Source organism: Peromyscus californicus, unplaced genomic scaffold (assembly GCF_007827085.1).
Source record: "Peromyscus californicus insignis strain IS unplaced genomic scaffold, ASM782708v3 Scaffold_5__1_contigs__length_169319896, whole genome shotgun sequence".
Taxonomy (NCBI): Eukaryota; Metazoa; Chordata; class Mammalia; order Rodentia; family Cricetidae; genus Peromyscus; species Peromyscus californicus.
This window is the reverse complement of record NW_026294573.1, coordinates 8,550,170-8,692,691: the sequence shown is the minus strand read 5'-3', so window position 1 is coordinate 8,692,691 and position 142,522 is coordinate 8,550,170. Positions and strand designations below refer to the sequence as shown.

The window sequence follows — 142,522 nt, the reverse complement described above, 5'->3', positions numbered from 1 at the left end:
AAAACTGTGAGGAGCAAGCTAGGTGTGGTGGACTTTAATCCCAGCACTCTGAAGGCAGAGGCAGGTGGATCTCTATGAGTTCAAGGCCAGCCTGGTCTATATATGGAGTTCCGGGACAACCAGGGCTGCATAGTGAGACCTTGTCTCAAAACAAACAAACAAACAAACAAAACCCCAAACAACCAACCCCACTCTCAAACCCACAAACAATCAAAAAACCAGTGCATCACCACCACTAACAGAAACATCAAAAACAAAATGTGAGGAGGGGGCCCCTTGGTGGAGGAAGTGGGTCTCAGAGGGTGGGCCTTGGGGTATGACAGCTTGGCCCCACTTTCTGTTCACTGTTTCCTATTCTGCCCAAGTACAGGAGGCCAGGAGTCCCAACTGCGAGCCTCTGTCCCCATCAGTGCCGCCTGCTGCCGGCCTTTCCCTCCATAGGGACTTATCCCCTCCACCTGTGAGTCACAGTAAGCCAGCCCTTCATCCTTTAAGTTGCTATCGTCAGGAATTTGGTCACAGCAAGGAGAAAAATATCCAATACAATGTATGACCTAAAGATCTACCACTCTCCTCCTCCTCTTCTTTTTGTGGTTTTTCAAGACAGGGTTTCTCCATGTAGTCCTGGCTGTCCTGGAACTCATTCTGTAGACCAGGCTGGCCTCGAACTGACAAATTCTCCTGCCTCTGCCTCCCTAATGCTGGGATTAAAGGCGTGTGTCACCACCTCCCAGCTACATGCCCCACTTCTTAAAGGTCCCACCACCTTCCAGTAGCACCACCTGAGGTCCAAGCCTTTAGTGCATGGACTGTCAGGGGACAGTTAATGGCTGACCCTCATCCAGCGAACCGGCATGCTCATAAGAAGAGGAAGAGGTACCAGGACATCGGCACACAGGGAGGAGGCCATGCAAGGACACAGGAAGAAAGGGACTCTCTGCAAGATATGGAGAGAGACCTTGCCGGAAACCAATGCTGCGTGTACCTTGATCTTAAACTTCTAAGCGATAAAGCTGTGAGAAAACAAGTCTCAGGACTGGAGAGATGGATCATCAGTTAAGAATAGTTCCTGCTTCTTTAGAGGACCCAAGTTCAGTTCCCAGCACTGGTGTCAGAGGCTGGAAACCACTGTAACTCCAGCTCCAGGGGATCTGAAGCTCTCTTCCGACCTCCATAGGCATCTGTACACATGTGGCTGGTGCTCACATAGACAGACACACAAAGAAATAAAACCCTTTTTGTTTTGTCTTTAATCCCAGCGCTTGGGAGACAGACAGGCAGGGGGATCTCTGTAAGTTCGAGGCCAGCCTGGTCTACAGAGCGAGTTCCAGGACAGCCAGGGCAGAGAAACCCTGTCTCAAAAAAAAAAACAAAACAAAACAAAATAAAATAAAACAAAACAACAACAACAAAACAAAACAAACAAGAAAAAAAACTCAAACTTTGTTTTAAGGCAAGAAATGTTTCTGTGGTTCTAGTCTGTCAGTTGTGGTCTTTTGGGATGGCAGTCTGAGCAACTCACCCATCACCCAGTCAGTACCAGGTTTGCCTGGGTAGTGAGCCAGCTGCAGGGGTGAAGGTTTCATGTGCGTGGTATGTCTCGCCTGTGTTCTCTGCTCTTGTGATTGTCTAAGAAACAGACATGTCATGAAGTCACTGGCCCGTGGAGATGGAGAAACACATGGGAGCTGGACTAAATGTGACTTGTCACCTGGAGCCAAGGCAGGCTTAGCCTGGCCAACCACAGTAGAAGCTCAGCTGCCTTTGAACCCACAAAAAAGAAGGGACTTCGGGATGATGAGCCAGTGGGGTTATGGGATTGATTGTTATGATCAAGAATTGACTGAGAACCAGGAGCTGAGATACCATTGCTATCCCACACTAACTCACGGTGAGGTTGGGCACAGAGAGCCTGACTTGCCCAAGCTTACCTGACAGCAGGTGCTACATCTAAAAGGGGAACCCCACCCAGGTAGTCTAACTCCAGGTGTCCAGCCTTCCAACAGGGTTAAGGTTGATCCTGGTTCTTGTGGTGATTTGGATGAAAATGTCCCCTGTGGGCTCAGATGTTTGAGTACTTGGTCCCCAGTGGGTGGCACTGTTGGGGAAGTTTAGGAGGTCTTGCTGGAGGAAGTAAGTCATTGGGGGAAGGCTTTGAGGTTTTAAAGCCACACGCTATTCCCAGTGCACTCTCTCTGCTTCATGCCTGCTGTTCAAGATGTGAACCCTCAGCTTCTGCCGTAGCTGCCATGCCTCCCACCTGCTGCCTCCACGCTACCATCATGGATTCCAACCCTAGGAGTCCTAAGCCCGAATATACTCTTTCTTCTATAAGTTATTTTTCAACAATAGAGAAACAACTAATACGGTTCTCTAGCATCCTCTGATCCAGCAATGTAATGAATCCACCTGTTGACTTGTTCACATATCAGACATTTAGTACACAAACAGCTTTCCCAGTCACTCTATCTCCTAACACGCCTATCTTGATCTTTCTTAGCAGTCATCAATCACTGCCATTTATGAGTCTACTTCTGACTCACTTGCTAGATTTTATTCTCCATAAGGGCAAAGATTATAGATATATATTTTTTTAAAAGATGTTTTCTTTTTAACCTGAGTGTGTGTGTTCACATGCATGTGTGGAGGTCAGAAGACAAATTGAGAGACCTATACATTCCATTGTATAGGTCCCAGGGATCAAACTCAGGTCATCAGGCTTGGCAGCAAGCGCCCTTTACCCCTGCTGGCTCTGTCCTCGGCTCTTTTGAGTATGTCCTAAGCAGTGGGACTTCTGGGTAATGATGTCTCACCATCAACTCGCTGTGTGCCTTTGGTCCAGTCATGTCTGCTCTTTGGAACTATTTTTTTCATTTCATTACAGCTTTAAAATGTAGGTTTCTTTTGATTTTGCTAGCTTAAAAAGCTGGGCAGACAGCCAGTGTCACTAAAGGATAAAACAGAAAGGCTGAGGGGGCCAGCCTTGGCCCGGGATCCCTGATGACGAAAGAAGAGCCAGCAAAGGAAGCAGAATTGGGAGTATGGTGGCAGTGGCAGAACCCTTCGCTGGGGCAAGAAGAAAGGCTGGGGAAAGGGATGGAGTGAAAAAGCAGGGTCCAGCATGAGGTATTCAGATCCCCCGTGACGGGTGGGAACCTGCCCCCAGGTGCCAGCTTGTGAGGCTTACTGTAATTGGAGACCAGGGCCAGGTAGTGGGCAGTTTGGCCAGGTTCCTCACTTGAGAAGGACCTGGCCTTGCTGTTTGTTACAGAAACCCATCCGTGGTCATGGAGTGCAGGAAGGAGGGAGTTGGTTGACGCTCTGCTGCTGCCCCTCTCTGGTATCAACTGCTCCCATTGACGACGGCGTGTACAGTCCAGCTGAGTCAGGCACTGTGCCCAGCATGTCTGTGAATGATTCCAATTGGTCCTCACTGACTCTTTGGGGTCAGCTGTGTTATTTTTGTTCCCATTTTATAATGGGAAAGCTGAGCCCAGAAGAGTTTGTTCCTTGTCCCAGGTCACACAGATACTACTGTCAGAGCTCAGATCTAGCCAACCCCCCTGTACTCCCCAGGCTGGTGGGGCAGTGGGCACTGCCTTAGATGCAAGCCTCTTCCGCCCCCACCCCCAGTCATCCTGGATGAGTCCCCTGTGTTAGAAAGCAGGCTCCTAACCAAGCCGGCTCTGAAGGCTGCTGGTAACTAGCCTGCCTCAGGCCATCGTCTCCAGCTGCTGTCATCAGGGGCTGGGTCAGAACAGCTGGGGAGGGCCAGCATCTTACCGGATCCCTGGGATGGCAGAGATAATCTGAAAGCAGATTTACAGCCAGACTCTGGCTGCAGGGTTACTGGGAGTCTCCAGCCAGAGTCCTTGGTCATTTCTCTGTAGGAAGCAGGGACTGGGCAGAACCTCCTGACCAGTGGAAGCCCCGAAGCTTGCAAGGTTCTGATGATGTCCTGTGATGTGGGTATGTGGGTGAGCTCTGAGGATTGGGGATTTTAGGAAGTGGCAGAAGAGTTACATTTTCCAAACCGTGACTCCATGGCGGGCACCTTTTACTTATCTCCGTGTGTAATCCCTAAGCCAGGCTCATGCAGTGAGAAGTTTCCCTTGTTACCTGTCTCTGTATCCTGGAGCCCAGTTTGGCAAGAGGCCAGAGTTTTCATCCTCCAGGTGGGCACTTAAACTTACATCTGGGTTCTTTAAAAATAATATTATTTTGCAGTTGTGAGATTTTGAAATAAGTTCGGGAAATGTTTATTAAATGAAAAGAACCACAAGGCACAGTGGTGCCTGCCTGTAATCCCAGCACTGAGGGGCTGAGGCAGGAGGATCAGGAGTTCAAGGACCTCTTTGAGAGGACAGAGAAAATTTGAAGCTAGCCTGGGCTCCATGTTTCAAACAAACTGAAGAACACTAAAACTCAAAAAAAGCAAACCCTTAAAGAACTGTCCCTAACGAGCCACATCATGTTTGTCAATGGGATGGGAGCAGCCATCTTTATCCCAGCCCCAAGGGGCTTTCAGTGTTCCTGTTCTCACCTGGCCGTGCAGTCAGGTGAGGCCGGGTTCATCTCCATGCCTCACACAGGACCCCATGGAGGTAGGCAGGTTGATAGCAACAAGGGTTCACAGGCACCTTTCCCTGACTGGTTAGGGACTTGCTGGCCACAGGGACCTGTCTCTGATCTCGATTCTCATCCCTGCTGAGTAAGAGTATATCTGGCATCTAGATCTGACTTCCCTCTGGGGTACCATTTCTTTGGGAGCAAGACTGACCGCCAATTCCTCAGCACTGTCCAGTTTATTCCCTTCTGCTGCCAAGGCTGGGCATGTGGGACATGCTTGTCATCCTAGCACTTGGGAGGTGGAGGCCAAAGGATCAGTAGTTTGAAGTCATCCTTGGCTGTAAAGTGAGTTTGAGGCCAGTGTAGACGATCCCTGTAACCCGTCATCTGCATTAATTACCACACTGCATCCATGGCCATCACTCTACTCCCAGCCCAAGAACAAACAATAAAGAAGTAGAGAGCTCTAGGCTATCACTGTCTAGCACTGCTGTCCAAACTGGACTATACTTTCCTTCCCCTGAAGTAGGACACATAGCTAGACTACATTTCCCAGCCTCCCTGGCAATCAGAGCTGGGCCACATGACTGAATTCTCCCAATGGAAAGTGGTCGGAAGGGATGAATGCTAAACCTTGACCTGACTTATGAAGCTTCCACTGCTGTGAGTCCCCTGTCTTCCTTTTTTCCTGTTTTCTACTGGCCAGATGCACAAGGACCACCAGCCCTCCAGGCCTGGGCCTTCACAGAGTGGGAGACCTGGGTTGAAGGAAAGCCAGCTCAGTCATTTAAAGCTCTGTGGGTCTGGACATGTGACTTACTCTTTGAGCTCAGTTTCTTAGTTCCAGTGCCTTCCTTGCAAAACAGTTCCTCCTCAAAGGTATTGGGACAGTTTGTTCTGGGGCCAGATATGGATGATCATGGCTAGGAATAAAGCCAGGTAGCCCTGACTACCATGTTCCCGTGTGGCAACAGTTGTGTGAAATTTTTATAGTAACCATACAAAGAAAGTCATAAATCAAGGAACTAAAAAATACATTGGTTAAAAAAAGGGTTATAACTCAAGCTTTAAAAATAAATACTGGAGAGATGGCTCAGTGCTTAAGAGCACTGGCTACTCTTTCAGAGGACTGGGGTTCAATTCCCAGTATCCACCTGGCAGCTCACAACCATCTGTAACTCCAAGTCCAGGAGATCTGATGTTCTCTCCTGGCCTCCATAGACACCAGGCACTCAAGTGGTGCACAGATATACACACAGGCAAAACAATTATCCTATACACTTATGATAAAACCAAACCATATCTGGTAGGTGGGTAACAGCAAATTGGGGAAGCCACCCAGCTAACTTACAGGCTGGTGGAAGCTACAAGCCTGTTTATATATTTCCCAAAAGGTGGAGAGCCTACCACATGGTATCAATGTATGGGTTAAAAGCACAACTAGGGTGAGCTGGGATTGATAGGTTATAGGAGCAGATGCACTGGCTGGCATGGGCAAGCATTTGACAGGTGTGGAAGAATCATTATGAGTACTACAAAGTCACAGAGTAATGGCTAGGGGCCACTATGCATGGGAGAAGGATCATGACAGGTTGGGGTGGAATAGTCACCCATTAAGGTGAAGTATAAAACCCACAGGGCCTCCTGGGCTGTGTGTGTTAAGAGACTCTCAGCTCCTGGGACTCCAGGACAGAAGGGGCTGAGGACAAGGCCGTAACTGAATTAGAAGCCGTGGAATCTCAAGCTCAGAAGCTGCTCATGAGTCAGAGCTGGGGGAGAGAGTGAGATACTGATAATACACACAGACTTCTTGGTGGGTGCCTTTGACAATCTCAAATCCCTACATCCTCACCAGCCCTCTGGCTCTGCAGACTTGGCCCATTCCTGGTCAAAGGTGGCAGTCCTACTTGCTGGTACAAACAGAGGCCTCAGGCTTGCAAAACAGTCCACCCTGAGATGGGCATCTGCCTGACTGGGGTCAAGATAAGACTGGGTTGCAACTATGGGAAGCAAAGAATGATGTTGGAGAATGCTGTCCCACAGGCATGAGAATCATTACCATTTTCATCAGAGACACCATGACAACACTCAAGAGACCCTCAAGTCAGGACGGTTGACATTCCCTCACAGGAAGATTGAGAGACTCACTAGATCCTCACCTGAGGTTCCAGCCACTCCTTCCAGCTGGATGTAATTTCTCCAAACTGTACATAGCCTTGAGATCTTGGCGAGTGGGGGGGGGTTTAGCACATAGACTGTGGAAGGTTCGTCCATGCTGGGGTGAGACTTTCCAGGAATGTGACTGCTTTGAGGTCACCCGCTGTATGTAACCATTATTCATGCTCTGTACATAAGCCCAATAAACTCACTGGTTCTCCAAGCTGGACTTTGGAGCAATTATTACTTTGATCTGTCATTGGTGTCCAGCCTGTGGGGAGCAGAGACTTGTTCACATCTCCCCAGGAAAGGCTCACAAAACAGATGGTGTGCCAAGGAGGCTTGCAGGGTCATGAGTGACTGGCAGGGATCTGAAGAGTGTGCGTAGGGTTAGATAACAAAGGTCCTGCGGTCGGAGGCAATGTAGGGTGAAGTCAGAGCAGGAGATTTGCTCCACCAGGAGTGAGCATCCTCCCAGGATACAGGATTTCACATCCTGGCAAGGACACCAGGAAGGATGCTCACCCACTGCTAAGATGATACTTGGGAGCTTGGAAAAATCCAGGTAGGTCTCATTCTCGGTGAACGAGAAATGTCAGAACTTCAGCTGCTAGCTGAGCTCCAGGGAAGACCTAGGGATGGTGTATTTCTCATGTGCTGGTGAGAGGCACAACAGCGTGGTCCAGAAGCTCCGTGGTGGCTGACCTCTAGAAGCCAAGGCTGGCAATAACAGTTGCTGTGATCGGACTGGCTTCCCTGGTACCAACTAGGGAAGCAGGGAGTCTGACATAATGGCGCCCCTTGGTGGAACTTAAAATCATGAGCAAAGTGGGAAAAATTACTGTTCTGAATAAGATCAGAGTGGCAGATGGAAGTCTGCAGAGGAGTCTGCAAATGGTTACCTGGTGTTCCCAGGACAAGAGAGAGGAGCAGGCAACAACGGTACTGTGTAATTTACACAGTCAGAGGGATTCAATGGACAATCAGAGGCTGAAGACAGGAAAAGGCCATGATTATTTCCTGAGCTAGAGTGCACAGCCAGACACACTCTTCAAAAGGGAGGCTGCCCATCTCCAAAGTTGCTGCAACACTTGACTGTATGGCGCCGGCACTCCAGTTTTTATTTCCAAAGAGATCATAGTCACTTACTGGAGTCACTGTACCTCGTGAAAGGAAGAAGACCTTTCTGAGACTGTTGGATGCAGGGTCCAAGATGGTGCTGACTCATGAGGATCTGCACAGCATCATGGCTTCCAGCAGGAGAAGCGGCGGGTGGGAGCCGACAAGAAACAGAATGCCACTCAGGCTGTGAGCGTGTGTGTTTCCACAGAGTTCACGAAGCCGTTCTATTCCCTGGCTCCAAAGTCTGGGTGGGATATGGTGTCTCAGGACCCAGTGTAAAACAAAACATCAAGCCAACGGTCATATGGCGGTTTCCTCTGAACTGAAACATCACCTCCAGAAGGGAGGGGAGGCTCATGAGACTCCGGAGGTAAGCAAAATGTCATTATCTGGGAAATCAGAAACTGGGGAGATTCTCAAGCCCCCCCCCCAGCTTTATAGACAGCCACTGGAGGAGGAGACTGGCCTACAGATCTGAGAGGGAGTTCTCAGACGGCGAGTGCCGGCAGGCTCTTTGGAGAGCTCCCGATGCAGCTTTTGGGAGCTGTCACCCAGGCTGAGTGACTTTTCAGTGATGCAGCTGTTCTGAGTCATCCCTGTTTCTGTGAGTGACTTCCCTGCCATACTCCTGTTAGTAACCTCAGCAAACTATTGCTTCACCAAGTTGGATTTTGGTACAATCAGTACTTGGTCTGTTGTGGGTTCCCTTTTTGGGGTGAATAAACATGTGTGTTAAGTCTCCCTAGGAAAAAGTCTGTCACACAACACCAACCGATGTCATATCCCAGAAGCGTGTAGCAGAAGTGAGCATCGCCATTTGAGTCCCAAGATACATGGGTGGCAGTTACTGAGTTACAATTCACTGCTTTGGTGTCTACAAAGATGCAGGTGGATGTCCACAGATGCAGGGCCACGGGCAGCTCTGGTGGCTTCAGTGCCCACAGCACCTCGGCCCTGGCTGTCAGCACAAGCAGACATGTCTGCCTCCTGATCTGGCAAATACTCCGATTTTTTCCATTTCTGGTATGGATGACCTGAAGTGGTTCACAAAGGGACCTGTAAACTGCGGCAGGAAAAGGCACATGTTGGTATCCATGCACAGATCTGTTTTATATGCATACTGACTTTGCCACCCTGTGTCACAATGGAATTGAGCCTGGCTCTCAGCTCTGGCATTTGGCAGTGTGTGAGGTATCAGTTATTCATTGCGTGACAACATGCTTGATGAAGGCTATGAAAGGAAGGAAGGAGGGAGGGAGGGAGGAAGGAAGGAGGGAAGGAGGGGAAGAAGGATGGAAGGAAGGGGTTAGTTATTTTTGGCTCACGGTTCAAGGGGATACGGCACACCACGGTGGGGAAAGGGTGTCAGCAGCAGGACTATGAGGCGGCTGGTCACACTGTGTCTGCAGTCAGGAAGCGGAGAGAGCTGAACGCGGCCGCTCAGTTCTCTTTCTCCCTTTGCTTTTTAGTTAGAACTCCAGCCCAGAGGATGGTGCTGCCAACATTTGGTGAAGGTCTTCCTGACTCAGTTAAACTTCTCTGGAAACAACCCCACAGACGTGAGCAGAGATGTATCTCCTAAGTGGTTCCAAATCTACTCCACCTCCCACTTCCCACAGGGAAACTCGGCATCAGACAGCCCTCTGGGGCTCCCATGAGAGAGATACCATACACCTGACAAATGCTACTCACTCCAGCCATTTTACCAAGTGACATGGAGGGCTGGCATCTTTGAGATAGCCCCAGGCAGAGAGGACTCTGCCACAGCTCCAGACTGAGGACAAGCAGCCCAGCAGATTTGGGTGACAGATGGATCTGTGGTGGGAAAAGACACTATGAATTTATGGCGAGCCCCAATAGGAGAGTGGCAACACAGATCCCCAGGGTTCTGGAACAAGGCCCTGCCATCTGGAGTGGAAAATTATGCAGTGTTTGAAAAATAGCTTTCACACGGGGCTTGGGAGCTGTGGAACCAGGCTCAGCTTGATAGAGACAGCTTCGAGGACACTTCATGAGCACAGAGGGCCGATCTCTAGCACACATCCACATGCAAATGAATGATTGTCACATGTTTCTGGGTCTCCAGGAGGCACATAGATAGCATAGATAGATGGATGTGGGGACTTGGAGTGAAAGAGAGAGCAGCTAACGTCTCACTCGGTGACTCAGTCAGTCCCCCCTCCTCATCCTACTTCTTGTGTGTGTATGCTCACATGATGTGTATGTGGAATGCACACTCCACTGTGCATGTGTGCATGTGTGCATGTGTGCATGTGTGCATGTGTGGAGGTCATAGGACAACTTTGTGAGGTGTTTCTCTTTCTACCTTTCCATGGGTCCTGGGCTTTGAACTTGGGACTCCTGGCTTATACAGCCAGTGGCTTTTTCTGCTGAGCCATTTTGCTGGCTCTGGGGAATATTGTTCTTTTTTGTTTTGTGGTTTTTTGAGACAGGGTTTCTCTGTGTAGCCTTGGCTGTCTGGAACTTGCATTGTAGACCAGGCTGGCCTCAAACTCAGAGATCTGGCTGCCTCTACTTCCTGAGTGCTGGGATCGAAGACATGCACCACCATGCCTAGCTTTGTTCTTAACATCTTAGTCACAGGTTAAGCTCTGTGTGTCTAGAAGTCTCCTCTGGTTGCCAGACAGCGATGCTTTCACCAGGATACAGAGTGATGCTGTCCTTAAACTTTAAACTAGCCGGGTGGTGATGCCACATGCCTTTAATCCCAGCACTCAGGAAGCAGAGGCAGACGGATCTCTGTGAGTTCAAGGTCAGCCTAGTCTACAAAGTGAGTTCCAGGACAGCCAGGGCAGTTAGACAGAGAAACCTTGTCTCGGAAAAAAATAAATAAATAAAAAAATGAAGAATGGTAAAAACAACAACAAAAAAAACCTTTAACCTATACCTGCCACCTGGCCATTTCTTTGTGCCAAAAGGCCAGGTCAGGAAAGAGTCACCACATTACCAGAGTCATTGGCTTGGTCAACTTGCAGGAGAAGGTAGGATGGCTGCCACATACTGTGGGGAGGGAGACCAGGGGAGTGTCACTTGGTGTCCGCTAGGCCCTCGACTCCCCGCCTTTTTTTGTTTGTTTTATGGATATGGGTGTTTGTCTGCATGTATTTGTGTACTATGTGTGTCTGCTGCCTGCTGAGGTCAGAGAAGATGTCACTAGGAACTGGAATTAGGGATAGTTGCGAGCCATTATGTGGGTGCTGGGAACCGAACCCAGGTCCTCTGCAAGAACAACAAGTGGGGCTGGAGAGATGGCTCAGAGGTTAAGAGCACCGACTGCTCTTCCAGAGGTCCTGAGTTCAATTCCCAGCACCCACATGGTGGCTCACAACCATCTGTAATGAGATCTGGCGCCCTTTCCTGTCTACATAATAAATAAATCTTTAAAAAAAATTAAAAAAAAAAGAACAACAAGTGTTCCTAACTGTTGAACCATCTCTTTAGCTGCCCCTACTTTTTTTTTTCTGAGTATCTTGCTATCCAGCCCAGACTAGCTTCAAACTAGAAATTCTCTCTTTGGGCATTCCAAGTGCTGGGGCCACAGGCACGTGCAACCTGTACCTGCCTGTCCTTTGCCCATCTTTCACTGTAGATGACTAATTCAGCACCCCAAACTGAGAAGGACATGGTGACCTGGGGCCTCACGAGGTGAAGTCTCTAAAGAAGGTGGGGTGTAAGGTCAAGGGGACAGTGGAGGGAGTCAGGAGAGTCAACGGAATCAGCCTTGAGAAGAGCTGCAGCGGGTAAGGGACGTGCCACCAAGCCTGACCACCTGAGGTCAATCAAGGACCCAATGGTGGAAGGACAGAACCCACTCCCCAAGTTCTCCTGCTCCACCTGTGCCAGGACACTGCACCCTCACCCCCTCCCCACAAAAAAATAAATAAAAATAAAAAGAGAAGCATGCCTGGGTTGTGTTTTCTTAGCAAGTTTTTCTGAGTGGAAGAGACCAAGGAGAGTTCCACCTGCTGTCTGAAGCGGGCGGATACCAACAGCACAAAGGGTGGCCGTGGTGGATGCCGTGGTGACCACACAGATGTGGAAGGGACAAGGCTGCTCAGGGCCCAGCCCCTCCCACAGCATCTGCCTCTGTGAAGCGGAGCGTGTTTCTCCTACGGTTATACCCTGTGTTACTTGCTGCTTTGACAACATAACTGGACAAATTTACATAAAGGGAAACTGAGGCTCAGGCTGTTACTCAATTGTCCCCAGTTACACAGACAGTGGTAGAATTAGGTGGCAGTTCAAGTCTGTTGTGATGGCACTGGAGTGACTCGGGAGTCCTGGTGGCCTGGAGATCCCACGAAGGGCGACACAACTCGGTCCATTTTACCGGTAGGTTGTCTTGTTGAAAATATGCATATTCCTGCACATATGTCTGTCTGCCGTGTGTGTACCTTATGCTTCAGGCATTAAATCCCCTGGAACTGGAGTTAGAGGCGGTTATGAACTGCCGTCCGGTTTCCGGGACTCAAATGTGGCTCCTCTGGAAGAACGGCCGAGCAGTGCTCTGAACTGCTGAGCCAACCCTCCAGCCCTCCACTAGTCAGTCATGGGTGTTGGCTTCTCAGAATGCGCTGTCCCTGCAGAGGGCTCACAGGGCTGATGATGTCACGGAGACCTCCAGGCCAGGGCCTGATCCCATGCCTCTCTTCTGCCTCCAGTTCTGTGCCTGCCTGCCTGTCCCCCCTCTCACTTGCTCATCCATGCCTGTTGGTCTCTGTAAGTAGCCTCAGAAGTGTCTGTCTCCAGTGTCCCCAACCTTGTCTCAGTACCAAGAGCTTGAGGGGACGCCCCTGTGATGGTATATTCCAATGGATACCCATGTCAGCCCAGTCGGGGGGTTTGGAATCAGTGATTCTTGACTGTGTGTAATTTCAGGCAAATAACCTCCTGAGCTCAGTCTTCTTGCCTGTAAAATGGGTATAACATCTTCTACTGGAGAACACTGTGTAGAACAGAGGATATGCAAGAGGAGTATGTCCTCCTGAGAGGGTTCCACCCCTGCCTGATGCTCACTCTTTCTTCTCACTGCCTCCTCCCGTGTCCCAGACTTAGGAAACCTTCATTTACACTTCAGAAGAAATGCCAGACTCCAGTCTAGATCAAATATCTCCTGGGTTCCTCAAGAGAGTGTCTGGGGACTTTCTGTCATACCCTGTCCTCCCTTCTGGTGACTGGGGGAAGCCAGCCCCCTTCTCCTTGGCCTCTCCCCTTCTCTGTGTCTTCCCTCTCTGGCTCTCCTAGGATCTCAGGGGCTTCAGCCGGCAGCCATCTTCATCGTGTTCCTGCAACTCAGTTGCTTCCTGATGTCCACACACGGTTTGTTGTTGCTACTTTTGATTAAATTTTCAATCTCTTTTTCAGTTTATTTCTCCTGGGTCTCCTGGCTGGCATGGGGCAAGGAGAATATGGAGGTGGCTGAACTTTGGGGGCAGGCTAGAAAGCCAGATGATGGGAGTGGTGGGGGACGACGGGCATTTGTGGTTTAGGAGAGGCACCTGATGCTGTCAATATCAGTATCCAGGTGCTGGAGAAGGGCTCGGAGTGGATGCACCCACTTCCTGGTTTCCTCCCAGCTCCTGCCCACTCCTCATCTCCCCAGTATTACTGGTCCTTTGGCAGGATTACCTGCATGCCTTATGCATGCTACACAAGGCCAGCCCTGTGGCTCCGCTTGTCACATCTTGTGGTCACTGGAGTGCCCAGCAGTCACCCATCCGTGCTGTCTTGGATCCTAAACTGGCCTGGGGAGATCAGGGACAACTTCAGCCTTTACTCCTTGTCCTTCTCACCAGCCTCTGCAGGAAGGGACGTGCCCACCAGGGTGGTCAGAGGACAAGAGTCTGGTCTTGGGTGAGCGTCCTGAAGTCCAAGATCCCATTGACCTGAGTAGTCCGCTGACCTTGGACAAGTGGCACAGGTTGGACAGGTTCAAAACTTCAAACATTTTGAGGAGATTATTTAAAAAGTTAATGATTCCTTATTCTGTCTCCAGGCATTTCTGAAGCCAGGAATGGGGCCCGGGGGACTCTCCTCCTCCTCTTCTTTTAAATCACAAGGCTCCTTGCATGCTGGGAAGTCACGAGAAATGGCAATAGGAACTTCAAACTCTGGACTGAAGGGCTGAGGGAAATTGCTAGTCAGGTGACCAGGAAGGAAACAGAGGAGGATATAGAGTGCTGACTCCTCCGTAAAGGGTCCTTCAGGGATGCTTGGAGGAGGCACAGCCCCCTTCACTGCCCCTCTGTCCCTCACAGTAATACACCAGAGTCAACACTGCCCACTCTCCCTTGTCCATTTCCTCCTGATCATTTGGAAAAACTGCAGATATCTGAGTCTAGCCACCGCCCCCGCCCCAATTGGCTCCAGTCTCCTAGGATCAAGGACCCTTTGCCCAGGAGCAGAACGCTATGGTTGTGTGGTTAGCATCATCAAGGATTTTAACCCAGATCCAATGACATTCTTGTCTGAGCTGTTTGTATTTAGATCTCCCTGTTGCTAGCCAAGCATCCGTGCTAGCTGTCGAGATCCTAAGGACCACACGTTGCATTTGACCATCTGTCCCTTTGGTCTGCTGTAATCTAGGTTTCTCATCCTTCTTTTAATTGACACTTTGAAGATTCCATATCTGATGGCTTGTAAAATGCCAGCAACCTGAATGGGTCTGATTGTTTCCTCTTGATTCGGTTCAGTTCAAACGCTTTCGGCTGTGAATACTAAATAGGGGATGTCATGTCCTTATTACAGCATTACCCAACGGGGCATGTAATGTCCCATTTGTCTATTTTTGGTGACCTACATTGGAACAGTGGTGAAGGTGATGGAGGCCAGATTGTTCCTCTGGGGAAGTCATCACTTCCCATTTGTAACGGACCCGTAATCTTGGTGATATGGAGAGGCCTACGAATATTCTCCTGTACCCACTGACTGCTCACCTGGTTGGGAGCTGGGAGACTCATCTGTCTCTTAAAGGACCAGCACTTCTGCTGGCATATGGTCTATATGCAAGGCCACACAGAGGTCCAGGTGGGTTGCTTTATGAGTGTGACAGCCAAGGATTACCCTTGGTCCCTTGTCTCAGACTCTCGAGATCAACATTTTTTTTCCCTTGACCACAGGGACTGGTTTCTCTGCCCAGAGAACTAGTTTTCCACCAGCTGTGGAATCTGGTCTCTGTGGACAGCCCGGTGTGATGGCTGCTAGTCCTCTCACTGAGCCAGCTGACTGTGTGTGTGTGCGCGCACCTGCTGGGTAGGAAGATGTATAGGGACTTGAGACTCAGAAGTAGCACATCTGCTATGTGCCCAGGAGCTGCAGGGTGCTGGGCTCTGGCCTTGGTTTCCATAGCAATGGGCAACCTCCTTCTGCAGTCTGCTTCTCTCTAGACCAGCTGATGGTGGTAGGGTTGGGGATTCTGGACCAGAGACAGGAGGTAGGGAGGGCGGGGAGTAGGCTCCCCCAGACCAACACTGAACAGCTTAGGGAGGAGGAGCCCCAGCTGGCTGGTGCATATCTTGGAGAAAATAACTTTTGGCAACAGTTCCTCTCATTGTGCTACAAGGGACCCCGGGGACCTCCTATTTACTGTAGAATGGATTTGAGCACTAGCACAGCTTATAGCCACATCCGGGTGGCAGTGGAGCCCATATCTTTTCTGTGAATCAACTCAAGCATTGGACCCACTCAGATCCTTGACCTGCTGCACATTTGGTCTAGACCTTCTATGTATATGGTCATGTCTTGCTCTGTAAGTCAGACACTGGAGGTCACTCTCCCACCATGTGGGAACAGGTACTGAGCCTCATAGGGCTTTTCTCAGGGACTCGTCGGGGGTCACATGGCTGGCAAAGTGTGAAGCTATAACAGACACTCAGTGGAGCTATGAGCATACACAGCAAAGATGGGCAGCTTGAGTCATCTGGGCAAAGAGAAAGGCTCACAGATGGCCAAGGCCAGGCCTCTCCAGCACCAGGGCATGCCACCAGAGGTTTCCTGTTCTAAGTTCACCAATGCTCTCAAGGGAATTTACACCAAGCAAAGTTCCCAGAGGTGGGTGTATCTATCTGAAAGGTAAGGAAGCAAAGCATTGGACCTAAGAAGACTCTCCCCTCCTTCTTCCTGTGACTTAGAATGTAGTTGTGACAGTCGGAGTATCATCAGCCATACGGAATGAAGAGTGTCCTTGAAGATGGTGGAGCAGAAACAGAGACCTGGAGTCACAACAGCTTGATGGAAAGCCCTTCTTAGGCCAATACTGTCTGCATCTGGACTTTTGGACATGACAGAAACCCTTGTGTGCTTGGGTTACAGGGTTCTGATGCCTACAGGAATAGCCATTTGGTTTTTTTTTTTTTTTAGATTTATTTATTTATTATGTATACAGCATGTATGACTGCAGGCCAGAAGAGGGCACCAGATCTCATTACAGATGGTCGTGAGCCACCATGTGGTTGCTGGGAATTGAACTCAGGACCTCTGGAAGAGCAGTCAGTGCTCTTAACCTCTGAGCCATCTCTCCAGCCCCAGGAATAGCCATTTGTATGCAGTGCATCAAGTGATTAGTATATCCATTGGTACATCAAAAAAACCCAATCTTCTAAAAATTTCAAGACTGTGTATGTTTCCATCCATCCACCTACCCACCAACCCATCCACCTATCCATTCATCTACCCACTCATCCCCTCATCTACCCATCTACCCATCCACCCATCCATCCCAAACCACCAAAACTATCCATCCATCCATCCATCCAAAACCATCTATTCACTGAGCTGACATGTATTGAGGGCTCCATGTTCTAAGTGCTTTCACAGGCACTGGGGACAAAGAAATAAATGAGAAATGGAACCATCTTCTGCAGGACCCCTGGGTGAGCAGGTGGTCATGTCATAAATCCATCTGAGAAGTCAGAGGCCTCAGGAACCTGGGAGGGACAGCCATTCTGGGTGGAGGACAAGGGAACCTTGGAAAGTGTCCAACTTGAGGGGACGTTTGGGCTGCAGGGTGAGTGGGAGCTATTGGTGGACGTGTAGAAGGGAAGACACTGGGGAGGGAGAAGGGTGTTTGGGAGATCAGAAGCCAGAACTGGGGTGCATGTCTGACAGCTGGCTGAATGTGGCTGTACCACAAGGGGGTATAATTGGGCCCAGGAGACCACAAAGGGAGAGATGGACAGGACTGTGGGACAACCTCTCTGAGGTACCCACGGCATCTTTCTGCTTCAGTTTTCCCCTTTTTGGGACCCTGGGTGGCAGGAGAAGAAAGCTGCTCTTTATCATGTGATCCTTGAGGCCCAGTGGAGGGGGCAGGGGCGAGCATATGAGTAAAACCACAAAGCCCTCCTGAGCCATCTTAGATTTCTAGCCCTAACTTATCTCCAGTCCTTGCTCGCCCTAAACCTCCTCTGAGGATCCTCTTTGCCCATCTGGCCACAGGAAGAAAGAGGAGCCACATGCCAACTCCCCGCCAGCCTTGGCTCCACTCCGGCTCAGTTCTCTGCTCCTCCTGGCTCCAGCCATGGCCTGGTGTGAGGCAGTCAACCTCTCTCCCTGTTCATGACTGCTTCGAGTTAACCCTCTAATAAGGCGGTGAGACTTTCTTTCAGGGCTTTGGGGTGTGCTGTGGGCTCCTTCAGCTTCTCTGTGACCAGCTGGACCAGCCACATCCTTCCATGTTTGCTTTTCATGTGCCTCTCTGCCTCACAGGGCAGCCCTCTGCTGCAGGTGACAGCCATTCTGCTTTAAATTTTTTTTTTTAACATTTATTTATTTATTTTTGTATATGTGTGTGTGCAGGCCACAGCATGTGTGTGAGCCAGAAGACAACTTGTAGGAGTTAATTCTCTCCTTCTACCTTGCGGGTCCAAGGACCAAACCCAGATTGTGAGTTTACCCACTGAATCCTCTCAGGGGGTGCTAATTTGCTTCTCCTCTCCCTCCTCAGCCCTGGGCCCCAGGCTGGGAAATCATCCGCAGCATGGTTGGTGAGGGAGCCTCACAGACTCTCCCCACCAGAAGGACTTGGTTGTCACAGTGATGAGCCTTTGTTCCCAGCTCCCCAAGGACACAGCCCAATGCCCTAGGCCCCCACCAGTTCTATTTCCCTGCCTGCCACCCACTCGAAGGCCTTGGCTGCTGCTGGGCATGTGCTGGGGGTGGAAACATCAGTAGAGACAGAATCCAGGACCCAGCCTGCTGCTCAGGGACTCTGAGCCGTTTTTTAAAATTGTCTTACTGTCCTGCCTCACTGGGACCAGAGGAACCTGCTCACAGGTGTGTCCTACATCCTTACTCCCCTTGCTTGCTGTCTGGGGACATGCTAAGGGTAATATGGGACAAGGTATCCTGTGCCAGGGGCAGTGTGGCCTCTGGAGATCCCAGAATCAGACCTCAGAACATGGCTGAGAGTCCTAGAGAGGCTCTGTGAATTGATCTGCTCCTTCCTCGCAGATAAGCTAAGGATGAATCTGGGGAGGTCCTGCCCTGCCTGGGCTGTATGAGTTCCTGGGACCCAAAAGTTCTGCCTGCCTTGCAGACCAGCATAACCTGCACTGTGGCCTGTCTAACACACCATATAATCCTGGCAGCTGGTTGCAGCAAGGATAAAACCAATGCACTTCTTTATCTTATTTATTTCTTCTTGTCCCTCTTCTTTATTACTTTTTATTTTGAGGCAGAATCTCATTAACTTGCTCAAGTTGGTCTTAAACTCACTCTTGTCACCCAAGCAGGCCTTGAACTTGTAACCCCTTTTCCAGGAGAGTGCAGGTTTGCGCCATCAGGCCTCCCAGCTCTCAGGTGGCCATTTGAGTGTAAATTAGTGAAACTCCTGTACTGCTCATCTTGTGGCTGGAAGGAGAGGAGGAGGGAGGGAGGGAAGGAAGGAGGGAGGGAGGAAGAGAGCAAGAGCCTCCTTTTTAAGACATGCCCCCAGTGACCCCTTCAAAGGCATGCCCCCAGTGACCCAATGGGGGATGAGGTCAGCTCACTCAGGGTCCAGGGGCGCCATCAGTTGTGGATGGTGCCTTTAACACCTGAGCCCTTTGAGGGGTACACTTTATAACTAACCATAACAAATGTACCTGAAGGAGGGTGCTCGCACTAGACATCAGGCTGGGGTGTCACCATGCACCCTTCCAATATCTGAGTAGCTCTCACAACCACCAGCTCATAGTGAGCACACAGGCCGAGGAAGACTAATGATTTTACTTAAAAACAGCTTTATTGAATTCCATTTACATACCATAAAGCCGGGCGGCTCAAGCTCATGGTTCAGTGGATTTTAGTGGACTCAGCACCATGCAGCTATCACCATCATGGGCTTCGGGATGTTTTCTTCCCCCACAGGAGCCATTCCCATCCCTCACAACAGCCCGTCCCAGCCCCAGGCAACTGCTAATGTATTTCTTGTCTCCTTGGGTTTTCCTGTTCTGGGTATTTCATATATATGGAAATCATGCAATATACAGGGCTGTGGGACGAGTTTCTTTCACAAATGCTAGTTTTTAGAACTCCGTGGTCTTGTTATTAAATAACTAACGGTTAAACCCCATGTCATCAACTGCATTAGGAGGGAATTATAGTTGATAGACATAGTTGTACACTTCAGTAACCCCAGCCCTTGGAGGCAGAGGCAGGAGGATTGTAAGTTTGAAGCCAGCTTGAACTACACAGTTAAAGCGTGTCTCAAAAAGACCCAGCAACAACAACAACAAAAGATAACAAACAAACAGCAGGATAGAGGTGATGGGTCAGTGGCTAGAGTGTTTGTGGTATCTGTAGAGGACCTAGGTTCAGTTCCCAGCAGCCACAGAACATTTCACAAACCTCTGTAGCTCTAGTTCCAGAGGATCTTCTGCCCTCTTCTGGCCTCCTTGGGTACTGAACACAGGTGACACCACACATGGAGGCAAATACACACAAAATAATCTTACAGAAAAACGATAGCTAATGTTTGGAAGCGCTCGTGCGCGTGTGCGTACGTGTGTGTGTGTGTGTGTGTGTGTGTGTGTGTGTGTGTGTGTGTGTGTTTGGTAAGAAGCAGGTACTCCAGGCCTGGCATCAGAAGCCTTGAGGTCTAGTCCTGCTTCTTTTCTCCCCTTGTTGGGGCCTGGGTGATGGCTCAGTGGACAAAGGTACTTATCACTGTCTTTCTCTGGGTGACTTTGTGGCAGGCCACAGGTTCTCCAAGGATGCTAATGTTTGTGCAGGTCATATGGCAAAGACAGAAAGAAAGAGCTCATGGCAAGTGTTCTTCTGTCAGGCGGGAACACCAGAAGGAGGGAGTACCAGGAGGAGGGAGCACCAGGAGGAGGGAGCACCAGGAGGAGGGAGTACCAGGAGGAGGGAGTACCAGAAGGTGAGAGTACCAAGAGGAGGGAGCACCAGGAGGAGGGAGTACCAGGAGGAGGGAGCACCAGGAGGAGGGAGTACCAGGAGGAGGGAGCACCAGGAGGAGGGAGTACCAGGAGGAGGGAGCACCAGGAAGGAGCACCAGAAGGTGGGAGTACCAGGAGGAGGGAGCACCAGAAGGAGGGAGCACCAGGAGGCAGGAGCACTAGGAGTGGCTCAGGACAAAGGCTGGCCTCATAGTGACAATGGCGCTTCTGCTGCCATCCGCCCCAGAGTCTCTCAGGTCTCTCTGGCTAGCTCCCGGGCCACTGAGGGGGTCATGGTCAGGAGCATCCATCGGAGCCTAGAAAGACCTGTGTTCACCCACTTGCTTGTCACTGGCCGAAAGGCCGACCTTCACACCAGCCTTTGTCTTCCCCACCATACGATGGAGCAAATCAAAACTACGTGCAATCAAGCCGGAGGCAGGCACGCATTCAAGAGCCTGGGAAACCATCTGCGTTCCTTAGGAGAACGACGCCTTTTCATTTTGAGATGGGGCTCATATAGCCCAGGCTGGACTCAAATTCAATTTGTAGCTAAGGATGTCCTTGAGCTTCATTTTTATAAATAAAAAAACATATTGTGTGTATGTGTTCATGATGTGTGTGCTGGGGGTGTGCATGTGCCGAGGTGCACATGTGGAGATCGGAAGACAGTTTTGTGGAGTCAGCACTCTTCTCAGACATTTACGTGTGGTGCAGTGTTCAAACTCAGCTCACCATTGAGCTGCCTTGCCAGACTGACCTTGAACTGATCCTCCTGTCTCCGATTTCTGAGTTTTGGGCTTTTACGAAGGTACCCCACCATTTGTTTATTTGGTCCTGGGGATGGAACCCAAGGACCGATGCCATGCTTAAGCAGGCATTCTATGTCCAGGAAAGATGTCTTTGAATAAGGGTGTGGCGGCTGAAGTGAGGCAGTTTTCTTCAGGACCAGGAGCTACAGGACTGATGTTGTGCAGGTGGAGCTGAGGACAGGTCACCAGCGGGGGGTGGCAAAGCAGGACCGACTGCTTGTTTATTCTCTGGATTCCTGCTTGGAACAGTGTGGTCTCCTGGCTGGACCATCTATCTTGGTGGAAACCTTTTCTGAGATTTATCGTCCTGTTCCTGCTGGCTTCGGACTGTGGGAAGGTAAAAAATGTCCTGTTTGAGGCAATAAAATATAAAATGGAACCCAATTTCTCTCCAGGGTAAGAATCATTATGTTTGACAATGGCTGTAAAGTGTGTAACGGTGAGGGGTGGGTCTGCGGCAGCAGCCAGAGCGGGGGAGGGGGAGGGGACACCTGCAGAATGGCAAGGGCAAACTCTATCCACTCTATCCAGGGATCAAGGATGCCATCCGTCTGGTGTCTGGGTACCCTCAGGGACCGGTCCCATCAGGTTCCCACATAGAACAAGCATCTGCATCAGCCTTGGGCAGGGAGGCAGAGGGTCATATTGTTTGCTGTTTCTGGCATGATGAGGAGAGAAGGAACGTGCTCAATTAAATGCAACTAAATTAAATTGAATGTTCAGAGATTCGGATCTTGTTTGAGAGTCACTGAGAAACCAGTCAAGTTTTAAGAGTTTGCGTGTACGTGCGTTTGTGTTTTTTTTTTTTTTTTTTTTAAGATATCTCTTATAAAGCACGTATCTTAGGGTACAATTGATTTTTTTTCCCCATTGGCACACACTCACATTACCATCACCCATCTGACACACAGGACATCTGTAACAGTTCACCACTTCTTGTGCCCTTCCTGATAAACACTGCCCAAGGTAAAGGTCACAGATTCATTTTCTCTCTAACCCTAAACCTCATGTGATTGCATCATACCATAAATACACTTTTGATTTCCCCTTCCCCCCGACTTGTGTGTGTGTGTGTGTGTGTGTGTGTGTGTGTATTTGTGCACACGTGGGAAGTCAGAAGACAGCTTGCAGGAATCAGTTTTCTTCTTCTGTGGGGTTCCGGGGACTGAGCGCAGGTCCTCAGACTTGGTCGCAAGTCCCCTGCATGCCGAGCCATCTCGCTGGCCCTGGCTCCAATTTTCCCTCCCTTTCCTGGTCATCATCATCAGGATTCACTCATGCTGGTCTATGCAGAAGCTCATTCTTTTTCACCTGTGTGTATTATTGTCATAGTTCACAGTGAGCTCATTCTGGCTGCTGGTGACAGTTTTGGAACTTTCACTGGGTAAGCCAATGTGAATGTTCTCACGAGGACAAATTTTTAAGCGAGGATTGATAGGATTAGATTGGCTTCTTTTTGACTTTTGCCCCTTTTAACTTTCTTTTTAAGAACTTGTCTTAGATCCGTAGAAAAGTTAAGAGAAGCCAGAGAAGCTTCCCTTATTCTGACCCCCGAATGCACAGAGACTGCCCCATCCTCAAACCCTCCGTTCAAGTGACACATGTGTCACATGGTAAACCTGAAGCCAAGTTTACTCCAGGGGGCTCTCTCAGTGGCGTGCATGCTGTGAGTGGCAGGCTGGCAGACACCTATGTGCATATGGTGCACATACATACATAGATATACACAATACACATATAAAAATAAATCTTAAAAAACAATCAAATGCATTCTCTGTGTGTGTGTGTGTGTGTATGTGTGTATGTGTATGCATGTGTGTTTGCACAGGCACACATGTATGTAGAAACCAGAGGTTGATGATGTCAGGTGTCTTTTTTTTTTTTTTTTGAGATACAGCCTCTCACTGACCTGCAGCTCACTGACTCAGCTTGACTGGCTGACCAATGCACTCCAGAGTTCTGCCTGTCTCTGCTCGCGTGCTGCCATCACAGGGGCTCACCACCATGCTGGCTGCTCTGTGGGTGGCGGGGATGAACTCAGGTCCTCATGCGTGTGCAGCAAGAACTGGGAGTCATCTCCCCGCCCCACTGAGAGCTCATCTATTCTTATTGTTGAATTCTGTTCTACTGTCTGTATGTCCCGCAGTCTATCCATCATTCATCTGCAGGACCTCTTGGCTGCTCCTAAGTTTTGACAATAATGAACAAGGCTTGTGGTATACATTTGTGTGCAGGTTTTTGTGTGGCCCATGTTTCTAATTATCTTGTGATTCCCAAGGAGTGTGATGCTGCATCTGCACTCAGAGCGTGTTGAGTTTGGAAGGAAGTCGACAAGCTGGGCTTCCAAATGGCTGACTGAACCTCTTCACTGTCCTATCGGCAGTGACTGGAACTTCCGTTGTCTTTCTTCTTAGCAGCAACGGTGGTGCCAGCGTCTGGAATTTCTCCAGTCCGGCAGTATGTGTGGTTTCTTGTTTTTCCTATTGCTGCTTCGTGTCTTTATTTGTTTTATTGTAAGCTTTCAAACTATTAAAAAACTAAAATCATAATGTAACTGTACAGGTATGGGGGGCTTATGTAAACATAGATTCCCCAGGACCCATGTAAAAAAAAAAAAGGCTAGGGGCCAGGGGATGCCTCAGTAGGTAAATGTGCTTGCCACCAATCCTGATGCCTGAGTTTGATCCTCATGACCCACATGATGGAAGGAGAGAACCAACTCCTGAGAGTTGTCCTCTGACCTCCACGCACATGTTTGCCCCTCACATAAATAAATAGATGTGATAAAACACAGGGACTGGAGAGATAGCTCAGCAAAGGTTAAGAGCACTTGTAACTCATTCATGAGGACCAGAGTTCAGATTCCAACACCCACGTCAGGCAGCTCCTGATGTCTATAACTCCAGCCCCAAGGGATCTGGCAACTTTTTCTGGCCTCCTGGGGCACCTGCACACAGTCACAGACACATAGACACAGACACAGACACACACACACAGAGATACACACACACACAGACACACACAACGAAAAAGTCAAGAATGGTGGCACACACTTGGGGTGTGTTAGAGAGGCTGAGACAAGAGGGTCTCTGGGATAGCTGGCCAGCAAGCTTAGCCTAACTGATGAGCTCCAGGTTCAGTGAGAGACCTTGTTTTAAAAAAAAGTGTGTGTGGGTGGGGGTGGGGGTGGGGGTGGGGCAGGATTGGGATTCTGGAGAGACAGCTCTGTAGTTAAGAGCACTTACTGCTCCTGCAGAAGACCTGGTTTCAGTTCCCAGCACCCACATGGTGGCTGATAACCATTCATAATTTCAGTTCCAGGGAATCTGATACCCTCTTCTGATCCCCATGGCCACCAGGCACACATGTGGTACACATACTTGCAGGCAAAACACTCATGCATATACAATGGAATAAATAAACCTTTAAAATAAACAAAAAACCAAATCAAAAGAGTGGATGGTTTCTGTTGAATGAATGTGCATATACACCTGCACACACACACACACACACACACACACACACACACACACACACACTCCAACTGTAGCACATTTTGATGACATCAGTGACCCTTGCTTTTCACATCCGACTTCAACTCTCAGTCCGGCCATGGGCTTTCTTTGACCAGCAGGACAGCAGTGCCACACTTGAGGCACACAGCATCTATGACCTCAGTGTCTTTTCCCTACCTTTTTCTTGCACCCCTGAGGATACTCGTAACCTGTGAGGGCAGGCAGGGCCATGGAGTCCAGCTGAGTTGCATAAGCTCTGATTACTTGAGACCACCCAGGCTTCAGCCGCTTAGTGGGACACACCCACAAGACAGCCCTGCTCTGGTTGGCAGAATTCCCTGGCTGAGCTGGCAAGAAACGACAGGACATGGCCATTGTGAGAGTGGGCATGGTCTGTTGTTGACACATTAAGCATTCACTTGTCTAGGAGTCCTGCTTGGCAAGATCTGGCTTACTGCTCTTTTCCGCCGAAACGGTTGAAAGCTACCAACAATCCATCCTGGTATTTCTGCTCTAAAGACTCCAGTGTCTGTGTCTGTCCTCTATGGACACCCTCTTACATAACCATAACATGGTGATCACAATTCAAGACACAAAATGTGTTAGTGATAATATCATCTAATAATGACTCCATATTCAGATTTCTACCAAGCACTCCAAATCAGCTTTTACAGCTGTTTTATGCATTGTTCCAGACTCCAGCTCTAAGTAGTATCATCCAGGACTCCACCTCCTCCTGTGAGCCTGTGGGGAGGCAGGGCAGAGTGGAGGGTGCTTGGCTGCCTGGGTTCAAGTTCTTGCACTGCCACTTCTCGGCTGTGTGACTTGGGGATGCTGTTTCTCTTTCTTTTGCCTTGGGTACCAAGTCCATGAGAAAGGTGAACTGCTACCTTCTACCTCATGGTGTTGCTGTGAGCATCCAGTGGCTTCCCGCACACAGGTGCCCATACCGTAGGCGGCTGTGCAGAAGTTAGTGACTTTGGTCAGAAAGACAATTATTGTGCTCAGTGTCTGCTGATCAAAGTGTGTGTGTGTGTGTGTGTGTGTGTGTGTGTGTGTGTGTGTGTGTGTGTGAGAGAGAGAGAGAGAGAGAGAGAGAGAGAGAGAGAGAGAGATCATCCATGTCCATGTGTGTGCCTAGGTGTGGGAGTAATGAGGCCTGAGGAGGATGCTGAGTGCCCTACTGTATCACTCTTACCTTAGTTTTTTTTTTTTTTTTTTTTTTTTTGGTTTTTCGAGACAGGGTTTCTCTGTGTAGCTTTGCGCCTCTCCTGGAACTCGCTTTGGAGACCAGGCTGGCCTCGAACTCACAGAGATCCGCCTGCCTCTGCCTCCCGAGTGCTGGGATTAAAGGCGTGCGCCACCACCGCCCAGCTTCACCTTAGTATTTGAGACAGGCTCTCTCACTGAACTTCAAACTAGACTGGTAGCCAGCAAAGCCCCAGCCATTCTCCTGTCTCTGCTCCCCAGAGTGCTAATGTTATGGAAAAGCATGTGGCCATACCTAGCTTTTTATGTGGATGCTAGGGATTTGAACTCAGCTCTTCATGCTTACACAGCAATCTTTCCAGCTCCCAAAATGCTTTTGTTATAAACCAGTCAGTATACTTTTCTGAGCAATGTACGTGTCACAGCTGTTAACTTGACACAAATCAGAATCACATGGAAGAGGGAACCTCCAACTGAAGAATTGTCTCAATCAGATTGGCTTGGGACCATTTCTGTGAGGCATTTTCTAATTGATGTAAGAGAGCCTAGCCCACTACGGGTGGTGCTATCCCTAGGCAGGTTCTTCAGCTAAATAAAAAAGCAGTCTGAGCATCAGCAACGTACAAGCTGGTAAGCATCTGCCTTCCACGGTCTCTTCTTCAGCTCCTGCCTTCAGATTCCTGCCTTGAGTTCCTGCCCTGACTTCCCGCGATGACCAACTGTGATCAGGACATGTAAGCCAAACAAACCCTTCCTACCCCCAAGTTGCTTTCGGTCATGGTGTTTATCACATCGACAGAAAACGATCTAAGACAATACGCTTCATTTATAGTTGGGGGATTCAGCATCTTTTTGATTTTGCTGTGATGGAGGGGAACGTGCTTTTTTTTTTTTTTTTGGAAAACGCACTGGATTTTGGGGATGGGAGATCTGGAATTTAGTCTTTACTTGACCTCTAAAATGTGCTGTGTTGACCTTGAACCCCTTGCTGTCTGGTCCCTGATTTCTCCTCCCTCCCTCCCTTCCGTATCTTTCCCATTGTTGACTAAAGTTCACCCCCCACTACATTATTCTATTTTTTCCCTATTAATGTAGAAGTTATAATAATGCTATTTCTGATCTCCTATAATTACCATAGAAAATTTGACATGCATATTTAGATTATAATTGTTACCTACAATTTCTGCACCCTCCTCCTGTGCAGTTCCAGGACCTTGAGTACACATTCACCCTGTCCCCACTTCCGACTCATATGCACTTGCTCACACGCACACAGTTGTGTTTCTGCACTTACAGTCTCAGTTACCCTACTTTGGCTTACACCAACCATTCCTCCTGAGGTTTGTTTTTCGGGACTGAGTGAGGTGCGTGGCTGCAAACTCTGGCTGTTGCCGTGTGTCAGAAAATGCCTTTATTCTGCTCTCATTCTTGGAAAACCATTTCAGAGGCTTTTGAATGCTCAGATGACAGTTGTCTTCCGTCGGCTTTTTGAAGGTGCAGTCCTTCTGTCCTGGTTTCCAGAGTCTTCTAGCAAGAATCTTGCCATCTGTCGACTCGACATCTCCTCTTGTCAGCCTTTTATCTCCCGTTGCTTTTAAGATTTCCACTTTGTCTGTGATATGCTGTGGTTAGACCAAGGCGTGCTTAGATAGAAATTTCTTTATTTATCCCGTTTGGGATTCGTTGAGAGTTGGAGGGTTTTCGACTGTTTTGGAAAAGTCTAAACTATTCTGTCCTTGAACTTGAGTCTCTGCTGTCCTCACACCTCCTTCTGCTGGACCTCCCTGATTTCCTCCAGTCTCTCTTGTATTTTCTATTTCTTTCTCTTTTTCTGAGAAGTGTGAGTTTTAGCTCCTTTCCAGTCCACAGATTCTCTTTTCAGCTGTATCTCACCTTCTGGCTGATCCTAGCTAGTTAACATTAAACTTTGGATTTCAGTTATGACATCGCTTATTCCTATCGCTTCTTTGTAAAATCGCCATTTCAGCCAGTGAGGTGGTTCCTTCCACCATGTGGGTCTGGGGAAGTAATTAGGGTTGTCAGTCTTGGCAGCAAGCACCTTTACCCATTGTGCTATATCACTGGCCCTCTTTTAAAGTTTATTATCATCATTATTACTATCATTATTATTTGTGTGTGACAGAGTAACAGGTGCACATATGACCTCAGAAGACAACTTTTAGCGGTCAGATCCCTCCTTCCACTGTGAGTTCACAAATTGAACTCAGGTCATCAGGCTTACACAGCAAATGCTTTTAGTCACTGATCCATCTTGCTGTCCCTGCCATACTTTTGGTACCCATTTTTACCTATAAAAATATTACACACACATTTTCTATCCCTTGTGGAAAGTCAGTGTTTGCTAGGTCAGTCTGTGCGTGCTCTTTCTGCTGACTGCTCAAAGTTTGTGTCTTGTGTGCTTTGGCTTTTTTTTTCAGAGCCCAGGTTATTCTCAAACCTGTAAGTGCTGAAATTATAAGTGTGTCCCACCATGGCTGGTCTAAATTATACATTCATGTTTTTGTAATTTATTTCCTGTATGAATTATTTTTTTAAATTATATTTTTAGACAGGGACTTACATAGCCGAGGTTGGCCCTAAACTCTCTGTGTAGCTAAGGATGATCTTGAACTTCTGATCCTCCTGCCTCCATCTCCAGAGATTACAGGTACACACTACCCACATATATGGTGCTGGGAATTGAACATGGTACTTTGTGTATGCCAGGCAAGCAGGCTACCAACTGAGCTACATCCCTAGCTCCTAAGAAGCTTTTAAACATCAGCATCCACATCAAATGTCTCACAGTCATCTGTAACTCTAGCTCTAAGGGATCTGACACCCTTTTATAGCCTCCTAGAGCACCCTTAAACATGTGCACATATACAAACACACACACACATGAGCATGCCTATAAATAAAAATAAATATATGTTAAAAAATGGAGAAAGGTGCCCATGGATAGAATAGCATGTAGTGTTCTGATACGATGCATTGTGTGATGGCTCCTCACACCCTGCCCACCCTGCTCACCCTGCAATGGAGGCTTCCTAGTTCCTTCTTTCTAAAGGGTCACAGTGCCTGTATTTACAGGGATCCTCTGTGGCCCCAGCTGGGAGGATACATCTCTAGAGACCACATCTGTTTCTGCCAGGTGCCTCTCCATGTGGGCCAATTTGCTGCTTATATAGCTTTTCAAGACACACATGAAAAACTGAATTCTGGCCCCCAACCCACATGAGGGAGAGGGCATGATTTCTGTGGAGGGCAATGTATGTTTCCCTTTTGTTTCTGCCCTTCCCACCAGAGCCTGGATGGGCTCTTCTAAGAGCATTATCAGGGGTCTTTACATGGTCTTGGCCTAGGCTCAGCCCTTCTCTCCTTCTCTAAGAAGCTACTGGTGGGTTGACCAGTTGTCCCCAGGGAAAACTGGCTTCCAGGGCCAGCTTGTTGCTTTCTCTAAACCTGGTTTTATTTTCTTGGTCTATCAGATCTCTAAAGGTTTTCTTTACTTCCCTACAACACGGTGATACATTAAAAAATCTTCTAAAGCAGTTCACCCACCAACTTAGGGTGTCCTGTATTGGGAGAGGATTTCCAGAAGCCAGTCTTGTGGCCCTGTATTATTCATCCTTAGTTCACTTAGCCATACAACAAACCCTTCCTTGGTGTCAATATGGTGTCATGTGACACATCTCCACCTTTGAGAGCTCACCAAGAAATAAGTGAGTGAATGGCATTTACAGAAGGAATTCAAATGATGCAGATATAGACTTGTGTCTTTCACTGAGCTCTGATGCCATGCCAGGTACTCTGTGTGAGTTGACCTCTCTCATCAACTCCATGACCACACTAGTGTTCCAGCTCACAAGTGAGGAGACAGGACCAGAGAGGTTAAGTGACCTGCCCTAGGTCACACAACAGCAGGACTGAAGAACAATGGGAAAGCAGCCCATGGGGTCCAGGAATGGGATCTTAGCCTTTGTGCTAAGGGATAGTGTCCCAACCATCCCCTCCTCCTCCTCCTTCTCCTCCTCCTCCTTCCCCTCCATCCATTCTTTACTTCCCCGTCACTACCTGGCCCATCGGTGACCTCGAGCTCTGCCTTAATGGGGCCACCTCCCTCACAGTCAGTTCTGAGCAAGACTCTTCCCTGCCAGAAGCAGCCCTGTGAGGGGGCACGACGAGGGCAACCTCATTAATATTCTCCTCTTGTCACCTTGGCAGGGAGCAGCAAGGCACTGGGAAGGGGCTGTGTATGTGGCAGGAAGGGCTTGTGGCATCACTTCTGAGGGGAGGTGTAAGCCTGGCACTGGGGTCAGGGAGGGTGGGAGGATGGGAGGAGTGCTCAGCAGAGAACCCAAAGGATGGGAGCAATGGCTCAAAATGGCTAATGGGAGGTGGGGTGGGGTATGCGGGACTGCCTGCCTAGGAAGGCAGAACCAAGCCGTCTCCAAGCTGGGGCTGACTCTGTTGAACCTATAGAGACAGGTGAAGTATGTTTATTACAACCAGACATACCAGTACACACACATACACACATGAGAATGTGTTAGAACATACATGTGCACACCCAACAGGAAACGTGTTATCTCTGTCGCTAACATATTAGCTCGGAGCCTTGCTTTCCATCCCACATAGCTGATCACAGCTATACACAGCTAACCATTTTTAAGTGTCACGTTGTGTCTCGGTGTGGGCTTGTTCTGCAGTTCCACACTAAAAGCCATGGATGGTGGAGCTGAGGTGAGATTTCTCCTCTATCCCACCCCTTCTCACTCCCCCCACCCCAACAGAGGGAGCCTGTGCCAACAGGTCCATGCTGTCCCATTGCACTGCTTCTCCTGAGCCACCTGCTCTCAGAGCAGGTGAGGAGCAGGCCACCCCACAGCCCAGTGTGCCTGCACCATGCACCACCTTAGCAGATGGTCGTCCTCAGTGTGGGCGAGCATACTCACACATCTACCCACCTGGGGGAGCCTTTGGGTTCCTCCACCCCTCCCTTTCGCTCTGGGGTCCACACATCTAGAAGAATTCCAGTTCTCCCTTTAAGCCCCTCCCAGGGTTCTGAGCAGGCCTGGTCCTCTGACCCTTTAATAAGAAGGAGAGAGGGGAGTGGGGGAGGGACTGGGAGGAGGTTGTATGTGTGGGGGGCTCACAGAACATAAAGACAGATGGCTAGACCCAGGAGTGGCTACACCCTCAGAAAGCAGCTCCCTCCCAGCTCCCACAGCCTCTTCAGCCCCTACCTCCCACCTAACAGCTCAACTCCCATCTCCTGTTCCCATCTTGAACCTCAAGCAGAGGTCTCAGCTTGCTCTGAAGGCTTGTCATGTCTGCGTTTAATGAAGTTTAATTATCTTCCCAGATTCGATGAATAATTATAAATCTCTTCAAGATGCAATCACATGGGCTCATGCTTCATTAATGGTGGAAAATCAATTGTAATTCTCGTAATTCCTCTCTTCTGGAGATCGGCCTGTTTGTACACGCACCCCCCTTTGTATCTCTCTTTGTCTTTGCAGAAGTACACCTGGTGTGGCTTTCTCCTCCCCATTGGTGAGCCTGGCTGGGGTGGGTGGGGAGTGTGAGATAGGAAGTGGGGATGGGCTGGGGCAAAAGGCTGTGGGTCCAGTGTTGTTGAGTACTGGGGGTGGGACAGAAACCAGTCTCTGCCAGTCCAGGGCATGAGAAAGAGGTGTTTTCTGACCCTTGTATTTTTATATTTAAATTATGTAATTTATTTGCATATGTATGTATGTGCATGCCTGAGTGTGGACAACTTCGAAGAATCTTTTTCTTCTTCTATCATGTAGGTTCCAGGCATCGAACTCGGGTCATCAGGCTTGGCAGCAAGCTCCTTTCTTTACTCGCTGAGCCAACTCACTGACCCTTTCCTGATCTTTTCAGGGTCGCAGATCCCTCTGCAAATCTAGTGAAGGCTATCAACACTCTAGCTAATGTACCCCAAACCTTGGATGCTCAGATGGCTACATCCTGAGAGCCTTCACAGCATCTGGCCTCCTAGGAGCCCAGGTAACTCCACAGAGACCAATTCTGAGTAACTCACGATGTTCCTTTATCTCCAGGAATCAAGGGCTAGAGTGGCGATGCTGGCCTGTGTCTTCGTTAGGTGAGAGGCAGAAGCAACACCACAGCCTAAGGTCTGCCTGGGCTACGGATCTCAGGTGGCCTGGTGAGACCCTGCCTTAAAAGAAAAAAAAGGAAGGTGGGGCAGCCAGGGAGACGACTCATTGGGTAATGTGCTTGCTGTGCAAGCCTGAGTACCTGAGTTCGAATCCCCAGCATGCACATAAACAGCTGGGCATGGTATTGTGCGTCTGTAACCCCGGTGTTGGTGGAGTGGACACAAGTGGAGTCCCAAGGCTGCCTAGTCAGAATGGTAAGTTCCAGGTTCAAGGATAGACCCTGTCTAGAAAATAAGGTGAGAAGGGTCAAGGAAAGCATGCCAATATCAACCTCTGGCCTCCACATCTGCTTTCGTGAGTGCATCCGTACACACACACACACACACACACACACACACACACACACACACACACACACACGGTGTGGAGGGGGGATGTACCTCAGTGGTGCAGCATTTTGGCCCTGGGTTCAATACCCAGTACTACAAAGCAAGTGGGCACTGTTCAACTGAAGCCGGCTGCAAGAGCAGTGGTGCCCGAGACAGGCAGAGGGCAGAGGTCCAGGGTGGCAGTGCCAGAGCCTTCTGGCCTGCACAGCCTCCTGACAGCCAAGACCTGCATCTTGGCTCTTGAGAGTGGCAAAGTGCCCAAGTTCACACCACAGAGAGGAGCAGAACTTCTTCTGGGACCTCAGGGTGTGAGGACACAAAGGTTATCACATAATTAGCCCAGCTATGTTGAGAGCCAAGGAAAGGCAGACACACCTGGACCCAGCAGGGGACAAGGACCCTGTGACCCCTTGACCCCTCGGCTGGCTCAGTTTCTTTCCTGGACTCTGGCTCTGAGCCCCACACGGTGCTCTCTAGTTGAACTTTCTGCTCACATAGGAGCCGTTTTCCCTGAGTAGATATTTCAATTTAAATCAAAATCAAAGAGAAATAAACAGTCGCCCCACCTTTCAGGTGCTCAACAGGCACACCTGGGCAGCAGATAACAGAGTGCAAACCTTCCATCACTGAGGAAAATCTACAGGCCTGGGGTCCCTGTGCCTTCTGGCACCAATCCAGTCTCACCAGCTGTTTCTAGACAGTGCTGAGCATCTTTGAGCAGTCAGGGATTATTTCCTGTGGCTGTTAGAATAAATTGTCCTGTCCTACATCCCTTTCTGTTGCTGCGATAAAACATTCTGATCCAAAACAACTTGGGGTGGAAAGAGTTTACTTCAGCTTACAACTCCAGGCTACACTCCATCACTGAGGGAAGTCAGGGCAGGAACTCAAGGCAGGAACCTGGAGGCAAATCCGTGGAGAAATACTGTCTCCTGGCTTGCTCTCTGCCTCACTCACAGGCTCATGCTCAGCTAGCTTTCTTTTATAGCCCAAGATGACCTGCCTAGGGATGGTGCTGCCCAAGGTGGCTGGACTCTCCTACATCAATTAACGATTTAGATAGTTCCCCACAGACTTGCCCACGGGCCAATCTGATCTAAGCAATTCCCCAGCGAGCTTTTCCTCTCAGATGACTCTGCTTGTGTCAGGCTGGCAGTTAAAGCTAACTGGGACAGGCCCCAGCTGCAGGCTTAATGTGATACAAATGCCAGTGTTTGTAGCTATAGCACTCAGAATGGATTTCACTGGACTGATGATGAGGTGTTAGCTGAGCTGGGCACCTTTTCTGGAATCCAGGGCAGAATATGATTCCTTGCTTTTCCAGCTTCTAAAGGTGCCTGCATTTCTTGGTCCCCCTTTGTCCTCAAAGCCAACAAGGTGCCCCTTCCCAGTTCCCCTGTCCCACAACAACCCATATCACTAGCTTGGGTGGCCTTTTATTTCAAGGCACTTAAGTCATATACCCATGCACCTGCAAAAGTACCTTTCCCATACCTGGCACCCAGCCATAGATTGTGGGAGTGAGGACCCAGTATCTTTTTTTTTTTTTAAAGAACATCTATTTCTTTTTTTTTTTAAGATTTACTTATTTATTAATTATGTATACAGTGTTCTGTTTGCATGTATCCCTGCAGGCCAGAAGAGGGAGCCAGATCTCATTACAGATGGTTGTGAGCCACCATATGGGTGCTGGGAATTGAACTCAGGACCTCTGGAAGAACAGCCAGTGTTCTTAACCTCTGAGCCATATCTCCAGCCCCGAGGACCCAATATCTTTAGGGGCTCCCACTACACGCCTTAATGCCAGGCTTCCAGATGGGCAACCCAGAGCCAGAGAGGAGAGGGGCTTCTTTGAGACCACACAGGGTATGCTGGGTACTGCACTGGCCCTCCAGCTCACCTCCTTTAGAACCTACACCCAACCCAGTTCTGGGCTCAAGAGCTGCTGACAGCTGACAGATGCATCGGCCTCCCTCCTCCCGGGGCCTTGTCTTCAGAATTGAAGACTCAAGGTTGTCCCCTGTCCCACACCTCTCTGCAGAGTCCAGCCTTCTGCCAACAACTGGCTGATGCATATACACATAAGACTGCCTGCTGTCTCCACTAGGGGGTCCTCTGAAAGGGACAGGTCCCGGATAAGCTCAGGTCTAAGTCATGGCTCAATGAGGAGTCTGCTTCTGTCTCCCTAAACTCCAACAGGCCAGGTGTGGAGCCTGCCTCTGGCTGCGGGGCACCTGACTGTGGTCCTGCCTGGCAGGACCTTAGCCTACTGGCAGCTATCATGACTCCATGTGACGCTCAGTTGGGTTTACTGGGACTGGTAGACGGAGTATTGCTGCACTCTGGCTCCCCAGATGGCAGGGCTGAGGAAGGAGGCTGGGCACAGGCTAGGGGAAGTGAAATACCCTCTCTGGTGATGGGGTGTGTCCTGGCTCCATGCTGGGAACCTGCAGTGGTAGGAGACAGTGCAGTCAGGACTCCCTTGGTAGTTGGTTGGGTTGGGGAGAAGCAGGGTCTTAGGTCCTCAGGTGCCTGAGAAGTCCCCACCCCCATCAAGGTTCATCAAGACCCTTGTGCACCTCGCTGAGAGGCAAACATGGGATCAGAGGGTCTGGGTTCCTCTCCAACACCCACAACTGACCAGGCTCACCCCACCACAGCTTCTTTTACAATGGAAATGACACCTACCTGCCTCAGAGAGAGGCTTTGAGGGTGGCATGTTCTGTTCCCAGGACTCCATTTGATGATGGAGATTATGAATGTCCCCTCTGATGAGCTGGTGACATCTTCTATTGCCGAGTGTTGCCATGCACTGGACTTTGTTCTAACTGCTTTGCCTTCATTATTTCATCCCAGCTGTACAAGGACAGGAATCAGGTTCTGTTATTTCTAAATAGATAAGGATATGGAGGCCCAGAGAGGTCAATAGCTTGCTCAAGGTCACACAGCCAAGGGAAGGCAGATTAAAGACAGGTTTATGTACAGCACAGGTTTGTGACTGTCACTGGGCTGTGCTACTTTTGTCATCTGTCCCTTTTCTGGCTTCATGTATTCCCTGATTTCCCCACACTGTAAGACCTCCCAGCCTGAAAAATGTCTTTCCAACTGTGTTGTTTGCCTTTGGCAGATAGGTGTGGCTCTCCTGGCTGTTGAGTCTGCTAGGCTGGCCTTTTGGAGAGACTTATAGGTTGTCATTGGATCACAAAGTCTCAGTGCCCATCATTAAAAACTAACTAGATTGGCAGGACCATTTTTGAACCCAGAACCCTAGCTGCAAGAGAGTCTGGAAGACACAGATTCATAGTTTGGATTTTCAATGTTCCCCAAAGGCCCAAGTGTTGAAGGCAGGTACCACTGGGAAGCGCGGTACTAGATGAGAAGCTTTGATCCACCACATCCACCCACCATGATGTTCTGACTTGCCGCAGGCCTCAAAACCAACCAACTGTGGACTGAACCCTCTGGAGCCAAAGGCCAAAAATCCTTTCCTCTTTTCATATAATTTACCTCAGGCATTGTGTCATAGTTACAGAAAGCGGTGACACACTTGGGTTTAATGTTCATCACCCACAGTTCAGGAACTCACTAGGAGATGGGATTCTGCCTTTCTGCCTTCTTATGCAAAAGGGCAGAGCATCTTGTCTCCAGCTCCTTGCTTCTTGCCCCATTCTTGGATTTTGATATCAAATATGACACAGCTAGCTTTCAGTTCTGCTTCTATTTATTTATATTTATTTATTTTAAAAGGTTTATTTTATTTTTATTTATGTGTATATGTGTGTGCACACATGTGTGTAGGTACCCATGGAGGCCAGAAGAAGGCATCAGATTCCCTGGAGGTGGAGTTATAGGTGGTTGTGAGTCACCTGATGTGGGTGCTGGGAACTGAACCTGGGCCATCTAGAAGAACAGCCAGTGCTCTTAGCTACCGAGGCATCTTTACAGTCCTTCCCAGATCTTTACTCATCCTCCTTTCTTGGCCAAACCATTCCTGTCTTCCTGAAAGGTCACCCTCTCTATCCCTGTGTCTCCCATTCCTCTTCTGTGTTCTATTCTCTCTCAGTAGTATACATTTTATTTATTTCTGAATTGATCATCTGAGTCTCCCATGGAAGTGTCAGCTCCCAAGGGTGGAGATTTTTATGCTCCCCCTAGCTGGATCCAGAGTCCCTGGCTCAAAAACATTAACAAAAAAGCCTCCTTTGTGGTCCAGCTGGAATAGTGCCATGCTGTGGATATCGCTCTATACAAATAAAACACTGATTGGCCAGTGGCCAGGCAAGAAGTAGAGGCAGGACAAGGAGAAAGGAGAATTCTGGGAAGTGGAAGGCTGAGTGGGGGAGACACTGCCAGCCGTGCCATGACAAGCAGCATGTGAAGATACTGGTAAGCCACGAGCCACGTGGCAAGGTATAGATTTATAGAAATGGGTTAATTTAAGCTGTAAGAACAGTTAGCAAGAAGCCTGCCATGGCCATACAGTTTGTAAATAATATAAGCGTCTGTGTGTTTATTTTACAAGTGGGCTGTCAGACTGCCGGGCTCGCGGGACCCAGAAAGAAGCTCTCCAGCTACAGTGCCAGTCATTCATAACTTCAGTGCTGTCAACAGATGGATGGTGTAAGGGCTCACCAAGGCCAGTAAAGATGTTATTTGGATGTGATGTGCCTCCCTGTGATGGTCAGTGTTCATTGTAAACTCAATGGAATCTAGACTTACCTAGGAGGCAAGTGAAACCCACCTTGACTATGAGTGGCAGCATCCCACCGGCTGGGATCCTGGATTTAATTATAAAAAGAAGGAGGGAAGAGTGAGCCGAGCACTAGCACCCACCACACACACTTCCTGACTGTAGATGTCATGTGACCAGCTGCTATGAATTTCCATCATCCTGGACTTTCCCCTCCAACTGTGAACCCAAATAAGCCCTTTCTTCAAGTTCCTTTGGCCAGATAATTTGTCAGAGCAACAACAGAGCAACTAACACTGTTGTGGGGTGATCTCTTTGTAGACTATGAAATGTGTCTCTGCCTAAGGTACCTTCTGATTGGCTTAATAAAGAGGTTAACAGCCAAAAGCTAGGCAGGAGACGATAGGCAGAACTTCTGGGAAGACGGAGGTACAGTAGGAAGGTTTCTCTATCCCCCACAGTCCCGTGGCCTGCTTATAAAATAATCACTCAGAAGCTTATATTAATTATAACTGCTTGGTCATTAGCTCAGGCTTATTACTGACTAGCTCTTACACTTGAATTAACCCATAATTCTTATCTATGTTTAGCCATGTAGCTCGGTACCTTTTCTCAGTTCTGCCTTGACATCTGGCTTCCTCTGTGTCTGTCTGGCGACTCCTGACTCAGCCCTTCCTCTTCCCAGAATTCTCATCTACTAGCCCTGCCTATACTTCCTGCCTGGCTACTGGCAAATCAGCGTTTTATTATCAACCAATCAGAGCAACACATATTCACAGCATACAGAACAATATCCCACAGCAGAGAGGAACTTGGGAGGAATCTGAGGCACATGGGATTAAGCTAGCCAGACATGGAGGGAGTCCAACGTACAGAATGGAGGCAAGGTAAAGAGCCATGTGGCAAGATGTAGATTAATATAAATGGGTTAATTTAAGTTATAAGAGCTAGTTGGGAACAAGCCTAAGCTATATGCCAGGAGTTCATGATTAATAACTAGTTTCTGTGTCATTAATTGGGGGCTGATGGTCCGAAGAAAGTTCAACTACATGATACATCCTGTAAAAGGCTCACGTGTTGAAGGCTCATTCTCCATCTAGAGAGTCCAATGACTGAAGAAGATGATTGGTTCCTGAGGCTCTGCCCTCATCAATCAACCAGTCTCTTATGAGACACACAACTGGGAGTTAGGGAAAGAGAGGAGGAGTGGGGTTTGCTTAGAGAAAATAGGTCACTTAGGCTGGACCCTGGAAAGAGCTACCTTTTTTCTCAGCCTCTTCCTGGCCACTGTGAGAGGAGCAGTCTCCTCTACCACGGAGGCCACCATGATGTCTTTATTTTACCTCAGGCCCAAAGCGAGAGAGCCAGCAGACCACAGACTAAATTGACGAATGAAGCCTGGAATACAAAGGGATTTTCCATCTCCCTAAAGAGAACTTGAATGTGTATTTTGCTAGGCCATTGGGAAAAGGAGTTACATATTTACTTATAATACTGAATTTATTAGTTTAATTATGTACATCTATTAGAAGGTACGGATCTAAAGTAAGTTGTAGTTGTGTAGAATTGTGGGTTTTCCCACACAGTGCATTTCATGGAATTCTTTTACAAGGCCCCCTTTTGGGACCTCTACCCTCAGGAGTGGGGCTCTAACAAAGCATGCCTCCTCTGTCCACATCACCACTAGAAATGAACTGATGTCACCCTGCACCCCTCCCTGGAGTAGCCCCAGACCTTGCTCTAATATCTTTCCATCAGTAGATCATGGGGCCAAAAATGACAAGCTGGAGTAGCTCCATATATCTCTATGCTCTTAGTGATGCATCCTAGCCCCAACCAAAGCTTGTCTGGGGACCTAGAGAGGCACCCTGGGGCATGAACTCCCAAAGCTTACATGTACACATTTTTCATGGAGAGAGAACAGTTTTTTATCAGATTCTCAGAACAGTCTAAGCTCTCCCAAATGAAGTCTCAGGCTTGTGACTGACATAAATTGGGTGGCCAGTTATATTGGGGGCGAGCTTAGTCAAGGGTGTGCAGGCGTGTGCTTGTGCGTGCGTGTGAGCTGGATGGAGGGGTGGGGCTTGCGCCTGCTCACAGCATATCTTTCTACTCTTAGCTCATGTCCCTCCTTGCTCTTCTGCTGTCCCCCTCCAGCCTGGTGGCATCACAAGGCCACCTGGGCAAAGGCATGTGTTCCACACACCACAGGCTGGCCTCACTGCCAGCTACCACGCCATGTTTCATTTCTTTCCTGCCCATCAGCCGGCCCTCCCCAGGGCCTGCTCTCCACAGTTGTTTTATGGAAGGTGTCAGCTTCCCACTCCACTCTCTGGCCTGATGTAGTTATTAGGAACAGCTACAAGAAGAGACAAAATACCCGGCGAGACGGTGGGGGTTGGGGTCTCCAGGCAGCTGCTCAGAACGTGTAATCCCTCATTCCTTGTGTCACTGAAACCAACCCTATGCTCCTGCCATCACTTCCGATTTAGAACCGCATAATGATTAGGCTGCAGATTCAGAAACAATTAAAACCAAGTTGCTGGCACGTGGCTCATTCTGCCGAAGCCTCGCTGATGAGGTGAATCCCCCAAAGAGCAAGACCAGGGAGGAGTCATCAGGGCCCAGGTGGCTCCTTCTCAGAAACAGGACTTCATTTGAGTCCTGGCTCTTTTTCCAGGTGAATGTCTCTATGGCACCAGAACAATGGCCCTGGCTCCTTGGCTTACTGCTAGGCCTGGTGGAGGCAGAAGTGATTTGGATCAGCCTCCTAGGATGCTGGTGATTGGTTAGCTGGGTAGGGCTGGTCCAAGCACACTGTATGAGCCTGGCCTGCTCTGTTCCTACTGAGTCCATGTGCCTGTGCCCTAGTGGTTCCCAAAGGCTGAATCTCAACCTGCTTCAGAGGCATGACTTCAGGGCTTCATGCATACATGAATCTGCTCTGTGAACCATGAAGATCTTGGATTCAAGTCCCAGCTCTTGCTTCTGGTTGGCTGGGTGACCATGGCCAAGCTCTTTCCTTCGTCCCCACCTTGAGAACAAGAGAGTCTCAGTCTTGACTTCAGACAGTGCTGCTTCACAGTTGAGCTCTGTCCTCACCCGCTCTACGCTTTAAAGCGAGCCCCAGTTTCTGGGTCTGCAGAATCTGCCCCACCTTTTCCTGTAGCTCTTCCGAGGATGAAATGAAACAAATCACATGGAGAGCACTTAGCAGGGTGCAGGCAGTCATGGTTGTTACGGTACGAGTAGCATTCTTCCTTCCCTACATACTCATAGCCTGGCCCCATGGCGTCCCTTCTCTACACTCTGTCCTGGGCAGTGAGGTCTGGAGAGCCAGCCTCCTGCTAAACCTTAACATTAGCACCTGCTGGCCCAGTGTCTGAGCATAACAGAAGGTCCTGCCCTTTTCTTGCCTCCAACTCACCTCTTGCTGTACTCACTGTGGTGGCCACTGGGGCCTTGAAGGCAAAGATCATACTACCCCCACTCCCTGCCCAGACTCTTGCTGCTTCCCATCCGTCTCAGAGTGCATGCATGTGTCACCTACAGGAGTTTCCTAGGATGGCTGCTGTGACATTTCAACCCAAACAATGGAAAATGGTTCTCTCCCAAATCTGGAAGCCAGAGGTCTGAATTCAGGACCACATCTCTCTCTCTCTCTCTCTCTCTCTCTCTCTCTCTCTGTATGTTGCATGCTTGTGTGTGAACAGGTCATCCTCGGTCACCCTCTGCCTAATTGCCCTGAGACAAGGGCTGTCTCACTGAATCCAAAGTTTAGAGTTTCAGCCACAGTAGCAAGCTCTTGGAGACTCTGCCTATCTCTACTCCTGCTGTTTGGTGACAGGCACGTGCAGCCATACCCTGCCTTTTACATGGGTGCTTCGGGTTTGAACCACAGAGTAAGTCCTGTTATCCACTAAGCTATCTCGTTAGCCCTAGAGCCACACTCTGGGCAGGGGACAGTCCTCCCTGCAGCTTCCAGCTGGGAGTGGCTACATTCCTCGGCTTGTGGGTGCATCTCTCCGTGTATTTTCCTGAGACATTTCCTCTCCGTATTTACCTTCCCTGGCCAGTCTTGACTCCTCTCCCACCTCTCTCTCTCAGAAGGACACTTGGCTTCTTAACTCCAAGGTTAGGATGTAAGGATGCCTTTGGGAGAGCACCATTGAGAGTGTCCCCACTCACTCCAGCACCACGGTCCCCTGACCATTTCTTAAACAATATCCTTCCCTACTTTTCTTCAGATAAACCTCCCCCAGAGCTTCACTTAGCAATGACGTCCCTGGCCACTGCCCTAAAACCCCGTTGCCGTTTGTGATGGTTTCCTTTCTATTGCTGTGATTGGATGCCTGGGCAAAAACCAGCTCAGGGGAGGAAGGGGTTTATTTCTGCTTGTAATCCAGGTTGCAGTCCATCCTTGTGGGGAAGTCAAAGCAGGAACTTCAAACATCCAGTCACATCACACACACAGTCAGGAGCAGGCAGAAACGGATACATGCCTGCTTGCCTGTGCTCAGCTGGACTTCTCCATTCTCATACAGTTCAGGATCCCTGCCTAGGGAATAGTGCCACCCGCAGTGGGCTGGGTCTTCCCAGCTAACTCAAAGCAATTCCCTTGAAGGACAACCCAATATAGATAATCCTTCATTGAGACCCTCTTCCCAGGTGAATCTAGGTTGTGTGAAGCTGGCAAAGCCACCATCATCCCACTCTTCCCCGTTCTTGCTTCATTTTTCTGCAGCTCACTCACTGCCTGCTATAGAGATGGTTTTACTTGCTGACTACTTCCTGTTGGCTGGGAGAATGAACCTTGACCAGGACAGGGACTTTGTCTGGTTTTGTTAATTAATCTGATTCCATTGTCTAAAATCATGCCTAACACATAGTAGGTACTCAAAAAATTTTGCTGAATAAATAAAAAGGCTGGCCTGGGCTACAAAAATGGGAGGTGCTTTCATCCCCCTAGTCATGACGGCCCACTGCCACCAGGAGGAGAGAGGAGAGAGCTATGGCACAGCCATGGTGTTCCCCAGGCTGCTCGTGAGGGACATGTCCTACATCATCTCACAGGCTTGCATCTAACATCAAGGCCCAGGGAGACCTAGACAGGGCCATTTATCAGAGACACCTGGGACTGAGGCCAAAACCCCCAGACTAGATGTCAGCTCCTGCAGATACTGGGCCAGGGTTCCCAGGCAAGTCCCTCTTCTTGGAGCCTGTCTCCAGGAAGGAGGTTCCATTCCCTCTGGGAATGGAGGGCCTGGACTTTGCAGACAGCTGCCCACCATTGCTTCCCATCTGTCGCATGCCTGAGGGAGGCCAGGCTCTGTGTGTCCCATAGGTGGGTGTGAAGGGCCAGCTACCTGCTGGTGACTCACTGAAACCTGGGAGACTCATCCAGAGCAATAGTCATCGGGAGAAATTTCCTAGTGGAGTAAAATAAATAACCTGGAAGGTGGAGCGAACGCAAGCTACCCATAGGAGCTTTCTATAGACATTCGTTCATTCCTGTCTGGACTTGGAACGCAGGGGGTTTCTTGTCATCTGAGCCAAAGCCTTTATGCCTGAGAAAGCCAGTACAGTGTGCGGGACAGGCTGACAGAGCTGGGAGTCTTCCCCCACCCCACTGTCTCTGGAGACACCCTCGAAGATTTCCTACAGCCCGGGGCTTCCTAACCCGGATGCCCTCACTGTGCCCTTCCCTTCCCCTCTCCCCCCACCCCTCACTCCTCCACTCCCACCACCCACTCCATGCTAGGCAGGTCTAAGGAACTGTCTGGCTGCCCCCTCATGGGGCACAAAGATTTGCAGGATTCTGTTCTGGACCCCTAAGAGCTCCTGTGGCTTAAGGGATAAATCTTAGGGACAAATGTTAAGAAAAGGGATCAGCACAAAGAATTGCAGTCAGAGCCTGCGGATCCTTTCTCTGCCCTCACACTGTGGCCCCCACTCCCTTCTCCTTTCCTGCCCGCCAACATGGGCTCCTTTGTATCCACTTCTCAGTGAGCCGCTATTCCCGGTGACAGACTGTATTGTGAATGCCATTCTGAGAAGCCCCTCCCATGCCCACCCAGCTGGTCCGTGGGGTCCAGTGTGTGCTAGGCATGCTTTCTCATGCATTGCCTGAAAACATCCCAGATGACAGCAGACTGTGAGTCTAGCAGACACACATCCATAAACTCCCCCTTTAGGAAACACGAGTGTCTTTCTATCTTCAAAAACAAACAAACACAGTCTTAGGTAGATGACCAGATACTTCATTTATCTAATTTACAAGTCATCGTGGTGTGTGGGTGTGTGGAACCCTTGCCATCAAGTTATGGCCTCTTGGGATCTGTGGCCAGCACGGGTCAGAAGGAGGTGACAAGAATGGCCACTGTTGTCTGTTGGGGTCTGGGAGGGGTGTCTCTAGCCCACAGTGTCTGGGAGGGGCGAGTTAAGCCCACAGTGTGTCCGTATGTTACATTAGGATTTGCTGCCAGAGGAAGTTGTTTATCATCTCTTCTGGCTGTTATGTCTTTGAGCGACTCTTACCCTCTCCCTGGCCTCTACAGCCACCCCAGGCATGACCTGGACAGGAAACCCCTCAGCCATTTCCTTGCAGACTTCTCATGTATAGGTCAGTGTGGATGAGCTGCCTGGAGGGAGGAGGCAGAACACAGGCAAGGGAAGACTGATGGATGAGGGAGGGAGACAGGGCCACAGTAGAGGCGTGAGGAGAACCTTTGGAAGGGCGGGCAGGAAGGGACTCCCAGTAGAACTGGCTGGGGGAGGAGGTGGGAGGATGTAGGAATACAGTTGTCTTCAGTGCTTGGCTAGGGCCGAGATGACATAGTCTCCATGGCGGGCTCAGCAGTCTCAACCCCCTCCTAAAGAAGAAAATCCTAGCTAAAGTGGCCCTAGTGGAAGAGTCAACCTAAAATCAGTCATGACCTGTGGCTCCCCTTCAATGTTTTCTACTGTTCCAGACTCAAAACAGAACACAAACCCCAAAACCTCCCGCTGCTGCTTCTCAAGGGTCATTCAGCCCATGCCTGATGCTTTCTCTCCATTCTGTAGACCTTTCCCCCCACCTCATGAGATTCTCCCTCCTGTCTGAGGCAGCCCGTAGCGCCTTGGGAAACTACTATTTGCTAGAGGAGACATAGATGATTGGCAGGGGAGGGGCATCTTAGAAACAACTGATTAGTTACAGCACTAGACTGAGAGAGGGTATGAGTTTATGTATGATCTCTGGAGGAGACAGGGCTATGATTGATTAGTAATGTCTGCTGTGGACATAGAAGTAATGGTACATGTGCTGTGTATCTGCCACATCATAGTGGTAGCTCCTGGAAATAAGTTAGGGCTAGTTTTCTTTGCAGAGCCCTGGCAGCTACATAGGCCATCTGTATGCCCATGCTTGGTGTTGGCTGACCAGCCAATTGGAATGGCTCCACTTTGAGGCCCAGGCTCCTGAAGAGACAGGAGAGAACATCTAAGCCATTAGTTTTCAATTTTTCAGAAAAATCCTCAGTGTTCTTTCTTCAAAGGACATCTTACTTGAAACATGGTATATTTGCAGATGAAAGCAAAGCAAGGTTGCTCTGACCCAAGCTGGGTTTAGGGCTCAGAGCCTCAAACGCCTGCACATCCTCTACCAAAGGCTCCCCCGAGATGCCTCCAAGGAACACGATAACTCTCCAGAACCCAATCTAGGAACCATAGATGAGGAACCCAAAGTCCAGAAATGGGAAATGACTTCTTCAAGGTCACATGGTAACTAGAGATGAAGACAGCACCAGCCATAGGCTCCCAGCTCACTGTGCCTTCTGCTATAGGTCTAGAGTCTCTATGAGGCAGATGGCCTTAGCCCTGACCTGAGCTTCAAGGCCAAGAAAGGGCATCTCCCCTTGGCTCCCACTTCTTGGGATCTCATGTAAGTAGCCATGTCACCCAGACCCCGTGGGGGCGGGTGCTGCCTGTCTTGACTGGTTATCATTGCTCTGGGAGCCCAAGGGCTCCATGTGGGGAAACAACTCCCTCTCCCTGAGTGTGTTTTATTAATTAAACATCCCCCTCTCTGGTAGCAGCTGCTTAGAAAGCTCGGTGAATGTTTAATTCATCAGTTCCGAGCTGGTCCTCCCCCAACTCCCCCCCACACCTCCTTCCTTCAAAGTGCTTCCCGGGAAACCCTCCTGGCACGAGGTCTGCTGCAGCACTGCGCCTGTGCCCTGTGCCCCTCCGGGTGGCTGCCGTGATGCTGGGCAGCTGGAGACATCTGTAAGGAATGAGCGGCTGGGTGCACGCCTTGAGTTGCCTCCCTCAGACGCTGTAAAAGGCGGTGATTTGTTGAATTACTACAAGAGTGTTTAATGACCATCTTCCCCAGCCGGCCGCTTTGAGGCAAAAAATGAGGGCATTGATTAGCCAATGATGCTGATTAGAGGCTTAGGATTCCTGAGGTGCGCGCACACACACAGGGTTTGACTCCACAGGATTCTGCAAGGGATCCAAGAGGAAGCCTGTCCTCTTTATGGCTGTAAGAAGAGAAAGGCTGCCATTGGAGGTCTGATGGGACCCTGGAGTGGTGTTTCCCTTACATGGGTGCTCTCCTAGATCATGAAGTCTCCAAGGATGGGCTTGTCTGAATGTGTATACCTTTACTGGAACCTGGTCCCTACTCCAACGCCCTGTGCTTTTGAGGGACCCAAGTTGAGTTTAGAGGCTGGGTCAGGCTGGGAGACTCCCTTCCCTTTTCCTGACCAGCTCTGCTCTGCACAGGAAGGGGAAGCCTGTGCCCCATTCCTGCCTTCTTTACAGTGATCCCTCACACTGTCCGTTCCACAGATGTGTTCCAGATCCACATCCAGTCTGAAGTGTGCACCCTGTGACATGAACCAGAAGCAAATCCTGTGTGTTGTGGGAACCTTGGGGTCATGAGGAGCCGACCTCCTGGGAACAGAGCAGGGGCTTGCCCCCTGGCTGAGCTGTCTCCATGACTCGGCCACGTGACTCAGTTGTCCCTGTCTCCATTTCTTTTCCTGTTGCTGGGATAAAATAGCTTGAGCAAGCCGGGCGGTGGTGGCGCACGCCTTAAGTCCCAGCACTCGGGAGGCAGATCTTTGTGAGTCTGAGGTCAGCCTGGTCTACAGCGTGATATCTACGACAGGCACCAAAACTACACAGAGAAACCCTGTCTCAAACCCGCCCTCCCCCAAAAAAATAGCCTGAGCAAAGCAACCTAAGAAAGGAAGTGTCTATTTAAGCTCACAGTTCAGGGTTTAGTCCATCGTGGCAAAGTCAAGGCTGTGGGAGCTTGCAGCAACTTGGTCACATTACATTAGCAGTCCAAAGAAGAAAGCAATGTATGCTGCTGCTGCTCAGCACACTTTATACAGTCCAGGATCCCAGGCAGGGAATGGTGACGCCCACAGTGGTCAGTTTTCCTGTATGAATTAACTGATCATTCCCCACAGGCACGCCCAGAGGCCCATCTCCCAAGCGAATCTAGAGTCTGTCAAGTTGATAGTCGACCCTTCTCAGTAGTTGACCCTCCCACCGACCGGTGATTCCACCCCACAAAGATCTCAGTGGTAACCTGCAGCACTCAAAACACCACAGTGATCTCAGATTCCTCAGGAAAGGCGCTGAGAAAGTCAGTGTCCACATGGCCTGTGTAGGTGATGTCCAAAGTTGGCTTGGCAAAGAACACGGCTCCCTGAGTCCTCCCCCACCATGGGAGAAGGTGCCATTTCCTGGATGAGTAAACTGAGGCAGGCTGAGATGTTGGAACTGCTCAGACTCATTCAGAATTGGGTGGCAGGTGTTTCATGATGAATCTGTCTGACTCCAGGGACGATCATGGATATCTGGAGTGGTAAGATCACTCCAGCTAGACAGGGCAGGGCCTCAGCTGCTGGAGCCCACTGCATCGGAGCACAGTGCTGGCTGGGGTAAGGAAGATTGGCCTCGGGCCTAGGCCTTGTTACCCACAGGTCACCCAGATAGACTGATCCCACCGTGGTCTCATGGCAGGAGATGAGAACATACTGAACAAGATGAAGACTTGCTGTGTTAAAGGACAAGGGGAAGAAAACAGGATAGGAAGGCCCCAAGGCCGGCAGCAGGCTGAGGTCACGTGAGTGCTGTGGCTGGAGCAGCGGACCCCAGGATTAAATGAGAGAGGGGCTGGGTAGGAAGTGGGTGGTGGGTGGTGGGATGGTGGGGAGACGTCTGAGGTCCACATGGCTGAGCCTGAAGCCAGCATCCCTCGGAGATGAAGACTGGCAGTGGGGGTGTGGGGGGTGTGTGTGGAGGGGGTCCTCTGGTATTCCTGAAGAGCTTGGCTTTCCTCTGAGCACAGGGCTGTGCCTGGCAGTGACTGTTACACGTTTGTTATTCCTTTAAGATTTTTTTCTGTAGTCTGGAAGAAGGGCTCCTTCTCGTTCCCAGAAACAAACATTGCCCAATTAGATGCTTGCCCCTGCTACAGGAGTTTCTTTCCCTGTGTTTGCCATGGAGACGGGCTCTTTGGTCCTGCTTCCCCCTGAGAATAGGTACGTTTAGCAAAGTGAGGACTCACTGCAGGAGCAGCCCCTGGGCAGCAGGAAGGGGAGATAGGGGAAGGAAAGAGGGGGAGGAAATAAACACAAGGTGGAGAAGGAGGAGGGGCGGGCAAAAGAGGAGGATGGGAAGGGGAGGGGAGGAGCAAGGGGTGGGAGGGAGAGGAGGAGAAGGGGGGAAGCAGGGAGGGGCACAGAAAGGGAGCACCACCATAGGGCAATTCAGCCCCCTCAGCTGAGGATCTCCAAGTGTCCCTCTCCCCAAGGAGCTTCTGAGCAAGTGTCAAAGAGGTGGTTATTTTGGGTGGCAGCGTGATTGGGAGCTTGGAAAGCAGGAAATTGAGTGGTGATTAAGGTTGTAATAAGTTGACAACATCAAATATCATTACCCCCAGAACATGCAAATGATCCCATCTTTACCGGGATTTGCCGTGCAAATACCAATTAGCAGGAGAGTAGCTGCCTTGATGGGGGGGCGGCAGACTCTCCTCCCAACACACCCCTGCTGTCGCCACAGGAAGGTAAACAGATAGGAGGGGACAGTTCTTGACAGGCACCAGCAGAGGACAGGAAGATTGTGGGGGTTCAGAAGCACAGGAGCTGGGGACCGGTGACCTAGAGGGAGGTGGCCTCAGTTGTGGCTCTGACTTCCGTGCTGGTCTCAGTGGCTGCTAAAGGTCCCTGCATGCGTTTCTCTGAGGGCCCTTTGCAGCCTAGGGCCCACCCAGTGTCAAAAACTGGAGCTCAGGACCTCATAACTTGTGATGCCTGGCTGGGGTCTTGTCCCCACCCTCCTGCATCTTGGCCATTGACCCTGAAGGCTGCAGGAGAGATGACAGAGAGCTTCTGGAAAGGAGCCCCCAGTTGTCCCTTTGACCATCCCTGGCACAGAGCAGGCACTGGTACACACACAGGGGTGAACACACAACGCCTGCCCTCTGGAGTCCCAGGCTCCCTGAGGAAGCAGAAGTGGCCGGAAGGCCATGAGGTGTAAGGTGAGCGGCACCAACAGGAACGACTCAGGCTGCTACAAAGGAGAATTTGCCGTTTGCTGTGGAGGCAGGAGATGGTGGGAAGGAATCCACACCGAGCCTGAGGGAGTCATAACAGGAAGGTGGGGAACAGAATCTGCACGGGCCCTTGAGGGGGTCATAATTGGAAGGGGAGGACAGAGGGATGAGGGCTTGCTGAGAACAGACAGTAAACTTCGGAGGCCGGAAGAGACATGCTGCGCACTAGGACCAGGGAGCCTATATCTGTCTGTCCATCCTTATCTCACTATCCAACCATCTCATCCTAACCTACTTGTCCAGTCACCCATCCCACACACCAGCTCACTGCCAGCCACTAGATCTTTCCACTCACCCCCAACCCCCCAAACCCACTAAACCCATTCACCCATGACCCCAACCCCCAACCATCAGCTCATTTTGTAACCTATCCACCACGGCTCCACCCACCGCCCACCTCCCTAACCCAGGTCATCTTTTCCTCCTACCGCTCAGCTCATAGCCCTGCTTGGAGCATCCACTCTGGAGCGGGTAGCCAGGCTCCATTCCTGACTCCACAACATTCCCAGCGTCTCCACATCTCTGACTCAGAGCTTTTGTCTCTGGGATGAGGTATGTTTCTCTGGAGTGAGTTAAGGTGCTTACAGCATCAAAGACTACCCTGTGTCATTTCTGGCACCTTGTCTGGGATGGAGAAAGTGTGGGGACACTTGCTATCTAGGGTCATGCAATTTATTCCCAAAGCCAGTGGGTTCCACTATGCAGAGGAGCATTCGAGGTGGAACTGGGTGAAGGAGAGTTAGCCTGCAGGGGGATGGGAGTGGTATCAAAGTGAGCAGAGTCCTGGACTGGGGACCTGGGTGGCCATTGGCCTCGCTGCAGATATGGAAGGGAGAAGATGGATGGTCTCTGTCTTTCTGTCATCACACCCTCCAGTCACAAAGGAAGGACCCACTTGGGGAGCCGAGGCTTTAGTTCACACTCACACCCCGTCCTTAACGCCTATGCCCTTTGATGATGGGCATAACCCCAGAGAGCCATCCAAGGCTGGGCAGTGGCGAGCAAGCCCACACCCCTTTCTTTAGAGACCCCCAATTGTGTGTCTCCTCCCACACAATCCTAGCAAAGCTACAGATGAAGAGGTTTTCTATAGCCTTATCCCGGCAGGAATCTCCAGTGGCTTCCATGCCCCTGCCTCAAGACATGTTTCTGACCATCTGGGTCTGGGTTATATGGATTGGCCAAATCCCTTAAACTCCCAAGCCTTTTCTCCGGTGCTTAGTAGAGCTCCCTCTCTGGACTCCCTGGAGCATCCTTGGCTGAGGCTGCCCAGCTTCTGGGCCCTGGAATTGCTCAGGCTATGGTGGCTGAACATGAGAGAAGATGCCAGGACAGGAGCCAGGCAGCTGTGTGTCCTCTGTCATCATTTGGGTGTTGGAGTGCCTACTCTACAGTGCAGGGTGGGGTGGGGCCCGAGCTGGTGGGTTATTAGCCCCGACCGCCCGGCTGGCGGAGCTATTACAAGGCATAGTTCAATTTCATGCCCTGTTTCCTCCCTCCTTGGTCTGCAGTTTCTGCTCTATTTGTCCACAATGAACAAAGATGAAGTGAGATGAATTACAGCATTCCTTCCCTCTCGCTCTCTCTCCTCGGCTTGTCAGCAGCCTCCTCGGGAGTCCCGAGACCCCTTACCCTCCCCTCCCCCCACCATGGTCCTCACCCAGGCCCCGTGGGCTCTGCTTCAATACTTTCCCACTCTGCTCCATTAAAATATGTGACTGCCAGCCAGGCACAGTGGCTCACGCCTACAGTCCCAGCCACTTCAGAGGCTGAGGTAGGAGGATCATCACCGCAATCTAACAGTTCAAGGTCTGGCTAGGCCACACAGTGGGGACCCATCTCAGAAAAACTCTACCCTGCATTTACCCCCTGCCATGGTTTGAATCTGAAATGAAGGAGGTAGAGAGGGAGACAGAGACAGAGAAATGGCCACAGAGAGATAAAGACAGAGACAGAGCAGCAGAGAGACAGTGAAAGGGGCGAGGAAAGCAGGTAGGAGGGGAGAGGGAGGAGGGCCACATGCAAGACAGGAAGACGGTGTGAGGAAGCTGTCCCTCCAGCCCAATCATCTGCCCTGTTTACCCCTTCTTGACCCCACAAGGAACCTTTAAAACTGTCTAATAATCCCCTTTTGTTCAGGTAAGCATAAGTGGGATTGTTGACCCAACATCAATGTCTTAACGTGACCCTGAGTCTCTTGAGTTTAGATGGGGGATGTGGCCAATCCCTGCTGCAGGGACCCCATGCTGTCTTTACTGCTCCCCCTCATTCCTCCTTCCTCAGCCTCGGTCCTAGGCTCCTGGGGTTTCCCAGTTCCCACAACGTCTTCATTCTTCTGACTCCAGTCAGGCAGGTCCCACCCAGTGTCCAGGATCTCTGAGCACTGGTTATGCTGAGTGCTGGGCCCAAGGTTCCGTTAACTACCCCCTCAGGCCCCTGCCATGGGTAATGTCTCCCTCATTACAGACTAGGAGAGCAGAGTGGATGCAAGACTTGCCCAAGTTCATCCAGCTGGGAAAGATGGCAGGGATCACTCTGTGTTCTCATTCAGTGGTCCCTCTGCTGTCCCTTTGTGAGAATCCCTCCCCCAGGGAGGTGTAAACAATGTCTACCCCTTCCTTATAAGGTTCCAACAATCACAATTCCACCAAAGCTCAACCTAGGGAACCCATGTTTTTATTTGTACTTACTTCCAGAGCTCTGGTGAGGGACTGCCTGCAGGACTGTGGGTGACTCTAAAGTGGTTGTGGTGCCAAGTCCTTACCCAGCATGGACGATGGCTTCCCCACAGCTGCAGAGACAGAGGAGCCCTCTTCAGTTAACCCTCCCCTGCATATACTCTAGCACCTCCGGAGACTGTGTGACTGTTAGACTTTGTAACTAACTGGGAGGAGTGGGTGAACTCTCACATGAGGGTCTAATAACCTGCCCATCTCTCCTTCTGCAACGGAATGTGGACAGGCCACAGGCCACTCCTGGTGAACTCTTGTAAGTAGGTACAGATGATCTCAACAAGACAGTGGCAGTTTTGCCTATAGGACCAAGTTCTACAACAGTCCACTGAGTGCCATAGGATCCCCCTTGAAGGAGTGAGACGCCATATCTAAATAAGGGTCCTCTCAGAAGCCACCAACTCCCTAGTGAAATGGAGAAACTGAGTCAAGCAGGTGTGATGTCAGACAGAGAGAGATTCATGCAGGGTGTGATAGTGTGTGTTATCTGAACTGAGTGATAGGAACTCCCATAGTGCCAGGCCATCCCAGACTATACGGTGTGTTCCAAGACAGCCTGGGCTAGAGTTGAGAGCCTATCTCACACACACACAAAAAATGTCAAGAGGGCCAGAGGGCCACAGGACCTGTCCCAAATAGGGGGAGGGGTGAGGAGGAACAACAAGGGAAAGAGTTACCCTTTATCCAGGCATGCCCCTTCCCTGACATCAAGGGCTTGTTCCCTTTGGGGGGTCCTGACGTCTGGCTTTTAGCTCTGTGGTCCCAACCTTTTTGTTGACTTTTAAACCAACAGCTGCAAACTCGAAGGCCCACAGGGCCCAGGAGGGCAGGGCGAGGAGAAACATGGGCTGGATGGAGAGAACGGGGCAAGGAGGGCTGTAGCGACCTAGAGGTGGACAGTTCCAGGGCACAGCCACCCCTCTGTCCGTGGTCACGCTCTAGGATGGTGGCCTGGCAGGGCCATATTTCCTCATTGCTCAAAAGAGGTAAAAGGGAGCTAGAGAGGTTGCTCGTCCGTTAAAGGCACACGATGGCTCACAGTCACCATCCATAACTCCAGTTCCAGGAGATACGACACCCTCTTCTGGCATCTGTGGGTACCAGGCACACACGCAGTGCATAGATATACGTGCCAGCAAACACTCATATGCATAAAATAAAGTAGAAGTAGATTTGGGTTTCTTAGGAGGTTTTTTTTTTTTTTTTTTTTTTTTGTAGTACTTGCAATTGAATCTAGGGTATCTTGCATGTGAAGCAAGCACTGAGCCACAGGTCCAGATCTGGTTTGTCTGTTTTTCTAAATTCTATACTTTGTGGGGAAACATGCCAAAGGTTAGTTTACAAATATCTATATGGACGGATTGGGCCCCCAGATTGTCAGTGTGTGACCCTTCTTCTAAGTGCCTAGAGTTCTAAAAGCTCCAGAACTCTCCAGAACATGAGGTCTTCCTCTCTGTGTGTTACCATTCAGGATGGATGGATCCCATTTGCTGGGCTGAGATGATTTCCACCTCACTGCCTTCGACACAGGGGTAGTAATTACATTCTGACATTAATATTTAAGCCACAAACAGAGTTAGTGTGCTAATACCATCCCTGAAGGCTTCCGACTCATTGGCGTTTCATCCTGTGAGACTTAATTATTGTCAGGAGTGAATCCTAGAAGACTGCAGGGTTAGGTGAGGCCAGGATTCAGGCAGAGGCCTGAGACAGGTGACCTTTGGGGCTGAGACTCAAGATGGCCTAAGGTCAAGATTAAATGCCACTGGGCAAATGAGTCATTAAAGAGGCCTGAGGGACGGATGCTCAGCTACATACCCTGACCTGCCATCATCAGGAATTTTGCCTCTGATGCTTCCCAGGCTGAGGACTGAGGTGCTATCTCATCAGCCCCTGACCTTTGACCCTTTGGCTCAGACCCCAGGGATAGTACCCTTAACTCACACAGGGGAGATTGGCATTTTGTGTTTCTCATGCTTGTCTGGAAAAAAGAATTGGTTTGTGAGGCAGAGGGCAGAGGGCAGGGTCAGGGTGTGCCAGGCAGTGGAAGCCGACTGCCTCTTCCCTCGTTGGAGTCCAAAAGCTCACATGGCTCCCGACTTCTGCTGGGTTTGGTGGGTCGCGTGCAGCTGATGAAGTTTCTGCCTTGTTCGCCAGCTGATGACCAGTCCCCGCTCGGCTCACGGCTGTATGGCTGTGGTGAGTAAGGAAAACTGTGAAGAAACATCCAGAAAGCTTCCATGTCCATCTGCAGCGTGGAAGAATGGCCCTGAGAAGGGGTCCGGGCGAGATGTCTAGGAGAAGGAATAACCAACAGATGGAATTCGATTTTCTATTCTGGAAGCTTCCTATTTACTCTCACACAGGATGGGGCTGAGGGCTGAGGCGTGGAGCCTGGGGCCCTGGGTTAGATCAAGTTCTGTCTGCTCTCCTGCTCTATGGCTGTGAGGGACAGGCCTCGGCAGACTTCATTTCTTGCTCTGTAAAATGGGGTCATTTCTGGGGTATAAAGTTTGAAGGAGAATTAAGTGAGGAAATACAAATTTAGGGACTGATACCAGGGAAAGCTCAGTGAGTTATATTTACTGTTCCTGTTTTTCTGTCCCCTGCTGCTCCTGAGGCGTCTCACACTTGCAGAGCTCACTTTATTGGAAGCAGAGCAAATGGCCTGGGGTCCTTCACCTGCTGGCCTCTGTGGTTCACAGGCTACCTGGCCCCTCTCTAGACCTGGCCCGAGTTACCTGCTCACAATGACCTGATGGCCTCCCAGGCCGGTAATGCCTCTCACTCCCAGCTTACCCTGGAGAGCTGCAGGCTGTAAATTTTTTCCATTTATCTCAGGGAAAGAAAGGCCCCGAGATAAATACCCTTGGATGAATCCGCCAGAGGACTGTGCAAGCCATAATTCAGCTAGGGCCTCCCTTGCAGTCACAGGAGCTCTGGGCTGCAAGCCTGCAGTGAGGAACCTGAGGAGCCTGAAGGGCTGCCCAGGGGGCTTGTCCTCTAGTGTAGGAACCAGAGTCTGAGAAGGGCAGCCATGTCTCTGGGGGTGATGGGTAGAAGCCAAGTCAGAAAGGGAAGTGGAACTGGGAGAGGCCAGATCTGATTCAATCTTCTGGGCCTTCTGTCCTCTCTCCTCTTGGTGTCTCCTACTGTTCTACTGCATGTGAGGGTGACTATATGTAGCTCCCAGATGGACATTGCAATTCTACTCCAGAGGCACACAATGAGCCTCATTAACCACAGCCAAGAGACTGGAGACTATGTGATGTTGTGATGCTTTGAATGAGAAATGTCACCCATAGTCTTGGGCATTTGAACACTTGGTCCCCTGTTGGTGGTACTGTCTAGAGAGGTTTAGGGAGTATAACCTTGCTGGAGGTTGGCTTTGAGATTAGAAGCCTCATGCCACATCCAATTCTCTCTGTCTCTGCCTCTGTCTCTCTGTGTCTCTCTCTCTGTTTCATGCTTATGGTTAAGATGTCCCACCACCATACCTGCTACCTGATGCCATGCTTCTCTGCCATGATGGACACATCCCTCTGGTACCATAAAGTCCAATAAACTCTTCCTTCTATAATTTGCTTCAGGCATGGTGTTTTGTTTTGTTTTTTATCACAGCAGCAGAACGGTAACTAATACAGATGCCCGTATGGTGGACTGGTTGCTCAGTCACACATTGGAACGAAAATAGAGGTGGAGGGAGATGGCACTGAGTGCTGTGGGAATTGTGACCAGGGTCCTCTGCTCAGGGAGGCAGGGCTGGAGAATATCTTTGCAGTGAGGCTGAGCTCAGAGTGTTGGAAGAGGGCTGTGACCACACAGGGTTGCAGGACAGACCTCCAGAGCCCTCAGATGCAACAGCTGACAGTAGGAAAGAGATTGCGAGGGTGAGGGAGGAAGGGAGGGAGGGAGGGGAAGGTGGTACTGAACCAGTGGGACAGATCCAGCTTGAAGAGAAGAGAGGGTACGGGAGAAGGACGCTGGTGACAGCTGAGCCACCATGGGGATGTCCTCAGTCCACAGTCTCTCTTAAGAATGGCTGAAATAGGGGTGGGGAGATGGTTGAGTGGGTTAAAGCCTTGCCATGCAAGCATGAGGACCTGAGTGCAGAACCTCGGAACCCCAACATGTGGTAGCATGCATCTATAACCCCAGCCCTGTGGTGGGAAGGGAAGTGGAGATGAGAGAATGAATCCCCATAAGCTTGTGGGCCAGCTCACCTGTCTCTAACACAGCGAAGGCTCAGCAGAGAAGTGTTTCATCTCTGCCTATACTCCTTTGCATTGTTTCAGTGCAGAACTCGCATACATGTATTACAAAATCATTATTTTTAACTGTTGCACTATGGAGACCCTTTCTCTACCTTCATTGGTCACATGGCACATCCTGCCCTGGGCTGGGGTCATAGAAAGTTCAGGAAGGCCAGAGTTCTGGTGGTTTGGCACGTGATACATGTTCTTAGCTCTCATGATGTTTGCTGTGTGAGCTGGGGGAGAGGTGAGGAGTCTCTAGTCTTTCCTCTTGGGGATTTAAAGTTCCATGTGTGCAAAGAGGAGGTCGTAGCTCATTCTGTCCTTGCTGGTTGCAGCCATTGACTCTCCACCCATGGTTAATGGCCATCAGGGCATGGTTGAGCAGGATGAGGGCCAAGAGGCAGCAGTTTGGCAGGGTAGAGCATCCTTGGGGGCCATGTAGCCTGCCCTCTGTCTGGAGTGGGCAGCAGCCTTAGCGACAGCTCTGCTGAAAAGTCGTAAGTGATCTGTGACAGGCGCTGCTGGCACCTCCCCTTTTGAGCTGGCTTCTTTAAGCCCTCCAGCTCCTGCCAGCTCACGTCTTCTATCCCTGCCTTTCACAGTGGACACTGTGCTGGAAGCAAATTCTACCTCAAGTGAAAACTGTCATTTTAGTTGCCTGGCAGCTCCCTGGGGCTAGCCAAGCAAAAGCAGGTGTCCTTTCCACAGACCTGATGCGGTTGGGGGTGTGTCTCCTCCTTTTTCCAGATAGGGTGACTGGAGCTCCAAGAAGGAAGCCATTTGTTCTAGGTGACCCAGCTATATAGCAGGATGCTGAACAGAGCCTGGGCTCTGCACCCAAGGTCAGGGTGATGGCCGTTCTACCAGGGCAAGACCCTTCGAGAAGTGATGGGCAGGCTCACGGAGGAGGCCAGGGGACCAGGACAGAGCTTCAGCATGTCTCCTGAGAGGCAGAGGACTGAGGCTGGGAAAGAAAAACGGGAGACCCATTGCCCATTTGGAGAAAAGGGCAAGGGATGGAGGTATGGGAGAAGTACACACTTCCAAGTTAATTTGCCATCTCTGGGGCTAGATACACCTGTGTGCAAATCCTCAACTCTGCAGCAGTCATTGCTGCCCACTGCCTCAGTTTCCTCTCTGTAACCTAGCTGCAGACTCACACTTTGTGCTTAGAGGCTGTGAAGTTAAAATGAGTGATGAGTTGAGTCCGGGGAACCATGTGCTCCTCCCGGGAGAGCATGGCTGGGAGCTATGATTATTGCTGCTAGGTTGCCACTGGAAACTGTTTTTTTGGCGGTGGGTTTGGAGATAAAGAAGTATACTAAAGAAGAGCTGGTAGGACCTGGAATCCAGCGGGGGAGATGGTGTGATGGGGGCCAGCTGAGAGAACAGCAGTGAATTTGACTCTGGACTTAGGGGCACAATCTGAAAATGGGTTCTAAGAACCCCCATCCTTCTTGGGTGCTACCTCTGGTCACGGTCTCTCCACCCTCAGGCCTGCTGTCACCTCGTGCCCTATTTTCTGCCTGTCCTGGCTTGTCCTCTGTCCCAGGATTCACCCCTTCCCAGGACAGCTGCATAACATTCCCTGGGAAGGATTTAAACTGAAGCGAGAATTAATTGCAGGGGAGAGGGACTGCCCTGTGCGCTGCGGTTAGGAGCTGCATTGGGAACTGGCAGACAGGCTGATGGCTAAATGTGGCTGTTGTGCTTAGAATCACCAAGCGCCTGGCTGTCTTTCCCCCTCCTAGCATCCCGCTTCAATTGCAAGAGAAAATCGAGGTCTAATGACAGAGTTGGCTCGCAGCTGCCACAAGCCCCTAAGCAAAAGCAGCGCTTGGTGTGCTGGAGGGGCGGAAGGACACCCGAGCCAGGAGCCCCGGCTTCCTCCTGCCATCTCTGAGAGACCTGGCAATTTCAGTAGTCACAGATGACGTGCGGGATACTGCTGACCAAAATCTTCATGGAAGCTTCCAGAGCTGCAATGTAAGGTCCACTAAAGTGGCAAACGGTGTCTCATGAATTCCTGACTTCAGAAACCAGAGGAGAGGAAGCAGTCTCCATATGGTAGTGCCTAACTCTCCTTGCTGCCTGTGCGTGCCTGGACCATGTGTGCCCGTTACCCAGATGCCCCTCCTGGCACACTGCTCGCATTGTCAGCTCATACAGTGGATGGGTCACGGTTCACATCTTGGCTGTGTCACCTGTTGTAAAACCCTGGAGGGTCCGTTTTGTGTGGAGTTCATGACCTCATCGTTAACATTTTACGGACAGGGAAACAGAGGGGCTGTGAGAAGCTGGTGGCCTGCTTGAGGGCCTGCGGGCAGTGGGAAGGCTGGGACTTGTTCCAACCCTAGAGGCTGGTCGATTGGTCAACCATGGCCCTGTCGACGCAGGGTGAGGGAAGCTGCAGAAGGAAGCCGAAGGTGATGAGCATCCCTGCGTCCCTGTTCTCTAACTCTGCCCCTGAGTCCAGAGCCCACACTCATCATTGTGTCCCCAGCCTGACCAAATCCAGCCTTGCTGACACATCGCTCCTGCCCTGTCCCAGACCCTGGAAGCTCTGGTGTTTCCTGTGACATGGAATGAACTTTGGTGTGGGGCACGTCAGGCATGGTTGGCTCTGGTGCAGCTGTGACCTTGGGCGACCTTTCTCTGACCTCACTTCCCTTATCTGTGAAATGGGGACTGTGTCCTCAGCTCAGCTAGGATAATAATATGGAGTGCTTTGGAAGGAAAATCGCCAGAGGCTCACGGGGTCTGGCAGTTGTGAAGGGCTGAGAGGCTCAAAACCACGGCTATGCATCGGCCAAGGGGAGGGGTGGGACTTCCGGTAGAGCCCTGTGACTGCAGGAGAATCTCCGCTCTGTGCTTGGGGCGGGGAGCACACAAACAGGCTGTCTTCATATGTCCAGTTATTTTTGCTGAGGCTGAAGATGCTTTTACTGTCACCGTCGTGGCCATTGTTGCCGTTGTTGACAGTTTCTCCTAGGCAATCTCAGCCTTCCGGGCACCCTGCCTCGGCCTCCCACTGCTGTCTCTAACCCAGAGTTACCCTCTGTCCTGGAGGCTCAGTGCCTGCCTTCCCTGAACTGGTCATGGAGAGAGCTGGAAGGAACAGGGTGGAAGATCTCTCTGCTCATAAGCCCATACCCACCTGATATGCAAGGGATGGGGCTTATTAGGTGGGGAGATAGGATGTGGGATCGAGTTCGTCTGAAGGACTGGACTCTGCTATCCCGAGCCCCCACTGAGGGCTCCTACTACTGCCTTCAGCTGGAGCCCAAACCCGGGCATAGCCTGCATGTAGTGGGCACCTGCCCGGCTGGCTTACTGCTGCAGTCCCTTGTATGGAACTCAGCAGCGTCCCAGCTACCTTTGCTCCCAATTCTCCATCCCACCCTCCCTCGCCACCCCTGCCACATTCCTCACCTGCCCAGGGTCTTCTGCATGCAGGGAGGTCCAGACGAAGGGAGGATGCCCTCACTTGTAGGACTCCATCCTCAGAGGGCTACTTGGGACCCCAGGAATGAGGTAAGCCATGTAGCTGGACAGTGACAGCAGGGGGACCAGACGACCTTACCCAGACATCGCAACTGCATAGCTTTAATTTATTTAATCAATTCCGGCCCCTGGGCTGAGGAAGGGAAACGGCAGGATATTAAATCTGTCTCCCTTGCTGATCTGTCATAGGGATGTCAGCACACATTGATTCTCCTCCTCCTGCTTTTATTAACTGTCTCCTCCAGGGGCTGCAGGCACCACAGGTCCCAGCCTAGACCCTGCTGGGAGCCGGGAACAGATTGCAGGGGGAAGGAGGGGCGTGGAGGGGGCTGGATGGGCCGCGATGATCTTTTAGGGGGACAATTACAACAAGAAAACTTTCATTTCGCAATCTATGCTCTTCTGTTTACAAAGAAGACGTGATGTTTAGAGAGCGGTGGGGGAGCTGGCTGCATTGCACAGTCCCACAGGGACAGGACTGACAATTACTGTTCATTGGGTACTGGACTAGGTTCTGCTGGCTGTAATACAGTAATATATACTATAGTAATATATTACTATAGTATATATTTAATTTAATTAATATATACTATATATTACTATATTACAGTAATATAGTAATAACCAATTACTATAAACAGAGTGGTTTAAAAGCAGCACAGATGAGACTTGGCACAGTGGCACACCACTGTCATCCCAGCACTCATGAAATAGAAGGAGGATCAGGAGTTTGGGGCTAGCCTCGGCTACATAGCAAGTTTGACACCAGCTGAGATACAGGAGGCCTTGTCTCAAAAAACTAATACCTTTGGCCAAGAAGATGGAGCAGGAGACAAGAGCACCAGCCGTGGAAGACTGAAGACATCAGTTAGAGCCAGAGAACCCACAAAAAAGCCAGATACAGTAGTGTCTGCAGTTCCAGCACTCTTGCTGAGATGGGGGGCAGATACAGGACAATAGCCTGGGGGTTCTATGCCAGCTAGCCTGAGGGTGTGCAGCACAGCAGGAGGAACGAGCAGACAGACTCTGTCTCAATAAGGCACAAGACGACGCCAGCTCCTGAATGCACACATATATGCATGCATGCACAAGCATTCCTCCCAAAATTAAATGAATCAATAACACAAAGCATTGTCTGGCAGCTCTGGGGGTCAGTAGTCCCAAAGGTCTTGCTGAGCTGATACCAAAGTGTGAGTAAACCTGTGTTCCTGAGGGCTCTAAGGAGGGATCCTTTTCTGTGCCTGTTAAAGCTTCTAGAGGCTGCTTGTATTCCTTGACTCATGGTTCCTTCCAAGTTCAGAGTCAGCAAGTCTGTCTAATATCCAGTACAAACTCTCCTCCTCCTCCCAGATCCCCACCCACCCAATTATCTGAAGGCTAATTGATTGGCAACCTTAATTCCATTTGCAGCCTTGATTCCCCCATACCACCTCTCACCCTGTGACATACATTACAATATCCACTGGTTTGGGGGCTTATGATGTGGACATTTTTCGGGGACCTCACTGTGGGTCCCACACTGGCATCAGTTCCCTACTTCATGCCCACAGCAACTCCAAGAAGCTGCGCCAGGACATCCCGTTGCACAGGTGGGGAAGCTGAGCTTGGGCGATTGCTGTCAGGAGGCAGGTGCAGGTCCAGTGGAACACAGAGACCAAGCTCCTCTGCTCAGTTGCCCTGGGGACGAGAAGATGCATCCATCCAGGAAGGGGAACCTGGAACTCCCTGCCGGGGATCCAATGGAGGAAGGCAAGAGCCTGTAAGTGACCTTCCCCAGCCTCAACCCATACAGCAAAGGGAAAGAGAATGTGCTTTCAAAAAAGGGGGCTTGGACAGCTCCCCTAGACTTCGGGAGGCACTTTCTGCTCTAAATAATTGAGGCCCTGCCTGCCTCCCTCTCCCCAGCTCATCTCCTTCAGACGATTTATTTGCTCATAAAATTGAAGGCCTTCTTTGGCACCATTTTCTGTTCCGCTTAGACAAATATTTAGCAGCCAGACCTGACCTTAATTTCCTTAAATATCGGTGTGTGTGTGTGTGTGTGTGTGTGTGTGTGTGTGTGTGTGTGTGTGTCTAAGATGGAGTGGCTTGCCCAGCAGGAGAGGACATGTGTGTCCCGGGCAGGGCCAGGGTGGGGAAGCTGCACCCCTTCCCCAGGTCTGAGAGCTTAACTACCACTCTCTCTGACCATCCATGTCCCCTCCCCAGTAACAAACTCACCGAGGCTGGGGGAGGAGGTGCTGATGGCAGAGTGCCAGGTACTTTGTGCCCAGTGGAGCTGGCATTCTGGGACAGTCTTTACTGCAGGTGATAACAATGCAGTCAGGGATCCTTCCCCAATCCCAGGGTTCCTTCCTCTGGCCAGAGAAAGACTGGTGCCCATGGAGCGGAAGACAGAGGCAGAGGCAGCTGGCGAGGGGAGGGGGGCTGGGGCTAGGACTGGAGGGACTGGTAACCCCTTGTATCTCCCACACAGTCGTCCATGGATTCATTTCATTCACTGATTCTTGGAGAAGTAAAAAAAACATTTGCTGTGCCCCAAGGTCAGAGGTGAGTTCAGGGCTGCCTCACAGGAGTACAGGTTTAAGAAGTAGGTAAGAAGAAGAAGGAATCACATGGGGAAAAGAACAAAGGTCCTAATAGTCCTTATAGGAAAGGGCATGACCAAGATGAGTCCCCAGTATGACTTAAATAGGGTCCCTGGAAATGGCCAGATGAACTGAACTGGGGCAGCTAAGACTGAAACAGTGTGGAACTGGGGTTGGGAAACTAAATGGTTGGTGTCCTTGGGAGGCAGGGACCCTTGGAAGGCAGGGGTCCTCAGGAGGCAGGGACCCTTGGGAGGCAGGGGCCCTTGGGAGGCAGGGACTCCAGGTAGCAGGGCCTCTCAGGAGTCAAGAAGCCTCATACTCTAAGCTCCAGCCTCTGTAATTAACTCCTATATTTCACCTCTCCTCCCATGCCTGTCCCTCCCTTCTCCACTCCCTGTCTGTGGGGGTGGGAGAGCCACCAGTGCCCTCCCAGACTCCCAAGCAGTAACCCTTCCATCTCCTCTGATAAATGAATGAGCTCCCATGCTCAACGCTTTAGGCACATTCCCTTATTTAACTCTCACAGCAGCCCCGCGGAGAGGCTGCGTGCATTTCCCGTGTTACAGAAACTGAGGTCTGGAGATGAAATTCACAACACCAAGACAGCCCGGCATGTTGGATCATTGAGCTTGCACAGTGATCGGGGTGGGTGCTCCAGGCGTGGGGTGAGGCCTCTGCAAAGGTCTAGAGGTGTGAAGGAGAGTGTGTGTTCAAAGGATGTCAGGTGGGTGGTACAGTGAGGCGTACTGCAGAGTGGAGGGAAGAGCCTGCTTTTCATCGGGTGTCACCTGTTACGAAGGAGTGATGACAGTTGCCCAGAGCCTTTAGTCTTCAAGTCACCTTCACTGAGGTCACCTTATATGGTCTTCTTCAGTTGTTGTTGCAGTCAGTGGCCCAGAGAGGTGAAAATGGGCCCAAAGACACATAGCTGAGAAGGTCAGAGTTGGATGCTGTTCCTGCTGTAGTGTCCTTCTAGGGTCTTTTGGAAGAGTGGCCAAGATGGCCAGGGGTCAGACCTGAGGGCTCAGATCATGAGCCCTTCACAGGGAAGGAGAGGCAGAAGCAGAAACATTGAGGACCTGGATATTAGCTGCTTTTCTGTTGCTGGGATAAAACAGCATGACCAAGGCAGCTTACAGAAGAAGGAAGTGTTAGCCTTCCAGAGGGTCCGAGTCCATGATGGCAGAGTAGACGCACGGTGGCTGGAACAGGAAGCTGAGAGCTCACATCTCCAACAGCAAGCACAATGCAGAGAGAGCACACCGGGAACGGGGCATGGCTTTGAAACTTCAAAACCCGCCCCCAGTGACATAGTCCCTCCAGCAAGGCTGCACCTCAGCCTGCCACACCTGACTCTGACCACCGACCCCAAGCCTGGCCTCCCTTCTTTGATTGTATCGCTCCTCCAGGAAGCCTCTTTGGTCCCTACTCTTGCCCCAAATGCTCTCACTACCTCCACATTCCCACATCTTACTATGATGTTCCACCCACCAAATGACTGTATTACACCACATTGAATCAATGTCTAAACTCATCACATATTAGCTACTCTATTTTGTTTGTATAACTGTGAGTAGAAACCAGGGTCATGTGCATCGTAGACAAGAGATCTACCACTGACCCTTACTCCCAGCTGTAGTTATAGTGTGTGTGTGTGTGTGTGTGTGCATGTGTGTGTGTGTGTGCATGTGTGTGTGCGTGTGTGTGTGTGTACTGTCTGAGCCTCAATTTTCTCATCAGTAAGATGGGTATGTAACAGTACCTACCTCATCTCTCTGGTGTAACAATATGATCATCAAGGGCACAGAAGCTCCTAGCAGAGTGTAGGGTGGACAGCAGTGGCCTGTCAGTCAGTATTAAACAGTTCTTGATTGTGGGTTGAATTTTAAGTGTCCTAAATCTCTAATACTGGGAATGGGACTGAATGTGGAAATGGGGTTAAGATGATGTCACACAGGATTAGTGTGGTCTTAATCTAGTGCCCTCAGAGGAAGGAAATTTGGTCCCAAACACAGACATATAGAGAGCACTGTACGGAGATGGAGACAGAAATTGGAGTGACAGCCCAGGGACTGTATCAGCCCGGGGACACTGAAGGAGAAGAGGTGTGGAATAAATCAGCCCCAGAGGCTCAAAAAGGTGTGACCCTGTCAACACCTGGGCTTAGGACTGGCAGCCACAGGAGGTGACAGTATCTCCTGCTCCTGCTGATTTACTGTGGCAGCCCCAGGGGACCAGAGGCCCGCTGTGTGAAGGAAACAGCACAACTGAGCAAGTTTCCAGGTACTAGCTATGAAGTGCTGGGTACGCGGTTCTGCATATGAAGTACTGGATACAAGTGCTGGGTACAAGGTACTGAGTATGAGGTACTGAGCACAAAGTATTGGGTACAAGGTGCTGGATATGAGGTGCTGAATACAAGGTGCTGGGTATGAGGTGTACAGTACTCAGTGGTTCTCAGAAAGATCCCTTCCCTTCATTTCCTGGTGTTGCCCCTCTGCCCCTGAACTTCTCTGTCCCTACCTCAAATACTTGCACCCACCCTCCTCCCGGGCTCTGCTAGCCAGTCCGGTCCTGGCTGGAGGGTGGCTGAGCCAGAGCTGTTGGCCAAAGCTGCTTCTCCTGGCTGGGGGCCAAGACCTGCAACACCTCATTACCAGGCAGAATGTAACACAATTTCACCCTTGGACGGTGCTGAAAGCCAGGCCTCTGCTGGCCGAAAGATGGGCCGGAAGCTGCTCTGGGGGGCCGCCCTGTCCCCTCCTGGGCTGGCAAGTCTCTGAAGCACCCAAGCTGCTGGCACACAGTGAACTCCACAGCTGAAGCAAGCAGATAACCCTTGCCAGCGTGCTGGTCTGCGGTGTCCTGGAGCAAACAGCAGGAAATGAATGGGTCTTTTCTCAGGCTGCCCGCATGCACGCTCGCACGCTCCACCTCCGCCTGCCGCCTCCCCTTCCTGGGCTTTCTTCTCTTCCTCCCTTTGTTTCCTGTTTTCAATAAACATGATTCATGCCAACCCGGTTGGTCCTGTCACTGCCCAAGGCCAGCTGTATTTCTCAGCAGTGAACCCGGGTCACTGCAAAAGTTATGTCGCTGAGGTGGACCCAGGAATCTGGGCCCCTCAGGAAATGGTGCACAGGTAGAAGGGATTTGGTGGCCTGGTGTCACGTCCATGAGGTGCCACTGAGGGCTAGGTATCATGGGAGCCTCAGAGAAGCAACTATGGCGAGAGCCTTCTAGGTCACCCCTCGAGGAACACTGGCAGCAGCTCGGCTCCTAGGCAGGCTTGTCAGAGCAGGGGCGCAAATGAGTGCTTCACACACGAGGAGTCGCTTCCCTCTCATGGTGTCTGGGAGTCCAAGCCCCAGCTGTCACAGGGCCTTGCAGTCTGAAGGGAAACCCTTTCTGGGCCCTTCTGGCTTCTGGTTGGGGGGCACTCACTCCTGGTGCTCCTCCTGGTCTCTGCCTTGGCCCTTGAATGGCCTTCACCCCTGTATGTCTTGGTCTTCACCAAGTCTGACCCTCCTGGCTCTCTCTCCTCTTCTAAGGACACTGATTCCATTAGGCTAAGGGCCACCCTAAGGCATCGTGACCTCCTTTTCACCGATTACATCTGTGGACAATTCTATTCCAAATAATGTCCCATTCGTATGCACTAGGGTCTAGGATCTCTCTCTCTCTCTCTCTCTCTCTCTCTCTCTCTCTCTCTCTCTCTCTCTCTCTCTCTTTCTCTCTCTCTCTCTCCCACATATGAGGGCACATGTGTGTATGTGGGGGTGGGAAGTGGGGGAGGTGAGAGGTCTTCCTTAATCACTGCACATCTTTTTTTTTTTTTTTTTTTTTTCAAGACTGGGTTTCTCTGTGTAGCCTGGCTGTCCTGGAACTCACTCTGTAGACCAGACTGACCTTAAACTCACAGAGATCTGCCTGCCACTGCCTCCCGAGTGCTGGGTTTAAAGGTGTGCACCACCACACTGAGCTTGTATACCTTAGTTTTGAGACAGGGTCTCTCACTGAACCGAGAGCTCACTTATCAGGTTACTGACTGGCCAACAAGCCCCAGGGATCCTCCAGTCTCCATCTCCCAACACTAGGATTACAGCCCTACCAACTTACCTCATCATGGTGACTTGGGGTGCATATCTTAGCCTCCGACACTTTCCAAGACTCCTGACAGCCCAACCTATAATCTCTGCTCACTGCCCAAGTGGCTCATGTCTGGCCACCCTGGGAATTCACAGGCCTCTAAGGGGGCAGTCTTTCCTTCTTGGGCCACTGAATGCTGTTCCTTCCTCCAGATGCCTGGCCTGTGGCTCCCTGTTCACTTGTCCTACGTGACTGTCCAGGAGGTGAAAGACCCCTCCGCCATCGGGATGAAGCTTAATTGTCCCTTTGCCATGGTTTTCACTGACTCCTGTCTAAGATTGCTAAGCACCCTGTGCTTATCTAGGTTGCCACTCACCAACCACTCCTCGGTTTGACCCCTTCCCACTCCCGCCAGGCCGTGAGCTTAAGCTGGAGTGATGGGGATCTGTGTCTGCATCTCCAGCATGGACACACAAGCACTCAATGAGAACATGGTTGAAGGAAGGAAGTTTTTACTGAGCACTTACCGTGTTGTGCTGGCAGGCACTGTTCTGAGGCCTCATACATCTCCAATAAGCCTATAAGGCAGGTGCTGGTGTTCATCCCCTTTTTCAGATCTGGAACTGAACTTGGGCTACAGGTCTGATGATTGACAAGCAGGAGAGGCTGAGACTCAAATCAGGCAGTGTGAATAATTCCTTGAAGGGCTGCGCAGTTGAACAGCAAGGGACAGTACCTTCCTAGCCTCCAGGAGCTGGTGGTACCCAGGGTCCAAGGAGCCAACAGACTCTAGCAGTGGTTCTCAAGCAGTGGGTTGTGACCCCTTTGTGGGTTGCATATCAGCTATCCTGCACAGCAGATATTTACATTGCAATTCATAACAGTAGCAAAATTACAGTTGTGAAGTAGCAATGAAATAATTTTATGGTTGGGGGTCACCACAACGTGAAGAACTGTATTAAAGGGTCACAGCATTAGGAAGGTTGAGAACCCCTGTGGCTGCCAGGGACGGAAATGTGTGGTGGATACGGATAAGTCCCCTCCCTGCCTCTCCCTGTGGGATTCTGTCAGAGCCATGCCCACAGAGGGCGGAGCCTGGGTTCTAACACTGGTTCTGTGGCCCACCAGACATGTGATGAGGGCATCACTCTGGGTCCGCCTCTCAGTGAAGCTCACAGTGGGCAGTAATCCAACTTATCATGGCCACGAGTGGGGAACCTGACCTTGGAAGCAGAACACCTGGCTTTGATTGTAACACGGCTACGTATTGGCTGTTCAACCTTGATCCAGTAACTTGAACTCTCTGGGCCCTCTTCTTCCTGTGTGTATGATGGGGAGAAAGAGAAGGAGGCTGTGCTGGGTAAATAGGGAATAAGTCCAGAAAGCCAGCAGGCAGTGGCGGCCATTATGTCTCCCATCTCCTCCTCCCAAGGTGTCCGATACATCCCCCATACTGTGATGTGCACAGCTTTTATCTCCTCTGCATTTAACTCACTCACTTAAATTTTAACAATTTTGTCTAAGAAATGAAAGAAAACACAGATAAAAAGCCATTTAGAATCATGGCTCCATAATCCAGGAATTCTCCTTCCCAGGCAAGCTGTTCAGTAGCTATTAGTGGGCGGGAGAACCTGGTGGGTAAACGCAGCCTGCACTCTCCCAGAGGGAGGGGGAAGCCCAGCCCCCCAAGAATGCCAGTCTCTCACGCAGAAATGTCTTCATGTGTCACCACTTGGGAATGAAACACCTCCAGGCCTTCTGGGCTCCTGGGCAGACATCTAGGGGGATAATGGGGAGATGAGAGCCCACTCGGGAACAAGGCTCAGCTTTGGTTGGCAGAATGGCCATCAGGTCATCTCTGTGTACCGGCGTGACCAGGGACCAGCAGTTAATCAAGGTCACTCACTCAGTGTCCCTTGGGACAGCTGAGCTTCTGGCTGCACTCCAGCTCTCTGAACTGGTTGGCTATGTGACTTCAGGTGGGACCCATAGGCCTTTTAGAGCCTTAATTTCCTGAACTATAAAATGAGTGGCAGTCTTCTTTACAGTGTTAGGAAAGAGAAAGCTCCCGCTGGGCAGCGCCATCTCTGCAATGAGAGGGATATCCACAGACGCATCAGAGCTGCCTGAACGTTCTGCTGTGGGAAAGCAGAGGGCAAGCCGAGGCAGAAGCCAGGCTCTGTGTGGAGACAGCACACCCTAGGAACTGGGTCTTGGTAGAGAAGGAAGTGGGTCCCTGGAGTGGAGGGAGACCAAGGAACAGCCATGCTTCTGAAAGGCCTGTGGATGGTTTCCATGATGTGAAGGTCTCACCTAGGCCTCAGTGCACACTGTGCTCCATCCTCATTCTCTGTTCTTAGCGTCCAGTATGGGACCCATGGGGGCCTGCACACAGTAGGTGCCCCATACATATTTTCTGGGGACCTGCACGTAGTAGGTGCTTGACATACACTCCTGTCACTCAGAGGTCACATGGTAAGTGCTAAATGTGTGGCTGCCTCACACAGGACTGGGTGTGTTCTTGGTTTCCACACAGATGTGTGCTTTTCCCTCTCCATTCCCCTGGGAGCAGGATCTGTGCCTCTTTAGGGCCCCAGGGCATCTGGTGGCTGAACACACAGTAGGGGCACAGTAATGTGGCAGGAATGGACTTCTCCCACCTCTTCTCCAGCTGGACTGAGCACAGTGGGTAAGGGTGTGAAGGGAAGAAGAGAGGCAACCCCTTCCTGACCTTGAACTCGGCCTGATGAGAAGCATGATTACAGTCCTGGTCTGACTACCCCACCCTCGGGGTTTGTTGTCTGACTAAAGGTAATGCCTCACTCGCCTGCTTGTTAGCTTCCTGTTGATGGCCGTGGGTCTGCTGCAGCTTCTTGCCTCCCTGTTCTCACTATCTGTCTCCTCGGGAAGGAGCAAGCCCACCAGGCTGTGCACTCGGTTATACAGGGATGCTGGAGGACTACCTTGGATGTGTTCCTAGGAGCTGTCCACCTTCTTTTTGGAGACAGGGTCTTTTATTGGACCTGGGGCTCATCAATTAGGCTAGGCTGACTGGCCAACAAGCTTCAGGAATCCACCTGTCTCCGCTTCCCCCACCTTTGAATTACAAGCAAGCACCACCACACTTTTTACGTAGGTGCTGAGGATGGGACTCACATCCTCGTGCTTGAGTGGCAAGCACTTTGCCAACTCAGCCATCTCTCCAGCCCTCGCATTTTTAACAAACGCCTACAAGTTGCTGGTGCTTCTGCTCCATGGACTGCACTTTGAGAAACAAGGTCCGGAGGAGAGAAAGAGACTGCCTCATAACACCAGGCTGGCGTATTTTAAGATACTGCACGTAGAGAGTTCCACGTCAATGTCAGTGTTTGAAAGTCTTTCCCAGATGGAACTTCCAGAGTCCCTGGCACACTCTCTCCCTGTGAACCCTGAGCAGGGAATGCAGGGAGCCCTCTGGAGCACACCACCCAAGCACAGTCCCCAAGGGCCCCAGATGCCTCTGCAGGCAGGAACCCAGCAGAGCTGCCACTGCTCGCTGCCTTCATCTCCGTTCTGGTCTTTCGATTTGCTGCTTGTAAAGCCAGGCTCCAGGCTGGAAACCGACATCTCGCTTTCTCCTGGTGCTTCCCCAAATCCCACCATCACTCTGCCTAGGATTCCTCCCGCTCAAGTTGCCTATAGGGTATGTCAGTCAATCCATGCACTTACTGAGCACCAACTGTGTGCAAGCGGATGATAATCTGCCCCAGCAACAGCTGCAGTATGGAGAGACTGGTTCTCCACACCCACAGCTAAAACTCTTCCCATGTTCCCCCCAGACAGGTTTAATCACTACGGGCTTCATCTCTGCCACACCAAACTTATGATTCTAAGCACTCTGTCTCAGCTCTGGGTGTTCAAAATTTTATGATGATACCACCATGCTGTTGCGTCAATGCCGTCCTCCAGGGATGGCAGACACTCCCTGTGGGGGACCCTCAAGATGGAAGCGCTCCATCTATGCAGCTATGGGGAAATGTCATCCATGCTGGGTGAGACTTTTTGGAGATGAGGCTGGTTTGGAATCGCCCACAATTTTTTAAGTAATCTCTCGCCTGAGCTGCTTCTGTAAGTCAGCCCACTAAGCTCTCTGGTTCACCAGTCTAGACGTGGATGGAGTCATCTCTCTGGTCTGCTGTCGTTGGTGCTCTCTCTGGAGTGAACTGACATTTGCTCATGTCTCCCCAGGGAAAGTTGACACAAGAAACAGGATTTCAAGTCTATTTAATCAGACTCTTTCGGTTCTAAGTGACAAAAACCCTGCTCTGCCTGGCCAGAGAAAAGCTCAAAAGCGAGCCAAGACTCCAGGCATCGCTTGATCCAGCACCTCGAACTGCATCACTCTGTGCCCCGCCCCGCCCCCTGCCCCCAGTTCGTGGTACCTTTATTCCTAGAACACATACTATGGTGAGATAGTTGCTAGTAAGGAAAAGTCTGTGTCCCCTGGGTCACATGGGGGTCTCCTGCCAAGCAAAGTGACAAAAATATTAAGATTGATTACTGAACTGGATCTGCCACCAGGCCATCATGGCCACGAACCAAACACAGTGGCCAAGGGGATAACGGACTACTCTGATTGGCTTAACCCGACTCCCAAGTGCTTGTCTCCATACAAGCCAAATGGCTGGAAGGGAAAAGGTGGTTTAGAAATCCAGCGAAAGGGGTGGTAGTCATTTGCTATCAAAAGTGGATGGACATGGGGCTGGCGAGATGGCTCCGTGGTTAAGAGTACTTGCTGTTCTTCCAGAGGACCCCTAGGTTCAGTTCCCAGAACCCGTATCAGAAGGGTCACAGCTACCTACAATTCAAGTTCCAGGAGATTCAACTTCTCTGCCTTTTCTGGGCACCTGGATTTGTGTATACAAACCCACACAGAAACATACACAAATACATAATTAAAAATAAAAATAAATGTTTTTTAAACAGAGGGTGAACAGATATAGGAAGGTAAAAGTAAAATCCCCACACAATTTCTCAGGCTGTGCTGAGCAGAGATACTATGAAGACCTCACGCAAAGCTTTTTTTAATTTTCAGATTTCGTGTGTGTGTGTGTGTGTGTGTGTGTGTGTGTGTGTGTGTGTGCATGCACTCACACACGGTGCACATGAGGAGGTCATAGGACAACTTGTGAGGCTCAGTTCTTTCTTTCACCCATGGGTCCCAGAAATAGAACTCAGATCTTTGAGCTTGGCAGCAAGTGCCTTTACCTGCTAAGTCATCTTATCAGCCCAACTCAAAGGTCCTCAAAACTCCCCAAATTTGGACAGCAGATGGTGCCAGAAGACAATGTGGTAAAGGCACAGGGTCCCAGCTCTCTGCCTTTTCGGAGTTGAGCAAGCCAGGCACCCCTGTGCCCTCCCTCAAGGCCACACTGCTCAGGTTAGGGCATTCTCTTTCCAGAGCTCTTCTCTGCTGGTTTGCAGCCAGCGTGGGTTAGCTTCCAATGGAGAGAGTGAGAATGAGCCAAAGACTCTGTAGGTAGTAACTCTAAGGGGAAAAAATGGGGAACTCATCTAGTGGCTTTGGAGGAACATCTAGTTATCAGTTCTGTCTATAAATGGGAAGAGAGGCACAGATGTAGCATAAAAGATTGCATTCCTGGTCTCCATTCTTGGGTCTCCTGAACTGATATTTTACATTTACACCCTTATCAAGGCCACAGCTGGAGTCTACCCTACCTCGGGCAGTTACAAGTGGTTGTGAGCTGCTAGGTATGGGAACCTGGGAGCTTAACTTTAGTCTTCAGCAGCTGTAGCAGGTGCTCTTAACCTCTGAGCCATCTCTCTAGCCCCTAGACTGGGACATATTTATGGGTCACAGTTGGCCTGTTGTTTTCCCCTAGCTTAGCAAGAAGAGGAACATAGAGTAGCCTTGAACCCTTCCGGGAGCCCCAGAGCAGCGGTGCCTTCACTCATGGCCCACAGCAGAGTTCCTGACCAGTCTTCGAGCTGTGAGCCAAACAGAAACCTCTTGTTCGATGATGTAGATGTATCCAACCTTCTTATTAAATAATAAACACAGAACCAATGCAAAGAAGAAAGCCAAGAGGTCAGAGCTAAGAGCTAAAACCTTACCCTTCCTCCTGCGGTGGTCCTACCTCTCCGAACCAGAGCTACCCCTGTGTTAAAGTCTTTATATAGAGTTCCTGTCCTGCCTTCTCATTGGTTGTAAACCCAACCACATGACCGCCTCCTCACAGCCTGTCTGTATAGGCCTCCAGGTTTTCCATGATTGGTATTAAGATTAAAAGCATGTGTATCCAATAATGGCTGTATCCCTGAACACACAGAGACTTACCCAGCTCTGCCTACCAAGTGCTGGAATTACAAGCGTACGCTACCACTGCCCTGCTTTCCTATGGCTTGCTAATAGCTCTGATCCCCGGGCAACTTTATTTATTAACATACAAATAATATTTTAATACAAATAAAATATCACCATACCAAAGTAACTCAAACGCAGCACTGCCACGGCACTCACATCTCAGCGAGAACTGGAGACTCTGATGTGACCCAGTCCGGCACTGCACCAGGGTTTAGGGGCCTTGCTGGATGAGGCAGCAGAGGTCCAGGTCTGCAGTACCCCACAAACGCATGCTATCACAGGGCATGCGATCACAGGACAGTCATACCATCAAAGAAATGTCCATTGTCTCATCTCTGAAATGAGGACAGCGGTGCCTGTGTCTAACCTGACTGCGGGAGCCTGATGGACCCATAGCTCCAGGATTTGCTACCAAGGTCCCCCTCAACCTTGCTGGAGCCCTTGCCTGGGAAGTGGGTCCCCCTCAACCATGCTGGAGATCTTGCCTGGGAAGTGGGTTCCCCTCAACCATGCTGGAGATCTTGCCTGGGAAGTGGCCCCCTGCAGAGATTTAGGAGCCCCCACACTTAGTCAACAACCTCCATATAGAACACACAAGTCAGGCTGGGATAAGTGCAGAAATAGATGTGTGAATTTGTTCTGGGAACCGGGAGGGGGTTGGGTGGCACTCTGGAGAGAAAAGGTGTGGGGAGGGTGGGGGTGGTTTCTCTGATGACAAGATGAGCTGGCCCTGGGATGGATGAGGCAGGAGAAGGGCATTTCAGGCGGGGCAGGAATATGAGCCTGGCTGGGGCACACAGGAGCCTGATCAGCATATAATAGGACAGGGGCCCAGCAGGAGCTGCAGAAGTCAAGTCAGTGGCAGGTTATAGGGCTAGAGGGAGGTCATGGAGGAAGAGAGGGTCCTGGAGGGCCAGCCAGGGTGGGGCATGGAGCTCCTGGAACATGGACCCTCTCACCATTAGGGTGCAGAGGGAAGGGAGTTCACCTGGCTCTCCTAGCTCCTCATACCAGGCCCAGATCCAGAACAAGCCTTGGGCTCGGGGTTCTGTAGGCCCCCTGGGACCTGCAAGGCAAGCAGTCTTGGCAGGTGGGAGGACCCTAGGGAGCTGGTGCAGTTAAGTAGGAAGGAGTGTAGTTTAAATGAATGACACAGTGGGAAGGGAGGGCTGTCAGTATAAAGGGTGACTGGGAGAGCAGGCAGGCGGGTGTGAAGGAGTCACTGAGTCACTGAAAGCAAGGGGCTGGCTCACCCCTAGAGGAGCCCATGGACCCCATCCTGCTCATACTTCTGGGTATGTGGTTGCTGTACGAAAGGCATGGGCCTGGGAACCAATCAGACCTGGATTCAAATCCTGCGTTCCAATAGTTAGGCCATTTATTTGCTGTGTGACCTTGGACTGATGACTCAGTCTCATCATTAACTCTTTTTGTTTTGTTGATGATAGTAATGGTAGTTTATCTTTTGAGACAAGGTCGAATGTAGCCCAGACTGGCCTAAAACTTGCTATGTAGCCATGGCTTGAACCTCTGATCTTCCCACCTCTATTACCCAAGTCCTGTGATTAACAGGTCCCATGTCTGGCTCTGTTACCTTCTATAAAACCTTCTGGGGTTGTTAAGGTTAAAAATAATGCTAGCCAACATTTACTCACCTTGTTTCTATCTCCCACATCCCTTGCCTCCTCTGCACAGCCTCAGGCAGCAGGCACCACTATAAGCCCCCTTTACAGATGGGAAAATCAATGCATAGAGTGGATTAGTCACTGGAAGGACTGAGATTTGAACCCAAGTCATCTGACTCCAGGGCTTGTGTGCTGAACCTGCACACCCTCTATGAGATGATGTGGGCAACTTATATATCACAATCTGCCTGCTGTGGCATTGTTATCTAAACCCCACTAAACAAACAAACATGGAGAACAAGCGGCTGTCTGTAAAACAGGCGCTGAGGAGGTATCCCAGCATCTGTGAGACAGGAACGACATTGCCTGGGGTCTGCCATGCACGAACGTACAGCACAGGTTGTCTCACTTGACTTCAGCAATCACTGGTGTGTTTGTTTTATTTATTTATTTGTTTGTTTTGGTGTTTTTGAGACAGGGTTTCTCTGTGTAGCCCTGGCTGTCCTGGAACTCCCTCCGTAGACCAGGCTGGCCTTGAACTCACAAACATCCGTCTGCCTTGGCTTCCTCAGTGCTGGAATTAAAGGTGTGCACCGCTGCCTGGCATGTTTGTTGTTTTAAAAGACATTATCTCAATACGTAGTCCAAGCTGGCCTAGAACTTAAGATCTTCCTGCCTCAGTCTCCTGAGTGCTGGCATCGCAGTCATGGCTGCCTTGCCCAGCTACAGCCGCTTCATGAGGTAGCTGGAAGGTGAGTTCAGAGACACAATATAGACAACATACTCCAGCCAGCAGTGCAGACATCAAAGCACTCAAGTCCACCTAGCACCGAGCACTATGTCCCAACATAGAAACAACAGTCCCAGAACCTCCAGGGATAGAAGTCCTCTGTGCCTGGGTCCCTCTGGAATAGCTGGTCTGACTCTGCTTCTGTTTCTCTGGTTTTGCATCTGACACACTTCACTGACCCTGGGCTGACCCTGTGCACGGGGCAGGGAGAGGATTTAAGCTCAGGGACTCACAGTCCAGGCTGGGTGATGAGATCAGCTCAGCTTCAAGGGAGACACATCCTCCCAACAACCCACCTGAGACCAAGAGTGTGGATCGCCAGCTCTGCCCTTCCCGTCCCACAGGACTGAGGTGCTGTGTTCCCTCAGCGCTTGGGAGAGCAGAGGCCTGGGGGCTGGGCTTGAACTCGCTGGGCCTTAAATCTTGGCTTTCTGTCTATAGAAGGGAGATAACTATCCCCTCGGTGTTGGGAAGATGAAGGAAGATGGTGGTGAATTACTGGGACCAGTATAAAAGGAAGAGCTAAAGGATGAGGTCAGGGAGTGTGGGAGTTTGGGAAGAGACAAAAAAGAAGAGGAGAAAAAGGAAGAGAGGCAGGGAGAGAGAGAAGAAGGGGAAGCCATCACACCAATTCTCAGGCACAGCTCTGCCCAAGGCTGCTCCCCCACATACATATTAAGGCTACTCACACATTCCTCCTGCATCCTGCTGACACATCTGCCAGATGTGGCTCGGGTTGCCAACAAGAGCAGCTGTCCCCCGACGTGCCCAGCTGCAAAATGAGGTCCTGGAGATGGCAGGAAGGACACAGAAGAGAAGAGGCCAGAAGAACAGCAGTGCCGGGAAGTAACTGCAGTCGTGGGATCCCCTGCCCGGGCCTCAGTCTTGCTGCTTGCTGGAAGAGGCTAGATGACCTTGTGACCCTGGCCAGAGGATGCCAGGGCTGTGGTATGTCTGCAGCCACTAGTCCTGCCCCCTGGATCTTGTCCTAGAAAGACTAGGTGTGACTCTCCCTCCTTGGGGCTGGTCCCTGTAGTTTCCTGAGGCAGGCCATATTCAACTCAGACAATCTGAAGTTCAGTCAAGTTGAATATGAACTTCGCCTTAGACCAACTCTCTTGGCAATGACTTTCCTAAAAAACATGTGCAGAGATATTACAGTAGCTGTGTTCAAGACCTTGGGTGAGACCTGAGGTCCACAGACCAGAGCAGAAAGACAGGATGCTCTCCATGGGGGGACAGAGAGGTGAGAGTGGCAGACCTCAGTTCGGACCTGCTGCACTATCATTTCTATGATCTTGAGTGCCATGACATCTCTGACCCTCAGTCTTCACAACTGTAAAGTGGGAAGAATGTGAAAATGAACCTGGGCTACAGAATCAAATTCCCTGACTTTGACTCCTCAGTTTATCTGCTTGGTGACCTGAAGCCACTAGTTACTCTTCCTCTGAAAATAGATTAACAAGAAGATTCATTTCGTGGGAGGGAGATGTCTTGAGTGAAGACATATGTATACAGGGTCTGGCACCCAATCCATGGCAGCGATTGGCTAGGATCAGGACAGATATGGTTGGCAGCATTCTTGTTGCCTAAAGGGCCTCTGCCCTGATAAAATGCAGATTTGTCCACCAGCCCTCCACTCCACTCAGCGCTCTACCACTGTGTTTTTGAATAGTGTACTCTGCACCCTGCCCACATGAGATGTGCAGGAATAGAAGCTGGCACTGGGGGGCAGTCCATCAGAGCCACACAGATTCTTGACTGGGGAGATGCCAGGAAAGCTCTTTCTTGCTGTCACTGCAGAGCTCTGATGGGTCCTGGTGGCCAGAGTTAAAGCTAGCCTGTCTCCTGGCGCCAGTGGGCCAGTAGAGCTGGGTGGAGTACAAGATGCTGGCCAACTTGTACCAGGAAGCCAGACAGACGAAGGGCAGGATGGGGAACCAGTCTGAGGTTTCATGCTGAGCCTTGAGTATCCCTGGAGGAGCAGAAAGACAGGCCATGAATAAGACCTCTGTCCTCTCAAGGTTTGGGCAGCCTAACTGAGCACTCAAAAGCCAGGCAACACAAGCTTACATTTGAACCTGAGCATTGCTCGACATCACTCACTCCAAGCCTTATACCACCTTCAACGTTTGAACTCAGCAGTTGTAAAGCCGATGAACCCTCCACCAGGCTATTGCAATGCGCCAGTCACTGTCCATGGTGCTGAAACAGCCCTGGCGCTAGGCTCAGTCCGATTCCCACAAGCCTCTCTCAGGAGTTCTGTACTAGGAGATAATTGTTATTTTCGATCTTGATTTTAAAAGTATGTTGCTTCTTGCCGGGCGGTGGTGGCGCACACCTTTAATCCCAGCACTCGGGAGGCAGAGGCTGGCGGATCTCTGTGAGTTTGAGGCCAGCCTGGGCTACCAAGTGAGTTCCAGGAAAGGCGCAAAGCTACACAGAGAAACCCTGTCTCGAAAAAAAAAAAGTATGTTGCTTCTTTTGCTGTTATAGAAAACACAGGTGCATGCCTTTGGCTGAGTGAGTTCTGTGCTTAGTCTCAGGTTCTCTGGGCCATTTCACTTCCCTTAACTACCCCTGCCACTTGTCCTTTGAAAATCAGGGTTTTCCTAGTCCTCTGATGCTGTGTACCCATTGCACATTGGTCGTGCCTCCCATACTTTCCTGGGAGATTCCACCAGGGCACCTCTGGGAGCACATCTATTTTGTTATCCTCACTTGGCAAGTAGGAACAAGAGACTGGGTACAAAAGGACACTGAGGAAAAGGAGTTAGTTATAGCAATTCTGGGGCCAGCACCCAGCTCTTCTAACTGCCTGTCTGCCTCATCCCCATCACCCCACTCTTCCCTAGGGGTCATGGTCTCTCCTTTCAGATCTTTTTTTTTCCCTAAAGAGAACAGAAGCACTGTCTTTATTTCGAGCTCATTGTGTGCCCCTCACTGTGCACTCTGCTTAGCCCTTCCCTCATGAGGAAGGGAGCAGGTAAGGACATAAGCCCAGAAATGAGAAGTGACTTTTACCAGACCACAAAGCAGGTATGTGACAGAGCTGGAATTAAGACTGGAACTTGGTCTGGGGAGATAGTTTAGTTAGCAAAGCACTGGCTGGGCAAGTCTGAGGGCCTGGTTCAGATACCCATGGACTGAACCAGGAGTGATAGCACATGCCTGTAATCCCAGCCCTAGAGAAGAGACAGGAGGAGCCCAGGAGCTTGCTGGCCAGGCAATGTAACCGAATCAGTGAGCTTCAGGTTCTGAGAGAGAATAGCTCAGAAATAAGATAGAGAGCAATAAAGACCCTAATGTCAACGTATGGCCTGCACAAGTGCACACACCCATGCACACACACATGTAAACACACATGACGAAAAGCCCTAGAACTTTTAGGGGGTGTCTCTTACCTCCCCTTTCCAAGCCATTCTAGCAACAAGAGCAGCAAGGAATCTACTTATACCTACAACCTAGAGACTCTAATGCTTCCCCCAAGATGGGGCCATCCTGGCTGAAGCCACTCATTTAGGTCTTGAGCATAGCCCTTGTCTTTTCTTCCTGTGCTGTGACTCCACTCCATGAAATGTCCCTCTGGGTCTGGCCCTGAGTGACATTCACTCTCAAAGGCTTCAGCAATATTGGGTCTTCTGAAGATGTTGGGGGTTAGCGCAAAGGCCCCTAGAAACATGGGTGGGGGCTGGGGGCCTCTTGTCAGGAGAAGATTATGCAGCAGTGTGAATATTGATGAAGCTGTAATTGGCTCCCTCTTTCAGAGCCTGGGCGTCTGCAGGCCCAGGCACTGGGGCTAATTGTTGCAGGCAATTAATAACTTGGATTGTATTCACTCTGGCGCAGGCTGCCTGCTTCCTTGGAGGAGGCAAGTGAGGCTGGGAAAGGAATGCTAGGCCTGGCTGCTTGCAGAATGCTGGGGGAGGAAGAAGAGCGCTACCCATCTGCCAAGCCCCCGCCAGCCCTGTTCAGAGCAACCCAGCCTCGAGCTGGCTCTTTTGCCTCCCCCAAAGCTCTTTCTTCTCCTAAATGATCAGCTCATCTATTCTCTCCTTATGGGAGTTCTGTGAGTCCAAACTCCCAAATGGAGCTTTAGGGAAGAGGGGGCTGGCCAGAGGAAAGAAGGTATTTCAGAGGAAGTGCAAGCCGGGAGCCTAGAAGGCCAGAACTCTAACCCAAGTTCACCCACTAACTTGTTGTGTGACCTCAAAAGGATGATTTCCTCAAAGCGAACCTGGGCAAGTTTACCAAGCCCTTTCCTAAGCAACCTGACAACTGCTGAAACACAACCAATCATTCTATCATTTATCTTTCTGACTACACTGAATTGAACTATGTAAGTGACGATTGACAGTTGCCTAGAAACGAGTCTGCATCTGCCATAAAACTCACTGCAAGTGTAGGAGCAGTGGAGGGCCTCCTTAACCCCATTTTTCAGATGAGTAAACTGAGTCAGTGAAGTGAGCTGACTCACCCAAGTTCACACAGTTACTACCCCCCCCCCACACACATCAACCCCAGCTTTCCCCAAAGTCAGAGTGTTAGCAGATTAAAAAGGGAACTATTTCAAACACTATTTATTCCCTTCCACTATGCTGGGACAATGTCTTAATGTACCATATTTTTAAAGATAAACACTTCCAACCCTCCCCATATGCTTAACCCTCAGCTGCTCAGCCATCTGGTGAAATGACCTGATTTGTGTACAGTCTTCCTCACCGGTGGAGCAAAGAAACAGGAGGAATTAGTGTCTTGGCTCTCGGTTAGTGGGTACCAGGAGTATGAAGACGACACTGACATTCACCCAGATCTTAATCCATGCCATGCAAATGTGTCAAACGCTGCTTTTCCATAGGGATGCTCTTATCTGGCAAACCTTGATAGCCATTGCCATGAGACAGGTACTTTCACTGTCTCCATTTTATAAATGGAGCGGGGGGGGGGGGGGGGGGGGGAGCGGGGGGGGGGACTCAGCAAGGTGAAGTGACTTTCCCAAGGTCACACAGCAGCTCGTAGGGAGTGGAATGGGAAAACAGCTCTCCTGAGAGCGTTGGGCTGCAAGGCTGAGCTAGGAGGCCCTGCTTTTCCTAGCTGGAGACCAGACAGAAAGGGCATTAGAGGAATGGGAACTGAGGACAAAGTGGCTCTTTATGACTCCTATCCCTTTCAAAAGAAGGCTTTTCAATTAGTCGGGAAGACACAGTATAAGGGAAGCGGCTCCTGGGCACCAAGAGGCATTTAAATCAGACCCAGGGAACACTTCCGGCAGAAGGGCACTGGAATTCGGAGACTATGGGAAGATGGGGAACTGCATTCTTTGCTGCCTCTCAGCTGGGCACATCAGGGGGCCACTGGAGTCATCTCTGGGGAGCTCCTGGAGGTAAGAGGTGGGGTTCAGGGAGGTGCCTGAGGTGGGATGATCCAGTCTGGGGGGTAGCCAGGGAGAGAGAGGGAGAGCTAACAGCCCTGGAGCAGGATGCTCACAGCTTTCCTTACTTGCCTGTTCCACTGCCACCACAGGCGCCCCTTTACAATGGACATATTTCAAAGGCCTGGTTCCATTTGCATTTTTAAAACTGGGCTGATGGCCTGGGAAAATCATATCCTTTCAGGATTTCTGAGTATCACCCCTGCAACGCGCGTGCGCGCGCGCGCACACACACACACACACACACACACACACACACACACACACACAGAGAGAGAGAGAGAGAGAGAGAGAGAGAGAGAGAGAGAGAGAGAGAGGCCATGGTCAAGTCCCCTGCCTCTGTACATTCCCTTTGAAGAGGATCCCTTACCAAAGGCAGAACAAGCCCTGGCCCTCTGGAGATTACTTAACCGGAGCTCCAGAGAGGAGAGAGGACTCTAATGAAAGTTGGGAAAAGGTCATCAGGGCCCTTATCAAATCTAGTTCCTGGGAGAATGAGGGTCAAATCCACAAGCGTGGGTTCGTGAGAGGCACAGCACCCTGGGGGCAAAAATGGGGTGCGCTGTGATTCTATCAGATTGCAGGGAACAGCATAGGGGCTTTGGAGAACTTTGAGGAGGCTCTTAGAAGCAGTCTGAAAAACAAATTGAAAAGAATTAAGTCATTCACCCAGAAAAGCAAACCTCTGCTCTCAGCTGGGCTTGAGAACACACTACGTGTCTCCCATTACTTCCTTAGAAACAAGTATTTCCCCGGTTCTCCTTCCTCCCACCTCCTCCCGTGGTTCCTCTTTCTCTGCCTCCCTCTGGGATATGTTAGGTGGAGCTGGGTGTTTGCAAGGCACTGCTGGGCTGTTCTGCCTAGAGTATCACATTTGGCCTCTGCACTTGTGGCAGCAATATACACACATACTCCATTTTAGACCTTAGTTCTCTCTCTGTCTCTGTCTCTCCGTGTCTGTCTGTCTGTCTGTATTTCTCTGGCATCCTTCCTGCCAGGAGCAATCCCTAGGCCTAATGTCTTTAGGATGGCATGAATTCACTGCAGATCTTCTGACAGATTTGGTGACTGTCCAGTGGGTCCCCTAAAAATCCTTTGGTGGGGGGAGGCAAATGCCGGGGCAGAAACATTGGCTCTGGTCATCTGCTTCTGCGCAGATGAGCTCTGGGGCACCCAGGATCATAAGTGCCCATATCCACCTGGCAACCAGCCTGTGAGTGCTGTCCCCAGGGGACTGTGTCCAGAAAAGCTGAACAGGTGCTGCAGGTGAGTGACGGTAGGACTTTACTGTAGGACCCCAAAGTCAGAGGGTTTCAGAGAACTCCCAAGTTGTCTCTTTTTTATTGAAATTTTATTTATTTATTAGTTCTAGTGTGTTTGAAGGGGGTGTGCACGTGTACCACAGTGAGTGCGTGGAGGTCAGAGGACAGCTCACAGGAGTGGGCTTGCCCTGGGGATCAAACTCAGGTTGTCAGGTTTGGCAGCAAGCACCTGTTAAGTCATCATCCAGGCCCCTAGCTTTCCTCTTTCAAAAATACGGATGGGGGCATGGGTTACACAGAGTAGAGCCAGGTGTGGGACTTTTGATATTTTTATTTCATGATGCTCCTGCATTCTCTTATATAAAATGGAGACTTCAAGAAGGCAAAGGGTTCAGCTGACTTATTTCTCTATTTTCCTGGTTATCCAGAAGTTCACATTCTGATTTTGCATCATAATCACCTGAGTGGCCTCTCAGCCGGCAGTGGCATCCCTCCTGCAGCGAGAGGCTGGAACCAGGCCCTCTTGAGAGTCCCCTTGCCTCTCCTTGGGTGACATCAAGGCCAATGTCTTTGGAGCACTGAAAGAGAGAAATGAAGCAGGGGGATAGTCTTGATTTCTGGGCTCCTTCCTCTTTGGGCACCCATTAGACAGGGGATGTCAGGCAGACCTGTGCTGCTGCTGGACGAGTGCCCGGTCCCAGGGGCTGGCAGGGCTCCGGACTCTGCTGCCAGAGAGGTGAATAGAGGAGGGAGAAAGGGATGATGCCAGGCGCCTGGGCTTGGCAACCATCTCCGGAGGGCATACGGGGATGCCCTCGAGTGTCCAGCGGGCTGGTGAGGTGCCAAAGATGAGCAGATGTGGCTGAGAGCCGCCAGCAGGAGCGCACGCCTGGGAGAGACCTGGGCGCCCGGAAACCTCGGGGGCCGGTAGGGGACATGGCCAGGGCCGTTTGCAGAGCCTGGGACTGACCCCCAGGGGTCGCTGCGCTATGCGCAGCCCCTGCTCGCCAACGCCGGGAGCCTGGCTGTACCACCGCGCGGTTCCCGCAGGGGGAGCGGCAGCCAGGGCGGCGCCTGGCGGCGGGATCGGGGGACAGCAGCGCGCGGCGGAGCGCAAGCCCTCGCCGGACGGTGACGCAGAGCCCGCAGGCGCTGAAGCTGGAGGCGCCAGTGGCTGTGGCGCGGCGCGACTCCAGAGCCTGCCCGGGACACCCCCGCATCCCGTGGTAGGAACCGGGACCCAAACAAAGGCGGGCGGCAGATAAAAGGCGGCGGCGGCCGCGAGTGCTCTCGGTGCGCGCTGGGGACGCAGTTGTTACTGACCTGCCCGCGGTCTGCACGCCCGGGAGCGAAGCTGGGCGGGGGGGACGCTGGGCTCCTGCAGCTCCGAGGACCTTCCCCTCTGAGACTCCCCACAAGGGACAAATCTTCGCAGCGGGGTCGCCGAAGCCCCCTATTCCCTGCGGCACCGGTGTTTCAGCCTAGCTTAGCTCGGCCAGCGAGGTGAGTGGGACGGCCGCTGGGCGCCATCGGGGCTGGGGATGCGCTGCTCCGAGGAAGGGAAGGGACTAAAGCGCCACACACGACCGGGCCTGCGCGGGGGGCCGGAGGGGATGGGAGTGCGGAAAGTTCTTCCGCTCTCAGGCCACCCCGGGTGAGGGCCTCGGCGTCCCAGGAACGCCGGCTGATGAGGACAGAGTTCAGATCTCAGAGCTTGTCCCCGCGCTTCCGAGGCCGGATCCCAGCCTCACATCAGGGCGCTGGGGAGCCGCTGCAGCTTCGGTCTGCCGGAGCGAGTTTAACGTCCAACCTGGATCCCGACCTCCGTACCCCTGCTTGTCCCAGTGGGTGTCTGTCTGGGTCCATAAAAGTTGAGCGTCAGCCTGAAGCCATCCCCAACCCGCTGTCTGCCGGGCTTCAGAGGCGGGAGGGGACAGGAAAAGGTGATCGATGGCCTCTACAGCCACCCCCTACTTAAGAGCACTCACGCGCTCAGCGGGACGTTCTTCGAGTCCTGGGCCGCGGTTAACCCACTTGCAGGTGCCACTGCGTGAGTGAACCTTTGGAGCTCCGGCAGGCAATGGAAGCCTAGCGCTAGAGGGTCCCTGGCTCGGCCCAGAACGCCAGTGAGGACTGTGATGGGGTGGGCATCTGAGCAGCCGTGTGGCCCAGAGTCAGTGGAAGATTCCCAGCGCTAATGGCAGCGAGTCCCGAGAGCCAACTCTGCCGCTGGGAGAACTTTTCCCAACTCCCCGGGGGAGACGTCCCCTTGGAGGTTTTCTCTGCTGGACCTTTGTCTGCTCCATAGAGGGTGCCAGCTAACCGCTATGCTTCCTGAGTCTGGGTGTCGGTCCTGGTCTGTCCGCACCCTCGGTCAGTACCGCGGACAGCGCACAGGAGCCTACAGCCCCATGCTCCACGCCAACCACGCACTAACGGAAGCACGCGCACACACTATGCATAGATCACTCGCGAACGCTCCATGAGCAAATTCACACTCCATTCTGATAAATATACTCCCTTCGTGCCTAATAGGCACACATAACGCACGTACAGACCTAGGATTCACACCCACGTGGACAAGCGTAATCTTTCCACAAGCCCCAGTTTGTGGATCAGGATACATCCCACTCCATGCTCTAGCTAGAGGATGCTTAAAACCCCAGACCCTGGAGACCACTGCACAGGACTCCCGCTGATGCCTAACGACACACAGGGTCTCAGGCTGTGGGACACAGACACGGGTGTGCATACACACAAACACAGAAGCTCAAACAGCCCCTCTCTCCTTCTACTGCAGACCTCCCCGGAATCAGAGTATCTGCCAGAAGGAGCGAAGCAGCTGTTAGGCTCAAAGGAAGCTCCGGGCAGCAGCCCAGCCAGGCAGGCAGGCGCCTCACTGTCTTGGTCTGAAGCTCAGTGTCCATTTCGTACTCTCCACCCCCATGCCTACTCAAGCCTCTTCCTGGCATATCTTCTCCCTCCAGGGTCTGCAGTCGCTGCTCGTGTCTTTGTTCGCTGTTCTGCTCCTTCCCAGGGTTATCTTTCAAATGCACACCCTTTGGTCTTTCCTGTCCATCATCCCTCCAGGCTACCTCTGTTCCTTTTCTGACTTTCCTTCACTTGAGTCTGACCCAGTCTGCACTCTGATACCCATGCTGTCACAGGTACCCAGCGCTCCCCTGGACAGTCTCCCTCCATGGTCTCAGCTTCAGGCTTTCCACTGTGAAAGGACAGCGCCGCCCACAGGATCCCTTTTTGGACTTGATTATGAAGAACACTGGCTCTCGAGAGAGAGTGACTTGACTTGGGTGGGATTGAAAATCATGGTTGTAACTCCCAGTGGTTACAGTGCCTCCCCACTTCCTCAGAGCTCCTCACTGCTGCTAAAGTCACCCTGCTCCTGAGCGAGGAATACCCAATTGATTTTCTTAATAGGACCAGAGATGCCAAGTAATTTTCTTAAGGTCTCACTGCTCGGGTCTAGTCTCCATGGAGGCAGGCACTGATATGGTTGTCTGTGTGTCCACTGTATCAAGCCATGAAGGCCCAAGCCTTTTTATTGTCTGGTAGCAAGGACTTCCCTGACTACCCAGCATAACTGGCTAGTCAAAGACAGATGGGTGGCTGGGTTGAAGATCCTTGTCTCCAGACACATGACCTCATAGAAGGGACTGGCCAAGATATCTCACTAGTCAGTATTATCCTGACGGCCAGCCTCAAGCCTCTAGGACTCAACCAAGCAGCTGCTCATGGGCACCGTTCGGCTCAACTGTTTCTCACAGTCTCTTGATTTGGGGACTGCAAAGTGTGGTGCTGAGAGACAGGGCGGACTCCCTAAGGGAACCACCCATCTACCACTGGTTGTAAATATAGGCACCCCAAAATGATGGCCGTGGCGATGTCATGGAAGCTGATAGTAATAGTCTTAGCATTGATAACTGACAGTAGCAGAATCTTAATTGGAAGCTCGGTGATTAGTTCTCTGGCCCCCTTCTCCCCTCTTTGAAATTATTTCCTCACCTGTACCCCTCTCTGTTCCCTTTCCTGCATGCTCAGGTGTGGGCAGTGAGAGTCACTGTCCCTTGTCCTAGCCGAGGGAGGGGCTTGTCATTGGAAACCCTCTCTCTCACTGCCCACCCTCCCCCTCCCCACTGGAGCCTGTTTCTGCCCATGGAGCGGGAGAGACTTCAAAGTCTGTCAAAACACCCTCCAAAGCTAGGTTCCAAAGCACCAATATCCCGGGGAAAATAAATAAAGAGAGCAGTGTCAGCCCGAAATAGAAACACGCACCCAATCACAAATATGCATGTTTTCCATGAGTCGAATTTCACGGGCAGACAGTGTAGCATGCGCTCCAGCTGCTCAACAAAGGCCAGAGGCAGAGATGCTGCTGGTACCAGTCCAGGGAAGCCAGCAGAACCAGAGAGCTTGCTCCCCACATTAAGAGACCACAGGGCCACACTCCTGGCTGCCCTGACTGGAAGGTGTCAGAAGGTGAATGGCAGTTAATATGTTCCTGTGGGCTAGTCACCTGTTCTTCGGGAAGGGACATGCAAGGCTGATGGCCTCAGGTCCCCTGCTTACAATGAGAGGCTGGCAATGGCAGTACCCATAGCAGCAGCTGCCAGTAGTTGGATGCCTGCCTTGTGCCAGGCACTAAATACATACACATGCAATCATATTTGAGCTTTGACATGATCTTCTCATGGCGTGGGGGTTGCTATCCTCAAGGAATCCATGGGAAAACAGGGCTCCGAGAAGTAAAGAGACTAGTCTGAAGCCACACAACCTGAAGAGTCCAAGTTTTTCACGACAGAGTTTCTATGTGCATCCCTGGTTGTCCTGGAATGCCCTCTGTAGACCAGGCTGGCCTTGAACTCACAGAGCTCCTCCTGCCTCTGTCTCCTGAGTGCTGGGATTAAAGGTGTGCCCAGGATTCTGCATTGTTGTAGTTATTTGTTTCTTGTTTATTTAATATGTTTTGTCAAGAAAATCACTTATGCTTAGCATAGTAGTGCATGCTGTAATCTCAGTATTGGGGAGACTAGTAAATTCAAGGCTAGTGGATGATGTAATGAGACTCTGTCTCGAAAAACAAAAAAAACCCAAAAAACCAGACCCACCTATGCGATTGTTTTCAAACAATATAAATTTCTCTGCCTGTAGGGTTAAGTTAGCATTGTCACAAACATGTCTCCCAGTGACGTGAGCCGGTACCCTGGACTGGGTACCCAGGTTTCTGATCCATGACTAGGCTGAGGTAGGGTCTGAATGCTTCAGGTCTGCATTTTAGGCTGTCTTAACCTTAGGAGCCCAAGCAGCTTCCTGAGAGGTGGAGCACCACTGTAAAACTTGGGCTATGAAAGACAACTTAATTCAGAAGAGATCACTACCCAAGAGGCTTTGCAGACAGGGAAGTGACCAGATAAGGCAAGTGAGTCCCCCAGCATCATGCAGCATTCTGGTGCCAGAACCGGAGTCTCCTCATCCACAGAGGCTTCTTCTGGAGCTGTCCAGCTGGCCCAAGGGGACTGAACTGATGTGGCAGTGAGCCCAACAGTGTCCCTTCGAGGGCAGAGATGACGCTCCTGTGGTTACTATTCAAGCCATCTCTGTGTCCCCATTGACATCAGTCTGAACCTCTGTCCTACCCCAGGTCTACCGTGACCAATAACTAAGATACATAGCCTGTCAGGCATGGTACCCAATGTCCTTTATATTTTAATCCTCACAACCACCTTAAAGACAGGTATTCTTGTTCCATTTCACAACAGAAGGAAGCAGGTGAGGCTAGAGAGGTTGAGTCACTTGCCCAAGGTCACACAGCTAGTTAAGGAGCAGATGGGGTCCAGCAGAGTCCCTGCTAGCAGGTTCACTGCGAGGGTGAGGAAAGGGAAGGTTTGGGACCAGAGCCAGGAGGAAGGTGGAGCCACTGGGCAGCCCCGGGCTATTTATATGACACCTCTCCAGCCTTGTCACGATTGCTGGCACCGGTGGCTCCTGTGTTGCTGCCAGTCCCTGGAAGGAAGAAACCCAGGGCAGCATCTGGAACCAGCTGCTGGAGGATATCACTGGAGTGTCGGGGTAGGAACATTTTACCTTAAACTCCAGGTCAAGTAGCCACTAGAGGGGGAGTCATGGCATGGTGGCCCCATGTGTTCTGGGTTCTGACATCCCACTTCCTCCTTTTAATGCTTTTCTCTGAGGGAGCCAACCTGGGGACCGGGGAAGTTTGGAGTTGCATTGGTGACAGGCTCAGGTCTCAATGTATTGGGAACTAGGAGGTAGGGACAATGGAAAGATCTGTACGGGTTTTGATTCCAGCCTGCGCCATCCGGGTCCCTACAGAGAGAGGTGTCCTAGGAGACAGTATCAGAGCCTTAAGCCTCCTGGAAAAGGTTTTTTTAATCCCCCACAATGCTAAGCATCTGCCGGCACAGCCCCACGGTATGTAGGCACTGGGAATTCAGAAATGGAAAGATCTAGCTCTATCCTTGTAGTACCATGGAGTCCCCTACCCCACCCTGACTCCTGCTGCCTTGAGAGTAAAGGTAATGGGTGAGGAAAGATGGCTCTCTTGTGTTCCCACCTGAAACAGAAAAGGGACCAGGTATTTTCTGGGACTAAGGACCTGATCCAAGCAAGTGGTCTTCTCCAGATCAGGGAGAAAGTTTGGGTGGATGCTATAACTAGGCATGCTACTTAATTTTCTGCCTTGGTGGCTGTGGTAGGAGGCACCATAGGGCTGGTTCTTCCCAGCTGATATCTGGTCCTGACATCCAGCACAAGTATGTCACTAGGTCAGTAAGAAAGGAAACATGATTGGTGATGGGCAGCCAGTCCTGTCCTGAAGGAGAGGTGGTGACTTTCCTGACTTAGGAAGGTAGCTTACATGGAGTTCAAGGACAGAAAGATAAGATGATGCTAAATTGGGATGCTGGGGTCCTGGGAAGTAGTGTTTTCATCACTTTCCAAGTCCTGACCTTGGTACTATCATGAGGGGTTTCTTATGAGCCTTGCTGGGGTCAAGCTGCAGAGTGGTCACCCCAGTGGAAAGGTTGTCTCCAAAAACAGGCAGCATACTTTGAGATTTTAAATTTTTATTTATGTGTATGAGTGATGTTTTGCTTGTTTTTGTTTTTGTTTTTGTTTTTTTTGAGACAGGGTTTCTCTGTGTAGCCTTGACATTCCTGGAACTCACTCTGTAGACCAGGCTGGCCTCGAACTCACAGAGATCTTCCTGTCTCTGCCTCCTGAGTGGTGGGATTAAAGACGTGCACCACCACCGCCCAGCTATGCATGAGTATTTTGTTTGCATGTATATATGTGAACCACATCTGTACCTAGTGCCCACAGAGGTCAGAAGAGGTCATCGGATACCCGGGAACTGGAGTTATGGACATTTGTGAGCCACCATGTGGCTGCTGGTCCTTGGCAAGAACAAGTGCTCCTAACTGTTGAGCCATCTCTCCAGTCCTAAGCAGCATACTTTGAATGTTTGCTACTCAGGCTACATTCTGTAGATTTTGTCCTCATGCTCATCTGGTAATAGGTGGCATTTACTATGTCCATCATAAGGGTGAGAAATGGGAAGCACAGAGAGGTGAAGTTGGAAACAGCAGAGACAGGATTCGAACCCAGGCAAGCTGATGACAGACCACTATGTGAGGACGAAGTCCACAGCTTGGCCTTTGCTGACATCATTGCAGAAGTACCTTCTGTGATCCTCAGTGATCCGGGTAGTTTGTATATCTGGCTCTGGATGTAGACTGGCCATTTTCAGTCCTGATTGCCAAGCAGCCAAAAAGATCACTTTCCAGATGTCCAGATGTGGCCAACTGACAGGACATCCTCTGGCTTTTATCTAGATGGTTCCCCCTTTCCATCCCTCATAGATATAGTTGGGTCCTAGGTCCCTCTAGATATAGTAGCATCTGAGGATTCCTGGTTGAAAAGCCTTTCCTGGTTTGAAAACTTTGTTGTGCAGTTTCACAAAAATAGAATACTGGTTTTGGTTCTTGCCAGCAATCCAGACCTGAGAGAAATTAAGCCAGAAAAAAATTAGGCTTTAGAAAAGCATCAGCCACCAGATGCAACCCTTCTGGTCTGGCTGGGGGCAAGCACTGCAGTAGTAGCTGCTGCATGCTACCTGCAAGGCAGTCGGATTGCCTTAGCAGGTCTGACAGAGGATTGGGGCAGACCATCCAAAGTAACAGAGCTGGAATCTGCAATAAGCAGGGACATGTCAGAGTCGAGAGATATTCTTGGGCATCTGTGAGCTTGAGAATGGATCTAGGGTGAAAAGGTTCATGTATCCTTTGGGAAGAAGAATTTCAGGCATCACAAAGTCAAGACTAGGATGATTTCACAAAATAACAGTCCTTTTATATAGAAAGTACCAATAAGGTGGTATGGATGCATGGATGAATGGGTACATGGATGGTTTCATGCCTGTGTGGATAAGTAGGTGGGTGGGTTGATGCATGGATGAATGGATGAATGCATGGGTAGATGAGTGGGTGGGTGGATACATACATTGATGGGTGGATAGATAGATGGATGAATGCATGGGATGGATGGATGAATAAGTGGATGAATTTATGCATGCATGGATAGGTGAATGCATGGATAGTTAGGTGGATGGATGGATGGATGGATGGATGGATGGATGGATGGATGGATGGCTGTCTACATAGATGCATGCATGCATGGATGAATGGGTGGGTAGATGCAAGCATGGCTGGGTAGATAGATGATGGATGAATGCACACATTCATGGATGCTGGAGAGGTGACTGCATGGATAGATGGATGGACAGATGGATGGATGGATGCATGGATGCATGGATGATGGATGGATGGAACTGATGGACTTTGGTAAATAGGACTTTGATTTGGCAGAGCCAGGCCCCAGGTACAAATGGAAGGGCCTATGTCCCTCTCCTCGTCTTTAAAGAACTTCCCTTGCTCCAGGAAGAGTTGCCCTGTTACTGGAGGAGGTTTCTGAGTCTGGGAAGCCTGGGGAGGGATCTTTGGCTCTGGATTAGAGACCCTAACAAATTCCTCTCTTTGATTCTGGATTAGAGACCCTAACAAATTCCTCTCCTGGAGGGATGTACGGTAGATGAAGCTAAGTCCAAGTCTAGGATCGTGGCAGGGCTCACCACTGTGGGGTGAGGAGCAGCTGTTTTCCTACCACTGCCAATTTAGCCAGGGGCAGCATTTGAATAAGAATCAGTTTAGTTTGCCTGCCACCCTCCCCTGCCCAGAAGACCAAATGAATTGCTTCTCCCTCTGCTGTCCTCCATCAAAACATGCCTAGACTCCCTCCTCATAGCTCTCCTTGCCCTGTGGTGATGTGGGGCCTGCAATACCATTGGCTCAGGACAGGGAGAGATGATCTGATCCTATGAGTCTCATTTTCTCACTCTATCTCCTGCTCCACCCCATTCTGAAGGACCCTCAGTTATGGGATTCCCCTGGCCCCTGTGAATCTATCTAGGAGGGCAAAACACTAAGAGATGGCACGACCCCAAGATCTCAGGGAATCAGTAGCCCCCTTCCCAGCTAGCTCCATCTTTTCTGTTACCTTCTACATCCTGGCCCTTTGGAGACTCTGGAAGACAGAACTGGGTTCTTTGAAGCTCATTGGATTCAGCCCTCCCATTTGACGAAAGTGCAGATAGGAGACAGGGATGGTGATATCTCGGTGTAAACAGGAGGGATGGGTGCTGGAGGAGGGACCAGGTGGCCTTAGTGGGTCTCTCCAGATCTCTTAACCCTGGGGCCCTGAATCTCCCCAGTATTTTTATGATGGAAATTGCAGAGTTGAGGGTGGGCTCATTCTCCACCCAGAGCCCTCAGTCCTAGCTGCTCAGCTCTGACCCGCTCCTGCCTGTCTCAATAGACTGTGGTATCATCATGGGCTGGGGACCAGAGCAGTGCCAGACTCCTGGCCTGCTGTGGGCTCTGAGCCAATCTCAAGTAAGGAGGAATACTAGACTCTCCTCCAGCATTGACCATACTTCCTCCATGGATGCCAAAACTGTCAATCAGCAATCATGGGGGAAAGCCATTGACTTGGGCACAGAAAGGAGAATTCATCTGAACACCCTCAATGCAAAGCAGGGTGTCCATCTCCAAGGTTGAAATTTTCATTCACCCCTTTCCTGGGGCCCCACTGTCCTGCTGTCCCAGCCGGGGCTTGGCCTAAACTGTCTCTAGAATGACTCAGGGGTAGACGCTGAGTGTGCACACCAGCCAGACTACAGTGTATGCATGTGAATGCATACACCAGTGAGGGTCAGGAGGGCTGATTTTAGAGCCCAGCATTTTCAAATATGTCAAACTCAAGTAAAACCTAACAGTGAGAAGTTCAGGCTCAAATGAGCCCCTGTAGACCTTTAAAAGATGCCGTTTTCTGCTTTGCAAATTGGAAATCATTCCTCGGGGTAGAAAACACGATACCAAATGGTCTGCAAGCCGGAAGCTGCTGCAGAGCCGCAGTGTCCGAGTCCCCTAGGTTGAGAAGATCAAGGATGTGCAGAAAATGACTCTGGCTCGGGTACATGGGGCTGGGTGGCCTCTGCCATCCCCCCGACCCTCTCATCTGGTACTGATCTCCTTTGTGCTTTATAAACCTGAGAGTCAGCAGCCCCAAGTTCTCAAGGAGAGGGCCTCTGCCCTAGAGATCTCATTTCCTTCCCACCCAGAACCCGTCACAGCGCTCCCCCAAAGCTGGAGCACCCTCCTTTAGGTTCCTGCTTATCTTACAGCTTCTCTATCCCCTCCAGCCTCTTCTCTCTGAGAGGTCTTTGGCCCTGAAGAGTGTTGCCACATGCTTTGGCTCATGGGTGGGGTCTGGGTGTATCTGAGGCCTTTCCCAGAACTAGCACTGTAAAGTGGCCACCTGCTGTGTTGTGTCTCGGGGAAGCCCAGGGCACCCAGCACATAGCTACTGGCTATTCGGCTGTCTGTGCTACACAGTGTGATGATATTGCATTGACCTTGAGTGCCAACTCCCCCTGCCCCATTACACAGTAGCTTGTGATCAGGGTAGGGGCAGACCTCCCCCAGCACTCAGTTCCCTTTCCACTGCCCCCCTTACATTAAGACAACTCTTCCCCCTCACTGTCTGGGGAGCTGCGGGCCTAGAGATGGTAGATGAATCGTTCTAGGTCACACAGCAGGTCTGTGGCACGCAAGGACCCTCCTCTGGCCGTCTGCTGCCGCAGGTGCCCATCACTGCTTCCTTCATCTCCCTGGCCCCTGAGTAAGCTCCAGGAGGAGCTGCCTGGAACCAGGGAAACAAGAGTGGTTTTACATATTTGCTAATCGGGTCTTTGAGAGAGAGGAGCCCTGAGCTCATCAGCCAGGAAGGAATCCAATTTGGCTTTTATAGCCCTGGTTACTCACCCTCCATTGTGGGCTCTTTCTCTTTTTTATTAACCAATCTTCTAGGGGCTGGGGAACTGCAGAGACTGCTGAGCCCCAGGGGTCCCACTCTCCAGAGCCCCACATGGCATTCCAGGCAGTGGCCAGGATGTGATGGGAAGGGGTGACAGAGTGGGGTTTCTGGAACCTTCTGACCCTCCCGCCAGGAATGCCTGGGAGAGTGTTCTAATTTCCGTTTTCTATTCATGCTGCTGGTTACATTAAGCTTTCATTGTCTTATTCTCTGTGACGCCGAGGCTGCTTTCAGGGCTCCAGAGTCTGGGTTGATTGATGGGTCTGGGGAGAGGCCTGAGCTGCACAGGTAGGTAAGAGAGGAGGAAAAGGGGTGAGGAGGAGAGACCAGTGGGTGGAGTCCCTTCGCAGCCAAACAGGGTGGCTAAAAGGATGACCTCTGCCTCCAGCCTGCAGGAACTCAATCCAACCCTACCCTGCAGGCAGCTGGCTGCCTTGTGAGCTGAGGGCAGATGAGAAACGGCATATATTAGAAGAGCAGGGCCAGTGAGATGGCTCAGCAACTAAAGACACTTGCCTCCACGCCTGACAACCTGACTTCGAGCCCTAGGACCCCCATGATAAGAAGAAGGCACTAACTCTGACAAGGTGTGCTCTGACCTCCTCACATACCTTTGTATGCACACACACAATACATGAACAAATGTAATTTTTAAAAAAACACAGTGTGTGCTGGCCACATAGTAGGGCCCAGCTGATGGTAAGCCTCTCACCATTTCATTGAGGGAGAAACATTCCTGCCCCAAACACCCAGCTAGTGGCAGTGCCAGGATTTGAACCCAGGTCTATCTAACTACACAGTCTATGCTGCTCAGCTTACGCTTCGCCCCTGGAATCAGGCTATGGTTCTTTCAAGTCTCTGATAACCTCTTGTTGCCAGGGGGACCAATCCTGTCCCACTGAGCCCACCAGAGGGAATCCACAGAATGGCAGAACAAACAGCAGCTTCTAGGCCATGATGGTGAGGTTTCTCTGGGGATTATGGGACAGTACCCTGGCTGATATCCTGCCCAGAGCAAACCTCGTTTGCCCGATATATATTGAGCTGTTGGGTTTACGAGTCAGCGCCCAGTTTCCTCACCAGCTGTCAGCCTGGGAGGACAGCCGTGCTTCATCTGCTCCATCTCAGCAGCCTGCCCTTCTCTGAGAAACGAGGGAGTTGGGCAGGCTTACCACAGCCCCACCTAGGCTCCTAATCAGTAAGTCCAGATCCCTCTGAGCCAACAGACTGGAGCTTCCTGGGAGCACATCCTCTTGGGAAATCTAGGCGTCTACCTCAACTGGGCACAGGCAGCTTGCCCCCAGGGATGAGCAGAGATCTAAGTGGGTCTTGCTGGAGGAAGGATGAAGGGCTCTGAGAAGTACCACCTGCCTTCATCTAGAGGTCTGGGGGATTCCCCAGCTAGGATCTGGATTTTTTTTTTCTGCTACTGGGTTTGAAGCAGGGCCTTACACAGGCTAGGCAAACACCCTCCTGCTGAGCTACATCTCCAGCCTAGGACCCGGGTTTCTTGGGAGAAAATTCTGGAACTGTCCTAATATCTAGTTGCTATGGTTGGGCTCTCTGCATCAACCCCACTTTCTCTCTGCTCCTTGCCCCCCTTGTACTAGAGTCTCTAGTGAAACAGAGCCACTGGATATATAGAGATATCAATGCTCTTTGTGAATTTTTTTCTTCTGTAAAATGGGGCTGCTCACATGCCTCTGCTGCAAGGCTGGTGCTAGGCCAATGGAAGATGGATGAAAAATCCTGGTGGCACAGTGGATGCAGAACTAATTATGATGCTATAATTATCTTAACGACTGTCGGAGATTCCAGCTAGGCTCTCTGGGCTTTGCCTTCACCCCGTGTGTGTGATTTTGCCCCTTCGAGTGTTAAGCTGTCACCAGTCTCCTAGTTTGGAACGGAGAGTTCAGCTCACTGGAAAGGGTTGGGGATGCTGGGCAACAGGCATGTGGTGGGAGCATCGAGAAGGCTGGACCAAAACTGAGGACAGTGATACCTAGGAGTGTCTGTGACCTCTTTGCTTCCTTCTCTGGACTCGTGGGAGAGGCAGACTCACAAACAGGAGAGACACAGTGTTCTCACTCTAACACAGCAGCAGAGTGGAACTACTTAACTCAAAATATCTCAGTTTGAACTTCTGCCCAAATCTCTCAAGCCGAAAGTGAGGGATGCTAAGGGCTCTGAGCTGTTCATGGACCAGGGCTGAACCAAGGAAGCAAAACACACCCAGTCAGGGAGAAAAAGCTGATTACCTTCTAATTGCCGTTAAATTAGATATATACATATATGTATTTTAAGTAGAATCTGCATGTCTAATGTGAGTTTTTGATTACATTTTAATAGTCTGGCTGGGATGAGGGAATGAAGGAGGAAGGGGTCTGTCATCCCTGGCTAGAAGGAGGGAAGTTGTAAACAGAGAGCTTTGGCTTGGACCTCCAGCCTGGGTGCTGTGTGAGGATAAGTGGGGGTCCAGACTGGTGTCCACACCACTTCCCACCATAGGTCCTTGCCTTGTAGACTTTAAACACAGCTTCTCTATTTTGGATATGCCTATCATCTCCAGACCTGCTCGTCCCCTGGGGCTGCCGAAAAAAATGACCCTAGAATCTGGTGGCAAAATAGAAAACTTCCAGGCAAGAACCCCAGCCTCACCACTGCTAGAATGACCTTGGGTGTCGCAACTCTGCTCACCGGGTCTCAGTTTTCCCGTGTGTGCAATGGAAGTGTTGTATGTGATATATTTTGTTGTTTTTTGAGACATGATTTTTATACAGCCGAAGCTGGTCTCAAATTTGCAGTGGAACTGAGGATAACCTTTAAACTCCCCATCTTCCAGCCTGCATCTCCTGAGTGCTGGGATTAGAGGTGTATAATAGAGGTCTGTGGTTTATGGATGCTGGGGATGGAAGCAGAGGATTTGAGAGTGCTAGGCAAGCTCTCTATAACTGAGCCACATCCACAGTTCCCTTTGCTAGGGTTTTATGTGCTGTGATTTACTTCCCTTTCCTTTCAAGACTGCTCTTTCTGTCTCAAGGGACTGGGAGTGTCCATACTCCTTTCTCCCCAAGCCAGTGTTGCACTTTCCTACTGTATCCTGTGCCCACTCTCCTTGATTTGCTTCTTGGAGGCCAGCACTCTCCCTCTACCCCACCCCGTGCACATTATCATGACTCTTCAAAGAGGTAAAGACAGCTGTAAAAATACACATGTGACTACACACACACACACACACACACACACACGCACGCGCTGCTTCTTCTTCTTCTTCTTCTTCTTCTTCTTCTTCTTCTTCTTCTTCTTCTTCTTCTTCTTCTTCTTTTTTGTTTTTTGAGACAGGGTTTCTCTGTGTAGCTTTGCACCTTTCCTGGAACTCACTCTGTAGCCCAGACTGGCCTCAAACTCATAGAGTTCCGCCTGCCTCTGCCTCCCGAGTGCTGGGATTAAAGACATGCGTCACCACCGCTCAGCCCACACACGCTATTTTTAAATAGCATTTATTTCTGATTCTAAAAGTAAGGCTATACTTGATCATTGCAGAAAATTTGGAAACAGACAAGCATAAAAGAGAAAATAAAAATCATCCATAATCTTCTCAAACAGCGAGAGTCATTCTTAATGGGTTATATTTAAAATACATATGAGATTCCTTCCCCACCACACCCTCTGATTATAAAAGTGGGATTTTGCTTTGGATATGACTTTGAGTCCCAGCAAGATTAGCCTTGAAACTGGTTGCATCAGCCAGGCAGGCATGGTAGTTCATGACTGGCATTCCAGCACTTTAGAGGTAGAAGCAGGAAGATCAGGAGTTCAAGGTCATCCACAGCTATATAGAGAGTTTGAGACAAGCCTAAGTTACATGAGACCCCATGTCAAAAACCACACGGGCGGAACTAGAGAGATGGCTCAGTGGTAAAGAGCTCTTCCTGCTCTTGAGAGGATCTGGGTTCAGTTCCCAGCACCCACATCAGGAGCGCACGACTGCCTGTCACTTGAGTTCCAGATTCCAATGCCATTTGACCTCTGTGGGCATTTGCACACACATGATGCACATAAACTCACACACGCTGACATAAATACACACAGAAAGTGTGTTGGCAAGATGGTTCAGGAGGTAAAGGCAAGCCCAAGAGCTGAGTTCAATCTCTGCAACACACATGTCGGAAGGGGAGGGCTGACTTCCACCAGGCTGTCCTCTGAATGCCATATGCACAAGACTGTGGATGAGTATATGCACACCTACACAAGGTGGGGGAGGGGAGAGAATAGAATGTAATACAAAGGCAGTAGGGGGGAGGGGGAAGGAAGGAGGAAGAGAACTGGGTACATCTTTTCTCTTTGTTCCCCGTTAAGGGGTCATTCTCTTGCTTTTTCCTTCTTTCAAGTCTTGGACCCAGAGGGTCCCCTCAGTCATTCTCTCTATTGCATCCGTCTCTCCTCCAACCCACCTCCCATTATTCCACTCTCTTACCTCGCTCTCCTCATGGTTCTATTGCTTTAGTCCTCTCCTCCTCCCTCTTCCTTACTTGCTCTGGACTGACAGCATTCTCTTCCTCCCGGGTTGACCAGCTAATTGAAGCAGAATGCTCCAGAGAATGCCAGTGGGAAAGGGGGCATCCTCAGCCCCGCTGCCTCTTCCCTCTACCTGATGTCTATCTGGATCAGGAGTCTCCCTCCATCCCAGAGACACTGAAGGTGGCCTCTGGGCCACCCCGTGGGAATCCTCACATCTCTGAGAGATGCCTAGCCCCTGCCCGTGCTCAGAGGGCTGCCGTTTGCTGGAGCTGCATATTAAGTGGTCTAAGCCTGACAGACAGTGGCTGCAGCTGCAGTGTTCAGGGAGGGGTGGGATATACTGAGGGCTCTGTGGCAGACACCTAGTCTTGGCACAGTCCCCCGGTCAATGATTGAGAACTTTACACTCTCCAAGGGGGAACAAAGGAATGTGATTGCCTGACAGACGATATTTACCATATTACACAGACTGCAAAGTACTTCCACCTCTGACCCCACACTCCTTTGAGACAGGAGCGGCTCCCTTCATTTTATAGGTGGTAACTCGGAATTTCAGGGTGGCTCCAAGTCTTACCAATGTTCCAGTTGCTAGGACCCAAACCAGGGCCTGTCTGATTCCAGAGATCATTTTTCTCTCCTTCTACTCTGACAAACTGCGAAGGTACCTTACAGTTGCTCATTATACACAAGTAGTTGCTATGGAGCCACATCTTACATTGGCCTTGAGTTCTGAAGTTGGACAGAGAACGCAGCAAAAATTGAAACATCACATGTAGCCAGAAGTCTTGGCTGGCCTTTACACACCAGAAAAAAAAAAAAAAAGTCTTTTCTGTTGCAATTGGCTTACAGATCCTTTTTTTTTTTGTATTTTTGTGCATGTGGCTCTTTTGTCTGTACGTATGCATGTGCATACATGCGTGCCTGGTGCCCCTTAGATTCAGATCCGCTGCAACTGGAGCTACAGGCAGTTGTGAGATGCCATGAGAGTGCTGGGAACTGAACCCGGGTCCTCTGCAAGAGCAGCGGATACCGTATCGCCAACCCCTGTTCTCCTTTTTTTTTTTTTTTCCGGTCTTGAAAGCCAAGATCATCTTGCTGGGTGTGATGGGAAAGAATAATGTGTTTTTCCTGGTTAGGTGCACATGTGCTTTGGTACCATAGAGCCTAGTGAGCACATGATTCAATCCCACGGTGCAACTGGCGTCTGCTTGTGGTACCCAGGCTGGGTGAAGCCTCCCCTCTCAAGGCTGTTGACCCATCCTTTTCCCCTAGGCTATGGACTCGGAGGATGACCCCCTGCTGCAGGATGTGTGGCTAGAAGAGGAACAGCAGGAAGAGGAGACCTTGGGCGAGGCCTGCAGAGGTGTCTCTGGGCCAGGGCTGCCCTCCGGAGCACAGGGCTACTGGCGACGCTGGACGCTGCCCTCCCGGCCCCCAGCCTCAGGGTTCTGGAGCACCCTGGGCTGGGCCTTCACCAACCCATGCTGCGCAGGTCTGGTGCTGTTCCTCGGTTGCAGCATCCCCATGGTGCTGTCCGCCTTCATGTTTCTCTACTACCCGCCCTTGGACATCGACATCTCCTACAATGCCTTCGAAATCCGCAACCATGAGGCGTCACAACGCTTTGACGCTCTGGCCTTGGCCCTCAAGTCCCAGTTTGGATCTTGGGGGCGCAACAGGCGGGACTTGGCGGACTTCACCTCCGAAACGCTGCAGCGCCTCATCTCAGAACAGCTGCAGCAGCTGCACCTGGGGAATCACTCGCGACAGGCATCCCGGACCCCTCGCTCAGCTCCCAGGGTCACCCCTGCCACTCAGAGATTAGCAGCCATTCCGAGTGAGCGACCTCGACGCCAGGCCCCGCCCCCGACGGACCAGGTAGCCAATCAGAGCCGAGCCCGTCGGGGCGCCTCGCGCTGGGATTACTCGCGCACCTATGTGAGCGCCAACACCCAGACGCACGCGCACTGGCGCATCGAGCTCATCTTCCTGGCGCGGGGAGACGCGGAGCGCAACATTTTCACCAGCGAGCGCTTGGTCACGATCCACGAGATCGAGAGAAAGATCATGGACCACCCGGGCTTCCGGGAGTTCTGCTGGAAGCCGCATGAGGTGCTCAAGGACCTGCCTCTCGGCTCCTATTCCTACTGCTCCCCGCCCAGCTCGCTCATGACTTACTTCTTTCCCACCGAGAGGGGCGGCAAGATCTACTACGACGGCATGGGCCAGGACTTGGCGGATATCCGGGGTGAGCAGCAAGGGACTATGCTGAGCTTGGGCGAGGGCAGAGGGCAAGGTGCCAATGGGATGTGCAGCTGGGATTGGATATGAAGAGGGAGAGGGAGAGAATGCGACAGAATAGAATGCCCACTGGGATTGTGGGACTTTGGGAGTTAGGTTGAGTCCAGAGAGAGAAAGCGTGGAGAGAGACTTGCGAGTGGGGTTGGTTAGAGAGAGCCTGGGAGGCAGTGTATCTTAATTGGGTTTCCACTGCTGTGATTAAAGCACTGTGACCAAAAGCAACTTAGAGAGCAAGGGGTTTATTTCATCTTGTATTTCCGCATCATCGAAGGAAGTCAGGGCAGGAACTCGAGGCAGGAACTAGAGGCAGGAACTGAAGCAGAGGTCATGGAAGGCCGCTGCTTACTGGCTTGCTTGCTCAGTTTTCTTTAACACCCTAGGACCACCTACCCAAGATTAGCACCGGCCCCGGTGGCTGGGTTCTCTTCTGTCAATTAACAATCAAGAAAATGTTCCCACAGGTTTGCCTACAATCAATCTGATAGAGGTGTTTTCTCAGTTAAGGTTCCTCTTCCCAGATAACATTAGCTTGTGTCAAGTTGACCAAAAACAAACTAAAAAACTACCCAGGACAAAAAGGAGCATGAGATTTAAGGTATCTTGGGGTGGGGCTTGAGGAAGGATGGGACAGTGCTAGATGGTAGAACTTTGGAGGGAGGGAGGGCACAGGTAGGGTAGGGCTTTAGCAGATGGAGTTACAGGATTACAGACTGAGCCTTGGAATTAGGTGGGGTTCAAACTGGAATCAAAGCACAAACCTAGTGGGAACTGCCTGCTCAGGCAAAGGAGGGTCATACTTGGGAAGCTGTAGACTCTCCAAGTCATGCATCTGTCCCAGATGTTGTAGTGTGTGTGTGTGTGGGGGGGGGGGGGGTGCTGGTGGAAGCAGTGCACTGAGCTCTTCGGATTTCCCTGTCCCTGCAGGCTCCCTAGAGCTGGCCATGACTCACCCCGAGTTCTACTGGTACGTCGATGAAGGCCTCTCGGTGGATAATCTGAAGAGCTCCCTCCTGCGCAGCGAGATCCTGTTTGGAGCGCCGCTCCCCAGCTACTACTCAGTGGACGATCGCTGGGAGGAACAGAGGGCCAAGTTTCAGAGCTTTGTGGTCACCTACGTGGCCATGCTAGCCAAGCAGTCTACTAGGTAGGAAGTCCAGCTCCACACCTTGTGTGCCTGCCTCTGCACCTGTGTGTAGTAGGTAACAGGGTAACTCCTATGCTCCAAATCTCTTTCCTCACAGCCTTAACCCCAGGAAGTCTTTATCCCCAAATGTGAGCAGAGTTAGGTACATGGTCTGGTTCCTCTGAATGACCTCTTTTCTTGACTGGTGCTAATGGTTAGTAGACATGACAGCTTTGAGGGAGGGAGACAATTCCAGAACTCTTGTTCTGGAGGGCTTGGTATGACTAGCCCGAAAAGCAGTTCCTTTCTGCCTCTAATATCCAAGGAGTCAGTGGGCAAAATCGCTTCATTTCTCTGGCCTGAGTCTCCCTATTTGTAAGATGAGGCAGTGGTTCCTATTACTGTGGTCATTAAGAGGAAAGGAGAGCAGGACTGGAGAGGTGGTTTGGTAGATAAGAGCACCCCGCTGCTCTTGCAGAAGACCTGGGCTCGGCTCTCAGCACCTCTGTGGTAGCTCGCAGCCATCTGTAATTACAATTTCAGGGGTTCCTACGTCCTCTTCTGGCTTCTGCAGGCATATGGCATGTGCATGGTGCATGTACATACACACAGGCAAGACTCATACATATAAAATAAATACTTTTTTTAAAGAAGAGGAAGTGAGCTAGGCCTGGGGAGATTGGTTCAGTTAGTAAAGTGCTTTGCCATGCAGGCATGAAGGTCCGAGTTCAGATCCTTAGAACCCACATAAAACCCCGGTATAATCCCAGCAGTAGGACTGTTAGAACTGCAGGCTCACAAGCCATCTCTCAGACCTGTGGCATTTCCGGGGGGGATTCGTGTGCAGTGTACAGCTTAAGGAAGTGGAGGCTGGGGAGATGGGTCACTTGGCGAAGTGCTTGCCATGTGAGTACAAGGACCTGAGTTCAATCCCCAAAACCCATGTTAGAACAACCAGGTGTAATGGTGTGCATCTGTGATCCCAGTGCTGGAGAGGCCTGGAGTCAGGGAGAATCCCTAGAGCTCACTGGCTGGCCAGCCTAGACAAATTGGTGAACTCTAGGTTGAGAGTCTGTCTCAAAAAAACAAGACTGGGCAGGGCTCGGTGGTGGAGAGCACTTGCTGCTCTTCCAGAGGACATCCGTTTCCAGAACCCACATCAGGCGGCTCACAACTACAGTAACTGCAGCTGCAGGAGATTCACTGTCCTTTTCTGGCCCCTGTGGTTACTTGCAATCATGCTCACAAACACAAACACACACATGCACATAGATAAAAAAAAATGTATCTTTTTAAAAGGTGGAAAATAACAGGAAGACACTCAAGGTTGATCTCTGACCTCTGTTCTCTGCACACACATGCACCAGAGCATACACATGTGCACATGCAGGCAGACACACATGCACGCACACACACACACACACACACACACACACACACACACACACACACACATTTAAGAGGTCAGCAAGATGGCTCACTGGAGCCTGCAACCAAGCCTGATGACCTGAGTCAGGTCCCTGGAACCAGTATGGTAGAAAGAGAGAGCTGACTCACACAAGTTTTCTTCTGAACTCCATGCACACACCATAGTATGCACATATACCACCCACCCCCCTCCACATACACACATGTTTAAGGAAAATCTGGTTTGGAGATGGGCTTGTTTCTGGCTCACTTCTATAAGCCTAGCCCCAACAAGGTCCCTGGAAGCACTTGGTAAAGATTAGTCTACAGAATGAATGAGTGGGTGGATGATGGATGGATGGTTGATGGATGGATGGATGGATGATGGATGGATGATGGATGGATAAATGATGGATGGATGGATGGTAGGTGGATGGATGGATGGATGATGGATGGATAAATGATGGATGGATGGATGATAGGTGGATGGATGGATGGTTGATGGATGGATGATGGATGGATGGATGATAGGTGGATGGATGGATGATAGGTGGATAGATGGATGGGTAGGTGGTGGATAGATGGATGGATGATAGGTGGATGGATGGATGATAGGTAGATGGATGGATGGATGGGTGGTTGATGGATGGATGGATGGATGGATGGATGGATGGATGGATGATGGATGGATATGGATGGATGAGGTACCTCAAGGAAGGCAGCTGAGAGGAGCTGGCTGTGGAGGGCACTTCAGATAGCAAAAGTTACCTCTGCTGAAATGTTCACCTGCTAAGTTCAAGGCCTTGCCCTGGCACTTCCTAGGAGGAAGTGACAGCCAGGCCCCAAGGACTTGATTGTAATGCCTTCTTTCAGATTCACAAAATCCTTTTTATTGTTATATTGTTGGTGACTCAAGAGGAAAACACACCTTGACTTAACACAGAATTACATGAATCGTCACTTTTATGGCTTCGTTGATGGCACCAGCCTGTGGCATTTACCGTTCTTCATCCTCTGTGGTTTTGTTGTGTGCGTTTTAATTGTATATACATTTTAAACACCACAGCCCATTCTGTCTTCCAGAACCTGTTCATTTCCGTTTATCTTCATGTTTACCTTTCCTGTTGCTCCTCATTACTTTCTGTGGTTTCCTGCTTTCTCTGGGACCACTTTCCTTGTGTCTGAAGAACTCTTTTTCGTATTCTCCAAGTGCAGGTTTGCTGGTGGTGACCCCTGTTTTGTTTGCCTGAAGAATATCTTTATTTTACTTTTATTTTTCTAATCTATTTCACTTGTGTGGTGTTCCAAACTGGCAGCTGTGTTTATTCACTATTTTAAAGATGTCATTCCATTGTCTCATGGCTTCCATCATTTCTGGAGAGAAGTCAGCTGCAAATCTTCCTTGTTGCTCCATTAGTTTATTACAATTTTTATTATGCTTGTTCATTTATTTTGTATGTGTACATGTGTGGGCACATGCGTGCCACTATGTGCATGTGGAAGCCAGAGGACAACTTGCAAGAATTTGTTCTCTTCTTCCACGTATATGGGTTCCAGAACTCATGTTGTCAGGCTTGGCAGCAAGCTCCTTTACCCACTAAGCCATCTTGCCTGTCCATTGTTGCTCTCTTAAAATGACTGTTTTCCCTTTCCTTTTAATTTGTTTATTTTTTAAAGGTTCATTTATTTTTACTTTATGTGTGTGTTGCCTATATGCATTTGTGTGTGTTATGTGTGTTGCCTATATGCATTTGTGTGTGTTATGTGTGTTGCCTATATGCATTTGTGTGTGTTATGTGTGTGTTGCCTATATGCATTTGTGTGTGTTATGTGTGTTGCCTATATGCATTTGTGTGTGCTATGTGTTTGTTGTGCCACCAAGTGAGTGCTAGAAATGGAACCCAGGTCCTCTGCAGGAGCAGCAAGAGCTCTTAACCATCTCTCCAGCTCCCTTCCCCATAAGACACTCTGTAAATGCTGTATAAATTTATGTAGATACAGTAAATGACTGATTTAACTTTCAGCTTTTTTTACTCAAAGAAAAAGTATCTAATTCATCAAAATAAGAAAGCCAGAGATCTTTTCTTCTTGGCTATTATGTGTGAGGCTAAGGAAATTAAAAAAAAATTGTTGAAGTGTAATTGGCACACAACCAACTGCATATACTTACATTTTAGTCTTGACACATCTACTGTCAAGATTGCGAATTTCCCAGTACGTTTCCTTATGTCCACTGACAACCATCTTATCCTGCATCCTGCTTCCAAGCTGCTTCCCAGCCCCAAACCATCTCATCCTGCATCCTGCTTCCAAGCTGCTTCCCAGCCCCAACCCTAGCAATCACTTTCTGTTTTTTGTTTGTTTGTTTGTTTTATATAATTTTATGAGTATGAGCATTTGCCTGCCTGTATTTAAATGCCTGTATTTAAACATGCATGCAGTGCTCTAAGAGGCCAGAAAGGGGCATCAGACTCCCTGAAACTGGACAACAGCCAGCTGTCTAGCGGGTGCTGGGATTTGAACCCAGGTCCTCTGCTAGAGCAGGCTGTGCTTTTAACTGCTGAGCCATATCTCCAGCCCCCACTTTCTGCTTCTACCATCATATATAGACATTCTTTTTCTAGAATTTTGTATACGTGGTATTCTAGGTTCTCTTTTGATGGGACTCATTCATTCCTTCTAGCTAATTTGAGTTGTACCCATGTTTTACCGTGTTTGAACAGTTTATTGTTGAACATGGAATAGTATTCCATTGTATGGAGATCATATTTTGTTCGTCTGTTCACTCATTGGTGTTTGTATTGCTTCCAGGTTTAATCATTACAGATAAAGCCCCAGTGAGTGTTAGTGTATAAGTCTTTGTAGGGACAAAACCTTTTTGCCTTGGAGAAAAGCCTCATAGTAAAATGACTGAGCAATAATGGTGGGCATATGTTTAACTTAAGGGACTTCCAGAGTTTTCCAAATTGGTTGTACCACTTTGTTTCCACCAGTGGTGTGTGAGAATTCCAGTTCTCCCACATCCCCGCTAATACTTGCTGTGGGGTTCTCATTTGCCCCAGTTCTCCCACATCCCTGCCAACACTTGCTGTGGGGTTCTCATTTGCCCCAGTTCTCCCACATCCCCACTAACACTTGCTGTGGGGTTCTCATTTGCCCCAGTTCTCCCACATTCCCACCAACACTTGCTGTGGGGTTCTCATTTGCCCCAGTTCTCCCACATCCCCACTAACACTTGCTGTGGGGTTCTCATTTGCCCCTCTGTCACTGTGATAAACAGCAACCCTGACCAACATGGGGAGGAAAGGGTTTGCTGGATCTTTCTCTTCCAAGTGGCAGTCCGCCATGGAGGGAGCCCAAGAAACTGGATGCAGGAACTGAAGCAGAGGCCATGGAGGAACACAGCTTACTGAGTTGCTCTCAGGCTCACATTCAGCTACTTTTTTTGTACCTCCCAAGACCACCACACTGGACCCTTCTGCACCAACAATCAAGGAAACACCCCACGGACTTGCATATAGGGCAATCTGATAGAGAATTTCCTCAATCGAGGATCCCTCTGACTCTAGTGTGTCAGGCTGACAAAAATAAACCAGTACATATAGATACATAAAAAATAAACCAGTACATATAGATGGTGCCATTTAAAACGGTTCTTAATTTAGAAAGGATGGGAGGAGGGAGGGAGGGAGGAAGGGAAGAAGGGAAGGAGGGAAAGAAAGGAAGAAAGGAAAGGAGGAAGGAAGAAAGGAAGGAAGGAAGGAAGGAAGGAAGGAAGGAAGGAAGGAAGGAAGGAAGGGCACTCTACAAATGTTTATTCTCTGTGCTTTAACCAAATGTGAGTTTCTATGCTAACCACTGTCCACTTGTGCCGTTTTTTATTGAGTTTTCCATTTCATACTATGACATTCATTTTGAGTTCACCTTTGAGCATGGAACAAGATATAGATTGAGGTTTATTATTTTTACATGGGAATCTGGTTATCTTGGTGTCATTTGTTGAATTGCCTTTGTACCTTGGACACAAATTTACTGTCTACGTGTGTGTCTGTTTTTGGACCTTCTCTTCTAGTCCATGGGGCTGCACTTTAGAACTACACAGTCATGATTATCATAGCTTCATACCAAGGTTTGTTTGTTTGTTTGTTTGTTTTTCCCTCAGTGCTAGGGGTTGAGCCCAGGGTGTTGCACATGCTAGGCAAGCACTCTACCACTGAGATGCATCCTGAGACAGGAGAATGACGGTTCAGCCTGTGTGGCAGAGTGTGTTCAAGTACAGCCTGGATAATTTAGCTAGACTCTGCCTCAGATTTAAAAAAAAAATAAATTAAAAATAGCTGGGGCTGTAGGTCAGAGGTAGAGAATGTGCTTAGCAAGTATAAAGCCCTAGGTCCAATCCCAAGTGCCAGGAGAGAGAAAAGTCTACTGGGCTCTTGTGTGTGATTGACACCTTCAAACACTGCATCTTTGGACCTGTGAACATGGTATGTCTAATGTCATTTTTCATTTTCTCTCTAAGCAGCTCCTGTTTTCGTGTTCCTATGATAATACAATTTTAAAATTTATTCTCCGGCTGTTAATTTATACTTTAAATTTATAGTGTCCTTCGTGTGTAAACTTAGGGTTTTTGTTGTTGCTGCTTGTTTTTTTAGGTTTATTTTCCACACAGATAAGCTTGTGTTATACTGATGAAGCAGAGCTACATCTTCTTTTCCAATAGAGATGAATTTTATTTCTCGTTTTCTTGTCTGATTGCACTGGCTAACATCATCAGAACCTAGTGCTGAATAGATGGAATGGGGAAGTTTTTATTTCTTCTGGATAAATTATTTCTTATGCTTTTATTTTAATCTTATTTTTTTTTCAGCCGTAACTCTTAGTGACTACTTTAGGATTTGTAGTATACCTCCTTAAATATCACAGTATGTCTTTGAGATGGTACTATGTCATAGTCACAGCCTTCTGTGCTTCCAGTGGCCTCTATACACTGTGGACCACGTTCTGTGTGGCATGAACCCCACACAACCCTATTATTTTTAAGCGGCCAGTTTTTCTTTTACAGAGATAACGAAAACGCTGCATTTCTTACTCGTGACATTTCCATTTACAGTGCAGTTTCTCCTCAGTGTAGATCCTCCTTCCTGCACTCTCTCATCCCCTTCTGCCTGAGGGGCCCCCCTCAGCATCTTCAGTAATGTGGGTGTACCAGAGGTAATTCCAGTCTGTGTATCTGACGGAGTTTTTTTGATTTTGCCTTTGCTTTTGAAATGTATTTTTGCTGGGTATAGAATTCTGGGTTGGGATTCCCCGGAGTGTCTGGGGATGCTGCTCGGCCGTTTTCTGACTTTCATCATTTCTGACTAGAAATCTGCCGTGGCTCTTCTCTTTCTTCTACGGTATGCCACATGTCCTTTCCCTCTGTCAGTTTTTCCCTTGACGAGAGTGTCGGAGTGGTTCAGTTGGGATGTGCATTGTTGTCCATTTAGTTGTTTGGTCTTTGGAGCTCTTGGTTCAAGCTTCTTGGATCAACAGGTTCACGGTTTCCATTGTTTGAGGAAGTTTCCGGCTCCTTGAGAATCTAGTAGCTGATCAGAGAGGCTGTTCTCAGTACAGCAGCGCTGTCGAGGCCTCAGCCCTGGAAACCACAGCGCCTACTTTATTTTTTATCTCAGAGGATCACAGTATGGTGATATTTTATTTGTACTGAAATGTGATTTTATTTGAATGTTAATAAATAAAGTTGCCCGGGGGTCAGAGCTATTAGAGCCATAGCAAAAGCATGGCGGTGGTGGTGCACGCCTTTAATCCCAGCACTTGGTAGGCAGAGCTAGGTAGATCTCTGTGTGTTCAAGGGTACAGCCAGCATTGGAGACACACGCCTTTAATCTCAATACCAACCATAGAGACCTGGAGGTCTGTACAGACAGGCAGTGACGAGGAGGTCATGTGGTTGGGTTTACAACCAATGAGAAGACAGAACAGAAACTCTATATAAAGACAAACACACAGGAAGTAGCTCTCTTTCGGAGAGGTACAACAACAGCGACAGTGAAGGGTAAGGTTTTTAGCTCTTTATTGCTCTGACCTCTTTGGCTTTCATCTTTGCATTGGCTCTGTGTTTCTTATTTAATAAGACGGTTACATCTACATCACATTTCTCTGTGGTCTGGTATCCAGAGTCCCATTTCATGTGTTTTCTCATAATTTAAGTTTATTTTTAGATTGATTTGTTTTTATTTCATGTGCATGGATGTTTTACCTGTGTATAGATGGTGCACCTTGTGAGTGCTTGTTGGAGCCCCCGTAACTGGGGTTGTGGATGGTTGTGAGCCACCATGTGGGTACTGGAAATCAAACCCAGGTTCTCTGTAAGAGCACAAGTGCTCTTAACCTCTCAGCCATCTCTCTAGCCCTTTTTTTCTCCTGTTTTTGTGGTTGCAGTGGTAAGGCCAGTCCAGATGTCAACTGCTGCTCTGTCGATGCTGGAAACATCACTCTTGGTTGCATTTTAAAGCGGTTTGGGTGCCGGAGAGATTGCTCAATGGTTAAGAGCATGTAGTACTCTTTGAGATGACTCAGGCTCAGGTGCCGGCATGCACATCAGACTGCTCACAATCACCTGTAATTCCAGGTCCAGGGGATCTGATGCCTTCCTTGAGCCTCTGTGGGTACTCACATATACATAGCGCACACACAGAAACACACACACACAAATAAAATAAAAATAAATCTTAAAAATATAGTTGGGGGGTTGGGGATTTAGCTCAGTGGTAGAGCGCTTGCCTGGCAATCGCAAGGCCCTGGGTTCAGTCCTCAGCTCTGGGAAAAAATATATATATAGTTGGGGATGGCTGGGGATGGTGATGTACCTTTAATTCCAATATTCACGAAGCAGGAGTAGATAGACTTCTGTGAATTCAAGTCTAGCTTTATACATAGCCCCTCCTAGCCATCCAGGGATGATACATAGTGAGACTCTGTCTCATGAAAATAAAAATAAATAAATAAAATATAGTTTGGGATTGGGGAGATTGCTCAGTGGTTAAAGTATTTGTTGCCTGAGTGTGAGGACCGGAGCTCGGATCCCCAGAACCCACATAAATGCCGGGTGGCCGTGACAGCCTACCTGTAATTCTAAAGCTTGTAAAGTTGAGATGGATCCCCAGAGCAATCTGGCTAGCCAGACTAGCGGTGTTAGAGAACTCTGGGTCCCGTTGAAAACTCTGCCTCAATGAATATGGCAGAGAGCGGTCCAGGAAGAATTTCTACATCACCACGGGGTTTCCACACCCGCACAGATGCAAATGCACCTGCACACACACGCGCGCGCGCACACACACACACACACACACACACACACACACACGTGTGTGAACAGGCATATACATACCACAGGCACATCCACACGGGAGAAAACAGTTTGATCACCCTGGTTGGTTTTCCTTTGGAAAATGACTTGTAGTGAGCACACACTGAACAGCGGTGTAAAACGGGATTATCTGGAGCCGGTTTGATTGACTTTAGATTCTGCTGTGGACCGTTGAGAACTGGAAGGTTACATAGGAGCTGATTGTCACTGATTATTATCTGTGTGGAATGGTAGATCTCAACCTCAGCTGCACGTTGAATCACCTGGGAGATTTGGGGGAAAAAAACACTTGATTCAGCTCCACCCAAGAAATTACAATTTAATTTGCTTGGCATCCGGCCTAGATGTCAGGACTTTTGGAAGCTGAAGTAATTTTAACGAGCAGCCAAGGTAAAGAGCCACTGATGAAGGGCACAGCCCCGGCTCTCAAGTGTCCACAGTCATCTTCAATCCCCTTCTTGTGTCTCCTTTCCCCTCGGCCTCCCTCCCCCAGCAAAGTCCAGGTCCTCTATGGGGGGACGGACCTCTTCGACTATGAGGTGCGCAGGACTTTCAATAACGACATGCTCCTCGCCTTCATCAGCAGCAGCTGCATCGCTGCCCTGGTCTACATCCTCACTTCCTGCTCAGGTACGGCATCCCAGAAGGCTCGTGTAAACCAGTGCCTTCTCTCCCCGCAGCATGCACCAACCTGTTCAAGGGTACCGGAATAGCCTCAAATCCAGTTTGTCAGCGCTGGGCCAAATGGTGCTCGGACACCATGACAACTTTGTGTAGGGGCATCTGGGACATTTTTAGACTGTTCTTGATTATTCAAGAGCCTACTCTATATACCACGTCAGCTGCCCTTTTGCCCACAACTTATCTCCCTACCACCCCCAGCTCTTTACATGTACTAGCTGCCTCTTACTGCTACATGTATACAGTAGGCATGTGCTCTTGCCCAAATGAGCAGAGGTAGAAAACTGGACAAGGCATGCAATCACTCACACAGCAAATATTAGTTGGGCACTAGATATATGCCCAATGTTCTGACTCATCAGGATCCAGTGGTGAACCAGACAGAGGTCCTGCAGAGCAGAACCTCTAATCTCCTCAGGTGACACACAATATAAAACACTCACAATTCTCTCCTTGTGTGTAAGGTTGTCTGGAAGAGGTCCTGTAGGCAGCCTGACCTCAGATGGTTCATCTGCCACACAGGCCTCCTGCCCAGCCCCTTCTCTGGGAATGAAGGGCTTCAAATTCTGCAAATTGTCCCTACACCTGGCTGGGAGCAGACAGGGTGGTGCAGGGGGCCCAGGATGAGGGGCTGAGGTCAGGGTTGCCGAAGGGGGTCTGTGTTCCGTGAGGGCCCTCCCGTGACCCTTCTGCTCCTCCCCCTGCCCAGTGTTCCTGTCCTTCTTCGGGATTGCCAGCATCGGTCTCAGCTGCCTGGTGGCACTCTTCCTCTACCATGTGGTCTTTGGCATCCAGTACTTGGGCATCCTCAATGGAGTGGCTGCCTTTGTGATTGTGGGCATTGGTAAGTTATCTCCCACCCATGGCAGAGGACTCCCACCTGAGAACTCTGCCCCTTCCCTAGACGGTATTCTGGGTGACAGTGAGGGTGGTGGGAAGATGACTAAGTTTTGGAAGAGGGGTGGGTGGGACCAGGAAGCATGATGGATGTGGCTTGGAGACAGTGAGTGGGGCCAAGGAACATGGTAGGCGATGCTCCGTCACAGTGGGTAGGGCTTGGAGACTTAGTGGGTGGGGCTTGGAGACATTGGGTGAGGCCAAGGAGTCTGGAGCCAGTCAGAGAGGCCAGAGCTGAGCTGCCAGACTGTCCTGCACCTGACCTCAGGCACACAGAAGTGGGGCCTGAGTTGAGCTGCCCTCTGGCTGGGCCTCCCTCCTGCAGGTGTGGATGATGTCTTTGTGTTCATCAACACCTACCGCCAGGCCACCCACCTGGAAGACCCCCAACTGAGGATGATCCACACCATCCAGACGGCAGGCAAGGCCACCTTCTTCACCTCGCTGACCACTGCCGCTGCCTATGCAGCCAACGTCTTCTCCCAGGTGGGAAGCCTGCCCTGAAGTCCCTGTCCTGGCTTCCCATCCGTCCACACACCCCTGGTCCCAGCACCTTCATCTCAAGGCCCTTGTGTGACTCTGCCGTCCATTTCTGTGACTAACGACCCATTCCCAAACCAACAAGTGGGACGGTTACCGCAGTGCAGTTAGTTATTGGTGCCCGTGAATAGGCACTCCGCCGCAGCCCTGGGGAAACGGGCATTTTCTGAAGTTCTTTACCATCTGATCTTTACAACCCAAGACAAAAAAAGTACAGTCACCATCTCTGTTTTCCTAGTGCAGAAACCAGGGCCCAGAAAGGTAAAGTGACTCTCAGGGGCACACAGCTGGTAAATGGTGACCCCAATACAGACTCCCCGCCCCCACCTGAGCTCGTTCTCCCTGCCACTGCATGCCCCATTTTGATCTCTTGTACAGTCGGTCTGTCTGTCTGTCTCCCTCTCTTTTCTCTTCTCTCTTCTCTCCCCTCCTCTCCCCACCCCACTCTCACTCCCATATTCCGGAGTGGGCTCTGTGTACATAGGAGCATATCTTTTAGAGACTTTGTGATGTGGCCCCACAGCTCATGTAAACCTCTCTGGGCCTCAGTTCCTCAGTGGACTATTCTGGAGCTGAAATGAGCAGGTGGTGAGGTGGTTTCACAAACTTCAGGTCTGCCTGCTGATTGGTGAGGGTTTCCTCCAGTCACCACAGCCTTGGACAGGTCCCTGTGAGATTTCGGGGGCTCCTGTCTCCTGCTTCCACTGTTGGGTACCAACCTTCCCTTCGTCCTCACCAACCTGCAGCCTGGTTTTGAGGGGTGTGTCTTAACTTGGGTAATGGCCACTACCAGAGGTTTACTCTGGGTCAGGTGCTGTTCCCAGCTGGCTGTGGGTAGACCAGAGCCTCCGCCCTCAGCGCCCTCAGGTGGAGCAAGTTCTTCCTCTGCTGCTGTGTCCAGCAGAGCTCCTGGTTTCTGGCATCCTCCAGTCCCAGTGCCGCTGTCCTGCAGCCAAACTGTTCCTACTTCAGCCTGGACAGACGCAGCTTTCTGGTTGCCTCTGGCCATGGAGACAGCCAAACCTGACCACCGTCCTCTTCTCCATGCGTCCTGGCTGCAGATCCCAGCTGTGCATGACTTCGGCTTGTTCATGTCTCTGATTGTGACCTGCTGCTGGCTGGCTGTGCTCTTCACCATGCCTGCAGCCCTGGGCCTCTGGAGCCTCTACATGGCCCCTCTGGAAAGTTCCTGCCAGAGCAGGTGAGTGGCCTGCACCCTTCACACCCTGAGAAGCCACAAGACCCTGCCTCTCTTTCCAAACCCTCTGGGCTTCTTCTGTGTGCTCAGTCCTAGGCTAGGCGGGAACAGGGAAAGAGCAGCTGCCGTCTAGCGTCAGTTTGTGGTCATGTGAACAGGAGCTGGGCATACTCATGCACGTCTTTAACCACCATTCCCCTCAAGAACCCAAGGACCTGTGTCCTCCTACTGTGCCTTTTATGCAAATGAGGAACCTTACCTAGGGCATAGGTTATCATAGGGCAGCTTTCCCACCTGCTGTGACCCTTTGTGTCCCCAGAGGAAGAGTGACAGCTGAGGGTAGATGGCTTGCTTCAGAAGGAATTCAGCACTGGCTTGTCAGTGGTACCTTTCCTGAGAGGCAGGAGCAGCTGTGTGCTGCCTGGGCTCATGCGATGTCCGGACCGTGCGCCATCCTCTCTGGGGGCCGCGACTCCTAGCCTCATGCCTGTCCACTGCCCTCCATAGCTGCCACCAGAAGTGCGGCCGCAAGAGCTCCTTGCATTTCCCTGGGGACCTGTTTGCAGCTCCAGAGCGTGCTGGGGGTGGCCCTGCCCAGGGCCCCCTACCCTACCTGGATGATGACATCCCCTTGCTGAATGTCGAGGATGAGCCAGGTAAGAGCTGGCCAGCCTGACTGGGGCTGGCCTCCACAGGGACATTCAAAGATAGGCTGGTCCCAAGGGAGCCAGGCCAGATGGCCTGTGGGGACCCTGCCCAGCATGTGGCCTTCCCCAGTGCAGGTGTGGGCTAGAGCAGGTTGAGGCCCAGACTTTGACTGGCTACCACTCTGCCTGGCAGTGTCTCTAGAGCTGGGAGACGTGTCGCTGGTGTCTGTGCCCTGTGAGGGTCTGCAACCCGCCCCCGACGGGAACAGCAGGGGCCAGCTCCTCGCCCAGCTGCAAGAGCTTTTGCACCACTGGGTCTTATGGGCAGCTGTCAAGAGCCGCTGGGTGATTGTAGGTGAGTGTGAACAACTCCCTTCCTGCCTCCTTACAGCTCCACCGCTACACTGGCATGAAGGTAGACATACCTCCACCAAAACCAACCAACCAAACAACAACAACAAAAATAGATAACAAACAGTAGGTGTGAAGTAGCACTCAGAGGCCTGGGCGGGACCTCCTCTCTGCCTCCTCCTCATCCTGCATAGGCTGCACCTGGGCCTCCTCAGCCACCGCTTACAAGCTGCCATGTGCCAGAGAGCAGAGTCCTCATGCTTGGCCCTGGAAGAGACTAGCCTGGCTGAGTTTGAACCCTTTGTTCTGCCCTTTGTGACCTTGGCTGTGCCTGCCAGTCTAACATTTGAGTTCTTCTTTTGAGAATGAGGGTGGTAACAGTGCCTAGGGTCTGGGGCGTAGCTCAGTGGTAGAATGCACGTTCTGGGCCTGGGCCTAGTAAGACAGCTGTAAGGAGTGTGATGCATTTATAAAAGTCTTAGCCCGGCACAGGCGTGCCCAGTGCTCAGTGCATGCATGAGGAACCATCGCCATCTTCAGTGGCCCATCAGAGCTGCCGCAGAACCAGCTCTTTGGAGACTCTCGGATGCTCTGAGACACTAGCTAGCTATCTTAGGGTTTCGATTGCTGTGAAGAGACACCATGGCTTTGGCAACTCTTATAAAGGAAAACGTTTAATTGGGGTGGCTTAGAGTTTCAGAGGTTTACTCCATTATCATCATGGCAGGACACAGCAGCATGCAGGCAGACATGGTGCTGGAGAAGGGACCTACATGTTCTACAGGTAACAGGAAGTGAATTGTGTCTACACTAAATGTAATTTGAGCATAGGAGACCTCAAAGCCCACCCTCACAGTGACACACTTCCTCCAACAAGACCATACCTACTCCAACAAAGCCACACCTCCTATTAGTGCCGCTCCCTATGAGATTTTGAGCACCAATTACATTCAAACCACCACACTAGCCTTTGTGGAGGTGTGTCAGCTTGTAGCTTACAGCCAGGCCCCAGCCACTCCACAAACACAATAGCTATCCCTGCCTCTCCTGGGACTATCCCTCTCCCCTCCCCCGCTCTCCACACTGAGAGTAATTCTGCCAGGGTGGGGTGCCAGCCTCAGATCTTTCACGGGGCACCATCTCACATGGCATTTTCCTTACAGGACTCTTTGTCTCCATCCTCATCCTGTCCCTGGTGTTCGCCAGCCGGCTCCGCCCCGCCAGCCGGGCCCCACTGCTCTTCCGGCCTGACACCAACATCCAGGTGCTGCTGGACCTCAAGTACAACCTGAGTGCCGAGGGCATATCCTGCATCACCTGCTCAGGTGAGGATCCCCGCTGGCTGAGCTCACTTCCTGTGGTGTCTAAGCCCACTGTTGGCCTGAGAGATGAGAACTTGCAGAGGTGCAATGAGCAGGAAGGACAGACATCCTGGACTTGGGGTCCACATTACCAAGTCAGGGACAAGCTGTTACAACAGGAGATAGGAGCCTTTGTGGAGGAAGGAGAGGGTGCTTTGTAGGCATGAATATCCCGGAAGGCTGCCCAAAGGTGGTGTCTAAGCAGATACTTAAAGAATGAGAGTCATCAAGCTAATAGAGCTGGAGAGGGAAGGAATGGGTTAGACCAAAGGAGAAGAAGGTCCGTCAGGCCAGGTGGGCAGAGGCAAGGAAAGAGGGCTGTAGGCTGAGGGCAGTGGCAGTGACGGGGAAGGGCAGAGCCGAGTCTGAGAGGGGTGGCTGCAGGAGCTGACACTGGTCCGTGAGTGGATGGGAGGAGCAGGATTCTGGGGGGCGTTGGGTTGGTGGCGGGTGGAAGAGGGCAGGAGGCTGGCACTATCTCTGGAGGAGACATGGAGGAGCTAGAGAGTCACTGTTTTAGGAGTGATTTGGTACCCGTAGATGACGACTCAGTCGGTGTTGAGATGATCAGGATGGGGAGGAGTGACTTCCACGATATCTGGTCTAGGCTCTTACTTAGGGCAGGGAGACTGGGGGTGGGGCAGAGGTTGGCAAGTGTCAAACCACTCTGCCCGGGTAGGCAGAAGCACAATGAGAGAACGCTTAACTGAGCTGAGTGCCTGCAGCTCGGGAGAGGAGCCCGGCTGCCACTGCTGTAATTGCCTTCACTTAATTAGGGCGTTGTTCCCATTAACCCAGCCTTCCCCCTTGGTCATGGCATGAGCTGAATGCGTGATTGCAGACTGGAGCTCTGACAGGTACCCAGAGCCTTGCATCTCACAGTCAGCCCCAGCTCAGCCCCCAGGTCCCCACTAGGGCTCAGAACTGCTCTCCATGGTCACAGCACACACTCCCAGGGACCCCCCTGCCTGTCCCCCACCCCCTCCACTTCCCAGCTGGACAGACACAAGAGCAGCCAGCCATCTGAAGGAGCAGCCTCCCCTGGACTCCCCTCACTTCCTGTGCAGTCCTTGGTCCCCAAAACTATGGCTCTCTCCTCTGCCAGTGAGGTTAATAACCCCGACCTCGGGCTGGCTGTGAGGGCTGCTATTTTAATGTGTGATGTATCTCTCAAGTAAACAAACACTTTGTCTATAACACTGCGACAAAGCAGGCCATTGCCCAGCCTTACCTGATAACTGGGAAACTGAGGCACAGAGTGGGCATGTGGGGACATCACCAGCGGGTCTTCCTCCAGATAGGGACATAATAAACATTTGATGTTTTCCTTGGTTCTGTTGAGTCTCCCTCAAACCACTGATATCCACTCCCTCCAGCCTCTGGGCCCTTCGCAGATCCTGGTCTGTCCTCCTTGCCCACCAGGCATGGCCAGAGAGACTCCCATGTCCCTGACTCAGTGTGTATGTGTGGGGCGGGGCAGGTCTGTTCCAAGAGAAGCCCCACAGCCTGCAGAACAATGTCAGGACATCCCTGGAGAAGAAGAAGCGAGGTTCTGGGGCTTCCTGGTCCAGCCGGCCTGAGGCCACTGCACAGGGTAAGTGGGGTGGGGTCTGTAGATGCACCCTGATGCTTTCCTGGTCCAGCTGGCCTGAGGCCACTGTGCAGGGTGAGTGGGGTGGGGTCTGTAGATGCACCCTGGTGCTCCCCTGTCTGACTCCACATGGAGAGCAGATCACATCTAGAACTGATGTTCCTGGGGGAACAAGAACTTGTGTCCTTGGGTCATTTAAGGGACAGCATATGGAAAATTCAGAGTCCTCATGAACCATCTCAGCAGCCCTCAGAGCTCAAGGAGAACTCAAGGCTTCTTCTGCCAACCGCAGCCTCCATGAGCCTGCCCTGGTCACCAGAGTCATCCTGAGAGTCAGTCTAGGGTGTCCTGAGCCTTGACAGTCTCTCCTTGGGTCCCCAGAAGGAGTGCTGGGACAAGGGGAAGTAACTCTAATGGACAGTTATGTTTGTCCCTGTCACCCATGGTGTCGTCACACCATTGTCATTACAGACCCTCCCCATCTTCACACTGGGTCCCACAGATGGCAGCACTCCCACCATCATTGGTGTGACTCTGTCTGTGACTGCTACCACCTGCCACCATCACTGGCACTACCCCATCACCACTGCCACCATCGCCACCACCACCCTGTCCCATGACCGTCACCACCACCACCCCATCCCATGATCGTTACTTCTCACCATCACCGTCACCACCCCATCCCATGATCATTACTTCTCACCATCACCGTCACCACCCCATCTCATGATCGTTACTTCTCACCATCGCCGTCACCACCCCATCCCATGACCATCGCCTCCTGCCATCATTGCCACAGTCCCTTGTCAACGCTTGAGGATGAACCCAAGATCACTGCTCAGCTCCTCAGCCAACAGAGCTAAGGTGGGCTTCTGTCACATCCTGAAGCTGTTAAGGTCACTGTCCCCTCCTCTTCCATCCCTTGCTTATTCTCAGAGTCCATGAGCACTGTGTACATCTCCAAAGTGAAGAGCAAAGGCCGTCCGGCTGTCTACAGGCTTTCCCTCAACGCCAGCCTGCCAGCCCCCTGGCAAGCTGTGTCCCCTGGAGATGGAGAGGTGCCATCCTTCCAGGTGAGCCTCGGCTGTCATGAAATAGGCACTGAGGAGGGGCCGTTGGTGCCGTACTGGTGAATACTGGCCATGTAGGCAGGGAGCAGGGCCCCTGAGGATTCAGCTGCTCCAGGCACATGAGGACCAGGCCATAGCAGTCAGATGTGTTATGGGGCCTACAATCAGGCAGACCTGGGTTTGAGTCCTAGCTCTGGCATGTGTAACTTGCATGTTGTTGGGCAGGTAACTCAGTCTCTCTGAGCCTCTGTTTCCTCATCTATGAAATGGGGATGTAAAAGACGTTGTTGGATGTACAGGAGACAAGAGCTGGTAATCACCCGACCGCCGAAATGCAGTAACTGTCCACACTGGCAGCCCATAGTTCATCCTGTAACGAAGAGTTTGTCCAGAAGACAGCCTCCCAGGACCAGCCCAGATTCAGTATCCCCTTAACAGGACCATTCATGGTCTTTTAACCTTTCCCACTGTCCAGACGTCTGGCACAGAGGAACCTGCCTGGTCAGATTGTCCTCCCCACCACAAATGCCACCCCACCCTCCCCCGCCCTGCCTGACCTCCCTTCTCCCCAGCCACTTCTCTCACCTGATGGTCCTGTCTGACTGAATCTGGCCCAACTGGAATCTGATACCATCCCCACTGCCAACTCCACAAGGGCAGGGCCTTGCCCATGCTGCCCAGGCTCAGTCCGTAGATCCAGGCACAGAGCCTGTCCCAAGAAGACACCTACTCTCCCAGTTTCATTTCTCTTGCTGTGATAAAATACCCTGATGCAAAGCAACTTAGGGGAGAGAGGGGTTTATTTCAGCTTACAGTTCTAGGTTACAGTCTATCATTGTGGGGAAATCAAGGCAAGAACTTCAGCTAGTCACACCAGATCTACAGTCAAGAACAGGGAAATAAATGCATGCTCGCTCACTTGCTTGTGCTCAACTCTGTCTCTCCGTTCATAGACAGTTCAGGACTCCCTGTCTAGGGGATGGTGCCGCCCACAGTGGACTGGGTCTTCCCACGTCCGTTAACTTAATTGAGACGTCTTCCACAGGCCAACCCAGTGTAGGTAGTCCTCCATTGAGAGTCTCTTCCCCAATGACTTTTGATTGTGTCAAGTCAACCATGAAGGCTAGCCCAGTGAGTTCTTGGTGGAGAGAAATGAGGTTCAGAGAGAAGGGGGGCAAAGGGAGAGAGGAGGAGTTGCCCAGTTTACAAGGTCAAACCTAGGCCTCTGAGCTCTGGGAACCAGCGCAGGGTGGGAGGTAGCCCAAGGAGGGAGGGGACAGACCTGGAGGCCGGGCAGGCCGAGGCAGCCTCCCCGAGTCACGTGTCTTGTCTCTGTCAACCCACTGCTTAGGTGTATAGAGCGCCTTTTGGTGACTTCACCAAGAAGCTGACCGCTTGTATGTCTACAGTAGGGCTGCTCCAGGCGGCGAGCCCCTCCCGCAAGTGGATGGTGACGGCCTTGGCCTGTGATGCCAAGCGGGGCTGGAAATTTGACTTCAGCTTTTACGTGGCCCCCAAGGAGCAGCAGCACACCCGGTAAGAGCCATACAGACGGGCCTGCGTACACCGCCCAGACCACTGCTTTGCCTCTCCTCTCATGCTTTCTAGGTGTGGGGATGTTAGCCTTCTTCTGGCCCACAGTCCCCCCAGCCCAGTCTGCCACTTTTCCTGTCAGCTCTGCAGGGTCACCATGGCCATCTCTTGGATCCACCTCAGGATCTTGACATTCGCCATGCCCTGTACCCAGAACGTTTTTCTCATGTCCTTCTGAGCTTTACTCCTCCAGATTCAAGTTTCTAGCTTAATGCCACCCCCTGGGGGAGGCTGTCCCTGTACAGAGCCCCCGCCCCATCCAACATCACCCCACTCAGACTCTCCATGCAGCACCTGCTGCTGTTTCTGGCCCAGCCGCCATCTACAGTCAAGCTGGTCTGGCATGTGACCTGTCCAGCCCCAGGAATGTGTCCTGCAGGGCACTCTGAGAGATTGTTCCAGCTGTATCCCGCACTTTGTGTGGTGTCTGGCATATGATAGGCACTCAGTATGTCCCTGCTGGCTGGATGAGTGTGTGACACACTTCCTATCCAAGGCTCTCACCCACTTGTGATAAGCAGCTGGTTTCCTGCACCCTCTTCTACACTGCTGGGGCATGGCATAGATTGTATCTGTTTACTTTCTACTTTACACTCAGTCTCCACCCTCTGGCATGCAACAGGTGCCTAATTCTTGCTAAATAAGAGCTACATTCTCCACCTTATGGGGTCCCAATCCCCCAGGGCAGTCTTGTCCCACCCAGGCTTTATACCCTCGTGTTATGAACACAGCCTTATTTATCCGGTAAGGCTGTCTTGGCATAAGTATCCAGCCATTAATTTTACAGATACCGTATGTGGGCTGTGAGTCATCATGCTAGGGGCAGGATGGGGTAGGGAGCATCTCTCTGGGAGACAGGCAGCTGCCAAGTGGCAGCAGGACCCTGGCAGACTAGGATTCACACTCAGGAACAGCCCAGCCCCCGTTCCAGGAGGGCATCTCAATTCCCGGCGTACACTGAGTGTGCTACCTGGGGACTGCGGTCTGACAAAGAACTGGCTTCAGGACATTCAGCTCCCCCATCCCCCAGGTTGACTCCTCTTGGAGTAGAGAGGTGAATTCAGGAGGCAGCGGGTATTGGGGTGGCTCTAGCTGGGTCCTTTCCACCTAAACATCCCTTGTCTCAGGGTGGACTGTGCGCTCCTGAGCCCAGGGCTGGGCTTGCTGTATATGCACAGCTGTGGACTGAAGCCTGGCAGCTCCCTGGATAAACTTTCTAGAAGAAACGAGAAGCTGGTTGCAAACTCAAGGCTCCTTGACTCCTCTGGTTTCGATGGGTCAATAGTCGGCAGAGGTGGGACACTCAGGCTGGCCCTAGGTCCTTCCTGAATCTGGAGGACAGTTTCAAAACTGGATACTTGTGCTCCCTCACCTCTGTGCCAGTGTGGGAGACTGAGAGCCAGAGGGAAGAGCTTTGACCAGGGCCAGGTTGGTCTTGGCAGAGGCAGGGCTAAAGCAAGCCACCATATCCCCAATCCTGGGCATCCTCTTCCCCTGTGCTGGGCGAGCCCAGCTTGGTCCCTGACCTCCCTGGCCCCTGAAACGGTCGCCTTGCCTCACCTCCCCGACCTTTCCTGGACTGCCTAGGCCAGCCAGGCCATCTCACCTCACATCCTTTGAGTTTTCTTGGCCTTCCCGACTCAGCCCGGCCTCCCTGCCTCCACAGGAAGCTGTACTTTGCTCAGTCTCACAAGCCCCCCTTCCACGGGCGCCTGTGTGTGACACCGCCTGGATGCTTGCTCAGCTCCAGCCCTGATGGGCCCACCAAAGGCTTCTTCTATGTGCCTAGTGACAAAGGTACTTGTGGGGGCACATCCCTGGGGGGACCGAGGAGGGCCTCAGAAGCCCGGGCCCTACCCTTAGTGTTGGCTTTGACTCTCTCCTGCAGTGCCCAAGGCCCGCATCTCTGCCACCTTTGGCTTCAACCCTTGTGTGAACACAGGCTGTGGGAAGCCAGCAGTGCGGCCACTGGTGGACACCGGGGCCATGGTCTTCGTGGTCTTTGGTATCATTGGCATCAACCGCACGCAGCAGATGGACAACCACGTTATCGGGGACCCGGTACGGTCACTTTGGGCAGGTGTAGAAGGGCCCAGCTGCAGCAGCAACCTTGGAAACTGGCACCTGTGCGTGGTTTGCTAGCCTAGCCCTTCACACACAATCATGACACCTCCAGAGCTCTTCCAGCCCACACGGGACCTCCACAGGCCCCTGAGGGGGCATCGTTCCCCTGGAGAGCTGAGCAGAACTGATTGAGAATTACTCAGGAACATGGGTGCATTTGGGGACCCACACTGACTGGCTGTCTCCATTAGGGGATGGAATAGAGATGAGAGGAGTCATGTGTGAAACCTGTCCTTCTCTGGGATGGGGTCTGTGTGACATCACTGACCGTGTGTGATTGAAAGGCCTGGCAGGTCTTAAAATGTCGCTAGAGGTCATAGTTGGGTTGGGCACAGGCATGGCAGGCACAGCCTTTCCAGTAACAAAAGGAAGAAGAGCTCTGTCTTTCCAGTCCAGATGGATACTGTCCGCATTCAGGGTGGGAGTGGGAGCCTGGGGAGGGGACAGGCGGGCCTGCAGGCTAGAGCTGGCCGGAAGCAAGGGGGAAAAGCATTCTCTGTCCAGCTGAGAGAGAACAGAGCTGAGAGCAGAGCACTGCAGTGGGAGCCATTACCGGAGCAGAGGCGCCAAAGGGGCAGAGCAAAGGGAACTGTGGGTATCCACATGAGGGTGTGGCATGGTGGTAACAGTAAAAGGAAGCTGCTGAGGGGTCTGAGTCCAAGGTGGGAAAGGGAGCCCGAGACTGAGTCCGCAACTCACTGAGTGCCCGGGCCGGTGTGTCTCCTTGGGAAAGGGCAGCGTCGTCTATGACAGCAGCTTTGACCTCTTCAAAGAAATCGGACACCTGTGTCGCCTCTGCAAGGCCATCGCGGGCAACTCGGAGCTGGTGAAGCCAGGCGGGGCCCAGTGCTTGCCCTCAGGTATGTGTGGTCATGGCTGGGGAAGCTGTGAGGTCATGGTTCACATGATGCAGCTCAATAACGCGTGCCTAGTATTTGAATGTCTGTGCTGGAGTGTGCCTGTACAGCGCTCACAGTTCTGTACAAACACTTCCCGGATATGCACAGGCTTTTAAGAGAATGGGAACGCCCAATGCTGGTGTAATGTTTAGGTATACCTCAAGGGGGAGCACTTCCAAAATTGAGAGCTAGGCGAGTAGCTAGTCCAAAGACTGAGGTGATCCAAAATATTACTTGCCACTGAGGTGGCAGGTGTGGTCTGTAGGTCTCTCAGTGACACTGCCCGATGTTTGCAAGCACATTGGAAGCTTGAGAGGCAGGTGAGTGTGCCCCCAGGTGTACTGTGTGGGATTGGCCCCTCTTCCTGCCACAGCCTCCTCTTGCTTCTTCCTACAGGGTACAGCATCTCCTCCTTCCTGCAGATGTTGCACCCAGAGTGCAAGGAGCTGCCTGAGCCCAACCTGTTGCCAGGGCAGCTGTCCCACGGGGCGGTGGGTGTCAAGGAGGGCCGTGTGCAATGGATCTCCATGGCCTTCGAGTCGGTGAGCCTGGGGGCACTGAGCAGTGTGGTTGTCTTGAACGTACTCCTCTCCACTCCTGTCCCTCAGACCAGAGAAAGATACCCAGGCTTTGGCCTGAGGTACACAGTTGGAGTTTGTCAGTGACAAGCACTACCCCATCTGACTACACCGTTTCATCCTTTCTGCCACATAGATTAATCAAGATACCACCACCACAAACAGACATGCCCTCAGATTCACTTGACCTAGACAGCTCCTCACTGGGAGTTTCTTCTCAGGTCATTGTAGATATTTCAAATTGACAATTAAAATTATTCACAACAGGGACAAGATAATATGTAGACAGTGTTTTTGCCAGATTATAACAGAATGGACTCCATTCTAATCCCCAATAGAGTCCTTGCTCCCATCTGAAACTTCAAGTATATAGTCATTACTCTCCAAACTCCTGTCTGCATTCTGGTCTTCCAAACTCCCACCAAAATGGCCCAGTAAGCTCGGGTTAGAGCATTCTAGAGCTTTTCTAGCCCCACAGAGCCAAACTCTTCCAAATCCCTCCTACAAACCTCTAGGGGCATAAGAACTACATGGTCAGCCTTAGTTACAGTAACAACCCCACTCCTGGTACCAATTTCTATATTGTTAGTATTCTATTATTATGACCTAAATTCCTTACCGGGAGTAGGGAGGAAGAGTTTAGTCCATCATGGCTGAGACAGTGTGGAGGAACAGAGTATTTTTGTCATGGTGTGCCAGGAAGCAGAGAAAGAATGTTGGTATTCTCAAAGCATTTTCTTAATATTTTATTCAGTGTATGTCCCCAGCCCATGGGACAGTGCCACTGACATCCAGAGTGGGTCTTTTCCTCTCAATTACTCTAACTCCCTGGAAATACCTTCAACATACATATCCAGAGGTGTATTTCATCAGATCCTCAGTGATTCTAATTTTAGTCAAGTTGACCATGAAGACTGGCCATCCCACCATTTTAACCATAAAATTTTTTGTGACATTGGCCACTGGGCATGGTATCACACACCTTTAATCCCAGCACTTGGAAGGCAGAGGCAAGTTGATTTCTGTGAGTTTGGGGCCAGCATGGTCTATATAGTGAATTCCTAGCCAGCTAGGGCCTTGTGGTGAGACCCTGTCTCAAAAAGAAAGGAAAAGACATTGTCACTGTTGTACTGCCATTGATACCAGCCATCTGCACAACTTTGCCCCCGTTAATCAAAAAGTTCCTTCCTCCCAGCCCTTGGCAACCCCACTCTACTTTCTGTCTGTGTTAAACTACACTAAATATATCATATAAATGGAACCACAGATTTGTCCTTCAGTGGGCAACATGTCCTTCAAGATCCATCCACATTGTAGCATGTCGTTGAACTGCCTTCCTTTTTTTCAGGCTGATGCCACAGTCACCTTGAAACTGGCAATGTCCTTGATCATCTCAGTCACCCACCAGGGCATCCTCTTCCAAGCTGACCCTCAGCAGCACTCACTCACATGTATGCATACACATACACACATACACACACACACACACACACACACACACACACACACACACACACACACACACATACACACACATGCACATGCACCATATTGTGCATAGACATGCTGAGACTAAATCATAGTAAGAATAGAACTGGGTCAGTGAGGGGACACAGAAGAAGGTCCTAGATCCCTTTTAGGACTGTGCACTGTGAGCTAGCAGACTTCCCAAGGCCTTGTGAGCTTGCATCCTCAGCCAAGAGACAAGCATCTGCCCAGATGTGCTGAGAGCCATGAGGAAGTCCTGGGGAGAGGGGCCAGTGCTTGAGAGCCCAGAGGAAGCACGCCATGAACAAAAAGAAAACTTCTCAGAGGGGATGGGCCCCAGGCAGTCTTAAGGTCATGTGGAGAGGCTTCCTGGAGAGGCAGAGGGTGGCACACGGGAGCGTGGAGGGTTCTCAGAGAGTGTTATGTTGGTCCAGAGCTAGTGGCAGTGCGTGGGGGATGGCTCAGCACCCACATCCTCACAGGACCCGCTCCACCGGTGACTACAGAGTAGCTGTCCCTAGGAAATGCAAGCAGAGTCTCTAGTCTCTGTCACTAGTCTCACCGGCCCCTGTCCCCTGCAGACCACATACAAGGGCAAGTCCTCCTTCCAGACCTACTCGGACTACCTGCGATGGGAGAGCTTCCTCCGGCAGCAGCTACAGACCTTCCCCGAGGGCTCAGCCCTGCGCCGAGGCTTCCAGACCTGTGAGCACTGGAAGCAGATCTTCATGGAGATCATAGGTGGGTGTGAGTCCAGCCCTGCCACAGGCTGGGTGGTGGGCAGCCACACAGGGGCAGCTACCCACATCGAGGGCATGGTGCGGTCTGTGCCACTCTTCTGTTATCCTGAGTCCTGGCTCAGAACCCAGGGAAAGTGTGGTGTGGCTGCCAGGCTACTGATGAGAGGCCAGAGTGTGGGTCCTCTCCTGCTGGTGGCATCTGGCCATGTGTGATCTTGAATCTGGCCACCTGGAAACTAACATTAAAGCCGGTGAGATGCCTCCGTGGATAAAAGCACTTGCTCTGCAGTCCTGATGATCTGAGTCAATCCCCGAATCCCACAGCGGAAGGAGAGAACTGACTCCACTAAGTCCTCTGATCTGGACATGTGTGCTGGGTCACGTGGGCGTGTGCACACACATACAATAATAATTCTAAAAGTAGGTCATGGCCCTTCCTAGGGGCCACCCCTCTCTGGGGGCCTGTTTAACTCCTTGAACTCCAAATAAAATTGACCTGTGGGCAGACCTTGCTTCTCCCAGAGAGAGGCTCAGGGTAGCGAAGCCAGCTGTACCACACTGGTAACCTCTGTCCTGGGGTCAAGGGGAGCTACATTCTCTTCGCCCTGCAGCCCCTGAGTCCCCTTCTCTCCTTCCTTGCAGGGGTGCAGAGTGCCCTGTACGGCCTGGTCCTCTCGCTGCTCATCTGTGTGGCTGCGGTGGCTGTGTTCACCACCCACGTCCTCCTCCTGCTGCCCGTGCTCCTTAGTATCCTGGGTATGTGTGCCAAGGGTGACGTGCGCTGGGGATGAGATCGGCCAGGGTACATGACGGGAGACAACAGGCCAGGTTCGGGCAAGTGCTTGGTGCGACAGTGGGCCAGGCTGAAGAGAATGGGACCAGGGAGGGGTCTTCTGGACCTCAAGGCAGCAAGTTTCTCGGAACCTCTGGCCACCCAGTCCTAGCAAAGCCCTTGTTTCCATTCTCACCCATACCCAAAGACCCTCAGCTTGGCATTCAGTGACAGTGACACATAGAAACTACATGTCTGTGTTCCCTGAGTGGAGCCAGGTGTCTCTCTGTGGCATTGTTTAGGTGAGTGACACATTGCTATACCTACCCCCTCCCCGACTCCTTCCCTTCTCTCTGGCATTGACCATCATCCCTCTTGACTCTAGATGTCCCTGTTTCCCAGGGACCCTCTAGCTAGGAGAAGGTCTAAGTGTGCCTTTGCTGCCCCTCTTACAGGCATCGTCTGCCTCGTGGTGACCATCATGTACTGGAGTGGCTGGGAGATGGGTGCCGTGGAGGCCATCTCCCTCTCCATCCTGGTTGGCTCCTCTGTGGATTACTGTGTCCACCTCGTAGAGGGCTACCTGCTAGCTGGGGAGAACCTCCCCCCCCACCAGGCCGAGGTGAGTGGTGCTGCGCATGCCTGACCCCTGACTCGGCTCCCACCTTGGGGCAGTGGGAGGGAAGGACAGGTGGACATCCCATACTCCACCCCTAGGCAAGCTGTGTCCTAGAAGCTGTTCCCAAGACTGCAGTGTCTCAGTCCACAGCCCTGAGTGCATGGAGTGTCTTTCCAGCCATGAGAGCACAGCCCGCCTCCCTGCAGCCCTCTGATGATGTAGTAACAGCCAAAGCTCGCTGTGGACCTAAGGAAGGGGCCGGGGGTGGGGTTGTTCTAGTTAACCGTCTGTTGCTGTCATAAAATACCCCCAACAAAAATCAGCAGAGAGGAAGAAAGGTTTGTTTGGCTTAAAATTCTACTTTATGGCCCAACAATTTAGACAGGTCAGGGCAAAAACTTCAGACATCTAGTTACATACTTCTTCAGTCTAGAGCAGAGAGAAATTGGATGTGTGCTCTCTTGCTCACATGCTCTCTTGCGTGCTTGTGCTCACCTTGACTTATCCACTATTACACAGTTCAGGACACCCTCCCCCGACCCCCTGCCTGGGGAATGGTGCCACCCACGGTAGGCTGCGTCTTCCCACATCTTTTAACCATCCCCAGCAGCCCAACCCGATGTAGACGATCCCTCACTGAGACTCTTCTCCCAGGTGATTCTAGGTTGTGTCAAGTAGACAACTAAAGCTAACTCTCCTGGGTTTGATGTGAAGACACTGACAAAATTAAGTCAGCTACCCTTTTAGTCACTTTATTGTTAGAAGCATGGAATTACTCCAGTCAGAACTCGTATTTTTTTTTTTTTTTTTTTAGTTTTTTCGAGACAGGGTTTCTCTGTGTAGCTTTGCGCCTTTCCTGGAACTCACTTGGTAGCCCAGGCTGGCCTCGAACTCACAGAGATCCACCTGGCTCTGCCTCCCAAGTGCTGGGATTAAAGGCGTGCGCCACCACCGCCCGGCTCAGAACTCGTATTTTTAAGGGCCCACCGTGCATAGCCTCCCATCCTAAATCCTATCAGCATGCTTGTGCCTGTGACCCTCCATCACTGTCCTTCTTACAGGGTGGGAATCAGTCTCAGGCAGAGCCAGCCTGGGGCAGCAGTATATGCTCCGCTATTCCGAAGTCAAGCCGCAGGTGTGTTGCCTGCAGTGGGTGCTCAGCCCCAGCTCACTCTCTCTCTTCACTGCCTCAGGATGCCAGCTCTCAGCGCCAGTGGAGGACGCTGGAGGCCGTTCGGCATGTTGGCGTGGCTATCGTTTCCAGTGCCCTCACCACTGTCATCGCTACGGTCCCGCTCTTTTTCTGCATTATCGCCCCATTTGCCAAGTTCGGGAAGATTGTGGCACTCAACACAGGCGTGTCCATCCTCTACACACTCACCGTCAGCACCGCCCTGCTGGGTATCATGGCCCCCGGCTCCTTCACCCGGACCAGGACTTCCTTCCTCAAGGCCCTGGGTGCTGTGCTGCTGGCAGGAGCCTTAGGGCTGGGTGCCTGTCTCGTGCTCCTGCGCAGTGGCTACAAGATCCCCCTGCCCAGCGGGGCTATGCTATAGCCCCATGTTCGCATCCTGACTCATGCATCTCACCCCGCAGCCGAGGATGAGGGGATCAGAGACTCAGAGGCTCTTTGTTTTCTGGCCCAGTCCCAACTAGTGGAACTGGGACCCAGAGCTGTGTGGGTCCACCACCTTCATCACAGCTCAGACTGGGTGTGAAGTCAGCCAACCCCATACTGTCTGGGCTATAGCCCCACATTGAGGTCTGCCTAGCAGTGGAGGATACTGGCCCTCCTTCCATACCTAGTCACCACCAAGCAGGTGGCTTCCTACCAGGGTCTCCTCTCACACTGCTTCAGTGTCATGACCTGCTTGGGTGGGCATTTCAGGACTCCCACTCTACAGATGTGGAAACTGAGGCACCAGGAGGCAGGGACTGCCCTGTGGCTGTATCAGGGCAGACCCAGAGTTGCCTAGGAGCCTCCCTGGGCCTTTGCAGGAAGAGCACAGTGGATCCAGGGGGCGCACAACCCCTGAACCACACCCCCTCAGCTTTATGCAGCCAGTGCTTGATGGCCTGTGTCCAGGCCAGCACAGACAGAGGCACTTCCTGGGGTCATGCATGTCCTAGCCCCAGCCCCAGCCTCTAGGGAGCCTCAAAGTCCCTCCCTGGAGTTCTGGCTCAGCCACCCCCACGGATCCCAAACCTCCTCTCCCTCACCTGACTGAGAATGGATGACTCGTGTGTGGTGAGGTGCTGCACGCACTCACGCACGCATGGGGAGGAGCTGACTGCGCCAGCCGCCAGCTCACAGCAGATGGTCCCTATTAAAGTGAGCCGAAACTGCAGACCGCTGCTATTAACACAAGCATTTTCAGCCTCGCTGCCTCCATCATGTTCTTAAAATTGAAATAACTAAGTGTTCACACACAGCCTGCCACAGAGGGTGGTACCAGACCTGGACAGACACGGAAGTGGACGGGGGTGTCCAGTACAGAGATGGAGCACTCTGGGCTCAGTGGGGGGCTGGGGCCTCCTAGTGGGAGGTGGGGCTCAGGAGATGCCTCTGACTGTATGGGGCCCATCCAGTCCACAGTTGGGCATCTCTGAAAACCTGGCATTGTGACAGCCACTGACCTTCCTGGAAATAGACGTTGTGGCCCTTGGGTTCTATAAAGCTGGACACAGCTTGAGCTGGGACAGATCCCTGATGGGGAGAAAGGAATCCAGGGTGGTCTACATACCAGTTCACCTGGTCACTAGTAGATATTGAAGGGAGAGCTGGAGTGCAAGACAGATGCCACTGTGTCCTTGTCTAGTGTGCATCTGGCATGGCTTGGTGCCCAGTGTTTGTTGAGGGAGTATCAAACCTTTGGACCCACCATCCACAGTGGAGGAATGAAATGATCACTGGTATAGGCTGGCATGTAACACAGCAGATGCTCTTCTTGGAGTTGGTGTTTGTTTCCTGAGGGGCCATGATGGCACCACAGATGTCTACAGCAGAAGAGGGTCCTCGGCTGTGATGTCAGGCTGTTCTCTCTGGGAATCTAAAGAGGGAATCTGGTCCAGCACCCCTGCTCTTGGCTGCTGGGTATCTGCTGGCCTCCATGTGCCTGTCATTTTATGTCCTTGTCCCTCTCTAAGAGGGACATCTGTCATGCTGGATTTGGCCTCGTCCTAATGACTCCATCTTAACCTTGTTGGCTTCAGAGACCCCACCCCTAATAAACTCCTGTCCGTGAGGACTAGACATTAGGACCATAGCATACATGCGAGCAGGGCTGTCACACACAGGAGTGTGGTCTTTTTCTTTCTTTCTTTCTTTCTTTCTTTCTTTCTTTCTTTCTTTCTTTCTTTCTTTCTTTCTTTTTTCAGGGAGGGGGATGGGGGAGTTCAAGACAGGGTTTCTCTGTGTAGCCTGGCTATCCTGTAATTCACTCTGTAGAACAGGCTGGCCTTGAACTCAGAGGGCCACCTTCCTCTGCCTCCCAAGTGCTTGGAACTAAAGGCATGCACTACCATGCCCAGCAGGAGTCAGCTCTTTTTCTAATCATCAGGTATAGGTGATGCATTCAAGGGAGCCAATGCATGAGAGATGGGTTTTCCTGGATCATGAGCCAGATGTGGAGCCCAAGTGTGTCCCCAAAGTGCATCATCAACCATTAAGGCACATAACCTCTCACAAAGGCAGACTATATTACTAGGGGGGTTGGAGGCTGCAGTCAGATCAAGGAGCCTGTTCTTGAACTCCTGAAGCAAGTTCTTGGATCTGCTTAACACACTCTCCTCTTGGTAAAGCTGGAACCCTGGGAGGACTGTCACTGGGAGAAAGGTCTCAGGGAACAGGCTGGTTCTGACTCAGGGCTTCTGGAGCCCGGTGTGTGGCAGTCACATATACAGGGTCCACCTAGCTGACCACAACATGGAGTGTGGTGCTAATGGTATGTCAAGAGAGTTGGAGAGGGGCTTGGAAAACTGACAGCATATCCCAGAAGGACTGATGTCTCCAAGACCTTGTCCTGGTGTCTTCCCAATAACCCAGTTTAATGTAGAGCTGAGTCATTTACATGCTGTCCACATGACACTTGCTCACTTGAGGAGAGAGCCCTGCCTGGTCCATTACTTTAATGGAATAGCTCATTCTTCCCTGGACCTCTACCTTTTCAGCAGGCTGTGGGGATGCTGCATAGGTGGGCTGAGGATGGCGAAAACTGTGGCTCAGGCTCCCTAGCCTCTGGGCAACTCTGTGACCCTTGGGACTCCTGTAAGTCAGCGTCTGGTTTACAGATGAGCAGTCTGGCTATCAGAGAGGGTAAGTGCCTACGGCGCCACTGGCTTCTGACCAGGCTTGCTGTCTCCTCCAAGGATGGCAATCTCAACATCCAATTGTAGCTTCTCAGCCATACTTCCTGCCTTCCTCCCTGGAGCCCCTGTATAGTGACTGATAGACCCACTTCCCACCTGGCTCTCCCCGGGGAGGGGCAGACATGGGAGAAGGAGGTGGTGGCAGTTTGGGTGCTCTAGGGAACTTGGGCCACGCAGCTGTCTGCCTCTTTGATCCCCTTCATCTTCTTTGTGACTGCTGGCACCACCAGGTCCCAGAGGCACCAACTCCCATGAACAGAGGCTTGACCTTCCTTTGACGCCAATGTGGGCTGCAACCTTAATGAGCTTCACTGAGCTTAATGAGATCTTTGCTCACTTGAGCTCAGCAACCAGCCTGGGGGGCCCCAGGATGTGCAGGCATCGGTGTGCCAAGGTGACAGTCCTCTGTGTGGAGGAGGGGCCAAGGGCATGAGGGAGTCTGAGGGGGGTGGGAAATCCCTTCACCCACCAAAGGCCCCTTGACCCACTTCTCCATCAAGAGCAGTTGCCAATGACAGCTGCTTTTAAGGGGTGCCTACTCTACTTTTAAAGATTGTTCCCTTGAGAATCCTCAGTGTGCCTCAAAAAAGTGCCTTTGTCTTGTCCCATTAAGGAAGCTGCAGACAGAGATGTGTCCCTGTCCTCTTCCCTAGTTGGCCACAAGCTTTGAGAATGGATAGGACTGTGCCCACCTCCCCCATCTGCCAGAGGATGCTGTGTTTCCTCCCGGGGTGGGGTGGGGGTCGGGTACAACAACAGTCTTTCCAAACAGAAGCCCGTTCTCTATCTGCCTGGTAGATTTAAGCGTTTGGTGATGAGGCTATGGGGAAGCAGGTTCTCGGGGATCTCCTGTTGGAATGCGTAATCTGCTCAACTGTTTGTCAGTAGCAGAATTACAGCCATGCCACCCTTTGGATTCATCACCCCTGCCCCTGTGAATTGATCTTGCAGGTAAACTTAACCCTTGCCGAGTGCAGAAGGTATGCACTGAAGATTAGTCTGGCTTATCAAAGTGCCAGAGCCCACCACATCCATCAGCACTGGAACAGGGGAAGTGAGCTCCATAGGTCTGTGCTCTACAACTGAAAATTAAGAGGGAGCTTCCTCAGTGCTGGGATGGAAAAATTGCCAAGGGAGATTAAATGGGAGAGGAGGTTGTAAAACTGTGGGATACACTAGCTTGTGTGTTTGAACAATACCCAAGCAGGTGAGAACCTGTACTTATTTTTTGTCTGCATGTGCATTAAATAATTCTGGAGAACAAGGAGAAACCGAAACCGTGCTTCCCTGTGTGTGCCGGGGTGGGAGCGCTACTCCGAGGCAGAAGCCATGGAGGAAGCCTCCGACCATAAATCTTTGTGCACTCGGTGTTCTGACCGCGGGAATCGATCATGTAGATGATTTTCTTGTAAAGAGAGGGGCGGCTGACACTGGCTTCTTGAGAAGCTCACTCCAGCAGCAGGAGGGAGAGAAGGGGTCCCACTACAGACTTCAATAAACATAAGCTGACATTTGTGGCATCTGATGCCCTTCCAGGAGCTGCTGGTGGCAATGCCAGGTGCCCACCTGCCACCTTCTCCAAACAAGGACAGGGTTGGAGCTAGAGAGACTGGGGTAATCAAAGCAGTGGTGGCCCTGATCCCCCACGCACACCCAGGTGTAGATGAATGAACAGTAAAAATGCTCAGAATGGGCTGCCTTGGGTAGCGGGAGGTCAGATCTCAGCTCATTGCGCCCTGCCATGCTCTCACAATAGCACCTTCATTCTGCTTCAGCTGGCCTTGTGTCTGGGCAAGTCACACATTCCGTCTTTACCTGCTCGCTCATCCGTTAAATAGAATAATACCCACTGAGCGTGGTCTTCGTGTTTTAATAAGATGATGTTTGCCCAGGCCGTGGCCTCAGTAATACCTGTCCCTCCATCTTCTCTGTCATCTCTCTTATCAGACAGGTCTCTCCCAACCCTGAGTAGATGGATGTGTTCAGCATTCCAAAACTCTTCGGTAAGCAGGAGCTATTCCTTCCCACCCTTCTGACTGGGGCGGAATATGCTTTCTTTCCCTCCCGACAGTAAGCCTGGCTGTGGGGCCCGTGTTATTCAGTGGGCTATGGCAAGCTGGAAGCAGTAAAGGCTTGAAATATGGCTGTCCCTCTGTGTTTCCGCCTCTCTGAGTAAAACACAAGGTCCACAAGCCTACGGGCTTCAGGAAGCTGAGAAGCCCATGGGACCAGCTTGACCCCACCTCTGGCCTGCAGCCAAAGCCTAGATGGCCCTAGCATAGATCAGTGGACAGTAAAGGATTAGTACTGGAAGACCCTGTGTTTGGGGATGTTTGTTATGACAGCACTTCCTGGAAACTTCGGAGTTCATCTGAGGGCTTTTACGCAGTTTTGGGGCTCCACAGGGTCTCACGGTCATTCCTCCACTGTCAGCTCATGCCACACCCTCCCCTTTGCCCTCAGGCCTCTGCTAGCCAAACTTGACCCCAACGTGCGGTGCTGCAACCCCCAGCCCGTGCACAGGCTTTCCCCTCTTGAACCCACTGCACTGTGTAGTGCCTTCTTGCCCTGTAGGAGTTGGCTTCACCCCTGAAGCCTTTTGTGGGGACCCCAAGTGTGGGTTAATCAGCACATAGCACCTAGCCTCCCTTTTGTGCTGTTTTAATGACCTGCTACTTGGCTGTCTCCCCCAGTGGGGGGGGGGGGTGCTCCATGGAGGCAAAGGATGGGTGTCCAAGCTCTTGCATGATGTGTTCACTGTAAATACTGACTTACTACAACACACACACACACACACACACACACATACACACACGCACACACACACAACCTCCATCTACATGAGAAATTAGATGATCTCTTGTGATGGAGCTGTATTAGTTACTGTTCTGTTGCTATGAAGAGACACCATGACCAAGGCAACTTATAAAAGAAAGCATGTGACTGGGGACTTGCTTACAGTTTCAGAGGGTGAGTCCATAGCAATCATGACCGGGAGCATGGCAGCAGGCAGGCATGGCACTGGAGCAGTAGCTGAGAGCTCACATCTGATCCACAAGCAGTGGGCAGAGAAGGCTAGACTGGGCTTTTGAAACCTCAAAGCCCACCTCCGGTGACACTCCTCCTCCAACAGGGCCACACCTCCTAATCCTTTCTCGACAGTCCACCAACTGGGAACTAAACATTCAAATGTATGAGCCTATGGGGGCCATTCTCACTCAAACCACTACAGGGGCAGAGCAAGGTTTGGGGGTAGGAGGCGCCATGGTGCTTTCTACCCCACTTCCCAAATCCTATTTCTCACCCCCACCCTCTACTCTTTGTTTTTTAAATAGAGTCTCAGGTATCACCAGGTTATCTTCAGACTCCTTATGTATCCAAGGGCAACCCTGACCTCCTGAGTGCTGAGGTCAGGTTACAGGTGTGCACCACCATGCCCAGCGTATTGCTTTGACTCCCAAGGGGCTCAAAAAGAATGTTTCTACAGTGCTTGATCCTTGAGGTACGACCATTTGGCTCCTGGCTTCAGAGCTTTGTGAACTTGCACATGCCCCTCTATCTCTGAGACTCAGGGTATCCATTTCTTGGTGCCTAACAGCACGTGCCCCTCTGTCTCTGAGACTCAGGGTATCCATTTCTTGGTGCCTAACAAGCCACTTCAAAGTCTACTGGCTTAAAACAACAAGTACATGCCGGACAGTGGTGGCACACACCTTTGATCCCAGCACTCCAGAGGCAGAAGACAAGTGGATCGTTGTGAGTTCGAGGCCAGTCTGGTCTACAGAGTGAGTTCCAGGACAGCCAGGACTACACAAAGACACCCTGTCTCAAGAAACAGAAGCAAAACAAAAAAAACAAACAAGTACACCGGGCTGGAAAGATGGCTCAGCAGTTAAAATCACTGCTGCTCTTACAGAGGACCCAAGTTTGATTCCCAGGACCCACTCACAACCACCTATAACTCCAGTTCCAGGGGACTCGACACCTTCTTCTGGCCTCATGTATCACTTAAAAACAATAAAAAGAAACTTTAAAAATTTATGTTTATCTTATGATTCCATAGTACCACAGAGTAAGCTAGGCTCCTCTGGGCTCCTCTGGGCTCCTCTGGGCTCCTCTGGTGGTTTTGACCCTAGTGGGGCTCTTTAATGAGTCTGCACTTAGCTACAGGTTAGCTGGGTGGCTGTATTTCTCAGAGTTGGAGACTTGGCTAGTTAGTAGACTGAAAGATGTGTCACAAGGCCACGGGTCACCCAGCATCCAGCATTCATCAGACCAGCTCAGCCTTGTCTACAATGCCATGTTCCCAGAAAGTGTGGGAATGTACACATAGCCTCCTTTTGTGAGCTGAGCATCACCCTTCAAAAATGGTATTTTGAAATCCTGACCTCTGGTATTTCATCATGTGGCCTTGTTTGGAAGCAGGCTCTTCACAGATTGAATCAAATTAAAGTGAGGTCATTAGGGCAGACTCTGCTTCTAATAAAGTGTGACTGGCGCTGGGGCCTGAACTGTGTCCCACCCTATCCCAAAATTCATATACTGATTCGTAATCACGGACGCTCATGTGTGACTTCCTTGGAGGTGGGCCTTTGGTGGGGAGGGTGAGTAGGAACAAGGCTGAAAGCATGGACCCTGACCCAATCTGGCTGCTGTCCCTACAGGTGAGAAGCAATTAGGATGCAGAAATCAAGAGCATACAAAGCGTGGAGGGCCAGCCCTGGAGGACACAGGGTCAAGGTGCCGTCTGCAAGCCAAGCAGGGGGACCTCGGCAGAACCAGCCCTGCCAGCACCTAGTCTAGGGAACAAATGTCTGTTGTAGAAGCCCCAGTCTGTGGGGTTTTGTTATGGCAGAAAATGAATATAACTGGTGTCTTCTTTATAAAATGAAATGTGGGGCTGGGTGAGGGCATGGCTCAGGGACACACATGTGTGAGAACCTGACTTCAGATTCCCAGAACCTGTGTAAGAGCCAGGCATGGGGTCAGGAGTCTGAGAAGCTAATGCTTCTACAGCAAGACAAGATGGGAACAGAAAAATCCACAGACACTCGCGGGCAAGCTTGCCCAGCATACACAGTGGAGAACAAATGAGGCACCCCATCTCAGCAAGGGATGAGAGGACTGTCCTCTGACAACAAACACACTAATGGCATACACACACACACACACACACACACACACACACACACACACACACACACACACACACGGGGCCGGGGGAGTGTTTAATGAGGGAACCTGGACATAGACACACATAGATAATATGGCCATACAGAGATACATGCCAGGTGAAGTTGGAGGACCAGAGCTGTGTATCTTTAAACCAAAGAGCACCTACGGACTGCAAAGTACCTGAAGGTGGGGAGAGGCAAGGATGGACTCCACAGGCTTCACCAGGCCGTGGGCTGCTAGCATCCTGCTTTCCTGCTTCAGAAACAAAAGATCTTAAATGTCCACTGTTGGTACTTTGTTAGGGCAGCTAGGCAACCAAGACACCAGCATCCTTTCTGCAGTAGAAGGGATGCTGGCAGGCTCTGACCCAGGCCTGGTGTCAAGTTCAAATGGACCATGAAGTGGGATCTGTTGGGTCAGATGCTGGTGGAGAGATGCTGTCCATCCATCCTACCAAAGGAGCTGAAAAGTCCTCGGCAATAGTTTGCAGATTTGGATTCTGCGGGAGAAATGAAAGCAGCCTGTGGGTCATGATCAACCATCCCCAGACTTCGTCTGGTGAAAGGCAAGGATACAGCTCATCCACCTCACACGGTATTGTTGCAGCCAGGTTTCAGTGGGGAGTGTGGCACAGAGGACACAAAGTGATGATATGTTGAAGTTGTTTGTCTGTTTTTTTAAGCAAAATTCTTTGTTCGCAGTTTAACTGAAATTTCCAGAACAGTGCTGTGCTGGCATGGAGCAGAAACTCAGAGCTAATGAATTCCAGTTGGCTTGGCATTGAGGTCCCTGCCTGCCCACAGGGGTCCACCTGGCGCTACCTCTTCTGTGCAGGTACCCAGTCCGTAGGAAGGAAACCGCCTCTGAGTGCAACAGCCTCATTCCCATGACAGCTGCTGTGGAAAACCCAGACTGTCAGCCACTGTGCCCTCCTCATCCCAGGAATCTGCTTCACACGACAGGCTCTTGTCTCCCGGTTCAGACAGAGGCAATGAACCCTAGTGAGGGGAGCAGGCAGGCAGCTGGGAGGGGCCAGTCCTGCTGTACTCCACTCTCCTTCCCCAACTGTCACTAGTGTGTAGGCAGAGGTACGGCAGGCATGCGAGCGCTTACCAGCATCCCTCTCCTGCCCTAATTGCCTCAAACACTCGAAGGCTCTTGAGTAGCTACAGGTCACAAGCTCAAAAGCATGAGAAAGATGGCCAAGCTTCGTGTCAGAGGAGAGCGAGGGGAGAAGTGACATCCACACTCACTTCGGCCAACGCCGAAACCCAATTTATAAAATGAAAATCTGGTGTGACATTCAACTAAATTAACAATTTATAGATAATTCACAATGCTCATATCATTAAGCAAATGCACTTTAAATTGATTTCAAATTAGTGGGCTAATGATTTCCCTCAGGACCAGTCTCCTCCAGCCCCCAGCATGGTGTTTCTAATAAGAGGTAGGTGAGATAACAGCCTCTTTATTCCATAATTGAAGCCATAATTGAACTTGAGGTCACATCCAAGGGCCCTATTGATCCTCGTGGAGAGGGAAAATGCTGACAGCGACCAGCCTTGGGCCAGCGGGGGCTACAGGGGCCACTGAGACTCCTGCAGCTGTGGCAGATTTGAAAGCGTTTCCTGTATGACCTGCAGGTAACCTCGATGGCTGATAGGAAAGTTAAGCCCCCTTGAAACTTAGAGTGCCCCCAACCCCAGATTCAGAGCATCCCAAGATGTGTAGGGAATCCGCAGGATCCTCCATTATCCTCCTAGGCCCCTGGGTAAATACTGCATCCTGCTGTGACTCTCCCTGTCTGCCTGGCCCCCAACTGTCCAGGCTGAGAGAATCCAAACCAAGGGGCACCACAAACAAGCTATGCTCTTCCCCCTACACACACACACACACACACACACACACACACACTCACACACTCACACACTCACACACACCCATGCTATGCCTTGAGGCCTACAACCCTCAACTCAGCTCCCTGGATGTCAGTTCAGAAAGACAGAATGCAAAGTTAAGAATACTGTTGACCCAGCTCTGGGTCAACATCTCACAGCACAAAGCATTGCCCGTCTCCACTGTGGCCACAGAAGGGGGCGTGAGCATCTTCTGCTCCATCTCAAGAGAACTCAGGAGCTTCACTTTATTCTGCACCAGCCTTTTGGATATTTTGAATTCAGAGGTCTTTTCTCTAAAGAGTAAGTGAGGGCAGAGAAGTGGGAGGAGAAGCAGCTGAGAGGGAGAAAGGAGGCCAGAGGAAAGGAGGGGGGAGGCCAGAGGAAAGGAAAGGAGGGGAGCAGAGGAAAGAAGGGGGGCCAGAAACACAGTGAAGAAAGAAGTGAGAGGAGAGAGGGAGAGCCACATAAGATGCACAGAGACCGGGAGACGCAGAAGAGGCAGAGGCAGCAGCAGGAAACACAGAGACACACAGAGAGACAGACATACATGTAAGGATGGACACACACGTATACACACATATGACCTATGGACCTAAACATATAGTCCAGTGGTTCTCAATTTTCCTAGTGCTGCAACCCTTTAATACAGTTCCTCATGCTAGCAAACCCCCAACCATAAAGTTATTTTGTTGCTAATTCATAACTGATTTTGCTACTGTTACAAACTGTAATGTAAATATCTGATGTACAACCCCTGTGGGGGTCATGACCCACAGATTGAGAACCACTGAAGTAGACATAACACATAGACATAGGCACGTAAACAGACCGATGAACACTCATACATACACATATGGACACACACATAAGCATACACATACATACACACAGAGATATACACACAGAGAAACAGACACACACAGGCATATGCATACAGGCACACTCAGACATATACATAAACAGTCATACACATACACAATAAACACACAGGCATACATGTGCAGATTGGTTTCACAGAAAAGTAACTATATAGCTAAAAACCTTGTGACTCCAAAGTCAGAATGCACAGTCAGCAGGACAAGGGGGATGGGGCCCTCGTGAACAGACCAATGTTGAGAACAGTGCAATAATCTCAAGGAGAACATGGAGTATTTCACACTAACTATGACACAGATCCAGCTTGTGCTTTAGAATTACTTAAACCCGGAGGCTGGATAACAGCTCAGGAAGAGCCAATGCAAGCATGAGGACCACATTCAAAAGCTGGGCATGGCCTCATGCACACCCGCCACCCTGGTGCTGATGGGGTACAGAGTGGAAAGCTGGGCATGGCCTTATGCACACCTGCCACCCCAGTGAGGAACAATGGGGCTCAGTGGCTGACTGCCAAGCTCCAGGTTCAGAAACAGACTTTATCTCAAGGGAATACGGTGAAAAATGACAGGACAGGACACTCAGGGCCCTCCTCTGGGGTCTTAGTATGCACATAAACAGATGTGTGAACACACACACACACACACACACACACACACACACACACACACACACTCCTAAAAACTGTGCAGCAGCAGTCCATATATTGCCCACACATCGCAGAATGCCTTGGGAAAAGAGAAAACGGGAGCAAAGGAGTTTTCTCTTTTCGCTGCCTTTGTCCCCATCTTGTTCTTGGAGCATGAAGCTTCCTGCAGGTTTTAAGTGGCCTTTGAGTGTCAGGAGCTCCCAGGACGGTGCTGTGACTCTGAGGGTGGAGAACAAACCCTGCCTGGCTGGATTCTTCTCTCAGTCACATTCTAGCCCAGGATGTGGGAGACGGAGATGGGGTCATGCTGTGGGATGGTCTATATGTCAAGTGTGTTGCTGATTGGTCAATAAACAAATCACTGATTGGCCATTGGCTAGGCAGGAAGTATAGGCGGGACAAGGAGGAGAATAAAGCTGGGAAGTGGAAGGCTGAGTCAGAGAGACACTGCCAGCCGCCAGGATGACAAACAGCATGTGAAGATGCCAGTAAGCCACGAGCCATGTGGCAAGGTATAGATTTATAGAAATGGATTAATTTAAGCTGTAAGAACAGTTAACAAGAAGCCTGCCACGGCCATACAGTTTGTAACCAATATAAGTCTCTGTGTTTACTTGGTCGGGTCTGAGCAGCTGTGAGACTGGCAGGTGACAGAGATTTGTCCTGACTGTGGGCCAGGCAGGAAAACTCAAGCTACAGGGTCACTCACTCTACACCCTGTATTATCTCATTCAGATTCCATTACAGACCGGGTCATGTCAGAGACAGAAAAGAGGAAGGTGCACGGGGAGAATGTCTCTGCTCCAGGCAGAGGTTAGCAAGGAAGTCATCTAATCAGTATTGATCAGTGAAGTGCTCCAGAAAACTCTCAGGCCACAATTACCCAAACGGAGACTTCCAGAACATCTTCTCCACTGGTCAGGAGAAAAGGCAAAGCTGGGAAGGAGGAACTAACTTTTTAATGACTGTAAATCAATATGACCAGTTTGAAAACTGATGTCTACACTGTGATCCAGACATCCCAGTCCTGAATACATATCCAGCACAGCTGGGTGTTTTGCCCATCCAAAAAAAATGCACAAAAACATGCTCAGCTCTCTTCCAAATAGTTTAAACTGAAGACAACCCCATTGCTTATCAATGAAGGAACAAATGAACTACAGTGTGCTTATCACACACAGAAGCACTGTACAGCAACAATAACAAAAAATAGATACTGGTGCACAGCAACATACTGGAACTGAAGACATGATCTGGAAGGAAGGAAGGAAAACTGGGCGAGGGCATGTTGAAGAATCCAGATGATATGAAGCTAAGGAATAAGAAAAACTCATCTGTGGTGACAGATTTCAGAAAAACAGTTACCCTTGGAGGAAGTTTTATGTGTGAGGGAACTTAGGTGTCTGCTAGGAATTCTGTAATTTTATCTAGATAAACTCTCCCTCCCCATGCTATAGACTTAAGATTTGTGTGTTTGTGTTATACATAGAAATTTTTAACAATTTTTTTTGCAGATAGGGTCTCACATCATAGCCCAGGCTAGCCTTGGACTTTTCAATGTCTCTGCTTCAGCCTCCCTTGCTTGGATTATGTGTGGCCTTTCTAACAAATATTTCTATATGATTCTGCCCCACAGGACCCTTGGGTTCCATCTTGAGGGGAGCTGTGTCACATATGGGAATTCCTGAACATGGGTCTCCAGACACAGGGTCACTACAACCTTGCAGTCTAGGTCTCAGAGACAACTGTGGTAAGTGGGGTGTGTGAGCCAAGGCCTGTGGCACCTCTGCCCTTACTTATAGTACTCTTGATGTGCTCCAAACTACCCCCACAGAGATGCTGGAAGGGCTTAGAATCTGTGATTATTTGAATGAGGCTCGTATTTTGGGATGTTTGGTCCCCAGTTGGTGGAGCCCTTTGGGAAAGATTAGGAGGTGTGGATTTGTTGGAGGAGGTGTATCACTGAGGGAAGGCTTTGAGTTTTCAAATGCCCACTCCATCCCCAATTTCCCAGCTCTCTCTCTCTCCCCCCTCTCTCCCCATTTCTCTCTTCTTATTCCTCCCTCCCCTCTTTCCTTCCCCCTCCTCCCTTTCTGCCTCGTTTTGTGGAATCAAGATGTGAGCTCTAAGTGGCTGCTCTAGCACCCTGCCTATCTGTCTACCTCCTGCCATGCTCCCCACCATCAAGTTCATGGATTCACCCTCTGGAACTGTAAGGCCCCAATAAACTCTCTTTTCTATAAGTTTTCTTGGTCATGGTGTCTGATAACAGCAATAAAGCTAAATAACATAGCCTCCCATCACCCTTCCACTGTCCTGCAACGAGGAACAGGATGACAGCGGCAACTCATGGGTGGGTTTCAAGAGACACCAGAGGTGTGTGGGATTATTTTCTAGCCTCTGACTGCCATCATTTGTTAATGTGATCTCACAGTGGTGGAGTGTGGTGACCCCACGATGCAGTGACCACACACTGCCTGGGCGGGCAAGGCCCACCGCAGGAAATGAGACGGGTCGATTCAGCACCTCGGACAGAGGTCACCCTGGGAAGTCCTGGTCAGATCATTTCAGCACCGTGGATAGAGATCCCGCTCGCTCTCGGGCTGTGGATACAGGTGGAGTCATGTTTGCAAAGAGCAATCTTCCCACGGTTTGCTATTTACATGAGGCGCTGCTGTTTCCACCTTTATGTAACAAATTAAACCCTGGCAGTGTTAAAAATGTATGTGTAATGAGAAGACTGACTTGGAAAACACCCAACATGTACCTCCCACTGCCACCTTCTTCCTCCAATCCAGGTCTCTCCCCGGGTTCCTGCATGCCAGGAAATGCTCAGATAAATGGAGCTCCTGGTAGCCGGAACTGTCAGAGTACATGCAAAAAGAACAGGGCCCCCTAGGACTCACTTTATTTCCCAAAACCTAGACTCAAGAATACTTTCTGAGAAAGTGA

At 50.8% G+C, this 142,522-nt stretch overlaps 2 protein-coding genes across 5 annotated transcripts; one reads left to right on the top strand and one right to left on the bottom strand.

Moving 5' to 3' along the window:
* Window positions 1-74,232: 74,232 nt before the first annotated feature.
* LOC128096164 (uncharacterized) lies at window positions 74,233-82,488 on the bottom strand. The gene is made up of 3 exons (XM_052715387.1): window positions 81,937-82,488; window positions 81,729-81,846; window positions 74,233-76,550 (listed from the first exon to the last, which is right to left on the bottom strand). Exons 1-3 carry the CDS (start codon window positions 82,486-82,488, stop codon window positions 76,315-76,317), a joined length of 906 nt encoding a protein of 301 aa, XP_052571347.1. The 3' UTR covers window positions 74,233-76,314.
* Window positions 79,840-129,860, top strand: Disp3 (dispatched RND transporter family member 3). 4 transcript variants are annotated; one of them, XM_052715889.1, is made up of 22 exons: window positions 79,853-79,958; window positions 81,164-81,272; window positions 98,531-99,506; window positions 100,484-100,703; window positions 109,952-110,088; window positions 110,849-110,983; window positions 111,362-111,522; window positions 112,638-112,777; window positions 113,282-113,430; window positions 113,615-113,776; window positions 114,936-115,097; window positions 116,614-116,727; window positions 117,661-117,797; window positions 119,146-119,330; window positions 121,054-121,184; window positions 121,276-121,448; window positions 122,245-122,371; window positions 122,807-122,952; window positions 125,058-125,217; window positions 125,859-125,972; window positions 126,444-126,610; window positions 127,801-129,860. In XM_052715889.1, the coding sequence occupies exons 3-22, from the start codon at window positions 98,534-98,536 to the stop codon at window positions 128,161-128,163; spliced, it is 4,056 nt and encodes a 1,351-aa protein (XP_052571849.1). In that variant the 5' UTR covers window positions 79,853-79,958; window positions 81,164-81,272; window positions 98,531-98,533; the 3' UTR covers window positions 128,164-129,860. The 4 variants fall into 4 exon arrangements, with proteins under 4 accessions (XP_052571850.1, XP_052571849.1, XP_052571847.1 ...); XM_052715890.1 differs by lacking the exon at window positions 81,164-81,272 and having other exon boundaries at window positions 79,840-79,958; XM_052715887.1 differs by lacking the exons at window positions 79,853-79,958; window positions 81,164-81,272 and adding an exon at window positions 82,378-82,494.
* The last annotated feature ends 12,662 nt before the right edge of the window (window positions 129,861-142,522 follow it).

Bases quoted from the DNA above. Each gene is read 5' to 3' on its own strand.
- LOC128096164 (XM_052715387.1), bottom strand. From the start codon at position 82,488: ATGCGGGGGTGTCCCGGGCAGGCTCTGGAGTCGCGCCGCGCCACAGCC. The intron at 81,847-81,936 runs GTCTGCCTGACA...TCTCTCTTTCAG, and splicing joins CTCGTCCAGCAGCAGCACAG to TGCTCCAAAGACATTGGCCT. The intron at 76,551-81,728 runs GTGATTATGATG...CTGCTCCTCCAG, and splicing joins CCGGCTGAGAGGCCACTCAG to GGATACTCAAGGCTCAGCAT.
- Disp3 (XM_052715890.1), top strand. From the start codon at position 98,534: ATGGACTCGGAGGATGACCCCCTGCTGCAGGATGTGTGGCTAGAAGAG. The intron at 111,523-112,637 runs GTGGGAAGCCTG...TCCTGGCTGCAG, and splicing joins CAGCCAACGTCTTCTCCCAG to ATCCCAGCTGTGCATGACTT. The intron at 126,611-127,800 runs GTGAGTGGTGCT...TCACTGCCTCAG, and splicing joins TCCCCCCCCACCAGGCCGAG to GATGCCAGCTCTCAGCGCCA.